The following is a 137392-nucleotide window of genomic DNA, read 5'->3' as shown; positions in this document are numbered from 1 at the left end:
AGATTAATGTTACCTGGATGAATAAAGACTAATGTTACCTGCATAAATAAAGGCTAACATTACCTGGATAAATAAAGAGTAATTATACCTGGATAAATAAAGACTCATGTGACCTGTGTAAATAAAGGCTAACGTAACCTGCATAAATAAAGTCTAACGTTATCTGGATAAATATAGATTATTGTTACCTGGATGAATAAAGAGTAATGATACCTGGATCAAAAAAGAGTAATGTTACCTGGATAAATACAGATTAATGTTACCTGGATAAAGAAAGGCTAACGTTACCTGGATAGATACAGATTAATGTTACCTGGATAAAGTAAGGCTAACGTTACCTGGATAGATACAGATTAATGTTACCTGGGTGAATAAAGACTAATGTTACCTGGGTAAATAAAGAGTAACGTTACCTGCATAAATAAAGGCTAACGTTATCTGGATAAATACAGATTATTGTTACCTGGATGAATAAAGAATAATGATACCTGGATAAATACAGATTAATGTTACCTGGATAAATAAAGGCTAACGTTACCTGGATAAATAAAGAGTAATTATACCTGGATAAATAAAGACTCATGTTACCTGGGTAAATAAAGGCTTACGTTACCTGAATAAATAAAGGCTAACGTTACCTGGATAAATAAAGGCTAACGTTACCTGTATGAATAAAGACTAATTTTACCTTTGTAAATGAAGACTAATATTACCTGGATAAATAAAGAGTAATGTTACCTGGATAAATACAGATTAATGTTACCTGGATGAATAAAGGCTAACGTTGCCTGGATGAATAAAGACTAATGTTACCTGGATAAAGAAAGGCTAACGTTACCTAGATAGATATAGATTAATGTTACCTGGATAAAGAATGGCTAACGTTACCTGTATGAATAAAGACTAATTTTACCTTTGTAAATGAAGACTAATATTACCTGGATAAATAAAGAGTAATGTTACCTGGATAAATACAGATTAATGTTACCTGGATAAATAAAGACTCATGTTACCTGGATAAATACAGATTAATGTTACCTGGATAAAGAAAGGCTAACGTTACCTAGATAGATATAGATTAATGTTACCTGGATAAAGAATGGCTAACGTTACCTGGATAGATAAAGACTAATGTTACCTGGGTAAATAAAGAGTAACGTTACCTGCATAAAAAAAGGCTAACGTTACCTGCATAAATAAAGGCTAACGTTATCTGGATAAATACAGATTATTGTTACCTGGATGAATAAAGACTAACATTACCTGGATGAATAAAGACTAACGTTACATGGATGAATAAAGACTAACGTTACCTGCATAAATAAATGCTAACGTTATCTGGATAAATACAGATTATTGTTACCTGGATGAATAAAGAGTAATGATACCTGGATAAATACAGATTAATGTTACCTGAATAAAGAATGGCTAACGTTACCTGGATAGATACAGATTAATGTTACCTGGATGAATAAAGACTAATGTTACATGGATGAATAAAGACTAACGTTACCTGCATAAATAAATGCTAACGTTATCTGGATAAATACAGATTATTGTTACCTGGATGAATAAAGAGTAATGATACCTGGATAGATACAGATTAATGTTACCTGGATAAAGAATGGCTAACGTTACCTGGATAGATACAGATTAATGTTACCTGGATGAATAAAGACTAATGTTACCTGGATAAATAAAGAGTAACGTTACCTGCATAAATAAAGGCTAACGTTACCTGGATAAATACAGATTAATGTCACCAGGATAAATAAAGAGTAATGATACCTGGATAAATACAGATTAATGTTACCTGGATAAATAAAGAGTAATGATACCTGGATAAATAAAGACTCATGTTACCTGGGTAAATAAAGGCTAACGTTACCTGGATAAATACAGATTAATGTTACCTGGATGAATAAAGAGTAATGGTACCTGGATAAATACAGATTAATGTTACCTGGATAAAGAAAGGCTAACGTTACTTGTATGAATAAAGACAAATTTTACCTTTGTAAATGACGACTAATATTACCTGGATAAATAAAGAGTAACGTTACCTGGATAAATAAAGAGTAACGTTACCTGGATAAATACAGATTAATGTTACCTGGATAAATAAAGGCTAACGTTACCTGGATGAATAAAGACTAATGTTACCTGGATAAATAAAGAGTAACGTTACCTGGATAAATACAGATTAATGTTACCTGGATAAAGAAAGGCTAACGTTACCTGGATAGATAAAGACTAATGTTACCTGGGTAAATAAAGAGTAACGTTACCTGCATAAAAAAAGGCTAACGTTACCTGCATAAATAAAGGCTAACGTTATCTGGATAAATACAGATTATTGTTACCTGGATGAATAAAGACTAACATTACCTGGATGAATAAAGACTAACGTTACATGGATGAATAAAGACTAACGTTACCTGCATAAATAAATGCTAACGTTATCTGGATAAATACAGATTATTGTTACCTGGATGAATAAAGAGTAATGATACCTGGATAAATACAGATTAATGTTACCTGGATAAATAAAGGCTAACGTTACCTGGATGAATAAAGACTAATGTTACCTGGATAAATAAAGAGTAATTATACCTGGATAAATACAGATTAATGTTACCTGGATAAATAAAGGCTAACGTTACCTGGATGAATAAAGACTAATGTTACCTGGATATATAAAGAGTAATGATACCTGGATAAATAAAGACTCATGTTACCTGGGTAAATAAAGGCTAACGTTACTTGGATAAATAAAGGCTAACGTTACCTGGATAAATACAGATTAATGTTACCTGGATGAATAAAGACTAATGTTACCTGGATAAATAAAGAGTAATTATTTCTGGATAAATAAAGACTCATGTTACCTTGGTAAATAAAGGCTAATGTTACCTGCATAAATAAAGGCTAACGTTACCTGGATAAGTAGAGATTAATGTTACCTGGATGAATAAAGACTAATGTTACCTGGATAAATAAAGACTCATGTTACCTGGGTAAATAAAGGCTAACGTTACCTGAATAAATAAAGGCTAACGTTACCTGGATAAATACAGAGTAACGTTACCTGGATGAATAAAGAGTAATGATACCTGGATAGATACAGATTAATGTTACCTGGATAAAGAATGGCTAACGTTACCTGGATAGATACAGATTAATGTTACCTGGATGAATAAAGACTAATGTTACCTGGATAAATAAAGAGTAACGTTACCTGCATAAATAAAGGCTAACGTTACCTGGATAAATACAGATTAATGTTACCAGGATGAATAAAGAGTAATGATACCTGGATAAATACAGATTAATGTTACCTGGATAAATAAAGAGTAATGATACCTGGATAAATAAAGACTCATGTTACCTGGATAGATACAGATTAATGTTACCTGGATAAAGAATGGCTAACGTTACCTGGATAGATACAGATTAATGTTACCTGGATGAATAAAGACTAATGTTACCTGGGTAAATAAAGAGTAACGTTACCTGCATAAATAAAGGCTAACGTTACCTGGATAAATACAGATTAATGTTACCAGGATGAATAAAGAGTAATGATACCTGGATAAATACAGATTAATGTTACCTGGATAAATAAAGAGTAATGATACCTGGATAAATAAAGACTCATGTTACCTGGATAGATACAGATTAATGTTACCTGGATAAAGAATGGCTAACGTTACCTGGATAGATACAGATTAATGTTACCTGGATGAATAAAGACTAATGTTACCTGGATATATAAAGAGTAATGATACCTGGATAAATAAAGACTCATGTTACCTGGGTAAATAAAGGCTAACGTTACTTGGATAAATAAAGGCTAACGTTACCTGGATAAATACAGATTAATGTTACCTGGATGAATAAAGACTAATGTTACCTGGATAAATAAAGAGTAATTATTTCTGGATAAATAAAGACTCATGTTACCTTGGTAAATAAAGGCTAATGTTACCTGCATAAATAAAGGCTAACGTTACCTGGATAAGTAGAGATTAATGTTACCTGGATGAATAAAGACTAATGTTACCTGGATAAATAAAGACTCATGTTACCTGGGTAAATAAAGGCTAACGTTACCTGAATAAATAAAGGCTAACGTTACCTGGATAAATACAGAGTAACGTTACCTGGATGAATAAAGAGTAATGATACCTGGATAGATACAGATTAATGTTACCTGGATAAAGAATGGCTAACGTTACCTGGATAGATACAGATTAATGTTACCTGGATGAATAAAGACTAATGTTACCTGGATAAATAAAGAGTAACGTTACCTGCATAAATAAAGGCTAACGTTACCTGGATAAATACAGATTAATGTTACCAGGATGAATAAAGAGTAATGATACCTGGATAAATACAGATTAATGTTACCTGGATAAATAAAGAGTAATGATACCTGGATAAATAAAGACTCATGTTACCTGGATAGATACAGATTAATGTTACCTGGATAAAGAATGGCTAACGTTACCTGGATAGATACAGATTAATGTTACCTGGATGAATAAAGACTAATGTTACCTGGGTAAATAAAGGCTAAACTTACCTGGATAAATAAAGAGTAACGTTACCTGCATAAATAAAGGCTAACGTTACCTGGATAAATACAGATTAATGTTACCAGGATAAATAAAGAGTAATGATACCTGGATAAATACAGATTAATGTTACCTGGATAAATAAAGACTAATGATACCTGGATAAATAATGACTAATGTTACCTGGGTAAATAAAGGCTAACGTTACCTGGATAACTACAGATTATTGTTACCTGGATGAATAAAGAGTAATGATACCTGGATAAATACAGATTAATGTTACCTGGATAAATACAGATTAATGTTACCTGGATAAATAATGACTAATGTTACCTGGGTAAATAAAGGCTAACGTTATCTGGATAACTACAGATTATTGTTACCTGGATGAATAAAGAGTAATGATACCTGGATAAATACAGATTAATGTTACCTGGATAAATACAGATTAATGTTACCTGGATAAATAAAGGCTAACGTTACCTGGATGAATAAAGACTAATGTTACCTGGATAAATAAAGAGTAATTATACCTGGATAAATACAGAATAATGTTACCTGGATAAAGAAAGGCTAACGTTACCTGGATAAATAAAGGCTAACGTTATCTGGATAACTACAGATTATTGTTACCTGGATGAATAAAGAGTAATGATACCTGGATAAATACAGATTAATGTTACCTGGATAAATACAGATTAATGTTACCTGGATAAATAAAGGCTAACGTTACCTGGATGAATAAAGACTAATGTTACCTGGATAAATAAAGAGTAATTATACCTGGATAAATACAGAATAATGTTACCTGGATAAAGAAAGGCTAACGTTACCTGGATAGATACAGATTAATGTTACCTGGATGAATAAAGACTAACGTTACCTGGATAAATAAAGAGTAACGTTATCTGCATAAATAAAGGCTAACGTTACCTGGATAAATACAGATTAATGTTACTTGGATAAATAAAGAATAATGATACCTGGATAAATAAAGATTCATGTTACCTGGGTAAATAAAGGCTAATGTTACCTGCATAAATAAAGGCTAACGTTACCTGGATAAATACAGATTAATGTTACCTGGATGAATAAAGACTAATGTTACCTGGATAAATAAAGACTCATGTCACCTGGGTAAATAAAGGCTAACGTTACCTGCATAAAAAAAGGCTAACGTTACCTGGATAAGTAAAGAGTAATGATACCTGGATGAATAAAGACTAACGTTACCTTGATAAATAAATAGTAACTTTACCTGGATCAATACAGGCTAAGAGTAATGTTATTAGAATAAATAAAGAATAACCTTACCTGCATAATAAAGGCTAACGCTACCAGGATAAATAAAGAGTAACGTTACCAGGATTTATAAAGGCTACAGTTACCTGGATAAATAAAGACTAATGCTGACGTTACCTTGATGAATAAATAGTAACCTTACCTGGATTAATACAGGCTAATAGGAAATTTATTAGAATAAATAAAGAATAACCTTACCTGCATAAATAAAGAGTAATGTTACCAGGATAAATAAAGGCTAACGCTACCTGGATAAATAAAGAGTAATATCACCAGGATGAATAAATAGTAATTTTAACAGTATAAATAAAGAGCAAAGTTACCAGGATAAATAAAGGCTAACGCTACCAGGATAAATAAAGAGTAACGTTACCAGGATTTATAAAGGCTACAGTCGCCTGGATAAATAAAGGCTAATGCTAACGTTACCTGGATGAATAAATAGTAACCTTACCTGGATACATAAAGAGTAACGTTACGTTGATAAATAAAGATTAACGTTACCTGGATTAATAAAGAGTAATGTTACCTGGATTAATAATAAAGGCTAAGAGTAATGTTACCCGGATGAATAAAGTGTAATGTTAACTGGATAAATAAATAGTAACGTTTTCCCTCTTCAGTCTATCCTGTTTTCATTTTCTGTTGAATTCTTGTCATTGCCTTTCTCTCCCTCTCTCCCATGTTTTATGAAATGTTTCAATTGATCCTCTCGTGAAATACTTTTTTTTTTCTAAGCCAGAGAGATGCTTTTGGTGGTGCAGGTGATTTCCACTCAAGTACTATTCTTCTTTGTGCCAAGTTCCATTTTTGTAATTGGAGGGCATTAGGAACTTATTTACAAAAACACCAAAAATGGCCATCTCTGCATTCAGTTGTATAGCTTAGTCTTAAATATTTTATTTAAGTTTTGCCGATGTGCGACCAGAAGCTTCTTCATCTAGAGCAACTCCAGAACATTTGAGTCAAATGAGGACAGTCTGTGTTCCAATTCCATCCCCTGGACGCCAGTTATGGTTCTATAGCTAATGCAAAAGAGTAGGCTGATGGAACATCCATCTTGAGTGCCCCTTGAAAGAGGAAAAAAGTTTAGAGGTTATTTTGTCAGTTCTCACTGATGCTTTAGCGTCACAGTGTACAGCAGGCGGAGGCAAGAAATAAATTTAGAACTAAAGCCAGATTTGTCTAACATAGCAAACAGATAACAGAAGCAGATACACTTAATTCTATCGAAAGCTTTTTCCGCATTGAGGGGGACAACCACGTCTGGGACCTGAATGGATGCAGGTGAATGCACAATATTCAGGAGTTTACACATATTTGTGAAAGTGACGGACCCTTATAAATCCAATTTGTCCATTTTTTTGTCCATTGAAATTAAATAGGGGCATTACGGTATGCTGTCAACCAAAAGGCAAACATGAAATAATGTATAAATTGATTCATATTCAATTCAATTCAATTTAATTTATATAGTGCCAGATTACAACAATTGTCATCTCAAGGCACTTAAATAATAAAGTCCAATTCAAGCCAATTGGAATTCAATTCAATTCCTTGCTAAGGAAACCAACAGATTGCACTGAAACTTGTCTTCAGTCCAATCTCCCGTCCTGAGCGTGCCTGTGGCGACTGTGGAAAGGAACGACTCCCTTTTAACAGGAAGAAACCTCTGGCAGAACCAGAACCAGGAAGAAACCTCTGGCAGAACCAGACTCAGGAAGGGTGGCCATCCGCCTCGACCAGCTGGGGTTTGAGAAGACAGAAAAGAGGGAAAAGAGGGGGGGAAAACACCATAACACCATTCAAAGGATAATAATGTCAATAATGATAATAAACAATAATGTCACATGTACATAATATCATTTGAGAAATTAAACAGGGGGAAAAAGAGAGCAAAATGAGGAAAGATGTGACAGATGAGGCCTCCCAGCAGTCTAAGCCTATAGCAGCTTAACTATGGGATGTTTCAGGATTACCTGAGACATCCCTGAGCCAGATTGGACAACTGTAATTCCTAAAATACAAGTTGATTGTTATCGAAGAGACTATTGTTGTTGTTAGCTCAGAAAGATAAACTGGGCAGAAGCCGTCTAAATACAAATCAGGTTCTAAAGATACTTCTAAAACTGCTCTACTTGATGATACATCAGTGATGATAGTGGGAAGGATTCCATTAATGTTCTCTCTGATAGAAACAATTTTATTGATGAAGAATCTCCTGAAATCATCACTGCTGAGAGTTAAAGGAATACATGGCTCAAAAGAGCTCGGACTCTTTGTCAGCCTGGCAACAGTGCTGAAAAGAAACCTGGGATTATTCTTATTCTCTTCTATCAATGATGAATAATAAGCAGTTCTAGCTTTACGAAAGGCTTTCTTATACGTTATTAAACTGTCTCTCCAGCTTTCTTGCAGTCTGCTTTAACGCACGCAGCTGTGAATTATACCAAGGAGCCAACCTCTTCTGACTGATTACCTTCAGCTGATTACCAGCATAAGGTGGGAAGCCGCAGAGAAGTGTGTAAGACTACATCTCTGCATCCTGGTCTCAACCCTGGGTTGTCATGTTTTTGGATGATAAATTCGTCCATATTTCTAGAAATGAGAGCCGCTCCTTCCAAAGTGGGATGGATGCCGTCTCTCCTCATCAGACCAGGTTTTCTCCAGAAATATTGCCTAATATTATCCATGTAGCCCACATTGTTTGCTGTCCACCATCTAGACAACCAGCGATTGAATGAGGACATGCGGCTAAACATGTCATCACTGGTCAGATTTGGCAGGGGTCCAGAGAAAACAAAATTACACACCGATGCAACATTAATTTTAGTGACCTCCGATTGGCGTAACCGGGAGTCATTACCGCCGACGTGAATAACTACTTTACCGTATTTATGTTTATCCTTAGCCAGCAGTTTTAAATAGGATTCTATGTCGCCCGCTCTGGCCCCTGGAATACATTTTACCATGGTCGCTGGTGTTGCTAATGCCACGTTTCTGACTATAGAGCTGCCAATTACCAGGGTTTTGTCCTCAGCGGGTGTGTTGCTGAGTGGGGAAAATCTATTTGAAACGTGGACAGGTTGATGGTGAACCACGGGCTTGACTTTAGGACTATGACTCCTCTTCCTGACAGTCACCCAGCCACTCTTAAGTCCTGGCTGCTCAGGATCTGTTGGGGGACGACTAACAGAGCTAGCTACGTTAGTTGGCTCTGCACTTGCTAAAGGGGCCTGGCTCGCTATCGGGTGGTTTTCAACAGTGCGGAGCCGAGCTTCCAATTCAGATAACCTTGCCTCCAAAACTACAAAAAGACTACATTTGTTACATGTACCATTACCACTAAAGAGGCAGAGGAGTAACTAAACATCTGACACACGGAGCAGGTGAAAGCAGGAGATAGAGGAAGAGAACTGGTAGCCATGTTAAGCTAGAGAAGCAGACACACCGCTAAAAAGTGAAAAATAAAGACTAAAGCTCTGTAAGAGTGACCGTTAGAATATAACAAGTATGCGATATAGTTAACTATGCAAGATGTGTAAATTATAGGGAGAAATAAGGTGATTATTAGTAGTTCAAGAGGAGCAAGAAATGTCACAGTGCACACACAAAGCAACAGGAAGTGATGCAATACATCTTACAAGCAAAGCCTCATATCAATTAATAACATTAATCTAAATTCTAAAAGCTGTCATTTGAACATTGAAAATATCACAGAGTGACAGTTTTCAAAAATAATGAAGTGCATCTTCGCTGAGGAGTGTGTAAGCAGCTCAGGCAGAGTCAGATTCAACATTAAGATATCCATCATCGTCATCTCTTAGCTGGTTCTTTGCTGCCTACTTCATCAGCTGTGCCTCGTTATGTCACTATCAATGCTGTTATAAACAGCATGTGAACTGTTTCTCATCTACTCTCATTCCTTCTTGTGTTTCTTGCTGTGCAGCACGCCTTGTACAGATATGTAGTTAGCTCATCTGCTCTGCTGTGTCTTTTGAGCCTCAACTACATAATGCACTTTTCCAAAGCACACAGTATGTAAGTATGTACAGAACCAAACAAGACAACTGACTTCAGCTTGTATTTTCATGAAAGTGCATTATTTGAGATTATACATTCGTGAAAGATAACTGTACTGTGTCAAATTAATATTGTTGTTACACTATCCCTGACTGTCAGCTGGCTAAAACTCCCATATGAATTTAGACTGGGGCACAGCTGATTTTTACTGGGGCATGTACCCTAGTGAAAGGGGTCTGACAACACCTATGGCATTCACACAGTCAGTATTGTTTTTTTTTTTCATTTTTCCTTCCTGCTTTGTCTGCAGCAGCTGTGTTACTTTCAGTCTGCAAGAAATATGTCATTGTTACTGGTCAACAGATGCCAACTCCGCCTGTGTTACATCAGTGCACACACACTCTCAGTCAGAAAGCCTCAGTTGACTTAACAAGTGAACAGCCAGTTGTAGTACTGCTTAGTGAAATCTCTGCTGTTAGGGATCTGTTAAACCAGATCACCTAATATTGGTTTGCACAAATGTCCAACCATTCTAGAAAAAATATGTAGATTCAAGAGCACATTATACAGCCAAGACATCACAGAGTGCAGTTGGTGTCAGTGAGTCAGTGACATTGTACTGAATACCAAAAATCCCAACTGTTGCTGTCCTTGGCTCATGATATTTATGTTTAAATTAGCTGCATATAGCAGAAGTAAATAATATACATACTTGACAAGAATATATAAATACATATAAATATATGTATATATATATATGTAAGCATGTTGAGAGTGCCGCTTCTTTAAAAAGTCCTTTTCTGTCATGATTTAGGTTTTGATTCATGTCTTGTCTCGTCATTTCCTGTTTTATTTTGAAATCACTAACTTCCCTCTCGTTTCAGGTACCTTGCCCTTCCTCCTGTGTCAAGTGTCTGATTGTCTTCCCTGATTCCCAAGAGTTTCAACCTGTTCCCCATGGCTCCTCTTGTGCTCAAATAGTCTGCGTCTCCCTTGTCTTGTGCCAGTATGTTGTCTCTTCCATGAGCCTCACCCTCGCGTCTCTATTCCAAGAATCCCAAGTTGTGATTTCCTTGTCCTTTGAAGTCGAGCGTTCCTCCTTCAGAGAGATCTTTTGTCGTAAGTTTTTCCATAGCCATAGTTTATTATAATTGTAAGTTTCATAGCCGGTTTCTGTTCCTCCGTTTATTTGGAGTGCTTTTGTGTATTGTTTTAGAGATCTTTGTGCCGCCGTTATAGGTGTGCTTATTGATAATTGGTGAGGTTTCATAGTGTCTCGGTTTTTGTTTAAGTCCGCCTCAGTAGGAGAGCGTGAGTTTATTTTGTTATCTTTAATAGCCTTTTGTTTTCCTCCTAGAGTGGAGAGGTTTTGTTTGATCATTTTTCATAGCCGCACCATCCTCAGACATATTTACTGAGGAGAGTGCTCAGGTGCTCGCAGCCTCTTCTTTTGCTCTGTGTGGACATCCTCAACCTGCTGTTTATACAGATAAACATTCTTGACTGTGAAAAGACCCTGCATCTGTGTCCTGAGGCTGTGACATGTTCAGCTAAAAACTGCTTTCTGCTTCTTGTTTTATGGCTGGAGTTTGCTATTTTACAGTAAAGCACATTGGGCCTCATGTAACAACCGTTCGTACAAACAGATTTGTTCTTAAGTCGTGCGTATGAGTGATTTAAAAGAGCTTGCACATTCACCAATGTTTTCGTATTTTGAGTTTTCTTTCAGGTACGAACAGAATTTACGAGAGATCCAGACCTGTCGTAGGAGTCATAGTCCACTGTTATTCGAATCAAGTTTGCTTGATTAATGGATTGTATATTTATTACTTTAAAGCAATCATAGATAAATATATACATTATACCCCATAATTATGCTGACATGATTCTGTTTGACTTAAATCATGCACTAATTGAAGGTCAATTTGACTCTGGATATAACAAGGTCAATGGGAAGTGTAACCAGGGGCTGACTTGCTGCTTTTGGATGCCTTAGCGCGTCAGGCTCTTGGAAGAGAGCGTGTGTTCTGAGACTGTGTAGATATGCTTTGTGATGACAGGCGAATGGCTGATATTGCGATTTAGATTGCCAAAGATTGTGCTGCTGATAATATGCGGCTTGCCAGAGCCACAACACAACAGAGAGAAACACGCCAATCAAACCCAATTCCACCCTCACCACCCTTGGATTTTTGGTCACGGGAACCTTTCAGAGAGAGATTGGAGACAGATCGGGTAAGTCCCAGTCCTCTGTGAGTCGTGCGCTCCCCTTGGTCATCAAAGCTCTCATCAGTTCATCATCCATGGTGCATCAAATTCCCATTCATCGCTGTCGAACAAGTACAAATTAAGAGGGACTTTCATGCCTTGGCTGGACTGCCAAACATAATCGGAGAAAAAGACTGCACACATATACGTATCAAAGCCTACGTGCCATCATGGAGCGCTCTAGTGTTTTTGTTTATGCATTTAGCTGACGCTTTTAACGAAAGTGACTTACAAATTAGGATATAACATTACAGCTAACAATAAGCTACGTAGAAGGAAAGCACTAGTCAGAGTTCGTCAGAGGTGACAGGGGAGACAGTGTAGAGATAGATTATTCTGGCATGCTGCGTTTTGCACAAGATTGCCATGAACAAGGGTCTCCCACTACCTGAACCAGCCCAGGCAGACCCCCCCTCATGGGCCGCCCCATCAAAGTGCCATCATGATGAGGCAACAACTGATTGCACAGCTTTAGTTGCATTCTTTGGGCTCCTGCCCATGGCAAGACGTTTTTTTTGTTTGTTTGTTTGTTTGTTTTAAGCCATTTTCATATCAATCCATTTCTTCTTTATTTCAGTGACATTATGAACTACAGGTGACTGTAGCCAAATTATATATCGTCGGCACACAAGGCACCAACAATATATATTTATAGCGGACACACGTAGCGTGATGTGATAAGATATAAGGATTTATCCGAAAGTTCTCACTATCTGAATAAGCCTTATTTAACCTCGTTTTAGGGCACCACCTTCAATTGAAGGAAAAAGACAGAATCTTACGATTCTGGTATGTTAAATTAATAATCAATTATTAATGAATAATTAATCAATTCCAGTCTCATATAGTTGCTACTCATGAATTCTCGTTTAGTTGGACTCACACGTACATAAAGAACACATACACAAAAACCGGTTGATTTTATATATGTATATATATGAACCATTTATTAAAATGATATGACCAAAGATACGAACCTTAAGACAACAGGAGAAATGCTTTGAATATGGATGATTATATAAGAAACACTTAGTGAATTGAAAAGAACTAAAGGGAGGGGATGGATGGATACCGGAATCATTCAAATAATCTAGGTTTGTTACTATTTGAATTTAAAGGCTGACAGCTTGGGTTAATTTTTCATTTTAACAGTGAATTCTCTCGACACCCACCGCATACCGTCTGAAATGTAAGAACAGGGCAGATCTTACGATTAGGTCAGCTCCGAACCACAGGTCATCGCCAGCGGGTCCAACTGGGCCTCTCTCGGTTCCGCATCTGGCGGCCTTCGTTGTGGTTGACTTTCAGGGACTGGACCGGTCGCTTTCCTGCGCCAGAGAATGGCTTCCTTCTGGTAGCTTGAAGACGAACGGGGTGGTGTGTCGGAATTCACCGCAAATAATGATCAAACTGTCCAAGGGTGGAGTTGGTTTTGGTTGCTGACCAACTCTGATGAGGTGAACTTAAATTCACCAAAGATTGACAAAAAGGTTGACAAGCTGAACGCTGGCTCCTTTTGGTGATCAAAAATAGGTGAGGAGGCTGCAGCAGCAGAGTTTAAAACGTGCTATAGAGAGGAGACAGGATGATGGCTGAACAAAAACGCAAAATGTATCTTTCTGCTACATTCTTCCTTTTCTGTCTTTGTTCGGACCTTCTTCTTCCATCTCATCTTCCTCTCCTGCCATTTTCAAAGACTCTCCACCAGACTCTCATTCCATCATTTCAGAACTCTCTGCTCTTCATCTTCTCTACTGATCTGGACTGCTGAACTTTCAATATTCTGACTTTTCCTCGCGGTTTCCGGAGTTTGATTCGCGGAGGCGGGGCATGACGTAGGCTTACGCTACACTTTCAGCCAATGGTATGCCTGAAACTGTTGTGACGTCTGCCTGGGCGTATTTTGTAAGGTGAACTGCAACGAGGGTGCCTCAAAGCAACTCGACTCCTGAATTCCTCCGTCTCATAAACATTTGTTCAGAGGATTCTAAAACACCATAACTTGTTAAGATATAAAAGGGTAAAGATATAGCATAAACTTAGGATATAAAGACATCAAAAACAACATAACATAACATAGGTAATGATTATGAGTCTCAAAATTCAGATGGATATCTGTAAAATTATGACGTATGAATAACGAACCAAACAATGTTATTTTCCTGTGTTAAACACAGAATACAATAAGAAACAGCTGAAGCATTGGTTAACAGTTGCATTATTTCATATAAATGTCCCATGTCATATGCAAGTTGTTGACTTAGTTTTGGGTTTAACTATTCAGTACTACGAACCACTCGGGTGCAATGTGGCTCCATAAGCTGATTAGTCATTTTCCAAAATAATTACTTCTTCCGTATCGTTCCACGTACGATCATGAAAAAGGTATTAAAATGCAGCTTGTGATATCACTGAGAACATTAAAGAACTTGTACAAAGATATAAAGCACATTTAATACAGTTTCAAGATTCAGCTGAAAGTGATTCTGGGTGAGATCCTTTTGAGAGGTCCATGCAGGGACTGTCTCTGGCTTGAATCAGAGTCAGGGCAAACTGTCACCATTGTTTACTTTGACCCATACAGGGTCGGAAGGGTCCTGTTATGGTTTTCTTCAATACTCTCCTGAGAGGGTCCGTTGTTTGTTCAGCTTAGTTAGCACTAAGCTATTAATGCATTCACCTAAATTTATGGCACAGGTCTGTGGAAAGAGGGGCTGAGAAACTCCCCCAAAATGCTTTCGTGGGCAAAGATTGGTGTAAATTTCTCTTCTTTGATGTAGAAATCCCCCATCTGGTATTTCCACACTGACCATCCCCACAAAAGAATGTTGCAGTCATTTAAAGTCTTAAGTCTGTATTAAATTCCACACTTGAGTTCACTATATGACACAGAATAAACAGCACTCGTAATTGCTTTCTTCGCTTTAGCAGGTCCCGTAATTTCACTGCTGACACTGCTAAAAATCACAGATTTTCCTTTTTGGATATCTGAAAGCAGAACTTTTAGTCTCAGAGCCCGTAAAGTTGTTCTTTTTGCACCTTGATGCCATTCTCATGACTCAACACTCAACACTTCCTGGCACAGGAGAGAGGAAGCGTAGCCTTATGGTATTATTTAGAGCCTGGATTATGCAAATTTACTGCCCCCATGCATGTGCACTTAAATACGCACGAGTGGGATTCATCATTTACGCAGGTCGTTTACACACTTTTTCTGAAGATAGGAAAGGAGAGGTGAGAATTTTGCAAGGAACTGAGGGACCCTGGAAAATAAAATACTGTGGTGAGGTGACGGGGGATGGAGTGCAGCTGTGGAAACAAAGACAGGTGACTTAAATGAACCTAATGATGTAATAAGGAAAAGCATAGCAAAACCTAAAACCTGAAAACAAGACATGACAAAAACATCTTTGGAAGATCACAAATGTCATGTACGGGCTGTGTTACAGAGACTATAGGAGAATCGCCCATATGTAAAGGTTGAGAAATGTGAATTCCACGCCTCTTCTGTTTCGCTTCTGGGATATGTATTCAAGGGTGGGCAGGTGAAGACAGATCCCCCAAAAATTCAAGCTGTTGTTGAGTGGCCTGTTACAACTTCCCTCAAGGATTTGCAAAGGTTTTTGGAGTTTGCTAATTTCTACCATCGCTTCATATGGAATTACAGTCAAGTAGCAGCGCCTTTTACCCATCTTACCTCCACGAAGCTGCCCTTTCTGTGGTCTTCTGAGGCGGAAACCGCATTTGCTACCCTGAAGAAACGATTCCCTTCAGCTCCCATCCTTATCCAACCTGATCCCGACCGACAGTTTGTGGTCGAGGTGGATGCGTCATATTCCGGTGTGGGGGCGGTCTTGTCTCAGCGATCCAAATCAGAAGGGAAGATGCATCCATTTGCTTATTTCTCACGCAAGTTGTCCCCTATCGAAAGAAATTATGATGTTGGTAACAGAGAGCTCTTGGCGGTTAAACTGACATTGGAAGAATGGAAGTTTTGGCTGGAGGGGGCTAAACAGCCTTTGGTAGTTTGGACTGATCATAAAAACCTAATTCATCTCTATGATACCAGGCGACTGAACTCTCGGCAAGCACGATGGGCATTGTTTTTTGGGCGCTTCAACTTCTCAATTACCTATTGTCCCGGCACCTCTAATGTTAAGCCTGATGCCCTCTTGCGTTCTCTCAGGGCTCTCCAGATGTCTTCGAAAACATCCTGCCCCCTTCTTGCATGTTAGGAGGGACTTGGGCTGTGGAGGACCGGATCAAGCAAGGTCTAAGCGCGGATCCTGATCCATGAACCAGCCCACCTTACCTGCGCTATGTTCCAACCTCTGCTAGATCTGTTATTCACTGGGCTCACACAGCCAAGTTTACCCGCCATCCTGGTAGCCAACGGACCATATCCCTCCTTAAGAGGTATTTCTGGTGGCCTCCCATGGACTCCGATGTTAAGAAATACGTTTCTGCCTGCTCCGTGTGTGCTCGTAATAAAAGTGGCAACTGACCCCCTGCTGGTTTCCTCCAACCTCTGCCTATTCCCGAGAGACCTTGATCACACATTGCTTTAGATTTTGTTACTGGTCTACCGTCTTCTAAAGTTCACACAACCATAATTGACCACTTCTCTAAAGCAGCTCACTTTGTTCCACTGAAGAAGCTTCCTTCTGCATTGGAGACTGCGGATCTGTTAGTCACCCATGTTTTCCAACTCCATGACATCCCCACTGAAATGGTTTCAGATCGCAGTCCCCAATTTATTTCCCAGGTTTGGAGGACATTCTGTTACAGCCCCGGGGCCAAGGTCTGCCTGAGTTCTGGCAACCATCCGCCATAATTCACTCACTTCCGCAACTACTGGACTCTCTCCGTTTGAGAGGTCACTGGGGTACCAACCACCTCTCTTCCCCAGGCTGGAGGGTGACCTCGATGTTCCTTCTGTCCAGCATCACCTTCAACATGCTCAGCAGACATGCGTCACTGTCCGTGATGCGCTTCAGCATACTACTGACCAGAACTGTCGCCAAGCTGACTGTCATAGATCACCAGCTCCTCAATATGTTCCTGGCCAGAAGGTCTGGCTTAACTCTAAAGATGTTCCCCTAAAGGCTACCACCACAAAGCTCCCCCTTGTATGAATGAATTGGATTATTTTTTGTTTAATTCATTGGATTTGATTGGATTGCGATTACAATGGACTGGACTCTAATTGGATTGAATTGGACCATACCATTGAAGTGCCTTGAGATGACATTTGTTGTGTTTTGGCACTATATAAACAAAGTTCTGTGATGGACTGGCGACCTGTCCAGGGTGTACCCCGCCTTTCGCCCAACGACTGCTGTGATAGGCTCCAGCCCACCCGCTACCCGACTGACGGATTGACGGTATAGGAAATGGATGTATGGATAAACAAAGTTAAATTGAATTTAAGTGAAAATTGAATTGAATAAATAGTTTGTTCTGTTTTGCAAATGTTAGTCTTTGAAGATGATATTTTGTGTACTGAGAATAGCTATGCTCAACAGGTCCAACATTGTATCACCATGGTATAGTAGCCTGCAACATAAAATCATTTACGCTTGAAAAATGTTGGTAAACTTCTTTTTTTCCACATTGTAACTCCATGTGATGTAAACTAAATATTCATAAAAATGAAAAATTAAATAAAAGATACTCTATCCCAAAGGGAAAGTATACAATTCTAACTTGTTTATATTTTCTCAAAACATAATAATTAGCAATATGTGTAACATATGTTGTGTTCTATGGCCTGTAAATACAGTAAAATAAAAACAAAATACAGTTTTTAGGATGTATATGTAAACACAAATGTATTGAAGAAAGCAAGTTTATTTTGTAAACATTTAATTAACATATTCAGATATCCCTTCAAATTACATCTCTTGAACAAATTTGGAATGTCTTTTCAAAGAAAATTCACAGGTGGTGACTACATTAAAAGGTAATTATTTGAAAATCATGACAGTTTCAGATTACCAGAAACACAAATACTTGTGATTGTTTTATTATCTGTATGACTTGATGCAGACATGAAATAAAGAAGTACTGTTGATGTTGGTGTTTGGATTTGCAAAAGGCATCTTTTTGACAGTAGACCTGATACTTTGGCTGTGGTGCCAGCAAAACATTGTATGCACAATGAGCCATGGCTTTATATGGTAAGTTTTTTGTTAAAGGGGAAGTACATATTTTTTTAATCTGGACCTTATTTCTGGCATAAAATACGTTCATCTACTCACTGATAACAGTTTAGTGAAAGTCGACGTACTTCGGATGCTATTTATATCACTCGAGATCTGCATATATCCATATAACGGGAGTGAACAGGGCATAGACAACACAGCCTCTAAATAAGCCATTATCTGTCTTTATTTCACCAATACTTTAAGACAAATGAATGAATGAGTAGTCGTCCATGTCGTCAAAATCTGATAAATATTCTGCCATGTTGCACAAAACTAGCAGTAGCAAACTCTGTGTGAAGATAGCCGATTCCAATCATCCAATTAGACGCATGTGTAGAAAGCCCCTGATAACCCCCCGATAGCCCCCAATAGCCATAGTCATAATATACATTGACGCCTCCATAGACTGACACTGCCTATTGGAGCTGACGTATCAGTGCGGACACCATCTTGGATGGGTCCCCAGTGCCCCCCCATTGCATTTATTTTGACCGAGGAAGGTGTATATCCCTAACTACAATAATCATAACTCCCTGAATTATTACCGGATTTTCACAGGGTTTGGTTTGTTACAAACATCAGAGATTTAGTTATGATACAGAACACTGTCACATATTAAAAATATGTGCTTTCATGCTGAAAGACTTTGTTTGATGCTCTTTAACAAAGGCAAGGTAAGGCAAGGCAAGTTTATTTGTAGAGCACAATTCGTACACAAGGCAATTGTGCTTTACATCTACATAAAATCACAAGAAGGCAAATAAAATCATTCCAAAAACATAAAAAATAATAAATAACAAAGACATATGGTAGGCTATGGCATATTGATGAATGTATAAATTAAATAATTTAATGTTTCAATAAAGAAACAAGTTTGATTGTTAATTTGAATTTATTTCTATCTCTCACACTCACGACCCTTCTGTAACACATTTACATACAAGCTCCCATATATACTGTACCAGCTCAGTGCATTTTTTTTGAAGGCCTAGAAAAGTAAGTGTTGTAATTCCAGGTCATTTCAGCATCTTACACTACCCTGTTAGGCTTGCAACTGGGGCTGGGAGCTAAAACCCTTGAAAAAGAACTGTTTTGCACAGCTTCTTGCATATGCTGGCAGTCTGTAACTCCAGGGTAGTTAATTTTGCGATGTGTTGCAGTTTTATTTTGTGAGATGCAGACACCAAAATGACACAAGCATAAAATGATGGTTCTCAATTCCCAAATAGGTTTCTGCAATGTGCTCACCGAGTCAGAACACATCCTCTGAACCCAAACGAAATGACGAAGGACAAACCTGTATCACTGGAAAACCCTCAAAATATGAAGAAGAAAAAAAAAACAGCGAGACAATGAGAGAGAGAACCAGTTCCTGCTGTAATAACGTTACAGGTAAGTAACGTTAGTTACGATGATATAATATTATATATGGTAAAATAACCAAAATATTTTGGTGGCGACGTTGGATTACGTTCCAGCTAGCCATGAGGCGTATAAGTATATTATGTCTATATATAGACCTGATCCAGCTCACAAGATGTCACCTGAGTGATCTAAATAGCGTTTGGAGGACGCTTACTTTCACACAAATGTTATTGATGAGTAGATGAACATATTTTATGCCAGAAATAAGGTCCAGGTTTTAAAAAATAACAAAAAACTTCCCCTTTGAGGAAGCATCATCTTTCAGTGACACCGAAGAATTGCAGTAATTGCCATGTAAAATATGAAAAATTAGCATAGAACGAATGGAGACTCGCCATGGCTTGAAGGTGACCTATGACTGGGACAGGCAGTTTGAAGTGGCTGCTGCTGTAGCTTAGCACTCCATCAGAATTTCTATACGAGTGCTCCAACTACTGCATCAATGTCATTGTACCCTTACAGGTATTACAAATAGATTATTTTACACCATTTGCACCCACAGTCAACATGTGCAGACAGCAGGTTAGCATGAACGTGTTTGCTTAAACATGTCACTGTGAATATGAAGTGAACTATTGTTTTGCTTATATTTAAGTAGTATGTATATACTGTATATATTCGACTCAATTCAATTAAAAAATACTTTAATAATTGAAGGTAAATTATATTGCTGCTGTATTAATTATTATTTCTGATGTGCTGTTTTTATATATAGATAAAACATATAAAACTAATAAGTGATAAGCATGTAAAAAGTGTAGCAGAGACACAGATGAACTCTCTCAGTGGGCAACATAAAAAGTGTATAGATATATATGTGTATATGTAAATGCAAAACTAGAAACTTGACAGACAAGTTAGCGTTTAATTTTTTTGATGGTTTGTTAAGTTTTGACTTTGTGTGTGTGTGTGCAATTTTCATCTTTTCACAGCAGTAAATTGGCTATCTTAATCATAGATTAATCATCTCAGAAAACAAATACTCTCAAAATCCTGAAGAATTTTTTGCTCTACATAGATTTCATTTATTAATTTTTTCATTCATCTTGATGTCAGTGTTAGTTTTTCCACAGATGTGGAATGTTCATCTGGTCACACTTTAGCATTGATGGCTTTGACAGTAACAACTAATATTTACTTCATGCCTTTTTTTTTGGTGTTGTTATTCGTAAATAGTCTGGAAAAAGCAAAATGTTGAGGACAGTGAACTGACAGTGCTCTCAGTGATGATCCTATTGTTTGCCATTAGTTAGTCTTAATGTTGAGGTTTTCACTGGATAAATTCTTGGAAAAGAAGCCAAACACCCACTGAAAATGGGTGTTTTCTCCAACAAACAGAGTGGGAACTCAACTCTGTACTCTAGGATGCAGTGACATTCCTGCTGAGTGTAGTTGCAGGTCCAACCAAGCAAACATCACTTGCAAGATTAATCATCTCTGATAATTTAAGCCAGAAGTGGTAGTGGTAGTGAATTGATGTTTCTCAGTTTGCTGTTTGGAGGCTTTTCAAATTAACTGAGCACTGTTATGTAACTGATCAGTGTGGATATGTGTTCATTGTACAACCTGATCAAAATCCACAGCTCCATTTAGATCTAAACTACTAGTTAACAATAAAATTTCAAAATCACAATAGCACAAGATATCATTAATATAGACATTTATTTCTATGTGATAAAGTTTACTACACATCTTCTAAAATTGCTGTGAAATCAAAATCATAGGGGAGATCTTTTTCAGAACAGACCATTCATCCCTGTTACAACCCTTAGAAAAACACATGTCCAGATCTTTCAGTTACACATTTGACAATTTTCTTCAGGGGTGAAAACAACTGAGAATAACTTCTCCTATGTTAGAACACAATCAAAGATATTGTTTATTTCTGTTCATTTTTAAAAATTCTGGCTACCATAAATCACTGGAATCAGACTGAAGGAATAAGCCAATAAGGCTGCAGTAGTAATCAATAAATATTTTAGTCAACTGGTCCCATGCTAGTTTCCTTTTCTTTTCTCTTTTTTATTTACACCTTCCCCATATCTTTTTCCTGTGTGACTTTTGTCAACTTTATCTCTCATCCTCTTACTTAAATTCCCATTATAGTTCCTTCTTGTGTTGCATTTCTCATGTCAATACTGCAAATATGGCAGGCCCCACGTGGACGTTGAATGATGACAGATCACTTCAGGTCGATGCCCTGGGCGAGGGCCTTTTCCTTGGCCTAAAACACACACAGATAACACAAACGTGATGATAAATCATTCAGCAATGGCATATCCAAGAATAGACCTTTACAGGACATGATAATCTAGCAAACAGTTTTGTCCTTCTAAAAATACATCACTTGCTTGTAGTTCCCAGAGTTTCTAAAAGCAGAATGGGAGGCAGAGCCTTCAGTTATCAGGCCCCTCTCTGTGGAACCAGCTGCCAGTTTGGCTTCAGGAAGCAGACACCCTCTCTACCTTTAAGATTCGGCTTTAAACTTTCCTTTTTGATAAAGCTTGTAGTTAGGGATGGCTCAGGTGACCCTGAAACATCCCATAGTTCTGCTGCTACAGGCTTAGACTGCTGGAGGACCTCCTATTATTCACTGAGCACTTTTTCCTCATTTTGCTATCCTTTTTCTCCATGTATGTGGCTCTCTTTTAACCTGCTAGATCACCATGGTGATTTAGGTTGAACTCGTAACCTAGTCAGTGCAGTTGATATTTAGTTTTCGATTAAAATGTTTGAAAAAGTGACAGACTTTAATTGAGTGTTGCCTTGTTATCCCAGACAGCAAACTCAGACTGAAAAAATGTTGGCTGGGAGTATTTTTGAAAATTGACATCGTAAAATAATTGATATTGAATAAATGTTGGATGTGAAGTACCTGACAAAAAAAATCAATAAACTGGATTAAATGTTAATATTTGGATATTTATCATATTTATAATATTTTCAAATTAAGCTAAAATACAATGTTGATTCACTAACATTCTACATTTACTTTTTTTAAATATTTGACCCACCATGGAGTTCAATCTTAAATTAAAAAAAAAATTAAAAAATGCCCCCTTGACCGGAATGGGTTGCTTTCACGTGACTTCATATTGTTGCATCGCAAGAGCGGACAATTCAGATCGAGGGCAGGAAGTGAAATAAGTTAGACTGCCGTCTGACAAAAAATGCCTGTTTTGTGTGGTTTACGGTTGCTCTAATCGTTCTAACAATTTTTTTTTTTTTTTAGAATACCGAAGATAGTGAGACATAATATATGTAGATGCCTCATGTCTAGGTGAAAAATGTAGAAATCTCACAGAGCAACGCTGTAAAAAGTGGATTTTAAACCTACGTCTGTGGTCAGGAGGAACAGAGACTGCTAATGCCCATGTCTGCAGCGACCGCTTTTTCAGAGGTATGTTAGCTTGCTAACTTGGTTTTGTGGCTGTGTTTATATAGCATTAGCTTGTCGTTAAATGCTCATTTACTTAGTAATGATTACGAAGTTACCAGTAGTCTAATATGGATTTCATTGGGACTTTTTAGGCTTCCCTAGCGCTTAGGGTGACGTTGAGTCTGTAGAATGGGCTCCGACGGTCAACCTCAGTTACCAAAAAACTACGCCCAACAAGAGCAGAGAATGAATCTCAAGGAAAACCAACAAAGACAGTCGGAATGGGCAGAGGCTATGTTGGTTCTCCAACAGTCAGCTGAGAGCCCGGGTATGAGCCCAGATCTGAAGCAGACACACGAGTGTTTCGCTCGATCTCAGAGAGGGTTTACCTTGAAACATAAAGGACTGTCAGACTAACGTCAATGTTAAGATGTGTTGCATGTAGCTTCCCTTGGCAAAGCAAATGTGTTTGGCATAAACGGTATTCAGATCACAATTCTGCTGCCATAATGCTGGACAGGACGAGGGGATGTGTTGCATTTTTGTTGACATTGTAGCCGAAGATGCTAGCTGCTAACGTCTTAACGCATAAAACAATATAAGACCACACACTCACCCTGGTGAAGACCAAACGACCGTTTGTTACCGAGGTTGTGGACCCACCCGCTGACAAAAAAATGATATGCTTCCATACTTTTATATGGTTTCATTTGCTGTTTGGTGTAGTAGGATGTCTGAAGGACCAGGTAGTTTGTCATGTCAACAGCCTCGATTGTCTGCAAATCTTTAGGTTCTGTCGAAATGTTTTCGATGTTTCCCTCCTCCACCACACCTCATTCAAATGATCAGATCGTCATCAAGCTCTGCAGCGGCCTGATAAGGAGCCATTCATTTGAATCAGGTGTGGTGGAGGAGGGAAACATTGAAAACATGCAGGGCAGTGGGTCATGAGATGCGGAATTGAGAAACACTGCTGTAAGTCATCTTCCGCCCCTGCTCTCGCTGACCATAGGGGTAGTCTTCTTAGTTTTGTTGTAGCTTATACTGGTTGTAACAAAGCTGCTAGGCCTCGCTACTGCTACCATGAATTGCTAGCCAATGGCAACACCTTTGGGGTCTTTCCAATCTGTCACATGGTCTTTCCCTTGTTGTCAGCTGCCCTATTCACAGCAGTCACTAGGTATGCTAGACTTGTATTCGAAGTAAACACAAGAAACTTGTGCTAAAAAAAAATGGACCAGACTCAGTGAATAATTCCCTATAATTCCTATATAGACCAGTGAGCAGTGCTGACCAACATGTTATTGGGGTAATCAGGTGGGAACCTCCTTTTAAGTCAAGTCTGATGTTGCCTTGCACAAAAGAATGATCCCAGTCTTTTCCACACAGTGAAACTAGCCATTTGTTAACATAATTATGTGCTGTTTTACTGTATCTATATTCGATTGGTATGAGCATGTTCTTTAAGACCTTTTGTGCCACCGTTAAAGGCGAGCTTTAAGTTGATAGTTTCATAGTGCCTCTGTTTTTTAAGAGCGTCTTTTGTTTAAATCCGCCTCAAAAGGAGAGCGTGAGAGTTTTTTTTGTATTCACTCATAGCTTTTCTGTTTTCCTCCTGAGTTGGAGAGATTTGTTTTTATAATTTTTCATATTAGCAATCTCCACAGCCATTGTTACTGAGGAGAGCGCTTCAGGATTTTCACAGCCTGTTCATTTGCTCTGTGAGGAGATCCTCATTCTGCCATGCCTTGCCTTGCTGTGCTTTGTTTATTTAAATAAACATCTTTGAACTTGAACTGACCCTGCACTTGTGTCTCGAGGCCGTGACAGAAATGTTGTCCGGAGAGCTGTGCTCTCTTGTCTTCAATGAAGCAACTGTTTTGTTTTTTGTGTTTGTTTTTTAGGGGGTGATTTAGAAATTTTGGTTACATGCTGCCATTCCGACATTGGTCTCCAATTGTCGGAATAGCGACACTTAATTTTTTATCAAACGTCCCGTCATTCCGACACTTTTTTCCTCCTATGGTCGGAATGGCGGTATGTTTTTTTTTTTTTTTAACCTACCGCCATTCCGACAGTTCCTTTTAATAGCCTATTTTTTACCCAAAACATTTTGCACTAATGATATGCCGGCGCAAATACGCCCTAAAGTTTGGCGCACAAACTCTGCACATGCAGAGGCCACAGAGGCCTCACAAACAAACTTTAATAATCTATTATCAAAATCCCCTGAATTTCAAATATAAAAATACAGATATTAATGTAACTCTGGCGAGACTGAAACTGATTAAGCAGAAATACAGTGTCAGTGAGCTGTCACAGCTGCCAGCTGGAGCCGAGCTCTCCACAGAGCCCATGCGTCTTTTGCACGCTGTCATCATATGCAAAAGTAATAATTGCAATTACAGATATCACGGCTACTGCACAGGACACAGTTGCGAGCACTCTGCCTTGCCTTGCCAATAGGAGATGAGAGAAATGATAGCATAGAACATAGAAAATTCATTCATGTTATTCATGTGATTTATGAGTACTCGCTCCAATTTTGGGAAGCGCGGATGGGCTATGCGCATTTGGCACAAACACACAGCCGTTGCACAAGGCTTTATACAGCCTGTTGATATCTTAAGGACCTAACTGGTCACACCTGGGAGTAAATATCATGTAGAGATTGTTTTTACATGGCATTACAGCTGAACATATAGCTTTCATCCACAAACCAACGTGGGAGAGCCCGAAGACGCATGTGCCAGGCGCACATAGGCATGCATAAAACCAATTTTGACCACTTCATGCTGTTTATTTGCTTTCTTTTAGTTAACTTTCGTTTCTTTTGGATTCTTGTGCGTGTTATGGAGCCGTTTCGGTCCATGTTTGTAAGCCTTTTTTTCCTGGATTAAATTTTCGGAAGTTGAAACAAGTGGCATTGGAGTGTGTGATTGAAAACCACCGCGGACTGCTTCTCCTCTTCCAGTTGCCGAGACTTTGTGTTTTTAATAACGCTTGTCTGTAAACATATGTTAAACATATAAATTGCATGATCAGAAAGAAGGGACTCACCTGTTGAGTAACGCACATTTCCTTATATGGAAAGCCTTGTCGGAATGGTGGGACATTTGAATGTCGGAATAGCGGGATGTCGGAATGGTGGGATGTTGGAATGGTGGGACGTTTGCATGTCGGAATGGTGGGATGTCGGAATGGTGGGATGTCGGAATAACGGGATGTCGGAATGGCGGGATTTCGGAATGGGTGTTGCCACCCAGAAATCTTTCACACTTCATTCTGACAGCCTGTCCATTTAATGGATAAAATTTTAGATGATGGAGTACTATGTACGGAAGAAGCATCACATGACACAAAACAACCATGTCTTGTGAGCACTCACAAAAGCTGAAGAGGAAAGCCTGAGTTAACAAAGAAATATTCTAATCTCAATTGCAGAACCTGTGATCTCTGAGAGGAGATTTAGATTTTGTTGAGCCAGCTAACTCAAAGAAAGCCTAGCAGTATTAAAACCTGCCTTGTAGTTCACCTCTCTGATTCACAAAAGTTGTTTCCATCCCACCTTATGAGAAACATCTTTCTCTTCAGAAAGACTAAAACCACCTTAAGTTGAGTTTTATACTATTGTGGCATGATTTCCGATATCTTTGTTAGCAATAGCAGTTCCATTAGCATTAACATGAAAAGCTACAGTTGAATAATAGCCAAGTCATTTTAATATACTTCGTGGTGCATGTTAGTACTGATCAGTTACAAGAAATAGCAACAATTACAGTTTAAATACAGCTGATTGGGAGGAGGAGGAGGGGGGGGGTGTGTGTCATGAGTCCATACACCAAGTTTGGCATCGAAACATCAATGCATCGCAGAGATATGGCCTCACTTCTTTTGGCATGTCAGCACCAAGTTTTATTGGCTACTACGGGCAAACGGAAGCGAAATTAAAAAATCCATACGACGACTTTTGTGAGGTCATTTAGTCTGAAGATTCTGTGTTAAATCTCATGGAAATCAGACAATCTGCGTGACCTGAAATGCTTTTTGATGTTTTTTTTATAAAATTCAAAATGGCAGAAAATCCAATATGGCGCAAATGATGTCATAGGGTGCAATGACCTCATCCAGGGATTCCAACAGTACCTCATTTGTGAAATTTGGACCAACGAGTCCAAAGTTATACAGCTGAATGCACTTCAAACTTTGAAGTGTTGGTGGCGCTTGAGAGTTCACTGTTCGGGCATGAAAATTCTTGACGTTTCCCATGGCACTGTGCTGAATACGTGTGCCAATTTAAAACTTTTTACCATAGTGTTCTAGGGGCTGCCATAGACTTCAATTGCAGCGGAAAGTAGAAGAATAATAGGAAAAGCAACAATAACAATGGGTGCCTTTGCTAGGCCCCCAATCAAATGGAATTTATTTGTCATTTAAACCAGGGTTAGGGGAAGCCAGATGTTTTTAAAGCGCTTAAAGAGTTTTGTGGGCTTGTGGGGGAATATTGATTTAGTTACTTAGTGATTGCCAGTTAAGGTTGGTTTGTCTTCTAGTTAGGGGTTCCAGTATAAAGTAGAACCTCCCCACACGGGTGTGCTGTTGAGGTTTATTTCCATAGACAAGGTTGAGTGTTAGATATAGATTTTTTCACATAAATCTCATGATTTGAGTATTTTTATACTTTAGTTATCTTAGTTTTTGTTTGCAACATTTTTTCTTCTACAGCTCATGTGGTGGACAAAATAAAATCAACCAGCAGATGGTATCTGAAGCTTATGACAATAAAATGACAGTGTTTTGAACGTAAAGTTAACACATAAAATACATAAAACCTTTTTTTCATTTTCATGATGAAACAAACAAATTTGTTAAATTGACACCACTGAAAACGCAGGTGCAAAAGTTCCAGCTTCAAAGCAAGAAAAATCAGTTAAACTATGATAACTGCAATGAAAGTGATGAGAAAAGTAATTTCTTTTAATGACTAACTCTATGTGAAATGTAATAAAAGAGTCAATGAACATTACAGCTGTATGGTTTCCAACTTACCCTTAGAGATGGCCGAGGAGGCCTAACTGGTCTGACTGGTTGCTCTGGTTCCTCTTCTGTTTTTTCTTGCTTTTTCTCCCAGGATTCTAGGTCATCAGCAACATCAGGACAGCCAATGTATCCTCCAGCACCAAACACTAATCCCAGATCATCTTCTAACAAGCTTGGACAGTTTGGAGCAGTAGAAATATTCAAGTCCCGGATGGCTGACCTGTTGCTAGAAGCCATAGTGAAAGTGTCAGCTGAAGCAGTGTTTGTGATGGCACCACAGATACTTGTGTTGTTGAGTTCCAGTCTTTGTAGATCTTCAGATGCCAAATCACTGTCTGAACTGTTATTGGTGGAACTGAGATTGAGTTCTGCTTTAACAATGTATTGATTATTTGCTTCAGGTATAATTTCCTTATTCAACAGGTCTGGGACCTCCTTTTTGTCATGGCTACATGAATCCTGATTTTCATTGCTTTTGAGATCCTGAAGTCCGTGGTTATCATGGCTATCTGTTAAAAGCACTTCCTGATTTTCTTTGCTGCAAAAATTCAGTAGTTCTTGGTTTCTATGGTTATCTAAATTTAGTAATTCCTGATTTTCAGGATGGGAGAAGCTAAGCCTATCTTGATAGCCATGGCTAGGTTCCAGCACTTCATGGTTATTATCATTACAACGATGAAGTAGTTCATCATTGCTGATATTAGGACAGGGCTCCACCATCTCTTGGTTGTCATGATTAGCAAAATCTAGGAGTTTTTGGTTTTCATGGATAACCAGCTCCCTGTTTTCAAGGTTGGGTAATTCAAGCACCTCTTGGTTTCCACTGTTTCTACAGTCCAGCAGATCCTGGAAATTAGTGCCGCCATTTTCAAGCAGTTGTTGGTTTTCATAAGTATGTGGTATGAGTATTTCCTGGTTGCTATACTTAGAGTCCTCTATTTTTCCATTGTTTTCAGTGGTATAAAGGCCCATTACACTCTGGTTATCATGACAACAAAGGTCCAATATCTCCTGATTCTCTTCCTCAGGACTGAGCTTAAAGCCATAAGGGTCAGAGTCACGTACCATCTGAGAAGCAGTGATGTCAAACCCATAAGGATCAAAGTTCAGTGCATGTGGTTGAGACAAGGAAAGTGCAGGATCAAAGCTCATAACATTTTCAGTAGGTTCTGGGCTCAGTTCAGCATCATCTGGGTCTAGGAGGGTGTGACTAGAATGCTCTGGACTGAGTTTAAAGCCATAAGGGTCACAGGAAGACTGACTAGTTGGCTCATAGCTGTTCTGATCTAAGTCAGACTGAACAACAAGGTTCTGGGAATCAAGTGAGTTCTGAGAAGTCACAGGGTTTGGGGGATCCTCTTCAATATTACTAACCCATTCTGTTTCTTTACTGGAAGTGAAATAATGAATTTGCTCTATGCCACAAGTCCAATCTGGTTCCAACAAGACATGTTCTCTGTGCTCAGGAACAACATGAGCTGAATCAGAATTCAGACCTAGTAGAAGAAAACAACAAGAGGTCAAAGCTACAAGTATAAGCATCCCCATGTGAGAACATTCAGACACAAGACGTGAACCCAAATCCTAACTCTCTAAAACCTAAAGGTTTTAAAACACTTGACAGAACTGTCACTGTCCACTAAAATGTTTAATTATCAGCTTCTGAAGAAACTAATATAAAACAACCAAAATCATTTTACTTGAAAATGATCATCAGTCTAATGTTATGCACAGTTAAGGGCTTGAAGAGTTAAAGTAAACTAATGTGAAAGGGAGATACAAGTGTATGTTGCATCAGGTTTGAATTGGTTAAGTGGCCAGTGTTTGAAAACACTGACCATGGCTTGTCTTAGAACAAGGTTTCTATTAGCATCTCTCTCAGTCCCTACTGACGGGCACGTTTAAAATGCAATGGTCAGACCAACAATTATCCAAAAAAGCAAACAATCAGTGGGTTTACATGGCACTGTGAAGAATCGAATTAATGGCTAAAATACAATAAGACTGAATTATTAACTTCATGTATACACCTTAGTCTGTCTAAAAATTGGTCCGGATCGGGTTCCTCACAGTCAGATTAAGACCCCAAGATAACTTGGTTGATAGTTGCACTAAACATGATTGTAAATGGTGAATTTGAATGGGAATTGGACTTTGCGTTCTGCATATGCTCGAGATTTTTTCCCGGGGTCATGACCCGGAAGTCGAAGGAGACGATTGGCGGTGGCGTCTTTCCTCCATAATCATCGCAACCAAGAGCGCCGTTGTGCATCGTGTTTGTGCCATAACCATACTCATCACTAACGAAACGTAGAGGGACGTAGCTTCATCTTGCTCTTCGATTTATTCACCGCCATATATACTTGGATAATTGCCCTTGCCCAAATAATGAGCATAGTCCAACTATAGCTATAATCAAATTAATCTCATCATGTAGACCCACTGAGTGTTAATACCACACTACTGTGACACTACTTGGTGACACTACTTGTAGACTGAATGCTGACTGTCTGAAAATTAGACTAGTGACAACTGATTTCATAACAAAGAGGACACAGCCAAAAATCAATAAATAGCAATGAAACAACCCCAGGTTGCAGCAAAATAGAAATAGAGAGACTGCAAAGGTATGTATGCCTTTTGACTATACACAAAAACAATCTTAAAAAGTAAAGTGTTAAATCTGAAAAGTGCCTGTAGTATAAACTACTGTACCTTGCTGTAGTCCTGTTGCCTCAGTGGTAACTTCCCTTGCTTGAGCTTCTTGGGGTCTTTCCATATCAGAAGGCAGGGAGACAGGACAGAGATCTAGCTCATACCCATTCGGGTCCGATTCTACAGAATACTGACCCTGGGATCTCCAATCCTGCATTGACTCTGGTACCAGCTCTTCTGGTGAGCTCAAAATGGGTTTAAATCCCTGAGAATCATATTCCACAGCCATGGTCTCCAAGTCCTCTCTGCTGTAACTGATCTCTATGTCACTATCTTCATTTGGGAATTCAGACTCGAAGCACTGAGTTCCTGTTGAGGCTTTGTTCTCAGCACATGACAGACTGGTGTCTACCTCAGCACCGACATTTGCTTCATCAGTGCCAACATCTACCTCTGGAAATAAAATATCAGTGGCAAAAGGGTTGCTGCCTTTGAAAGGGTCTGAAGCAAATCCATCTGGAAAACAGACAATTTAACAAAGACTTAGTGCTTCAGGCGGCTGACTAAATAGTTATATAGTGTAAAGTTGTAACCTAAGGAATGGTAGATGGAGCAATTTGTACATATTTTTTTCTGTTGACTTCCTGTGAATTCTGTGGGAACAAAAGTACATGAGAAAGTCCTCACTCTAGTACAGGGGTGCCCAAAGTGGAGCAAGCTGGCCAAAGTTGGCCTGCTGAGATGTTAGATTTGGCGCTCCCTTGGTTATTATGTTAAAATGCTTGCTTGCTGTGACTCTGTCTCAGTCATTCCACCCTTTGACTTTACTATAACAATAGGAATTGGCCCAATGAATATATATGGGACTGCACCCATGGTGCTGACATTATCTTTGAAATAGCACATAACATGATTGAACATTAAACAAGTAGCTACAAGAGAGATTTAAATTAGATTAGCTTTTTTCATATAGATTTGCACACCTTATAAGACCACAAATACTCATATTTTATCAATGTATGAAATGTCCCATGAGCCTTTGCTGCCAGAGGGGACTGAGTCAAACTCTCCCCAAGTTCATGAGTAAAAAAAAAGAAAAAAAAAGAAAGTTTTTGGACTGCCATCACTGGCTGATAGCTCAATCAATGGCACACAGACAAAAGATATTTCAAGAAATCTTAGAAGGTAGATAATTTTTACTGACATAAGTGCTAAAGCTGTCTGCCATATTTGCAATCAGGCCGTTGCTGTTCTAAAGGAGAACAATATCCGTCGTCACTACGGGACCAAGCATTCAGCTTTTTCAAGATACGAAGGTGATGCTCGAAAGAACAAGACCACTGATCTGCTAACTAAACTCCGGCCTTCGTCAAACCAGGACAGTGACACTGTGACACGTCGCATTAAGGATATGTCTCGGGACATTAAGGAGCAATTTAAAGTTAAAGATAGTGAATTTGTTGCATTTTCTTTGGCGTGTGACGAGAGCATGGACATTTTGGACTCCGTACAACTTTTGGTTTTCATTCTGGAAGTGAGTGAGAACATGGATATTACGCAGGAGCTGGCTGGGCTTGAGACACTGCGCAACATACCAAAACTGAGGATTTATTTGCTGCAGTTGAGCGAGCACTGGCGACAAACGGGCTGAGCTGGGAGAAAATGGTCGGGATAACGACGGATGGAGAACCTGCCATAGTTGGGAGAAAAACAGGCTTTGCCATCTAGTTTTCCAGAAGGTTGCCCGATGTGGAGCTAAGGTGGTGCAACACCACTGCATCCTTCACCAAGAACAGCTATGTGCCAAATCAATTGGCTTGCAGGATGTGCTGCGCAACATTATTGCAATTATTAACTGACTACGCTCACTCTCACACTGACAGTTCAGGGCCCTTCTGGAAGAGGTTGATTCAGAAAACATATATGCTTTACGATCAAGAGGTGAGGTGGTTGAGCCGTGCCATGCCATCATGGAGTTTCTGACAAGCAAGAACAGTGATTGTTTCTATCAGAGAGAAGATTGATGGAATCCTTCCCACTATTATCACTGATGTACCATCAAGTAGAGCAGCTTTAGAAGTATCTTTAGAACCTGATTTGTATTTAGACAACTTCTGCCCAGTTGATCTCTCTGAGCTAACAACAGCAATAGTCTCTTCTAAACCATCAACTTGTATTTTAGACCCAATCCCAACCAGACTGTTCAAGGAGGTTTTCCCCTTAATTGACACTTCCATACTGGATTTGATCAATCTGTCTTTGTTGACAGGATATGTACCTCAGACTTTTAAGGTTTCTGTAATTAAACCTTTACTTAAAAAACCTACTCTTGATTCAGAAGTGTTGGCTAATTATCGACCTATATCCAATCTCCCTTTTTTGTCTAAAGTTCTTGAAAAAATAGTTGCAGTTCAACTTTGTGATCATTTACATAGAAATAATCTGTTTGAAGAGTTTCAGTCAGGATTCAGAGTGCATCATAGCACAGAAACAGCACTGGTGAAAGTTACCAATGATCTCCTCTTAGCCTCTGATAGCGGACTTGTTTCTGTGCTTGTCCTGTTGGATCTCAGTGCTGCATTTGATACGATCGATCACAGCATTCTGTTACAGAAACTTGAACATGTTATTGGGATTAAAGGAACTGCATTAGGCTGGTTTAAGTCATATTTATCTGATAGATTCCAGTTTGTTCTTGTAAATGAAGACTCTTCCTCACACATCCAAAATGCTGCAGCCAGAGTTCTGATGAGAACTAACAAGAGAGATCATGTTTCTCCAGTTTTAGCTTCTCTTCATTGGCTCCCTGTTAAATTCAGAATAGAATTTAAGATTCTTCTCCTCACATATAAAGCTCTTAATGACCGAGCTCCATCATATCTTAAAGATCTCATTGTAAGATATTTTCCTAACAGAGCACTTCACTCCCAAACTGCAGGTTTACTTGTTGTTCCCAGAGTTTATAAAAGTAGAATGGGAGGCAGAGCCTTCAGTTATCAGCCCCCTCTCTTGTGGAATAAGCTGCAAGTAAATGTCTGGGAAGCAGACACCCTTTCCACTTTTAAGATTCGGCTTAAAACTTTCCTTTTTGATAAAGCTTATAGTTAGGGATGGCTCAGGTAATCCTGAAACATCCCATAGTTAAGCTGCTATAGGCTTAGACTGCTGGGGGACCTCATCTGTCACACCTTTCCTCACTTTGCTCTCTTTTTCCCCCTGTTTAATTTCTCAAATGATTTTGTGTACATGTGACATTATTGTGGTTATTAACTTGTGTTTCCCTGTTCCAACAGATATCCTTTGAATGGCGTTATGGTGTTTTTCCCCCCTCTTTTCCCTCTTTTCTGTCTTCTCAAACCCCAGCTGGTCGAGGCGGATGGCCACCCTTCCTGGTTCTGGTTCTGCCAGAGGTTTCTTCCTGTTAAAAGGGAGTCGTTCCTTTCCACAGTCGCCACAGGCACGCTCAGGACGGGAGATTGGACTGAAGACAAGTTTCGGTGCAATCTGTTGGTTTCCTTAGCTAGGATATTAATTTTTGAATTGGCTCTATATGAATTAATTGGATTATGATTACAATGAATTGAATTCGAATTGGCTTGAATTGGACTATATTATTTAAGTGCCTTGAGATGACAATTGTTGTAATCTGGCGCTATATAAATAAAATTGAATTGAATTGAATTAACTGTGAAACATGAAAAGGGACAGCCCAAGTTTAATTTTAAGACTTTCCACAATGCTATATGTAAAACACCAGGAAAGTAACTATTCCATCGTAGGTCGAGCCATGGAACCACAGCGCCATCTACAGATTATGAATGCGAATCTTGGAATTAGAATCATTCTGTATTTTTATATTCCTGTGAATAATCCTGTAACTGCGGCATTAGTACAAATTAAATGTGTGTGTGTTACAATGAACCGGAGGAACAACCGACGGAATAACATTTAGTAAATTAAATGTGTATGTAATACATCTTCATTTTAATTGATCACTCACCATAATCCATCGTCATCTCTTATTTGAACGCTGTCAACTGATTCCTGTTTACCTTGCTTATGTTTCATGTCTGTGTGATAAGTATGGTATTAATGTATTCTTTGAATGTGCTTTGGGATGCCGGGATAAGAGAGATTAACTTTTCTTTTATTAAAGTTAATGTAAGCACGAAGCCCCTCTGTGACGCACAAAGGCAAATCCGCCATTTCATTGGTTGAAAACCAGTGATGAAACTCCGCCCTCGCCAGTGAAAATCAAGCGCGCAGATATTTAAAAGTTTTTTACTTCAGACTTCACTTTTCAATTATTACTCTTGAATTCTACTTTTTCTACATACTTTTGCTTTTCAGTTGCCTTTATAATATTATGCTCCTTTGGCTCTCTGCCCTATTATGCACCCATCTTTAGACGTGTTTTTGTAAAATCTCCCTAACTCAGCTTATCTCATTTTTGTTACCTTTTGGGACGCTTATCTCCTAAGCAAAATCCATGGGGCAGACTCAACCAATAATTCCCCTTTTGGCAAAGTTTATTTTAAACCTTAATGTTGGTTATTTTGACTCAACCCTGCTCAAAAGCCACTCAGCCACAGGCCCGCATTCTTCAGCCAAAAGGGAGACGAGACTTCCCGCATCAAGTGTCTTCTAGCCAAACCAGAACCAGAGACTGGACCGCACGCTCCGAGGACTCTCCGCTGCTCCATTGGCAACCACTTCGCCGAAGAAAGGGGATCCACAAGTGTCCACCTCCCCGAGGGCTGTGGTTTGGTAATAAATAGGGCCGAGTTAAAATAACCAAGTTTTCATTCATGCAATAAGCTATCTCTATATTTAGCCAGAGACCACTATAGGAATATTAAGTCCCATATCTCTCCTATCCCATGGCTATTTAACGGAAACTGTTGTTAAGTCATTATTTCCATATGTCCTGCGCGAACCTTAAGATTGCCGTTTTACTCCATGTCAAATAAATGACCACATATAATGATCCGTGTTTCATGTTTCTTAAGTAATTCTGGTCAATTCAGAGGAAACTCTGTCCTTCAGTAATGACTCTTAGTTGGGAAATTCTGATACGTTCCTTCCAACGTGAAGGTTGTGCCCTGAAAAAAGATTTTAAGAATTAATTTCATATCTAGAACGCTACAATGTGGTTTATACGATGAGTAAGTCCTGCACTTTTTTACTGTGGAGGTACAGCGACAATTTAGAGTCACCAGTTATCCTAACATGCATATTTTAGGACGGTGGGAGGAAGCCCGAGTACCCGGACAGAACCCACACATACACGGGGAGAACATGCAGACTCCACACAGAAAGGCCTCAGCTGGAATTGACTGACTACATTTAGAAATCCTAAAGTCGAAACTATACTATGTGTCACCTTTATATACTTTAATGTTCACTTAATTACCACATCTTTGTTAGAGTTTATACAAAGTTCTCTGTCACCATTATGCATGCTTAAAAGAAGTACAATACCAGTTGTTGATCTGGTAGGTTTTTAGGAATACACTAATATCTATTTCTGAAGTCACATGTGCTCAAATTCAAGGATGTTCTTACATATCAAACTGCAGAAGTTTGATATGTAAGAGTAAAGCTCAGACATTGGAAAACAATGGAAAAACATTTTGACTTATTTGTTATATTTTTGTCTTCTGTAATGTTCTTGATACAGAAAGGAAGGTTAAAGAACTGTATTAAAAATAAAAGAATATTACCAAATGAAATATTTGCATTTTGAGCATTACATTATTGCATTTGACCCACAGCCCTTTGATAGATTTTCACTTTGGCCCTCTCAGTGAAAAAGTTTGGGCACCCCTGGTCTAGTATAACTAAAGTGTAAACTGAGGGGAAATGCAAACTATGGAGAAAGTAATCTTAATCTGTAAAATAAAGAAATCATTTACATGAACTCACAAGGATTGTTACTCACCAGATGTGTCTGTTTTAGGGAACAGGTCTTCACTGAAGGGATCATCTACAAGTCAAGCAAGAAATAAATAGTTTAGATTTTTTATAGAACAAGTCAAGTGCACTGAAAATGTGTACAAGTTACGTGTATTTGGTACATGTTACAAATGGTTGGCTCAGTATTACAGAAACTCAATGTTTCTGTAATAATGAGAGTGTGTGTGTCAGACATGCAACCTGGTGATTTCCCTTTAACTTTTCAGGTTTCTCAAGAAACCAAAATTAGTTGAAACTGAAAGTGTTGTAAAAGACTATAAAATACATACATTTCTGACACATAGTAGGGTAGAAACTTGCAATTTTTTTCATTACTAAGAAACCTGCAGATTACTTTTAAAAAGAGAAACATTTATTGTTATTCAGTCAAATGATTTGCATGAAAATACTGAAAAATTCACAAGTCTGATCTGATGTTCAATTGGCGAGCTTTGTACAACCAAAAGGCAAACATGTTTGTCAACTATAATCTAAGAAATGCGGAGGCGGACAAAAAAGGCATGCATATAGTTAGTTATTTAAACATTATGATAGATAATTACAAGGAGGACATCTCCCTCTGCAAAACACAAGATATCACCGATATCAGATGAGGAAAAATATTTTTTTTTTAAAAACAATCCCCAGCTGGCAGCCATATCACCTGCTAACTGAGACTCACACTGTTTGTAAAAAAAAGTATTGGTGAAATAAAGACAGATAATGCCTTATTTAGAGGCTGCATCGTTCCTAACCGGTTCACTCCATTATATGGATATACGCTGATCGCAAGTTATCTAAAAAGTTCCTGAAGGATGCCGACTTTCACAAACTGTTCTCGGTGAGTAGATAAACGTATTTCTAGCCAGAGATAAGGTCTAGGTTTAAAAATACCAGAGTTCCCCTTTAAGCCCACCAAGGACTATATGGACCTCAATCCATGTGGATATGAGTATGTTGTGAGTTATGCTATGAGCAAATGGTAAATGGACTGTACTTGTATTGCACTTTTTGAGTCTGGATGACCACTCAAAACGCTTTCACACTACATGCCACATTCAACTATTCACTCGCACACTCATACAGCACGTCTTAGTCGATATAAGCTACATGGCGCTGTCTTCTATGCATTCACACACATTCATACACCGATGAACACATTGGTAGGAAATGTGGTGTTCAGTGTCTTGCCCAAGGACACTTTGACATGACAAGAAGCTGAGTCAAATCACCGACCTTCCAATTGGTAGGCTACTGCTCTTCCTCTTGAGCTACAGCCGCCCCAGCTGGCAGTGAGTGAATTCAGTCTTATGTCTATGATAATACATAATATCTATGATATATATCTATCATCTTTTTTTTCCCTTATCATTCAAGGCATTTCTTGGATGCAGTGAATTTGTATTCAGTGCATTGTATACTTTGCGCAATAACAACAAAGAATCTGAATATAAATGTAAATTTAGCTTTATGTCTGAAACGCACTCTGGCAGTGCATAAAGGGGTTATCTTGGTAGAAGTCCATTTGGCTGAGGGAGTTTTGGTTAAGAGCTGACTGTTCTCTCTCTTTGTCTCCTTCATGGTGAACTTCTCCTTCTTCGTCTATGTCAGATCTGTCCATATCCTGGTGAGAGATGTGACATCAAATGTTAGCATCCAAAACTATAGAGGACAAGTTACAAAAACAGTGATAACTGCTGGTCCTATTAGCCTAATTAACAGGGTGGCAGTTATGCCTCAGTGTAAAAATGATATCACCTGACTGCACATTTTCTTAGAATGTTAAGTGATTTTACTCTAAAACAAGCCAAATGGTTTTATTTGGTACACACATAATTTGCATTATGCAAGATAATTGGTGTTCTGTGGTAACAGTACTACCTTTGGGGAGCTGGTCCCACTGTCATTTTCTTCTCTGGTACCTGCCAAATTGTTGCAGAAAGATAAATCCCCGCCCCCCTAGAAGACAGAGAGAAAAGGGAGAACAAGACATTCAATGAAGTAAATGTAAATGAATGAGTTGGACAAAGGTAGTGTTTGTGCATTACGGAAATGTTATATACATAATTTAAAAAGTCCCATTTTCTTCTAACGTTTTACAAATAGCTGATGTGACGATTACTTTAGGTCAAACTGTAAAGCTATTCTGTAATGAGACCTCAGAGGTGACAGTGAAATGTTGTTTTCCACTTTATATACTAAAATGTAACATTTGAGATCTTGTTCAGTCGTGGGGTTAGAATGCAGGAGAAGTACAAATAAGAAAATAAATAAATAACTATCTCGTGAAACAAGTGTTAACAAAATCCTGTGTGACAATGAACAAAAAGACATTCACCAAACCTAACTCCCTGACTTAACAAAAACAGGAGAAAACGTTCTAAAAGAAAATGGCGTTGAATGGTGTCTCTAGCTGAAAGTATGCAGAAGTAGTTAGTTTGGAATAAGGAAGAAGTCACAGAGGGTGATCTGCAAATATGCCTTTAGTTGCACACGCGTTTTGCTGTCCACATATACAAATTTCCTGTTTGTAACTTGTGTGTTTATCTTTACAGATATATGTGTGTTTGTAAATATACAATTTTCTATTTGTATAACAAAAAGCCATTTGTAGAACCGAAAATTTGTTTGTGAATCGTGACTCAACAGTTGTGAATTACCAATCACACAGTCATACTTTTGAGACATTCTTTCCACAAATCCACACAGATCCACAAACAGCCTTTACTCAATGACAAGCAAAAACATCTAAATCAAGGGACATTAAATAATTGTTTAAAACAAAAGTTTTACTGGAGAGTGATCAAATATTTTAACAAACTGAACTGATTCTTTTGGTTTGTATGGAAATAAGCAAGCCTCATTCTGAATGCTGCTACCACAAGGAATTGTTGGAATTGTTGTATGGTTTTATTTCATTTGTTGTGGTAGATAATGGCCCTGACCTTATCAGAAAACAGCATTTAGAAAATGTCACAAGTTTTTGTCATGGTTGCAACTTAGATTCACTTAGTCGTTTCAGTAACTGAGAAGCTTTCTAAGCAGGACAGACTTGAAAAATCCCACTGTTATTTGTGAAGTTGTTTGCAGCACTGTGATTACAGTGATTTACCATTATTAGGTCAGCATAAGCAGGCAGTGATTGGCTCCTTCCCCATGGCCTCATTGGAAGCAGATCATCTTCAGTTGTATCTGCAGGAGATGCTGACTCCTCAAGTTGACTCTCTGGTGTTACTCCACCACCTGACAAAGAACACAGAGTGTGCTCCTCCTACAACAAAATACAAGAATGAAGAATGATCAGTCAACAACCTCACCTGAATAACCTAATTTTAGACTCAACAGACCACAGTTATCAAAAAATAAAATAAAAATCTGTTTAAAGGGGAACTCCGTTTTTGTTCAACCTAGACCTTATTTCTGGCATGAAATACGTTTAACTACTCACCGAGAACAATTTGGCAAAAGTTGCTGTCCTTCGGAAGCTATTTAGAAAACTGGCGATCGTCATATATCCATATAATAGAGTGAACAGGGAAGGGACGATGCAGCCTCTAAATAAGGCATTATCTGTCTTTATTTCACCAATATTTTAAGAAGAATGAATGAAGGAACACGTACTATAGCTCTGTTAGCACATAGCTGCTGTTATGTGGCTACTTGCAGCTATAGGAGAGCTAACGGAGGGATTTCTACACAGGCACTCTACTGGCACCACTTCATCCACACGCATGGCTGCAGCACAGCTCATTCAGCACACAGCTTCCGAAGAACGCTGACTTTCGCCAAACTGTTCTCGTGAGTAGATAAACGGATTTCATGCCAGAAAAAAGGTCTTGTTTTTAAAAATACCGGAGTTCCCCTTTAAGACGGTGATTGGCTGAAAGATAGTTTTCAGTGAAAATCTAATTTGTAACCTTTTTAACATATCCATTTGGTGGTTTGATAGAAAACATATCATGAGTTAAAGTCAGTAATCTTGGCACAGGAGTTTTTCCCTTGAAACTGCAGGATGCCAATAACAGTCTCCGAAAATACTGGTTCAATCAGTTAGCATTTCATATTCAAGACACACAAAAAATATTTTAAAAATTAAGTTAAATTAAAGTTTATTGATACAGCGCCAAATCACAGCAAATGTCATGTCAAGGCACTTTACAGATACAGTTAAATTAAACTAAATTACAATTCAATTAATTGTAGTACAGTCACAGTCTAATCAAATTAATTCAAATCTAAATCAGTCCCCCGCATCCATGTGGGCCCACCACTTGCAGGGAAGATATTCGAGGTCTGATGCGGTGTGACTTGGGTGGAAGTCAAGGGCCTGGACATGCTAATCCTGGTGTTTAGAGCCTTAGCTGATGTGTGAGATGGAGCAATACCAACTAGATACCAAACTCCTGGAGAGGAGCTGGACTCAAATTCTGTAGTTGCCCATGGAGAGAAGTGTTGGGTGGGTGTGGGGATACTCACAAGCCATACACTATATTGCCAAAAGTATCGGCACATCTGCCTTTACACACATATGAAGTTAAGTGACATTCCATTCTTACTCCATAGGGTTTAATATGACGTACACTCACTCTTTGCAGCTATAACAGCTTCAACTCTTCTGGGCAAGCTTTCTACAAGGTTTAGGAGTGTGTTTATGGGAGTTTTTGACCATTTTTCCAGAAGCTCATTTGTGAGGTCAAACACTGATGTTGGACAGAAGGCCTGGCTCACAGTCTCCGCTCCAATTCATCCCAAAGGTGTTCTATCGGGTTGAGGCCAGGACTCTGTGCAGGCCAGTCAAGTTCCCATCAATCTTTCTCATCCATGTCTTTATGGACCTTGCTTTGTGCACTGGTGCACAGTCATGTTGGAACAGGAAGGGGCCATCCCCAAACTGTTTCCACAAAGTTGGGAGCATGAAATGGTCCAAAATCTCTTGGTATGCTGAAACATTCAGAGTTCCTCTCACTGGAACTAAGGGGCCAAGCCCAGCTCCTGAAGAACAGCCCCGCACCATAAACTTCCATCAAACTTTACACTTGGCACAATGCCAAAGTACCATTCCCCTGTCAACCGCCAAACCCAGACTTCTCCATCAGATTTCCAGATGGAGAAGCGTGATTCATCACTCTAGTGACTGCATCTCCACTGCTGTATAGTCCAGTGGCAGCGTGCTTTACACCGCTGCATCCAACACTTTGCATTGCACTTGGTGATGTATGGCTTGGATGCAGCCGCTCGGCCATGGAAACCCATTCCATACGCACTGTTCTTGTGCTAATCTGAAGGTCACATGATGTTTGGAGGTCCGTGGCGAATGACTCAGCAGAAAGTTGGCGACCTCTGCGCACTAAGCGCCTCAGCATCCGCTGACCCTGCTGACCCCGTTCTGTCATTTTACGTGGTCGACCACTTCCTGGCTGAGTTGCTTACCACTGACAGCTAATAATATTTAGCAGTGAGGAAATTTCACGACTGGACTTGTCACACGCTGGAATTCACTGAGCTCCTGAGAGCGACCCATTCTTTCACCCATTCTGGGATGCGGGCAACCTCCCCAAAGCATGGCGAAGGTTTAAACTTCATGTGGCATTGATGTTTTCAGGTCCATTGAAGACGAAGAATAAGGAGTAAAAGTGCACCTATCTTCTCTTTTGGACCGGAGAAAAAGGTAAGAGATATTTACAATAAATGGTCATTGACTGAAGATGAAGGAAAGCCACTAAAAACATATTACGACAAATACAAAGCTTATGTCATGCCAAAAGCAAATGTAATATCTGCTCGTCACAAATTCTAGGAGTAAATACAAGCAGCAAATAAGCCATATGAACAATTTGTGACAGACCTAAGACTGCTTGTGAAAGACTGTGCTCATGCCAACAGTGAGGAGATGGTCAGACACCACATAGTGTTCGGCATTTATTCACCCGCTGTGAGAGAGAAATTACTCATTGTTGGATCAGAACTAACTTTAGATAAAGGTGTCAACATTGCCTAGTCACACGAAGTTGCAAAAGCTCAGATACAAACTATAGCAGGCAGCACAAGTACTCAGCGAGAGGAGAATGTGCATGCTATCGGGCAGCAGCCACTTAAAGATATGTCCTGTAAGGATCGTCAGTTTAAAAAGAAAAATACAGGCGCCGTTACTATACCGAGATGGATAAATGAACAAACAAGATAGTGTTACCATTGTGGAAATTGCAAACTCATAATAAAGAGGATGAGTGTCTAGCTAAAATAAAACAATGTAAAACCTGTGGAAAATGGAACCACTTCTCAAAAGTATGTCACTCTAAGCAGAAGAAAATTATCCTTACAGTGTGTGAGAATAAGTCAGAAAACAGCACAGAGAATGAAGAACTGTTTTTTGATTCTGTAAAATACAAGGGACTGAATAGCACAAACACGTTTTTGCAGTCAAGCAAGTTGGCCCAAACCAGAAAACTGTGAGTTTGAAGCTGGATACAGGCTCTTCTGCCAACATCATTCATACGCACATCTTCAACACCCCCACACGCCTACGCTTTGGCTGTGGAGGAGAACGTCTGGCTGAAAGAGGCAAAGTCACTCTGAATTGCAGATAAAAAGATAACTCACTGAGGCTTCAAGTGTATGTTGTTGACACATGCGCCACCTATTCTAGGCCTTAAAGCTTGCCTGGAATTTGACCTCATTCACCTTGTGATGTCTGTATCCAAAGCACTTGAACCTAACATCATGGATGAATTTGCAGATGTCTTTTCAGGAATCGGGTAATTTCATGGTGAGTGCACAGTCCATCTTGATCCAAATGCCACTCCTGTATTGCATCCTCCATGCCCTGCGTAGCTGTCTGAAAGAACAGCTACAAAGCGTGGAGAAGCAGCAGATCATTGTGAAAGTCACAGAACCTACAGAATGGGTCAATTCTATGGTTGCAGCAGAGAAACCATGCACTGGTAAGCTCAGGGTTTGTCTTGATCCAAGAGACCTAAAAAAGCTATTAAACATCCAGATTACCCTTTGCCAACTCTAGATGAAATTATAGCTAAATTGGCAGGAACAAGATATTTTTCTGCCATGGATGCAAGATGCAGGCAATTGTCTATAAAACTGACAAAGGAATCATCAAAGCTCACAATTTTTGGGCGCTACAGATTTCCAAGACTGCCATTTGGGCTCATCGCAGCACAGGATAAGTTTCACAGAAAGATTGATGAGACCTATGAAGGAGTCACAGCTATTTTTAATAACATTCTAATACATGGAAAAACAAAAGCTGTTGTGCCTCAGCAAAACTGAATTACAGATATCTCTATATTTCGTTTTGACTAGTCACAGTTACGGTAAAGATATCTTGAATGAAAAATCCAACTATTCAAAATGTAATTACGACTAGTCAGAAAGATGTTGATATTTAAAATGTTAATCCTGGATAGTCAAACTTAGCCTTTAAATGTTAAAATGGCTTGCCATACCACCTCCACTGGCAGCTCTTGATTTTTTTTTTTTTTTTTTTGCAGATGCTCCCTGATGTAACACGTCAGTGCACTCGGTCAATGGTGAGAGCAACGGTGGTGCAGAGAAGGCTAGAATTAAAAAGAGGAAAGCTCTGGAAACAGACACAGCTGATATATGCAAAAACAGCTGGCGGTTTGTAACGTCAAATGAGGACGATTAAACGGGTAAGGCAATATGTTGAACTCTGCCTGCAAACCTCCGTTCAAGTTAAATAGTTATCAAGTCAATGAATTGTATGGCGTTGTGGCATATAACGTAACGTTATATCATTTAAATAATAGTATGTGACACCACATAACTGGAAAACGTTGTCTTATAGTCCCTTAGAGTCAGAAGCAAGATACAACACCAAGCACTAGCCATGAGCCCACAAGTCCAGAGTGGGCAGTTAGAATTATTCATTCTGAGAATGCTGTTAAGCATTAGTTCTTCCGAACGTTTTTTGTTGGTCAACTACTCCTGCATACTTTCACCGATTTCAACCACTTTGGTTTCAAAACGCTCAGCTCATTCAGGAGATGGGTGCAATATATTTTGGTATTTCTGACTTTTATAATTTTTAGAATATTCAACTTTAATTAAAATTTTCCTGCCCATCAAATGGAAATGGCCAATGAATGGAAAGTGGTTTCAACGCTTCAAAAACGTCTCCCTCTTTCCAACCTAACTACTTCTGCATACTTTCAGGTAAATACACCATCCATCCATTCATCATCTGCCTCTTATCCGGGGGTTGGGTCGCGGGGGCAGCAGCTTGAGCAGAGAAACCCAGACGTCCCTGTCCTCGGCCACTTCCTCCAGCTCTTCCGGGGGGACCCCGAGGCGTTCCCAGGCCAGCCGAGAGACATAGTCTCTCCAACGTGTCCTGGGTCTCCCCCGGGGTCTCCTCCCAGCGGGACGTGCCCGGAACACCTCCCCAGGGAGGCGTCCAGGGGGCATCCTAACCAGATGCCCGAGCCACCTCATCTGACTCCTCTCAATGCGGAGGAGCAGCGGTTCTACTCCGAGCCCCTCCCGGATGACTGAGCTTCTCACCCTATCTCTAAGGGAGAGCCCAGACACCCTGCGGAGGAAAACCATTTCGGCCGCTTGTATTCGTGATCTTGTTCTTTCGGTCACTACCCACAACTACTGACCATAGGTGAGGATGGGAACGTAGATTGACCAGTAAATAGAGAGCTTCGCCTTCTGGCTCAGCTCCTTCTTCACAACGACGGGTCGGTGCAGAGCCCGCAACACTGCAGACGCTGCACCGATCCGCCCGTCAATATCACGCTCCATTCGTCCCTCACTCGTGAACAAGACCCAGAGATACTTGAACTCCTCCACTTGGGGAAGGATCTCATTCCCGACCCGGAGAGAGCATTTCACCCTTTTCTGGCTTAGAACCATAGTCTCGGATTTGGAGGCGCTGATTCTCATCCCAGCCGCTTCACACTCGGCTGCGAATCGCTCCAGTGAGAGCTGAAGGTCACGGCCTGACGACGCTAACAGAACCACATCATCCGCAAAAAGCAGAGACCTGATTCTGAGGTCGCCAAATTAGACACCCTCAACGCCCTGGCTGCGCCTAGAAATTCTGTCCATAAAAGTTAGGAACAGAATCGGTGACAAAGGGCAGCCCTGACGGAGTCCAACTCTCACCGGAAACGTATCCGACTTACTGCCGGCAATGCGGACCAAACTCTGGCACCGGTCATACAGAGACCGAACGGCCCCTATCAAGGGGTCCGGCACTCCATATTCCCGGAGCACCCCCCACAGGACTCCACGAGGGACACGGTTGAATGCTTTCTCCAAGTCCACAAAACACATGTAGACTGGTTGGGCGAACTCCCATGCACCCTCCAGGATCCTGCCGAGGGTATAGAGTTGGTCCACTGTTCCACGGCCAGGACGAAAGACACACTGCACCTCCTAAATCCGAGGCTCGATTATCCGATGGATTCTCCTCTCCAGTACCCCAGAATAGACCTTACCAGGGAGGCTGAGGAGTGTGATACCCCTATAGTTGGAACACACCCTCCGGTCCCCCTTTTTAAAGAGGGGGACCAGTCCAGGGGCACTGTCCCCGATGTCCACGCAATGCTGCAGAGGCGTGTCAGCCAAGACAGCCCTACAACATCCAGAGCCTTGAGAAACTCAGGACGGACCTCATCCAGGTGCTTTTTGACCACCTCGGCCACCTCAGCCCCAGAAATGGGAGGCCCCGTCTCCGAGCTCTCCGACTCTGCCTCTTCCGAGTACGTGTTGGTAGGATTGAGGAGTTCCTCGAAGTATTCCCCCCACCAACTCACAACATCGCTAGTTGAGGTCAGCAAAGCCCCGTCCCCACTGTACACAGTGTTGACTGTTAGCCGCTTCCCCCCCCCGAGACGCCGGATGGTGGACCAGAATCTCTTCGAGGCCATCCGGAAATCGTTCTCCATGGTCTCACCGAACTCCTCCCAAGCCCGAGTTTTTGCCTCAGCAACTGCCGAAGCGGCAGCCCGTCTGGCCTGCCGGTACCTATCAGCTGCTTCCAGGGTGCCACTGGCCAAAAAGGCCCGATAGGACTCCTTCTTCAGCTTGACGGCTTCCCTCACCACTGGTGTCCATCAGCAGGTTCGAGGGTTGCCGCCACGACAGGCACCGACCACCTTACGGCCACAACTCCGATCAGCCGCCTCGGCAATGGAGTCACGGAACATGGCCCATTCGGACTCAATGTCCCCCACCTCACCCGGGATATGGTTGAAGCTCTGCCGGAGGTGGGAGTTAAAGCTCCTCCTGACGGGGGATTCTGACAAACGCTCCCAGCAGACCCTCACAATACGTTTGGACCTGCCAGGTCTGATCGGCATCCTCCCCCACCAGCGGAGCCAACTCACCACCAGGTGGTGATCAGTTGACAGCTCTGCCCCTCTCTTCACCCGATTGTCCAGGACATACAGCCTCAAGTCCGATGATACAACCACAAAGTCGATCATCGAACTGCGGCCAAGGGTGTCCTGGTGCCAAGTGCACATATGGACACCCTTTTGCCTGAACATGGTGTTCGTTATGGACAGTCCATTACTGGCACAGAAGTCCAACAACATAACACCACTCTGATTCAGATCGGGGGGGCCGTTCCTCCCAATCACTCCCCTCCAGGTCTCACTGTCATTGCCCACGTGAGCATTGAAGTCCCCCAGCAGAACGAGGGTGTCTCCGGTAGGAGCATTCTCTAGTGCCTCCCCCAGAGACTCCAAAAAGGGTGGGTACTCTGAACTGCTGTTTGGCGCATAGGCACAAACAACAGTCAGGACCCGTCCCCCCACCCGAAGGCGGAGGGAGGCTACCCTCTCGTTCACTGGGGTAAACCCCAATGTACTGGCACACAGCCGGGGGGCAATAAGTATGCCCACACCTGCTCTGCGCCTCTCACCACTGGCAACTCCAGAGTGGAAGAGAGTCCAACCACTCTCAAGAGGACTGGTTCCAGAGCCAAAGCCGTGCGTCGAGGTGAGTCCGACTATATCTAGCCGGAACCGCTCAGCCTCGCGCACCAGCTCCGGCTCCTTCCCCAACAGAGAGGTGACATTCCACGTCCCAAGAGCTAGTTTCAGTTGCCGAGGATCAGACCGCCAAGGCCTCCGCCTTCGGCTGCTACCCAGCTCACATGGCACCCGACCCCCTTGGCCCCTCCCACGGGTGGTGAGCCCGTCGGAAGGGGGACCCACGTCATGATTTCGGGCTATGCCCGACCGAGCCCCATGGGCACAGGCCCGGCCACCAGGCGCTCTCTGCCGGTCCCCACCCCCGTGCCTGGCTCCGGGGGGAGGCCCCGGTGTCCCATATCCGGGCAAGGGATGACGAGGTCCAAATTCCTTTTTCATCATAAGGAGTCTTTTGAGCTGTTCTTTGTCTGGTCCCTCATGTAGGATCTGTTTTCCTTGGGTGACCCTACCAGGGGCTTGAAGCCCCGGGTAACATAGCTCCCAGACTCATTGGGGCACGCAAACTCCCCCACCACGATAAGGTGACAGCTCAGGGGGGAAATACACCATTCAAACTGTAAATGAGTCACAAGACAATCAGCTATTACCAAATGCTTCAGCTGTTTCAAATATTGAGCAAATTTAGAAATATGACAGTTTCAAAAACATGAACAAATTTCAGCTCTTTCTCCTCTTTTCAAATAGCTTCTGCATACTACTTCTACATACTTACACTGATTTCAACAAGTGTGGTCTCAAAATGTCCAGTTCTTTCTTGAGATTCCAGCATCCACTTCTGGTGTGTCTAACTTTTATACTTTTTTAAATATTTGACATTTTATTCAACTTGTATGCAATTTTTATGCAAATTTCAAACTTCAACTCTTTCTCCTCTTTTCAACCTAACAAATTCTACATACTTTGAGCTGGAGGCACCATTCAAATTTTAAACGGGTAACAAGACATTCAGCCAAATGGGTCAGCTTTTTCAAATATTAAGCCAATTTTGAAATATGACTTTCGGCTATTTCATCAAATCTTGTTTTTCCAATCGGTTTAAATCGTTTCACTTTTGTTATTTCAACTTCAAATTCCTTCAACCAAGACTTCAGCAACTGTTTTTTCAGCAATTGAAAGATTTTCCACTTTTTTTGCATTGTTAGCTATCCCCACTCAACTTCATTAGCATTCTCACTGCTAGTTCGCAGAAACAGCTTTTTCTAGTTCCATATTCTTAGTTCTTCCTTACATCTTTTTAAGTTTAACTGCTTCCACATACTTTAAGAAAATTATATAATTTTCCCACAAAATGTTCAGCTCTTTCTGGAGAAGATGGCTACGACTTTTGGTGTTTCTGACTTTTATAGTTTTTAAGATGTAAAGGTTTTTATGCAACTTTTTCTGACTTTAAAAATAATGGTAAATCATTTCAAATCATTAAAAAAGCTTCATCCTCTTTCAAACTTAACTACTTCAGCATACTTACAGCTACAGACACCATTCAAACTTTAGAATATTCACAGGACATCCAGCTATTACTAAATGATGTAACCTTTTAAAACATTCAGCCAATTCTGAACTATCACAGTTTAAATATTGAGTAAAATCCTTGATGATTTCTGAGTTTACAATGCATTCCAATGACACGGAATGCTCATGAGTAAAAGAATACAGAAAGATTCTTTAGAAAAAAAGTTTTTAACCACAGAATCAGAATCAGCTTTATTGGCCAAATACATGAACACACAAGGAATTTGAATTTTTTCTTAGCTCTTGATGTACATAAACATAACAAACATTAAACTCGAAAGAACAAGGACAACAAAAAAAAAACAATAAGTTAAAGAAAGGTATAAAAATAAATGAGTGAAATGAGGTCTTCAAATGAGGTTCAGAGGTCTGGCCTATATATTTCAGTATGTACATGCTATGCTATTTACAGTGAGGATTATGCTGTTAATTTATGTACAGGCAGTATATTGAGCATACTGAGCATAATATGACATTATGGGACATATAAAGTGCAAAGTGAATGATTGATTTTGGAGTTAGGGGGTTACTGACACTGGGTGACTGATCAAGTGTTCATCAGTGTGACGGCCTGGGGGAAGAAACTGTTTTTGTATCTGGATGTTTTGGTGTACAATGTTCTGTAACGCCTGCCAGAGGGGAGAAGTTCAAACAGATTGTGTCCGGGGTGAGATAGGTCTGCAGAGATGTTACCTTTCCTTTTCCTGACTCTGAATGTGTATAAGTGCTGGATGGAGGGTTAAGACCAATTATTCTTTCTGCAGTCCTGATTGTCCATTTCAGTCTGTTTCTGTCCTGTTTGGTGACTGATCCAAACCAAATGATGATGGAGGTGCAGAGAACAGACTGGACTATTGCAGTGCAGAACTAGATCAGCAACTGGATCATCATCAACTGGAACTGCCTGCGGCATGTTGAACTTCTTGAGCTGACGCAGGAAGTACATCCTCTGCTGGGCCTTTTTGACTATGGAGTTGATATTGGGTGCCAACTTTAGGTACTGGGATATGGTAGATCCCAAATACCTGAAGGTTTCTACAGCAGACACAGAGTTATTGAGAATGGTGATGGTGGGCAGAGTGGGAGGGGGGCGTCTCCTAAAGTCCACAGTCATCTCCACAGTTTTGAGCTTGTTCAGCTCCAGATTGTACCGACTACACCAGAGGGCCAGCTGTTCCACCTCCTGCCTGTATGCAGACTCGTCCCATGAGGCCAATGACTGTTGAGTCATCTGCAAACTTCAGGAGTTTGATAGATGGGTCTCTCGAGGTGAAGTCGTTGGTGTAAAGGGAGAAGAGGAGTGGGGAGAGCACACATCCCTGGGGAGTTACTATGTTGACTGTCCGGGTGCTGGTTGTGACTTTTCCCAGCCTTACCTGCTGCCTCTTGTCTGTCAGGAAGTTGGTGATCCACTGACAGGTGGAGGCTGGGACGGTGAGCTGGGTGAGTTTGGAGTGGACGATGTCCAGGATGACGGTGTTCAACGCTGAGCTGAAGTCCACAAACAGGTTCCTTGCATATGTCCCTGGGGAGTCGAGGTGTTGCAGGATGTAATGCAGTCCAAAGTTGATTGCATCATCCACTGATCTGTTTGCCCGATATGCAAACACAGGGGTCCAGCAGGGGGCCTGTGATGTCCTTCAGGTGGCTCAACACCAGTCTCTCAAAGGACTTCATGACTACAGACGTCAGGGCCACGGGCCTGTAATCATTTAGTCCTGAGATAGATGGTTTCTTTGGGACCGGGATTATTGTGGAGTGTTTGAAGCAGGAGGGGACTACACACAGCTCCAAGGATCTGTTGAAGATCTGGGTGAAGATGGGGGTCAGCTGGTTAGCACAGACCTTCAGGCAAGTGGGTGACATGCCGTCTGGGCCTGGAACTTTCCTAATCTTCAGTTGCCTGAAGAGCTGACACACATCCTCTTCACAGATCCTGAGTGTTGGTGGGGGTTTGGTAGGCAGGGGTGAGGGTGGTGCAGGAGGTGATGAGGTTTGTTTGATGCTCAAGCCGGTGATGGGTGTGAATGTTGGCTTCTCAAACTTGCAGTAGAAGACATTCAGTTCGTCTGCCAATTCACAGTTCTCTGCTATGTGGGGGGGATGGTCTCCTGTAGTTGGTGATCTCCTGTAGACCTCTCCACACTGATGCAGGCTTGTTAGCTGAGAACCTCTTCTTCAGCTTTTCAGTGTAGCACATCTTGGCCACTTTGATCTTCTTTTTCAGCATGTTCCTGGTCGTGTTGTACAGGACTCTGTCCCTGCATCTGTTGGACTCCTCATTGGCCTGACAAAGCATCCTGAGTTTAGCAGTGAACCAATGTTTATTGTTGTTGTATGTGCAGAAGGTTTTAGTCGGCACACTCGACCTCACAAAAGGTGGTGTAGTATGTCACAGTGTCAGTGAGTTCATCCAGATCTGTAGCAACAGCCTTGAAAACACTCTGTGGAGTCAAAGCAGGCCGGTAACTCCAGCTTTGACTCTGCGGTCCACCTCTTCACAGTCTTAACTACAGGGTTAGCAGATTTGAATTTCTGTCTGTAGTTTGGGAGAAGATGAACCATGCAGTGATCAGAGAGCCGCAAAGCTGCATGGAGAGCAGAGCGATATGCGTCCTTTAAAACAGTGTAACAGTGGTCCAGAGTGTTTTTGTCCCTGGTGGGACACTTAACGTGTTGTCTGTATCTTGGCAGTTCACGGCTGAGGTTTACTCTGTTAAAGTCCCCAACAACAATGAGCAGGGAGTCTGGATGCTTCCTCTCCATGTCTGTTATCTGGTCAGCCAGGTGTTGTAACGCCTCAGTAACACGGGCCTGAGGTGGGATGTAAACACCAACCAGAATGAAACAGGAGAACTCCCGTGGTGAATAAAACAGCTTGCAGTTTATGGAAAGTGACTCCAAGTGGGGGCTTCATGATTTCTTCAACACTGTGACATCTGTACACCAACCTTCGTTAATGTAAAAGCAGATTCCACCTCCTCTCCTCTTCCCTGAGAGCTCGGAGAAGTTGAAAGTCCGGTAGATGTAATCCTGTGTCCGGGATGAGTTCACTGAGCCAGGTTTCAGGAACACACAATGCGGCAGATCTGCAGAAGTCCGAGTTTCTACTGTTAAGAAGCAGCAGTTCATCCATCTTCTTGTTTAGGGAGTGGACATTCGCTAGGTTTATTGACGGGGATACTGTACGAAATCCCCGCTGTCTGAACTTAACGAGCGCGACGGCTCGTTTGCCCCATCTACATCTCCTGAACATCCCATAGAGAGCTGCTGCAATAGATGGAATAGATGCTGGAAATCAGTTTCCAGTTTAATTTAGATTTGTATGCACCAATCACAATGTTTATTAAATCATAATAGTCATAATTGTCTTTCAGTCTCATCTCCCTGTATCAGAAATGAGACGTGCTGTGAGTGTGTTGTGATACCTTTGGAGAGCCATTGTTTGAAGCGTTTAAAATCTTTATCAGGTGCCACTCATCGGAACATTTTAATGTGGTTTTCCAGTTTGTTTTTACAGCATTCACTAAACCAAATGTTTAGGGGTGTTTTTGTCCAACCACTTACGTTTTGTTTGTGCAGTGTGTATAGATTTCTGACTCCAAGTAAGCTCTGGAGGGGAATGTCCAGTTGACTTATCCTTATCTTTACTCATGTGCTCCATCAGATGTAAAGCCCGTCTTACGTTATCTTGTGTCTGTCTGGATTTAAGGAAACCTGTCTGGTCTTCATCTATTATGTCTGGAATATTTTCTAATCTTTTTGCGATTATTGGGGCGTTTAATTTGTAATCTAAGTTTGAAATTGATATCGGTCTGTGTGAACCACACTCAGATTTATCCTTGCCCACCTTAGGAATTACTGAAATGATAGCACGCTTCCAAGATGCTGGTGTAAAATGAAAGCATTTCAATAATTTTGGTGATAGTAACTCTCTAAATGTTTTGTACCATTCTGCAAAGTATGCGTCCTCACCTAGCATCTTATTTGTTTTGAGTCTCGAGATAGCATTATCCAACTCTTTCAGTGTTATTTCATTGATCATTATTTTATTCTGTTCTAATCCAATGGACGGGAGATCCAGTGAGTTCAGAAAGTGTGTAATACTCAAAGAAATTGCTTCTTTCGGTCATGTGTACAGATCTTTATAATAATTTTCAAAGGATTTTTGTATTTCTTTTCATTTATAACGCATCTTTCCAGATTGTGTGTCCTTAATTTTATGGATAGATCTTTCCCCTTGTTTTCTTATCCTCCAGGCTAATAACTTTTTAGCCCTAGGTCCATTATTATAGTACCTTTGTTTGATGAACTTTGCCTTCATTTCTTCATGACTGTCATATAGTTTAAGTTTTGTTTAGTGAGTTTTATCTTATCTAATAGTTTGGGGTCATTAAGTTCTATGTGTTTCATTTCCAGGTTTTGTTTCTCCCTCTTTTTAATTGAAGACCAATAAATTTTCCCCTTATTACTGCCTTAGCAGCATCCCATACAATACCAGGGAGACACTTCACCAGTATAATTTTGTCCTAGATATTCTTTAAATTCCTTATGAATATATTGTTCAAACAAAGGGTCATTTAGTAGGCTTGTGTTAAGCCTCCATGTTGTGCTTTTCCTTTCAGTATCTAGGTGTAGGGACAGAGGTACACCTGCGTGGTCTGAGATATCTTTAACACCTATTTGACACTTCAAGATTCTGTATCTTTATGAATTGAACATAACGTCTTGGGGACCCGCTAGTCTGCCATGCATTTCTTTCCAGCTTCTTGCGCGCTGTCACAGCTGACTGGGATGCGTCGGGCTGCATGTTTCCCTCGTCGGTTCCTTCGTCAGCTGTTAAGATCCCCCTCTTCAGCATATCCTCCGTCGCCTCGTCTGCGTTGCTGTATGTGGTGGGTCCTCCTTCATAAAAGAGTTATGCAGGTGATTGGAATCTGAGTCCTCTCTTTTTAATCACTTCTGCTGGGTAATCATGATCAAAGTACACTCTTTACCCGTTGAGGTGTATTTATTTCTTTTACCATGCGGTACTCAGCACTAGATCCTTGGTTTTGTACACGAGGAAATAAGCGACCATGGATCTCGGGGCGGCTTGTGGTGGTGGTTTTGGTCCGAGTGACCGGTGACAGCGTTGTATTTTGACGTCAATTTCAAGGAGTTGCAACTCCGACTAAATGAATTTCTCCAGAAACTCACATGCGTTGTCCCCCTCTTATCCCTCGGATTCCCGAAGTTGCGGAGGTTATTTCTGCCTGAGCGTGTTTCTAAATCTGTGAACTTTGACACAATGCACTCTTGCTCCTTCGGGGCCTGGAGAAGCGTGTCCTTAGTGATAACACTCCACCTCGGCCACTCGGGTCTCCACCCCCTCCATCCTAGACTCTGTGTTCTTGAGTTCTTCCCCAATCTCACTCTGTTTGTAATTAACTTCTTTAAAGTTTCCGAGCTCTTCCTTCATATCTTTTTTGATTGTCTCGCAGAATCCGCTCAGTTCTTTTTTCATGTCCAGATGTCCTGCTTTTATGTCAGTGTGGATAGCATCCATACTAGCTTGCAGGGCGTCCATCATAGCGTGCATATTAGCTTCGTCTGTATCGACGTCTCCTATTGCCATGTCCGGATTTTCTTCTCTGTTTGGACTCGTTATAGTCTTAGCAATTCTAAGTTGGTATTTCCACATAAGAATTTCACAGATATGATATTAATTATATTATATTAATTACTCTAAAGCAGGGGAAATATCGGACCGTTCTGGGAGCTCTCGAACTACACCACCATCCAGATCGCCGTCATACCCGGAAGTCCCAGAACTTTACTTTTTGAATTAGAAGCCTCTAAATCACAGCAGTACCTTCCAACTGCCAGTCCTTTTTGCATGTTTCTTCTCTTTTCTGTAGTTTTCTTCCTTCATCTAGCTCCAGCTCCTTTCAAAAATACCTTTCAGACCTTTTGAAACCTCAGCAGATGACTTTCTACTAAATTTTGAAATGCTTCTGCATTGTTTCTCTTCTTTCTGAATTCATTCACTTTATGTTTAGCATTTTTCTACTTTTTTCTGTAGTTTTCTGCCTTCATCCAGCTCCAGTTCCTTTCAAAAATACCTTTCAGCTCTAGGTCCTGTCAAAGTTACCTTTCAGGCCTTTTGAAACTTGAGTCAATAATTTTATGCTAAATTTTCAATATTTTCAGCTTTTTTAGCATGATCAGCTATCCCCATTCAGCTCATCAGCATTCTCACTGCTGTTTTGCAGGAACAGCTTTTTCTATTTTTCTTTATTCTTAATTATTTTTTGGCACTTAACTACTACTGCATACTTTCACCAATTTCAATAATTTTGGTCTCAAAACATTCAGCTCATTCAGGAGATTTATGTAATATCTTATGGTATTTCTGACTTTCACACTTTTTAAAATATTAAGCTTTTTATGCAAATTTCAAATTTCAACTCTTTCTCCTCTTTTTAACCTAACTACTTCTGCATACTTTCACCAGTTTAAGCTATTTTGGTCTCAAAGCGTTCAGCCCTTTCAGGAGATTCTAGATTTAATTTTTGGTGTTTCTAAAATATTTAACATTTTATTCAAATTTTATTAAGGTTCTATGCAAATTTCAACTTTTTCTCCTCTTTTCTACTTTTACATATTTTCAGCTAGAGACACCATTCAAATTTTAAACGCGTCACAAGACATTCAGTTATTACCAAATGGTTCAGCTTTTTCAAATATTAAGACAATTTTTAAATATGACAGCTTCCTGTCTCACCTGAGAAGCTCCTTCTTGTTGCCAGTATGGGACCAAAGAGGAATCCAGCCATAGAAGATTTTGAAGAAATCAGGAAATCGTTGGATTTTCTTTCTGGGGAAACCACAGCTATCTTACTCCAGCAGAAGTCCATTTTAGACTTGGTAGAAGAGGTGAAGGCTTTGCGGCTTCTCAACAAGGAAAAGGATAAATGGATCACTGTTCTGGAGAACCGAGTGGCAGACTTGGAACAATATACCAGGATGAACGATCTAATCATCACTGGACTGCGAGTCAAGCTCCGTTCTTATGCCGGCGCGGTGGCAGGGCCCTGTCGGGCTGGTGAGCCATCGCCTGACGTGACTGACTCCATGGAGGAACAGGTGGCCTCTTTCCTCTTGTCCAAGGGGATAAAGCTGGACTGTGACAAACCTTCGCTTCCGAGAAGAGGTAACAATGACAAACCAGCAATTATTATGCGATTTAGTAACCGGAAACACAAATCTGCTCTGCTAAAACAGGGCAGGTTGCTAAAGGGGTCAGACATCTTCATTAACGAGCGCCTGACCAAGAAGAACGCTGACATTGCAGGAAGGCCCGGTTCCTGAGGAAGAAGAAGAAGATCCAGTCTACGTGGATCACGAACTGTAAGGTCTTCATTAAGCTGAAGGGAACACCGGAGGAGGCGAAGCTTCTGGTTGTTCGGGACATCACAGAGCTGGACAAATACAACTAGTGTTCCTCAAATACTACAAGTCTTTGAGGAACATTTGGATCACAGGTGATATCACTGTCACCATGTCACAAGTTACAGGAAGTGTTTCTTCATCATTTATGGACACAACACTAACACCTACGACTGTTAGTGCTGATAACCTGGAACTGAAAACATTCAGCTATATGGACTATAAATGTCAGGACATGGAAGAGGATGTAGACCCAGATAATAACTTCTTCAATGACATCGTTGATAACTGCTGCTACTATACAACAGATCAATACAACAGGACAGTTAAAGTAGACAATAAGCTCTCAATCATACATTTCAACAGCAGAAGTTTATATGCAAACTTTAACAGCATCAAAGACTGTCTGAGCCAGTTTAAACAGCCTTTTAACATTATTACAATCTCTGAAAGCTGGATCAGCTCTGAAAAGGGGGCTGACTTTGACCTGGAGGGTTATGAGTTCAATTATATCAACAGAGAAGGGAAAACTGGTGGAGGAGTAGCTGTGTATGTGGACAGAAACCTAAAGTAGAAAACAGTAGAAAACATGACCAGCGTGACTAAAGATGCATTTGAGTGTATAACAGCTGAAATATATATGGAAAAAACAAAAAATTGTATTGGTAGTTGTATATACAGAGCTCATTGTTCTAATATGGAAATATCTAGAGAATGATTTGAGCAAACATATATAGTTACATCTCAGAAGGTATTTGTCATCTGTGGTGACTTTAATATAGATCTACTTAACTCAAACCATCACAAACCTACTGAAGAGTTCATTAATACCATGTACAGTCTGAGCCTTTTTCCCAGAATCACTCGACCCAGCAGGATCACACTTAACAGTGCCACATTAATAGATAATATATTTACTAAAATTTTAGATAACAATACAATAAGTGGATTAATAATTCAACATATTAGTGATCATCTACCAGTCACTGTCGTTAGTGACAATTTCTAGATGAAAATTAAGGAGAAAATCAAGCCGCGGTTTAAAAGAGTAAGAACAGAAGAATCAATCAAATCTCTCAAAGATGAACTATTGAAACATAATTGGGAGTCAGTATTGCAGGAAGATGATATGGATTAAACAATTTTCTGAGTATCTTTAAATTGTTATATGACAAAAACTGTCCATTAAAATTATTCTCTCATAAAAACAAATACTCAGAAGCTCCATGGATCACGAAGGGATTGCAAAATGTCTGTAAAAAAAGAACAAACTATATAGAGAGACATAAAGCATAGATCATTGGAGGTAGAGAATAAATATAAAAAATATAAGAATAAATTAGCTGCTATTTTACGAATAACTAAACAGGATTACTACAGTAAATTATTAGATAGAAATAAGAAAAATAAGAAAAGATGAAAATTTGAAAAAGTCATTCCACTTTATAAATTTGGGGACAGACACCATTTCACAAATTATAGGCCTGTTTCTCTACTTCCACAATTTTCCAAAATTCTGGAAAAATTATATGTGGGTAGATTGGATACATTCATTCATAAACATAAACTACTTTCTGAAAGTCAATATGGATTTAGATCACAAAGATCCACAGCAATGGCAGTCCTTGAATTAATAGAAGAAGTCACCAGCTCCTTAGACAAAAATAAATTTGCAGTTGGTGTATTTATTGATCTCAAAAAAGCATTTGACACAATAATTCATGAAATATTAATCAAGAAATTGGAGCACCATGACATCAGGGGAGTAATCCTGAACTGTATGAAAATCTATCTAAGCAACAGGCAACAATTTGTGGAAATAGGTGACTGCCAGACATCTTGCTTGGACATTGTTTGTGGTGTCCCCCAAGGGTCAGCATTGGGACCAAAACTATTTATTCTTTATATTAATGACATGTTTCTAAAATACTTCATTTTGTTTTGTTTGCAGATGATACTAATATTTTTTGTACAGGTGATGATTTGCAGCATCTTTTGGCTGAAATCAACTTCGAGTTATTTCAACTTAAAATATGGTTTGATATTAATAAATTGTCTTAATAAACTTGGATAAGACTAAGTTTATGTTGTTTGGAAACTGCAAAAGGAAAACAAATTTGCAAATCCTCATAGATGATATGTCGGTGGAGAGAGTTAATCAAATTAACTTTCTGGGAGTGACAATAGACCATAAGATTTGCTGGAAACTGCATATTAACTACATTCAGTCTCAAATATCCAGAAGTATTGCTGTTCTCAGCAAAGCTAACCATTTTCTAAATTATGCTGCACTTCATATTCTATATTGCTCACTTATCTTGCCTTACTTGAGTTACTGTGTGGAAGTATGGGGCAACACCTACAAAACCTTGCTGCGGCTGTTATGCACATTACAAAATAGAGCCATTAGAATGGTTCATTTGGCAGGATTCCACGAACGTATTACGTATAGAATCTGGAAGGTTTCTAGCCAATCAACTAAAGAAAAACAATGAGAAAACAACAATCACTTCTGGTAAAGACTCAGAAGGAAATGTCACCCATGACCCTGACGTAATCAACAACGCATTTAGGGACAGTAAAATAGATCAGTTTCTTAGTAATATAAACCTTTCAAAATTACAACCCAAACAGGCAATGGCTCTGGATTCACCTCTCTTCATAGGAGAACTCCATAAAGCCCTTCAACATATGCCTAGTAACAAAGCCCCAGGACCAGATGGTTTTCCAGCAGAGTTCTACAAAGAATTTTGGAACCTACATTTCACAAAATGTTATTACAAGTTAAGCAGAATGGCAGATTATCCCCAAACATGAACTCTGCTAACATTATCCTGCTACAGAAACCAGGAAAAGACCCCATACTTCCATCCAGCAACCGCCCAATATCTCTGATAAATGCAGACCTCAAAATAATTTGTAAAGCCCTCGCCAAAAGAATATAAAAAAATAACTCCACTTATAATACATCCTGACCAGACAGGTTTCATAAAGGGTAGACACTCATCCACTAACACTCGCAGGCTAATTAATCTCATAGACTATTCTACCATCAACCTGGAAACCACAATAGTCTCTCTCAATGCAGAAAAAGCATTTGATCGAGTGAACTGGAAATTTTTATTTTCAGCATTAAACAAATTCGGGTTTGGGTCAGACTTCATCAACTGGATAAGGGTATTATATACCAAATGCATGTGTCAGGACAAATGATCAAACTTCTCCAAGCTTCAGTCTGCAGAGAGGTACAACTCAGGGTTGCCCACTTTCCCCTCACTTTTTGCTATTTTCATCCAACCTTTAGCAGCTGCTATCAGACAAGAGAGAAATATTAAAGGCATCCAACCCCAAAATATTGAGCATAAAATAAGTCTTTATGCTGATGATGTATTACTTTTCCTTCAGAACTCATAGATGTCTCTCACTCACACGATCACTCTCATAAATAAATTCTCAGCACTTTCTGACTACTCCATCAACTGGTCTAAGACCACAGTTCTGCCCATTAACTGTAGGGTCCAGAATATACCTGCGATCACTTTACAGTCAGGAAACATTAGATATTTAGGCATAAACATTTCCTCCAGGCTCTCAGAGCTAACAAAGCTAAATTATGTGCAACTATTAAAGACAGTAGAAGATGATCTCACTCGTTGGAAGTCCTTACCCATATCACTTATGGGGAAAGTTGCAACCATTAAAATGATGATACTACCAAAAGTTAACTATTTGTTCTCAATGATCCCAATAAAACCATCCGCTACTTGGTTTAAGTCACTAGATTAATGCATCTCTAAAATTCTGTGGAAAAACAAACCACCACGTATTAGTTTAAAAACCCAAAGGAAGACCAAGGACAGTGGTGAATTAAATTTACCTAATTTTCAGCACTGTTTCTTAGCCAATAGGTTACAATATATACCTAGCCCACTAGATGAACCATGGATAAATATAGAACAAGCATTGTGTGATAATTTGGAAATCTCTGACCTGCCGCTTATTAGTCAAAATGTAAAACATCACAAATGTTTCAAAAGCCTTATCAGCACCTCTCTGACAGCCTGGTGGGAATTTATTAAAATTACAAAGTCTTCACTTCTCCTGTGTCATCTTACACCCATCTGGAACAACCCTGACATCCTGCAAAACAAAACAAAAAAATGCTAAACTTTACAAACCTTTCAAAGGAATCAAACATCTGGAACATATAATCCAAAATGGAAATTTTATTTAATTTAATGAGTTCATATCCCCCCTGAGCTATCACCTTATCGTGGTGGGGGAGTTTGCGTGCCCCAATGAGTCTGGGAGCTATGTTGCCCGGGGCTTCAAGCCCCTGGTAGGGTCACCCAAGGCAAACAGATCCTAGATGACGGACCAGACAAAGAACAGCTCAAAAGACTCCTTATGATGAAAAAGAAATTTGGACCTCGTCATCCCTTGCCCGGATATGGGACACCGGGGCCTCCCCCCGGAGCCAGGCCCGGGGGTGGGGCCCGGCAGCGAGCGCCTAGTGGCCGGGCCTGTGCCCATGGGGCTTAGTCGGGCATAGCCCGAAATCATGACGTTGGTCCCCCTTCCGACGGGCTCACCACCCGTGGGAGGGGCCAAGGGGGTCGGGTGCCATGTGAGCTGGGTAGCAGCCGAAGGCGGAGGCCTTAGCGGACTGATCCTCGGCTACTGAAACTAGCTCTTGGGACGTGGAATGTCACCTCTCTGTTGGGGAAGGAGCCGGAGCTGGTGCGTGAGGCTGAGCGGTTCCGGCTAGATATAGTCGGACTCACCTTGACGCACGGCTTGGGCTCTGGAACCAGTCCTCTTGAGAGGGGTTGGACTCTCTTCCACTCTGGAGTTGCCCGTGGTGAGAGGCGCAGAGCAGGTATGGGCATACTTATTGCCCCCCGGCTGTGTGCCAGTACATTGGGGTTTACCCCAGTGAACGAAAGGCTAGCCTCCCTCCGCCTTCGGGTGGGGGGACGGGTCCTGACTGTTGTTTGTGCCTATGCGCCAAACAGCAGTTCAGAGTACCCACCCTTTTTGGAGTCTCTGGGGGAGGCACTGGAGAATGCTCCTACCGGAGACTCCCTCGTTCTGCTGGGGGACTTCAATGCTCATGTGGGCAATGACAGTGAGACCTGGAGGGGTGTGATTGGGAGGAACGCCCCCCCCCCCGATCTGAATCAGAGTGGTGTTATGTTGTTGGACTTCTGTGCCAGTCATGGACTGTCCATAACGAACACCATGTTCAGGCATAAGGGTGTCCATATGTGCACTTGGCACCAGGACACCCTTGGCCGCAGTTCGATGATCGACTTTGTGGTTGTATCATCGGACTTGCGGCCGTATGTCCTGGACAATCGGGTGAAGAGAGGGGCGGAGCTGTTAACTGATCACCACCTGGTGGTGAGTTGGCTCCGCTGGTGGGGGAGGATGCCGATCAGACCTGGCAGGCCCAAACGTATTGTGAGGGTCTGCTGGGAGCGTTTGTCAGAATCCCCCGTCAGGAGGAGCTTTAACTCCCACCTCCGGCAGAGCTTCAACCATATCCCCGGGGAGGTGGGGGACATTGAGTCCGAATGGGCCATGTTCCGTGACTCCATTGTCGAGGCGGCTGATCGGAGTTGTGGCCGTAAGGTGGTTGTTGCCTGTCGTGGCGCACACCCTCGAACCCGCTGGTGGACACCAGTGGTGAGGGAAGCCGTCAAGCTGAAGAAGGAGTCCTATTGGGCCTCTTTGGCCAGTGGGACCCTGGAAGAAGCTGATAGGTACTGGCAGGCCAGACGGGCTGCGGCTTCGGCGGTTGTTGAGGCAAAAACTCGGGCCTGGGAGGAGTTCAGTGAGACCATGGAGAACGATTTCCGGACGGCCTCGAAGAGATTCTGGTCCACCATCCGGCGTCTCAGGGAGGGGAAGCGGCTAACAGTCAACACTGTGTACAGTGGGGACGGGGCTTTGCTGACCTCAACTAGGGATGTTGTGAGTCGGTGGGGGGAATACTTCGAGGAACTCCTCAATCCTACCAACACATGCTCGGAAGAGGCAGAATCGGAGAGCTCGGAGACGGGGCCTCCCATTTCTGGGGCTGAGGTGGAGAGGTGGTCAAAAAGCTCCTCGGTGGCAAGGCCCCGGGGGTGGATGAAGTCCGTCCTGAGTTTTTCAAGGCTCTGGATGTTGTAGGGCTGTCTTGGCTGACACGCCTCTGCAGCATCGCGTGGACATCGGGGACAGTGCCTCTGGACTGGCAGATCGGGGTGGTGGTCCCCCTCTTTAAAAAGGGGGACCGGAGGGTGTGTTCCAACTATAGGGGTATCACACTCCTCAGCCTCCCTGGTAAGGTCTATTCGGGGGTACTGGAGAGGAGGATCCGTCGGATAATCGAGCCTCGGATTCAGGAGGTGCAGTGTGGCTTTCATCCTGGCCGTGGAACAGTGGACCAGCTCTATACCCTCGGCAGGATCCTAGAGGGTGCATGCGAGTTCACCCAACCAGTCTACATGTGTTTTGTGGACTTGGAGAAAGCGTTCGACCGTGTCCCTCGTGGAGTCCTGTGGGGGGTGTTCCGGGAATGTGGAGTGCCGGACCCCTTGATAGGGGCCGTTCGGTCTCTGTATGACCGGTGTCAGAGTTTGGTCCGCATTGCCGGCAGTAAGTCGGATATGTTTCCGGTGAGGGTTGGACTCCGTCAGGGCTGCCCTTTGTCACCGATTCTGTTCCTAACTTTTATGGACAGAATTTCTAGGCGGAGTCAGGGCGTTGAGGGTGTCCGATTTGGCGACCTCAGAATTGGGTCTCTGCTTTTTGCGGATGATGTGGTTCTGTTAGCGTCGTCAGGCCGTGACCTTCAGCTCTCACTGGAGCGATTCGCAGCCGAGTGTGAAGCGGCTGGGATGAGAATCAGCGCCTCCAAATCCGAGACTATGGTTCTCAGCCGGAAAAGGGTGGAATGCTCTCTCCGAGTCGGGAATGAGATCCTTCTCCAAGTGGAGGAGTTCAAGTATCTCAGGGTCTTGTTCACGAGTGAGGGACGAATGGAGCATGAGATTGACGGGCGGATCGGTGCGGCGTCTGCAGTGTTGCGGGCTGTGCACCGACCCGTCGTTGTGAAGAAGGAGCTGAGCCAGAAGGCAAAGCTCTCTATTTACTGGTCAATCTACGTTCCCATCCTCACCTATGGTCACGAGTTGTGGGTAGTGACCGAAAGAACAAGATCGCAAATACAAGCGGCCGAAATGGGTTTCCTCCGCAGGGTGTCTGGGCTCTCCCTTAGAGATAGGGTGAGAAGCTCAGTCATCCGGGAGGGGCTCGGAGTAGAACCGCTGCTTCTCCGCATTGAGTGGAGTCATATGAGGTGGCTTGGGCATCTGGTTAGGATGCCCCCTGGACGCCTCCCTGGGGAGGTGTTCCGGGAACGTCCCACTGGGAGGAGACCCCGGGGAAGACCCAGTACACGTTCGAGAGACTATGTCTCTCGGCTGGCCTGGGAACGCCTTGGGGTCCCCCCGGAAAAGCTGGAGGAAGTGGCTGGGGACAGGGACGTCTGGGTTTCTCTGCTCAAGCTGCTGCCCCCGCGACCCGACCCCCGGATAAGCGGCAGATGATGGATGGATGGATGGAGTTCATATCACAACATGTGATAGGCAGCAATAAATTCCAACTTAAGTCTATAATGAATAAGAAATGTATCCTCCACCAACCAGACTTACATTGTCGTGGATTGTCTTCTGTTTTGTTTTTACAGGTGTTGCAGCTGGTTGTCTGGTTTTTCTTTCTATTTCTGTTCTGTTTCTTCTTCTTTGCTCTTCCTCTTTCCCTCTCCCCCGGCCAGGTTCAGCACTATTACATGTTAAATATTGTAACAAAAATAAATAAATGGGCAGTTGATGGGCATCAAGGGGAGCTTTACATTCATAAAGCTTCCCTTCGCAAAGCAAATCTGGTTAGCACCGCCACCTCCCAGCAAGAAGATTCCAGGTTCATACCCCACGTGGGGCCTTTCTGTGTGGAGTCTGCATGTTCTCCCCGTGTATGCGTGGGTTCTCTCCGGGTACTCAGGCTTCCTCCCACCATCCAAAAACATGCATGTCAGGTTAATTGACAACTCCAAATCGTCCTTAGAAGTGAGTGTGTGTGATTGTTTGTCTCATTTGTCTCTGTGTGGCCCTGTGATAGACTGGCGACCTGTCCAGGGTGTAGCCCGTCTCTCGACCGGTGACCGCTTGGATAGGCTCCAGCCCCCCCGCGTCCCGACCGATGAATTAAGCAGGTATAGAAAATGGTATTCAGATTACAATTGTGCTGCCATAATGCTGGACAGTACAAGGGAAAAATAAAAAATAAATAAATAACTACCAGATAATATTCAAAAACACTGATAGTGTTTTAGAGTTGGGGGCTATGAAGAGAATGTGCATTTCAATTAGTGGTGTGAAGGTCTGGAATAACTTCAAACAGAGCTGAAGCAAAGTCCAAGCATGAGTCTGTTTAATAAAAGGCTCAAACTGGTGATTTTCAACAGGTACTGTGATGAAGAGGGGAGGTGAATGGTATCACTACTTAGCACTGTATGTGTGTATGCTGTGTGTCTGCATGCGGTCCATTTAGGGGTGCTTGGCCCACTTCACTTCTCCTGGTCCTCTGTTGCTGCATCTGATACCGCAGTTGCTGAAGCCTGGCTTCGCTTGCTGGTCCTCGCTCTGTGCCTTGTGGTGTCTGGGGGGGGTCGGGGTTTCGGGGTTCAGGGTTTGGTGAGTTGGAGAGGGGCGCGGTGCTGGCATGGGTTTCTGGGTCTTCTATATTGGTTCTGGGGACTTGGCGCTGGTGTCTTCCGCCACTCTCGGCAGTTGCTGGGACGGCTCTGCTCCTTGGCTGGGGTCGGCTTGTCACTGGGGTTGGCTGGGTGGGCGCCCCTAGCCCACTCCGGGGGTGGGTGGACTGCAGCCGGGGAGTTCAGTAGTTATCTACCTTCATGCAGCTCTAGCTCCTTTCAAAAATACCTTTTAGGCATTTTGAAGCTTCAGCTAATAACTTTCTGATAAATTTTCACTATTTTCAGCTATTCAAAAAGCTATTCAGCTATTCAGCTATTCAGCTTTTCAGCATTCTCATTGCTGTTTCGCAGGAACAGCTTTTTCTATTAGAATTAATTTAATGAAAAGTATGGTGTAGACCTGCTCTATAATAAAAGTGCCCTCACATGCTAGATGATTCAGCACTACATTAATGAAATTGACCTGAATCTATGAGAAGGCTTTGTAAAAGGGGAGATTTGTGCTGAGAATTATGACCATTTTTAATATTTTTAATATTTTAGAAAAATACACTAAAATACAAGGCTTTACATAACAGTGTTCTATTGTAGACTTAACATGTATGGTTATAATTACATGATTTTATGAATAGTTGAATAGTTTTATGTAATTTGTGATCTAAAGGCCGGTCTGAGGCATGAAGCACCAGGGCTGAAAATGAGTTCCACTCCGACCCTGTAAGGCGCCACTTGGAGACAAAACATCCAGAGCACAAAGACAAGCCAGTTGAGTTTTTCAGACAAAAACTTTTAAACTGCTGTGCTCAACAGTAATTTTTTTTACTAAAGCTGCATCCGTGCCGGCAAATGCTCAATTCACCTCATATAAAGTTGCCTACCAGCACAGTGTAAAAAGCTGCACACAATAGTGGAGGATTTAATACTTCTCTGTGCTATGGACATGGTTTCAACTATGCTTGATGACTCTGCAGCCAACACTTTAAATAATTAGGCTACACGGTAAAGGCAGTTTGTCATTTATGTCTCATTCTAAAAGAAGTTGTAGTTTATGGCAGTTTACTTTTATTTTTTCAAAAAGGTTGAAGTTTGTATTAATGTTTGTGAAATAAACTGCAATGATGTAATGGGGGCAAAAATGTTGTTATGTACCAAGGGGGGGCCCAACAGAGAAGCTGGTGGTTTGGGAACCACTGCTGTAATGACTGCCAACGTTATTAATACAAGTTAAAACTTGGTAAGTCTGGAGCCTTTGTGCCTGCCAGGAATAATTTACAACACAAAGCTAGACACACACTAGAGCCCTGCACGGGACTGTTTTCTTCATCCCGCTTCCGCTGAATTTCTGACCATTACCGCATTACACGTGTGTGTTACACTCCCGCCCGCACTCGCAAAACTTTGAGAATTTATGCCCGCAAAATAATAGAAATGCCTTGATTTTGTGTCTTCTCCGGTCCCGCAGGAGAAAATACGTCATTTTATAGGCTATTAAAGAGATTGATGGGGTTGTTTTTTTTCATTTTCCTGTCCAGCATGTCTTTTGACACTCTGGTCAGGAATAGCACTCCTATTTCATTGTTTTCATTTAGTTTTTAATTAAGTAAAGGCTGTTTCATATTTTATTCTCCTCCACTGTATCTTATTTATTTTTCTACCTTTATACAATCATGCAGACTGCATTTTGATTTTCTAGGTACAATGAAAAAATATTTGAAACCACAACAGGCACCTGTGGAGCCTTCATCACAAGAGGCCTCACAGTCTTCAGCTGAGCCTTTCCACGAAGAAGAATGTAAGGTTATTCAATTTTGGAATATGATGGAAGTACAATTACTTTTCATGAACCGTTTTTATTTGTAAATATAATATGAATATCAGCTTGTAGCCATGTTAATTGTTTTTTAGAGTTTTGCTACAAACTAGGAATGCAGAAATATCCAGGCACTGATACTTTAAAATGTTTGAATTCTAATTTTTTTTATTGCCTTTGTATTAGGTGATGTTAGTGCTATTGTATCGCTTAAGATTGACTTTTTTGCACACTATGTTCATCGTTTTTAAAATATTTTCAGTTTTTCTTTGTACTGATATGATAATCAAATCTGTATTATTGTCGTACTGTATTATCTGTACGTGTTGGGGGGGGGGGGGGGGGGCACGACTCTCACCTAGAGCTCCATATTACGCAGAGCCGGCCCTGCATGCAGTGATTGAAGTGATTGAATAAGAAACATTAATGAGAACACAATCAGCAGACAGACAACACTACGCAATAAATTTGTCGCCTCAACCCAGACGGACTGGATATCTGTCCATTGTAGACTAGTATTTTTGGACATTTGTTACACTAACTAACAAAGTCCAGTTCGTTTCCATCTTTGTCGCAGATAATTGAGAAACAGCCCCAAATATCAGACTTGCCTTGTTTTATCTTTGTGCTGCAAAGACCTTCTTTGAGCTTCCTTTCCACATCATTTATTGCTATTCTGTCGCGATCGCAGTTTTTTTTTTAGCCGCCCGCGCAGCGAAGTTCATACCGCCCGCTTCCGCAAGATTTGAGTTTGATCCCTCGGGACCAGTGGGACCCAATCCCAATGCAGCCCTCTAACACATACCTTCAGATGCGTAAGTGAAACTGGTTCAAATGTCTTTGATGTTTTAGCATCAAGCATATGAAAATATTCTTGTGCAAACATCATGGACACACAAAGTCAAAAGTCCCTAAGAGTTAATTGTGTTCAAACATTTTTTCTCTGAACAATCCAAATGATCCATTTGTTACTTCTACACCTGCTCACAAACATGAAGTTCATCAAGCTCCCGTATTTTGTGTTTACCACCCCCGACATACACATATTGTTTACATAGAAAAGCAATCAGCAAATTAGCCTTGGGTAACTGAATGCATGAAAACAAAGCCTGTTATTTTTTTTTCAGTTGTTCTTGACCGGCAAAACCAGAGTGCAATCACAAGTCACCATCATCCCCTCCCCTATCTCCTTGGACCTCCAGAAATACAACCATTAAGAAGTTACTTTAGCTAAATCCTGTGTTTTGGTTTCAGGCGGGGCTGAGCAGGTATCCAGGAAGTCCGGGGCAGAGTCTCGACTGCTCCTGCCAGCACACCTGCAGCTCATCTGCGCTCATTTAGAGCTAGCGACTTAAAGATCTGCAGAAGCTCCAGTCTCAGCCAGATTGTCTCACATTCTCAAATCACACCACAGCCTGCAGCACTCCCTTACCCCTCCTGCATTAATACTGCAATATTGCCATGAATAACGGTCTCCCACTACCTGAACCTGCCCAGGCAGACAACATGCCAGAAGTCCCCCCTCACGGACCGCCCCATCAAAGTGCCATCATGATGAGGAAAAAACTGATTGCTTTAGTTGCAGTCGTCGAGTGCCTGGCCAGGGCGAGACATTCTTTTTTCTTTTCTTACCTCACAAACATGCTTCACCACCACACTCCCTCTCAACACCTCAGTTCTTCTGCTGCTAACCTTCTCTCAACCCGCTCAGGACCAAGCACCTTACCTGGGGTGACAGAGCTTTCTCCATAGCTGCCCCCTCACTTTGGAATTCCCTCCCCACACACATCTGTCACTGCCCAGATCCATTCACCTTCAAATCACTGCTCAAAACTCACCTTTTCAAATCTGCTTTCCATTCACACCATTAGTTTGCCTTCTCCATTTCCAATCCCATGACCTCCAACTTGTATACATGCTTACACTGCACATTGTTTTTTTTGTGTATTTCTGTGTATTTACTTTATTTTCAACTTGCACTTTATGGTTTTTAATGTAAAGCGTCTTTGAGAGTTTTAAAAGCGCTGCACAAATAAAATGTATTATTATTATTATTGAACTATTTTCTTCTCAAACCATTTCTTCTTTATTTCGGTGATATTACGCACAACATGGTAACACGGAATTAACAGCACTCTTAATTTCTTCCCTTAAGTAGGTTCTGTAGTTCCACTGTTGACACTGCTAAAAATGACAGCTTTTCATTTCTGGATCTCTGAAAGCAGAACTTCAATCTCAGAACCAGTAAAGTTGTTATTTTTGCACCTGGTGCCATTCTTATGAATTAACACTTCTGAGTTCATCGACATGCTGCCTTGTTGAGTTGCCCACTAGATTTCTAAAGTCTGTGCTGAGCAGTTTGCTAACATCTCTTTTCAGACTGGAACTTTTCCAAAGGCCTTAAAAACTGCTGTCATTAAGCCTCTTCTAAAGAAGAGTAATCTTGATGCCACAGTACTGAACAACTACCGGCCCATATCAAACCTATCAGTCTTAAGCAAAGTCCTAGAAAAAGTTGTATACCAACAGCTTTCTGACTTTCTCCTGTTTAACAATACTTTTGATACTTTCCAATCAGGGTTTAGGCCCCACCACAGCACTGAGACAGCTCTGATCAAGGTGACAAACGATATCCGCCTGAACACAGATGCAGGCAAAGTCTCAGTCTTAGTTCTGCTGGACCTGAGTGCTGCCTTTGACACAGTTGACCATGTAATCTTATTACAGAGGTTAGAAGACTGGGTGGGAATCTCTGGTAGTGCTTGTTATTGAACATGTTATTGGGATTAAAGGAACTGCATTAGGCTGGTTTAAGTCATATTTATCTGATAGATTCCAGTTTGTTCTTGTAAATGAAGAATCTTCCTCACACACCAGAGTAAGTCATGCAGTTCCTCAGGGTTCTGTGCTTGGACCGATTCTTTTTACTTTATACATGCTTCCATTAGGTAACATTATTAGACAGCATGGCATAAATTTCCATTGTTATGCTGATGATACTCAGCTGTACTTATCTATGAAACCAGATGAAACCAATAGGCTGGTCTGACTACAAGCCTGTCTTAAAGACATAAAGACCTGGATGACTCAGAACTGTCTGCTTCTAAATTCAGACAAAACTGAAGTTGTTCTCTTTGGACCTGAGTGCTTCAGGGAGAAATTGTCTAGTTATATAGTTACTCTAGATCAGTGTTTCTCAATTCTGGTCCCCGTGACCCACTGCCCTGCATGTTTTCAATGTTTCCCTCCTCCACCACATCTGATTCAAATGAATGGCTCCTCATCAGGCCACTGCAGAGCTTGATGAGCTGATAATTCAAAGGACAAGTACACACACAAGTCACACACAGTCACAGTCACAAACAGTCACAGTCACTCAAAGTCACAGTCACACACAGTTACAGTCACACACAGTTAGAGTCACACACATTTACAGTCACACACAGTTACAGTCACACAGTTACAGTCACACACAGTCACAGTCACGCAGAGTTACAGTCACAAACAGTCACAGTCACAGACAGTTACAGTCACACACAGTTACAGTCACACACAATCACTCAAAGACACAGTCACACACAGTTACAGTCACACATAGTTACAATCACACACAGTCACAGTCACACACAGTTACAGTCACACACAGTCACAGTCACACACAGTTACAGTCACACACAGTCAAAGTCACACACAGTTACAGTCACACACAGTCAAACAGTCACTGTCACACACAGTTACACTCACACACAGTTACAGTCACACACAGTAAATGTCACACAGTCACACACACACAGTCACAGTCACACACAGTTACAGTCACACAGTCAAAGTTACACACAGTTAAAGTCACACACAGTTACAGTCACACAGTCACAGTTACACACAGTTACACAGTTACAGTCACACACAGTTACAGTCACACACAGTTACAGTCACACAGCTACAGTCACACACAATTACATTCACACAGAGTTACACAGTTACAGTCACACACAGTTACAGTCACACAGTCACACACAGTCACAGTCTCACACAGTCACACAGTTACAGTCATACAGTTACAGTTACACAGTTACTGTCACACACAGCTACAGTCACACACAGTCACACACAATTACATTCACACAGAGTTACACAGTTACAGTCACACACAATTACAGTCAAACAGTCACAGTCACACACAGTCACAGTCACACAGTTACAGTCACACACAATTACATTCACACAGAGTTACATAGTTACAGTCACACACAGTCACACACAGTTACAGTCACACAGTCACAGTCACACACAGTCACAGTCACACACAGTCACAGTCACACACAGTCACAGTCACTCAAAGTCACAGTCACACACAGTTACAGTCACACACAGTCACTCAAAGTCACAGTCACAGTCACACACAATTACAGTTACACAGTTACAGTCACACACAGTTACAGTCAGAAACAGTTACAGTCACACAGTTACAGTCACTCACAGTCAAACACAGTTACAATCAAACACAGTCACAGTGACTCACAGTTACAGTCACACACAGTCACACACAGACACTAACAGTCACATAGTTACAGTCACACCGTTACAGTCACACAGTTACAGTCAAAGTCACACACAGTCACAGCCAGTCACAGTCACACACAGTTACAGTCACACATTTACAGTTACACACAGTCACGCAGAGTCACAGTCACACACAGTTACAGTCACACACAGTCACAGTTATCAGTTACAGTCACATACAGTTACAGTCACACAGTCAAATTCACACACAGTTACAGTCACACACAGTCACACACACTTACAGTCACAAACTTACAGTCACACACAGTCACAGTCACACCGTCACACACAGTCACAGTCACTCACAGTCACACAGTCACATTCACACACTCACAGTCACTCACAGTCACTCAAAGTCACAGTCACACACAGTCACGCACAGCTACAGTTACACACAGCTACAGTCACACACAGTCAGAGTTACACACAGTCACAGTCACATAGTTACAGTTACACACAGTCACAGTCACGCAGAGTTACCGTCACAAAGAGTCACAGTCATACACGGTCACAGTCACACACAGTCACAGTAACTCACAGTCAAACAGTTAGTCACATACAGTTACAGTCACACACAGTCACACACAGTTACAGTCAGTGTGACTGTAACTGTGTGTGACTCACACACAGTCACAGTTACACAGTTACAGTCACACACAGTCACACAGTCACACACAGTTACAGTCACACTGTCACACACACACAGTCACAGTCACACACAGTCACACACAGTTACAGTCACACTGTCACTCACACACAGTCACAGTTACACAGTTACAGTCACACACAGTTACACAGTTACAGTCACACACAGTCACACAGTCACACACAGTTACAGTCACACTGTCACACACACACAGTCACAGTCACACACAGTTACAGTCACTCAAAGTCACAGTCACACACAGTTATAGTCACACACAGTCACAGTCACTCAAAGTCACATAGTTACAGTCACACACAGTCACAGTCACACACAATTACAGTCACACAGTTACAGTCACACACAGTTAAAGTCACAAACAGTTACAGTCACACACAGTCACAGTCACACACATTTACAGTCACACAGTTACAGTCACTCACAGTCAAACACAGTCACAGTCACACACTTACACACAGTCAGAGTCACACAGTCACACAGTCACACACAGTCACTCACAGTCACACACAGTTACAGTCACTCAAAGTCACAGTCACACACAGTTATAGTCACACACAGTCACAGTCACTCAAAGTCACATAGTTACAGTCACACACAGTCACAGTCACACACAATTACAGTCAAACAGTTACAGTCACACACAGTTAAAGTCACAAACAGTTACAGTCACACACAGTCACAGTCACACACAATTACAGTCACACAGTTACAGTCACACACAGTTAAAGTCACAAAAAGTTACAGTCACACACATTCACAGTCACACACATTTACAGTCACACAGTTACAGTCACTCACAGTCAAACACAGTCACAGTCACACACTTACACACAGTCACAGTCACACAGTCACACACAGTCACAGTCACTCACAGTCACACACAGTCACAGTCACACAGTCACAGTTACGTACAGCTACAGTCACGCACAGTCAGAGTTACACACAGTCACAGTCACATAGTTACAGTCACACACAGTCACTGTCACGCAGAGTTACCGTCACAAAGAGTTACAGTCATACATGGTCACAGTCACACAGAGTCACAGTAACTCACAGTCAAACAGTTACAGTCACATACAGATACACAGTTACAGTCACACACATTCACAGTCACACACAGTTACAGTCACACTGTCACACACACAGTCACAGTTACACAGTTACAGTAACTCACAGTCAAACAGTCACACACAGTTACAGTCACACTGTCACACACACAGTCACAGTTACACAGTTACAGTAACTCACAGTCAAACAGTCACACACAGTTACAGTCACACTGTCACACACACACAGTCACAGTTACACAGTTACAGTAACTCACAGTCACACTGTCACACACACACAGTCACAGTTACACAGTTACAGTAACTCACAGTCACACAGTTACAGTCACACACAGTTACACAGTTACAGTTACACACAGTTACAGTTACACACAGTTACAGTCACACACAGTCACAGTCACACAGTCACAGTCAGACACAGTTACAGTAACACAGTCACACACACACAGTTACAGTCACACACAGTCACAGTCACACAGTCACAGTCACACACAGTTACAGTCACACAGAGTTACAGTAAAACAGTCACACACACACACAGTTAAAGTCATACAGTCTGAGTCACACAGTCACGCACAGTTACAGTCACACAGTCACACACACACACACAGTTAGTCACACAGTCACAGTTACAGTTACACAGTCACAGTCACTCAAAGTCACAGTCACACACAGTCACGCACAGCTACAGTTACGCACAGCTACAGTCACACACAGTCAGTTACACACAGTCACAGTCACATAGTTACAGTCACACACAGTCACTGTCACGCAGAGTTACCGTCACAAAGAGTCACAGTCATACATGGTCACAGTCACACAGAGTCACAGTAACTCACAGTCAAACAGTTACAGTCACATCCAGTTACACAGTTACAGTCACACACAGTTACAGTCACACACAGTCACAGTCACACTGTCACACACACACAGTCACAGTTACACAGTTACAGTAACTCACAGTCACACAGTTACAGTCACACACAGTTACACAGTTACAGTCACACAGAGTTACAGTCACACACAGCCAGAGTCACACAGTCACAGTCAAACACAGTTAGAGTAACACAGTCACACACACACACAGTTACAGTCACACAGTCACAGTCACACACAGTTACAGTCACACAGAGTTACAGTAAAACAGTCACACACACACACATACACAGTTACAGTCATACAGTCACACAGTCACACACAGTTAGTCACACAGTCACATACACACACACAGTTACTGTCACACAGTCACAGTTACAGTCACACAGCTACAGTCTCACACAGTCATACAGTTACAGTCACACACAGTTACAGACACACAAAGCTACAGTCACACAGTTACAGTCACACAGTCAAAGTAACACACAGTTACAGTTACAGTCACACACAGTTACACAGTTACAGTCACGCACAGTTACAGTCACACACAGTCACTGTCACACTCAGTTACAGTCACACACAGTTACAGTCACACACAGTCACACACACACAGTCACAGTCACACACAGTTACAGTCACACAGTCAGTTACACACAGTTACACAGTTACAGTCACACACAGTTACAGTCACACAGTCACAGTTACACACAGTTACACAATTACAGTCACACACAGTTACAGTCACACAGTCGCACACACACAGTCACAGTCACACACCGTTACAGTCACACAGTTACAATCACATACAGTTACAGTCTCACAGTCACACACAGTTACAGTCACACACAGCTACAGTCACACAGTCACACACAGTTACAGTCACACACAGTCACACACAGTTACAGTCACACACTTACAGTCACACACAGTCACAGTCACACAGTCACACACAGTCACAGTCACTCACAGTCAAACACAGTCACACAGTCACAGTCACTCACAGTCACACACAGTCACGCACAGCTACAGTTACGCACAGCTACAGTCACACACAGTCAGAGTTACACACAGTCACAGTCACATAGTTACAGTCACACACAGTCACTGTCACGCAGAGTTACCATCACAAAGAGTCACAGTCATACATGGTCACAGTCACACAGAGTCACAGTAACTCACAGTCAAACAGTTACAGTCACATACAGTTACAAAGTTACAGTCACACACAGTTACAGTCACACACAGTCACAGTCACACAGTCACACACAGTTACAGTCACACTGTCACACACACACAGTCACAGTTACACAGTTACAGTAACTCACAGTCACACAGTTACAGTCACACACAGTTACACAGTTACAGTCAGACACAGTTACAGTCACACACAGTCACAGTCACACAGTCACAGTCAGACACAGTTACAGTAACACAGTCACACACACACAGTTACAGTCACACAGTCACAGTCACACACAGTTACAGTCACACAGAGTTACAGTAAAACAGTCACACACACACATACACAGTTACAGTCATACAGTCACACAGTCACACACAGTTAGTCACACAGTCACATACACACACACAGTTACTGTCACACAGTCACAGTTACAGTTACATACAGTTACATTTACACACAGTTACAGTCACACAGCTACAGTCTCACACAGTCATACAGTTACAGTCACACACAGTTACAGACACACAAAGCTACAGTCACACAGTCACACAGTTCCAGTCACACAGTCACAGTAACACACAGTTACAGTTACAGTCACACACAGTTACACAGTTACAGTCACGCACAGTTACAGTCACACACAGTCACTGTCACACACAGTCACTGTCACACTCAGTTACAGTCACACACAGTTACAGTCACACACACACAGTCACAGTCACACACAGTTACAGTCACACAGTCAGTTACACACAGTTACACACAGTTACAGTCACACACAGTTACAGTCACACAGTCACAGTTACACACAGTTACACAGTTACAGTCACACACAGTTACAGTCACACAGTCGCACACACACAGTCACAGTCACACACATTTACATTCACACACTCACAGTTACACACAGTTACACATAGTTACAGTCACACGCAGTTACAGTCACACAGTCACAGTTACACACAGTTACACAGTTACAGTCAGACACAGTTGCAGTCATACAGTTACAGTCACACAGCTACAGTCTCACACAGTCACACAGTTACAGTCATACAGTTACAGTTACACACAGTTACAGTCACACACAGCTACAGTCACACACAGTCACACAGTCACAGTCACACAGTTACAGTTACAGTTACACACAGTTACATTTACACACAGTTACAGTCACACAGCTACAGTCTCACACAGTCACACAGTTACAGTCACACACAATTATAGACACACACAGCTACAGTCACACAGTCACACAGTTACAGTCACACAGTCACAGTAACACACAGTTACAGTTACAGTCACACACAGTTACACAGTTACAGTAACACACAGTCACTGTCACACTCAGTTACAGTCACACACACACAGTCACAGTCACACACAGTTACAGTCAAACAGTCAGTTACACACAGTTACAGTCACACACAGTTACAGTCACAGTTACACACAGTTACACAGTTACAGTCACACACAGTTACAGTCACACACAGTTACAGTCACACAGTCACAGTTACAGTCACACACAGTTACAGTCACAGTTACACACAGTTACACAGTTACAGTCACACACAGTTACAGTCACACAGTCACAGTTACACACAGTTACAGTCACACACAGTTGCATTCATACAGTTACAGTCACACTGCTACAGTCAAGCAGAGTTACCGTCACAAAGAGTCACAGTCAGACACGGTCACAGTAACTCACAGTCAAACAGTTACAGTCACATACAGTTACACAGTTACAGTCACACACATTTACAATCACACACAGTCACAGTCACACACAATTACAGTCACACACACACAGTCACAGTTACACAGTTACAGTAACTCACAGTCACACAGTTACAGTCACACACAGTTACACATTTACAGTCACACACAGTTACAGTCACACACAGTCACAGTCAGACACAGTTACAGTAACACAGTCACACACACACACACACAGTTACAGTCACACACAGTCACAGTCACACAGTCACAGTCAGACACAGTTACAGTAACACAGTCACACACAGTTACAGTCACACACAGTTACAGTCACTCACAGTTACAGTCACACACAGACACTAACAGTAACATAGTTACAGTCACACCGTTACAGTCACACAGTTACAGTCAAAGTCAAACACAGTCACAGTCAGTCACAGTCACACACAGTTACAGTCAAACACAGTCACAATCACTCACAGTCACACACAGTTACAGTCACACACAGTCACAGTCACACAGTTACAGTCACACAGTCACAGTCACACACAGCTACAGTCACACAGTCACACACAGTTACAGTCAAACACAGTCACACACAGTTACAGTCACACACTTACAGTCACACACAGTCACAGTCACACAGTCACATACAGTCACAGTCACTCAGTCACACACAGTTACAGTCACACTGTCACACACACACACAGTCACAGTTACACAGTTACAGTAACTCACAGTCACACAGTTACAGTCACACACAGTTACACAGTTACAGTCACACACAGTTACAGTCACACACAGTCACACAGTCACAGTCACACACAGTCACAGTCACACAGTTACAGTCACATACAGTTACAGTCACACAGTCACAGTCACACACAGTTACAGTCACACAGAGTTACAGTAACACAGTCACACACACACACACACACACACAGTTACAGTCATACAGTCACAGTCACACAGTCACACACAGTCACAGTCACACAGTCACACACACACACACAGTTACAGTCACACAGTCACAGTTACAGTTACACACAGTTACATTTACACACAGTTACAGTCACACAGCTACAGTCTCACACAGTCACACAGTTACAGTCACACACAATTATAGACACACACAGCTACAGTCACACAGTCACACAGTTACAGTCACAGTAACACACAGTTACAGTTACAGTTACAGTCACACACAGTTACACAGTTACAGTCACACACAGTCACTGTCACACTCAGTTACAGTCACACACAGTTACAGTCACACAGTCACACACACATAGTCACAGTCACACACAGTTACAATCACACAGTCAGTTACACACAGTTACACAGTTACAGTCACACACAGTTACAGTCACAGTTACACACAGTTACACAGTTACAGTCACACACAGTTACAGTCACACAGTCACAGTTACAAACAGTTACACAGTTACAGTCACACACAGTTACAGTCACAGTTACACACAGTTACACAGTTACAGTCACTCACAGTTACAGTCACACAGTCACAGTTACACACAGTTACACAGTTACAGTCACACACAGTTACAGTCACACACAGTTACAGTCACACAGTCACACAGTTACAGTCATACAGTTACAGTTACACACAGTTACAGTCACACAGTTACAGTCACACAGTCACACAGTTACAGTCACACACAGTTACAGTCACACACAGTTACACAGTTACAGTCACACACAGTTACAGTCACACGCAGTTACAGTCACACAGTCACACACACAAAGTCACACACAGTTACAGTTACACACAGTTACATTTACACACAGCTACAGTCTCACACAGTCATACAGTTACAGTCACACACAGTTACAGACACACAAAGCTACAGTCACACAGTCACACAGTTCCAGTCACACAGTCACAGTAACACACAGTTACAGTTACAGTCACACACAGTTACACAGTTACAGTCACGCACAGTTACAGTCAAACACAGTCACTGTCACACTCAGTTACAGTCACACAAACACAGTCACAGTCACACACAGTTACAGTCACACAGTCAGTTACACACAGTTACACACAGTTACACAGTTATAGTCACACACAGTTACAGTCACACAGTCACAGTTACACAGTTACAGTCACACAGTTACAGTCACACAGTCGCACACACACAGTCACAGTCACACACATTTACATTCACACACTCACAGTTACACACAGTTACAGTCACACGCAGTTACAGTCACACAGTCACAGTTACACACAGTTACACAGTTACAGTCACACACAGTTACAGTCAGACACAGTTGCAGTCATACAGTTACAGTCACACAGCTACAGTCTCACACAGTCACACAGTGACAGTCATACAGTTACAGTTACACACAGTTACAGTCACACACAGCTACAGTCACACACAGTCACACAGTCACAGTCACACAAAGTTACAGTAAAACAGTCACACACACACACACACACACACACGGTTACAGTCATACAGTCACACACAGTTACAGTCAAACACACACACAGTTACAGTCACACAGTCACAGTTACAGTTACACACAGTTACATTTACACACAGTTACAGTCAGACAGCTACAGTCTCACACAGTCACACAGTTACAGTCACACACAATTATAGACACACACAGCTACAGTCACACAGTCACACAGTTACAGTCACACAGTCACAGTAACACACAGTTACAGTTACAGTTACAGTCACAGTTACAGTTATACACAGTTACATTTACACACAGTTACAGTCAGACAGCTACAGTCTCACACAGTCACACAGTTACAGTCACACACAATTATAGACACACACAGCTACAGTCACACAGTCACACAGTTACAGTCACACAGTCACAGTAACACACAGTTACAGTTACAGTCACACACAGTTACACAGTTACAGTCACACACAGTCACTGTCACACACAGTTACAGTCACACACACACAGTCACAGTCACACAGTTACAGTCACACAGTCAGTTACACACAGTTACACAGTTACAGTCACACACAGTTACAGTCACAGTTACACACAGTTACACAGTTACAGTCACACACAGTTACAGTCACACACAGTCACAGTCACACAGTCACAGTTACAAACAGTTACACAGTTACAGTCACACACAGTTACAGTCACAGTTACACACAGTTACACAGTTACAGTCACACACAGTTACAGTCACACACAGTTAGAGTCACACAGTCACAGTTACACACAGTTACACAGTTACAGTCACACACAGTCACAGTCACACACAGTTACAGTCACACAGTCAGTTACACACAGTTACACACAGTTACACAGTTATAGTCACACACAGTTACAGTCACACAGTCACAGTTACACAGTTACAGTCACACAGTTACAGTCACACAGTCGCACACACACAGTCACAGTCACACACATTTACATTCACACACTCACAGTTACACACAGTTACAGTCACACGCAGTTACAGTCACACAGTCACAGTTACACACAGTTACAGTCACACACAGTTACAGTCAGACACAGTTGCAGTCACACAGCTACAGTCTCACACAGTCACACAGTGACAGTCATACAGTTACAGTTACACACAGTTACAGTCACACACAGCTACAGTCACACACAGTCACAAAGTCACAGTCACACACAGTTACAGTAAAACAGTCACACACACACACACACACACACACGGTTACAGTCATACAGTCACACACAGTTACAGTCAAACACACACACAGTTACAGTCACACAGTCACAGTTACAGTTACACACAGTTACATTTACACACAGTTACAGTCAGACAGCTACAGTCTCACACAGTCACACAGTTACAGTCACACACAATTATAGACACACACAGCTACAGTCACACAGTCACACAGTTACAGTCACACAGTCACAGTAACACACAGTTACAGTTACAGTTACAGTCACAGTTACAGTTACACACAGTTACATTTACACACAGTTACAGTCAGACAGCTACAGTCTCACACAGTCACACAGTTACAGTCACACACAATTATAGACACACACAGCTACAGTCACACAGTCACACAGTTACAGTCACACAGTCACAGTAACACACAGTTACAGTTACAGTCACACACAGTTACACAGTTACAGTCACACACAGTCACTGTCACACACAGTTACAGTCACACACACACAGTCACAGTCACACAGTTACAGTCACAGAGTCAGTTACACACAGTTACACAGTTACAGTCACAGTTACACACAGTTACACAGTTACAGTCACACACAGTCACAGTCACACAGTCACAGTTACAAACAGTTACACAGTTACAGTCACACACAGTTACAGTCACAGTTACACACAGTTACACAGTTACAGTCACACACAGTTACAGTCACACACAGTTAGAGTCACACAGTCACAGTTACACACAGTTACACAGTTACAGTCACACACAGTTACAGTCACACACAGTTGCATTCATACAGTTACAGTCACACAGCTACAGTCAAGCAGAGTTACCGTCACAAAGAGTCACAGTCATACACGGTCACAGTCACACACAGTCACAGTAACTCACAGTCAAACAGTTACAGTCACATACAGTTACACAGTTACAGTCACACACAGTCACACACAATTACAGTCACACACACACAGTCACAGTTACACAGTTACAGTAACTCACAGTCACACAGTTACAGTCACACACAGTTACACAGTTACAGTCACACACAGTTACAGTCACACACAGTCACAGTCAGACACAGTTACAGTAACACAGTCACACACACACACACACAGTTACAGTCACACACAGTCACAGTCACACAGTCACAGTCAGACACAGTTACAGTAACACAGTCACACACAGTTACAGTCACACACAGTTACAGTCACACACAGTTACAGTCACTCACAGTTACAGTCACACACAGTCACACACAGACACTAACAGTAACATAGTTACAGTCACACCGTTACAGTCACACAGTTACAGTCAAAGTCAAACACAGTCACATTCAGTCACAGTCACACACAGTTACAGTCAAACAAAGTCACAATCACTCACAGTCACACACAGTTACAGTCACACACAGTCACAGTCACACAGTTACAGTCACACAGTCACAGTCACACACAGGTACAGTCACACACAGCTACAGTCACACAGTCACACACAGTTACAGTCAAACACAGTCACAGTCACACACAGTTACAGTCACACACTTACAGTCACACACAGTCACAGTCACACAGTCACATACAGTCACAGTCACAGTCACTCAGTCACACACAGTTACAGTCACACTGTCACACACACACAGTCACAGTTACACAGTTACAGTAACTCACAGTCACACAGTTACAGTCACACACAGTTACACAGTTACAGTCACACACAGTTACAGTCACACACAGTCAAACAGTCACAGTCACACACAGTCACCGTCACACAGTTACAGTCACATACAGTTACAGTCACACAGTCACAGTCACACACAGTTACAGTCACACAGAGTTACAGTAACACAGTCACACACACACACACACAGTTACAGTCATACAGTCACAGTCACACAGTCATACACAGTCACAGTCACACAGTCACACACACACACAGTTACAGTAACTCACAGTCACACAGTTACAGTCACACACAGTTACACAGTTACAGTCACACACAGTTACAGTCACACACAGTCACACAGTCACAGTCACACACAGTCACCGTCACACAGTTACAGTCACATACAGTTACAGTCACACAGTCACAGTCACACACAGTTACAGTCACACAGAGTTACAGTAACACAGTCACACACACACACACACAGTTACAGTCATACAGTCACAGTCACACAGTCATACACAGTCACAGTCACACAGTCACACACACACACAGCTACAGTCACACAGTTACAGTCACACAGTCACAGTAACACACAGTCACACAGTTACAGTCACACAGTCACAGTAACACACAGTTACAGTTACAGTTACAGTCATATACAGTTACACAGTTACAGTCACACACAGTCACTGTCACACTCAGTTACAGTCACACACAGTTACAGTCACACAGTCACACACACACAGTCACAGTCACACACAGTTACAGTCACACAGTCAGTTACACACAGTTACACAGTTACAGTCACACACAGTTACAGTCACAGTTACACACAGTTACACAGTTACAGTCACACACAGTTACAGTCACACAGTCACAGTTACAAACAGTTACACAGTTACAGTCACACACAGTTACAGTCACAGTTACAAACAGTTACACAGTTACAGTCACACACAGTTACAGTCACTCACAGTTACAGTCACACAGTCACAGTTACACACAGTTACACAGTTACAGTCACACACAGTTACAGTCACACAAAGTTGCATTCATACAGTTACAGTCACACAGCTACAGTCTCACACAGTAACACAGTTACAGTCATACAGTTACAGTTACACACAGTTACAGTCACACACAGTCACACAGTTACAGTCACACACAGTTACACAGTTACAGTCACACACAGTTACAGTCACACGCAGTTACAGTCACACAGTCACACACACACAGTCACAGTCACACACAGTTACAGTCACACACAGTTACATTTACACACAGTTACAGTCACACAGCTACATTCTCACACAGTCACACAGTTACAGTCATACAATTACAGTTACACACAGCTACAGTCACACACGGCTACAGTCACACAGTCACAGTCACACACAGTTACAGACACACACACACAGTTACAGTCACACAGTCACAGTCACACATTGACAGTCATACAGTCACATTCACACAGTTACAGTCACATAGTCACAGTCACACACAGTTACAGTCACAGTTACAGTCACACACAGTTACATAGTTACAGTCTCACACAGTCACTCACAGTCACTCAAAGTCACAGTCACACACAGTTACAGTCACACAGTCACAGTTACACACAGTTACACAGTTACAGTCACACACAGTTACAGTCACACATAGTTACAGTCAATTAGTTACAGTCACACAGCTACAGTCTCACACAGTCACACAGTTACAGTCATACAGTTACAGTTACACAGTTACTGTCACACACAGCTACAGTCACACACAGTCTCACAGTCACACAGTTACAGTCACACACAATTACATTCACACAGAGTTACACAGTTACAGTCACACACAGTTACAGTCACTCAGTCACAGTCACACACAGTCACACACAGTCACAGTCACTCAAAGTCACAGTCACACACAGTTACAGTCACACACAGTCACTGAAAGTCACAGTCACACACAGTTATAGTCACACACAGTCACAGTCACTCAAAGTCACATAGTTAAAGTCACACAAAGTCACAGTCACACACAATTACAGTCACACAGTTACAGTCACACACAGTTAGAGTCACAAACAGTTACAGTCACACACAGTCTCAGTCACACACAATTACAGTCACACAGTTACAGTCACTCACAGTCAAACACAATCACATTCACACAGTTACAGTCACTCACAGTCAAACACAATCACAGTCACACACATTCACAGTCAAACACAGTCACAGTCACACACAGTTACAATCAAACACAGTCACAGTCACTCACAGTTACAGTCACACACAGTCACACACAGACACTAACAGTCACATAGTTACAGTCACACCGTTACAGTCACACAGTTACAGTCAAAGTCACACACAGTCACAGTCAGTCACATTCACACACAGTTACAGTCAAACACAGTCAGAATCACTCACAGTTACAGTCACACACAGCTACAGTCAAACACAGTTACAGTCAAACAGTTACAGTTACACACAGTCACGCAGAGTCACAATCACTTACAGTCACACAGTCACAGTCACTCACAGTCACTCAAAGTCACAGTCACACACAGTCACGCACAGCTACAGTTACGCACAGCTACAGTCACACACAGTAAGAGTTACACACAGTCACATAGTTACAGTCACACACAGTCACAGTCAAGCAGAGTTACCGTCACAAAGAGTCAAAGTCATACACGGTCACAGTCACACACAGTCATAGTAACTCACAGTCAAACAGTTACAGTCACATACAGATACACAGTTACAGTCACACACAGTTACAGTCACACACAGTCACAGTCACACACAGTTACAGTCACACACACACAGTCACAGTTACACAGTTACAGTAACTCACAGTCACACAGTTACACAGTTACAGTAACTCACAGTCACACAGTTACAGTCACACACAGTTACACAGTTACAGTCACACACAGTTACAGTCACACACAGTCACAGTCACACAGTCAGACACAGTTACAGTAACACAGTCACACACACACACACAGTTACAGTCACACACAGTGACAGTCACACAGTCACAGTCAGACACAGTTACAGTAACACAGTCACACACAGTTACAGTCACACACAGTTACAGTCACACAGTCACAGTCACACACAGTTACAGTCACTCACAGTTACAGTCACACACAGTCACACACAGACACTAACAGTAACATAGTTACAGTCACACCGTTACAGTCACACAGTTACAGTCAAAGTCACACACAGTCACAGTCAGTCAAAGTCACACACAGTTACAGTCAAACACAGTCACAATCAATCACAGTCACAGTCACACACAGTTACAGTCACACACAGTCACAGTCACACAGTTACAGTCACACAGTCACACTCACACACAGTTACAGTCAAACACAGTTACAGTCACACACAGTCACAGTCAAACACAGCTACAGTCACACAGTCACAGTCACACACACTTACAGTCACACACAGTCACAGTCACACAGTCACATACAGTCACAGTCACAGTCACTCACAGTCACACACAGTTACAGTCACACTGTCACACTGTCACACACACACAGTCACAGTTACACAGTTACAGTAACTCACAGTCACACAGTTACAGTCACACACAGTTACACAGTTACAGTCACACACAGTTACAGTCACACACAGTCACAGTCACACAGTTACAGTCACATACAGTTACAGTCACACAGTCACAGTCACACACAGTTACAGTCACACAGAGTTACAGTAACACAGTCACACACACAGTTACAGTCATACAGTCACAGTCACACAGTCACACACAGTCACAGTCACACACACACACAGTTACAGTCACACAGTCACAGTTACAGTTACACACAGTTATATTTACACACAGTTACAGTCACACAGCTACAGTCTCACACAGTCACACAGTTACAGTCACACACAATTATAGACACACACAGCTACAGTCACACAGTCACACAGTTACAGTCACACAGTCACAGTAACACACAGTTACAGTTACAGTTACAGTCACACACAGTTACACAGTTACAGTCACACACAGTCACTGTCACACTCAGTTACAGTCACACACAGTTACAGTCACACAGTCACACACACAGTCACAGTCACACACAGTTACAGTCACACAGTCAGTTACACACAGTTACACAGTTACAGTCACACACAGTTACAGTCACAGTTACACACAGTTACACAGTTACAGTCACACAGTCACAGTTACAAACAGTTACACAGTTACAGTCACACACAGTTACAGTCACAGTTACACACAGTTACACAGTTACAGTCACACACAGTTACAGTCACACACAGTTACAGTCACACAGTTACAGTCACACACAGTTGCAGTCATACAGTTACAGTCACACAGCTACAGTCTCACACAGTTACAGTCATACAGTTACAGTTACACACAGTTACAGTCACACACAGTCACAGAGTCACAGTCACACAGTTACAGTCACACACAGTTACAGTCACACACAGTTACACAGTTACAGTCACACACAGTTACAGTCACACGCAGTTACAGTCACACAGTCACACAGTCACATACACAGAGTCACAGTCACACACAGTTACAGTCACACAGTTACATTTACACACAGTTACAGTCACACAGCTACATTCTCACACAGTCACACAGTTACAGTCATACAATTACAGTTACACACAGCTACAGTCACACACAGCTACAGTCACACAGTCACAGTCACACACAGTTATAGTCACACACACACAGTTACAGTCACACAGTCACAGTCACACATTGACAGTCATACAGTCACATTCACACAGTTACAGTCACATAGTCACAGTCACACACAGTTACAGTCACACAGTCACAGTTACACAGTTACAGTCACACACAGTCACACACAGTCACAGTCACACAGTCACAGTCACTCACAGTCACTCAAAGTCACAGTCACACACAGTCACGCACAGCTACAGTTACGCACAGCTACAGTCACACACAATCAGAGTTACACACAGTCACAGTCACACACAGTCAGAGTCACACAGTCACAAACAGTTACAGTCACACTGTCACACACACACTGTCACACAGTTACACACAGTCACAGTTACACAGTTACAGTAACTCACAGTCACACAGTTACAGTCACACACAGTTACACAGTTACAGTAACTCTCAGTCACACAGTTACAGTCACACACAGTTACACAGTTACAGTCACACACAGTTACAGTCACACACAGTCACAGTCACACAGTCACAGTAAGACACAGTTACAGTAACACTTTCACACAGACACACACACAGTTACAGTCACACACAGTTACAGTCACACAGAGTTACAGTAACACAGTCACACACACACACACACACACAGTTACAGTCATACAGTCACAGTCACACAGTCACACGCAGTTACAGTCACAGAGTCACACAGTCACAGTTACAGTTACACACAGTTACAGACACACACAGCTACAGTCACACAGTCACACAGTTACAGTCACACAGTCACAGTAACACACAGTTACAGTTACAGTCACACACAGTTACACAGTTACAATCACACATAGTCACTGTCACACTCAGTTACAGTCACACATAGTTACAGTCACAAACAGTTACAGTCACACAGTCACACACACACAGTCACAGTCACACACAGTTACAGTCACACAGGCAGTTACACACAGTTACACACAATTACACAGTTACAGTCACACACAGTTACACAGTTACAGTCACACACAGTTACAGTCACACACAGTTAGAGTCAAACAGTCGCACACACACAGTCACAGTCACACACAGTTGCAGTCACACAGTCACAGTTACACACAGTTACACACAGTTACAGTCACACACAGTTACAGTCACACAGTCACAGTTACACACAGTTACACAGTTACAGTCATACACAGTTACAGTCACACACAGTTGCAGTCATACAGTTACAGTCACACAGCTACAGTCTCACACAGTCAAACAGTTACAGTCATACAGTTACAGTTACACACAGTTACAGTCACACACAGCTACAGTCACACACAGTGACACACAGTCACAGTCACACAGTTACAGTCACACACAGTTACAGTCACACACAGTTACAAAGTTACAGTCACACACAGTTACAGTCACAGTCACACACAGTTACAGTCACACGCAGTTACAGTCACACAGTCACACACACACAGTCACAGTCACACACCGTTACAGTCACACAGTCACAGTTACACACAGTTACACACAGTTACAGTCACACACAGTTACAGTCACACAGTCACACAGTTACAGTCATACAGTTACAGTTACACACAGCCACAGTCACACACAGCTACAGTCACACAGTCACACAGATACAGTCACACAGTCACAGTCACACACAGTTACAGTCACACACACACACAGTTACAGTCACACAGTGACAGTCATACAGTCACATTCACACAGTTACAGTCACATAGTCACAGTCACACACAGTTACAGTCACTCAGTTACACAGTTACAGTCACACACAGTCACAGTCACACAGTCACAGTCACTCACAGTCACAGTCACTCAAAGTCACAGTCACACACAGTCACGCACAGCTACAGTCAAACACAGTCAGAGTTACACACAGTCACAGTCACATAGTTACAGTCACACACAGTCACAGTCACGCAGAGTTACCATCACAAAGAGTCACAGTCATACACGGTCACAGTCACACACAGTCACAGTAACTTACAGTCAAACAGTTACAGTCACATACAGTTACACAGTTACAGTCACACACAGGCACAGTCACACACAGTCACAGTCACACAGTCACAAACAGTTACAGTCACACTTTCACACACACACATTCACAGTTACACAGTTACAGTAACTTACAGTCACACAGTTACAGTCACACACAGTTACAGTCACACACAGTCACAGTCACACAGTCACAGTCAGACACAGTTACAGTAACACAGTCACACAGACACACACAAAGTTACAGTCACACACAGTTACAGTCACACAGTCACAGTCACACACAGTTAGAGTCACACAGAGTTACAGTAACACAGTCACACACACACACATACAGTTACAGTCATACAGTCACAGTCACACAGTCACACATAGTTACAGTCACACAGTCACACACACACACACAGTTACAGTCACACAGTCACAGTTACAGTTACACACAGTTACATTTACACACAGTTACAGTCACATAGCTACAGTCTCACATAGTCACACAGTTACAGTCACACACAGTTACAGACACACACAGCTACAGTCACACAGTCACACAGTTACAGTCACACAGTCACAGTAACACACAGTTACAGTTACAGTCACACACAGTTACACAGTTACAGTCACACACAGTCACAGTCACACACAGTTACAGTCACACAGGCAGTTACACACAATTACACAGTTACAGTCACACACAGTTACAGTCACACAGTCACAGTTACACACAGTTACACAGTTACAGTCACACACAGTTACAGTCACACAGTCGCACACACACAGTCACAGTCACACACAGTTACAGTCACACAGTCACAGTTACACACAGTTACAGTCACACACAGTTACAGTCACACACAGTTACAGTCACACAGTCACAGTTACACACAGTTACACAGTTACAGTCACACACAGTTACAGTCACACACAGTTGCAGTCATACAGTTACAGTCACACAGCTACAGTCTCACACAGTCACACAGTTACAGTCATACAGTTACAGTTACACACAGTTACAGTCACACACAGCTACAGTCACACAGTCACACAGTTACAGTCACACACAGTTACACAGTTACAGTCACAAACAGTTACAGTCACACACAGTTGCAGTGACACGCAGTTACAGTCACACAGTCACACACACACAGTCACAGACACACACAGTTACACTCACACACAGTTACATTTACACACAGTTACAGTCACACAGCTACATTCTCACACAGTCACACAGTTACAGTCATACCGTTACAGTTACACACAGCTACAGTCACACACAGCTACAGTCACACAGTCACACAGTTACAGTCACACAGTCACAGTCACACACAGTTACAGTCACACACACACACACAGTTACAGTCACACAGTCACAGTCACACAGTGACAGTCATACAGTCACATTCACACAGTTACAGTCACACAGTCACAGTCACACACAGTTACAGTCACACAGTCACAGTTACACACAGTTACACAGTTACAGTCACACACAGTTACATTTACACACAGTTACAGTCACACAGCTACAGTCTCACACAGTCACACAGTTACAGTCATACAGTTACAGTTACACACAGTTTCAGACACACACAGCTACAGTCACACAGTCACACAGTTACAGTCACACAGCCACATTCACACAGTTACAGTCATACACTTTCACAGTCACACAGTTACAGTTACACAGTTACAGTCACACAATTACAGTTACACACAATCACACACAGTTACAGTTACACACAATAACAAAGTTACAGTCATACACACACAGTTACAGTTACACACAGGCACACACAGTTACAGGCAGAGTCACACAGTGACAGTCATACAGCCACATTCACACAGTTACAGTCATACACTTTCACAGTCACACAGTTACAGTTACACAGTTACAGTCACACAATTACAGTTACACACAATCACACACAGTTACAGTTACACACAATGACAAAGTTACAGTCATACACACACAGTTACAGTTACACACAGTGACAAAGTTACAGTCATACACACACAGTTACGGTCACACACAGGCACACACTCACCTGGATCGAGTAGCGTGACGATGCTGTCGTATGGGTTTTCCTCCACATCAGTGAATGGATTCCTGACAGCTGCAGCAAACGTTCCCTTCATTTATTTGATCCCATGGTCATCATCAGTGTCCCTTGTTAGAAACCTGTGCAGCACAGGGGCGGCTGTAGCTCAGGAGGAAGAGCAGTCGCCCACCAATCGGAATGTCGGTGGTTCGACTCTGGCTTCCCCAGGCTACATGTCGAAGCGTCCTTGGGCAAGACACTGAACCCCACATTGCCTCCCAGTGTATCACTGGGGTATGAATGTGTGTATGAATGCTTAGAAAGCACGTATTTATGAATCTTAAGACGTGCTGTATGTGTGAGTGGGGTGAATGTGGCATGTAGTGAAGCACTTTGAGTGGTCAGTTAGACTAGAAAAGCACTATACAAGTCCATTATCATTACCATTACCACAGTTACTGCTGGAATGACGTCTGCGGCCATGTCATCTGAAGAGCTAACTTTTTGAGTCAACTCCTCGAACGGACCCAGATAGCACTTTTTCCAACAGTATCTATTTGTGAGACGTGAGAGTATCAGGCAGTCCATATTCAGACACGAATATTCCCAGAGGCCATTTCTGCTCAGTCGATGACTGTATCATATAAAAGGTGCTATTCCAAGTTTAATTCTGATTAATAAATAAAAACGTCTATAGTAATCAACAACTTTACTGTTATAAAGTACAAACACTCCAAACTCACTCCACACATCAGCAGCATATGACAACAGCTGTTTTGGACTAAAAAGATTTTGGTGAATTTCTATTTGGAATATTAATCAATAACTTCAATAGTAATAAATATTTTCACTGTTATACAGTACAGACACTCCAAACTCACTACACACTTCATTGGCCCCCTACAGATTACACAGACAACACTTGGTTTGAAAGAAAGGCCTTTTCCTTTTCTGGGAATTTTTAATAGGAATATTAATCAATAAGTTCACTATGATACAGTGTAGTGTCACTAAACTCACTACACACTTCATTGACCCCTAAAGATTACACTACAACACTTGGTTTGAAAAAAACAATTTTTTTCATAGTTTGGGGGAATTTTTATTAGAAATGACATTCAATAACTATAACAGTGTAGTATCATAAACCTCAGGTCAACCACCCCTGTTACCTCTTTGGTACTACAACAATTAGTTTGTGAGAGTTTGTGAGACGGCTTTAGCATAATTTGGGGTATTTCAAATTTGTTACATGTGAGAATGGTGTGGTTGCCTCATTGCCACTACCGTGAACCAATCAAATGAAGGATGGATAGGGTGACTAAGTCACTGGCCAATCAAAAGCAAATTTCAATTAAGCTCTACCTGCAGTGATATTTAAGTCTGCAAAACCTCTATCGTGGAAAAAGGAAGTGCATATGGATCCCTTTCGAAATGTGCCTCCAGTCCGGCTCCATGGTTATATGTAAGTAATCTTTTCATTGCAGCTAATATTTTTGTGCTATGCTTGTATACTTGTTCAGACTCTTCACATTTTTGCTAGATTTTCTGCATATTCTACTAACTGAAATTTTACTGGATATCACCTCCAAACTGATGTATATTTTCTGAATCTGAATAAATAACCTATCATTAACCATATTGTGAAATAATCATTAAGGACGAATTAAGGACATTTTGTATGTGGAAAACTGTAAATGTGATTTTAATTTTTTAGTTCTTAGTTATGTATAGATATGTTCATGTACTGTAGAATGTAACTTTATCAAGACTTTATTACACAAACTCACTTTATTTTTCCCTTTCCCTAGGTTAGAGACAATTTAAAGACAATGGGTAGAGTTAAAGAAGGAAGCAGAGCTCAGAGGGAAGACTTGTGGGCAATGGCTGGTGGAATGGAAGCTATTATCAGGTCAATGAAGAGTGTTAATATTACAAACAGAGAAACAGAGTATTCATAAAAAATCTGGTCCAATCTATCTGTAAGCTGTCAGGTTTTAGGTTTTGATTCATGTCTTGTCTTGTCATTTCCTGTTTTATTTTGAAATACTAACTGCTCCTCTCGTTTCAGGTATCTTGCGCTTCCTCTTGTATCTGATTGTCTTCCCTGATTCCAAAGTCTTTCCACCTGTTCCCCATGGCTCCTCATGTGCACAAATAGTCTGCATCTCCCTCGTCTTGTGCCAGTATATTGCAACTTGTTACGTTCCTCACTCTAGCGCCTTGTCCCACAGAATCAACAGCCTTGACCTCACGAGCCTGTAGTTGAGCGATCCTCCGACAGTGCTATCTTTTGTTTGTAATTTATTCCTGAACCATAGATTAACCACGGTAAGTTTTCATCATCTGTTTTTTTCCTCCGTTTTTGGAGTGATTTTGATTTGTAACTATTTCATAGACGCCTCCTTTAAAGGAGCGTTGTGTAATTGTTTAAAGTTTCATAGTTCCTCCGCTAGTGGATTGATTTTTTTGTGTTTTGATTTTCAGTGATCCTGTCGTGCCTCCGTTAAAGGAGTGCTTAGTGTTAATCATTAAGTCTTATAGAACCTCCCTCCGTGGAGCAATTTTATGTTTAATCTTGATTGTGCCCCATTTATCGGATGAGCGTCTTTTGTTTCAGTCCGCCTCAGTTAGAGAGCGTGAGAATTCATTTGTAATCGTTCATAGCCTTTTCTGTTTTCCTCCTGGAGTGGAGAGAGTTTTTGTTTCGATAATTTTCATAGATACACCATCCTCAAACTTAGTTATTGATGAGAGTGCCTCAGGAATTTCACAGCCCGTTGCTTTGCTCTTTTTGGAGATTCTCGACTTATTTTGTGAATAAATAAATCTGTGTCCTGTGTCTTCACGGTCCGTGACATAACCCTTTTTGGTCAAGATCAGAAGAAAAATCGTCATTGACTGTGGGTTATGTTGACCAGAAATAGAAAAGGTGTGAGAGACCTGACTATTACACAACAGGACAAGACAAAAAGACTGAGGAAGACAGCCATGCTAGAGACCTACTATCAGATAAGGACACAGAAGAGAATGAGGAAGAAGACAAACAACAGGAGATGCCATTACAGGCAGGAGCTCAACTACAAGAAGTGACTGAAGAGTCCCATGAAGAAGACAAACAACAGGAGGTGCTGTTACAGGCAGGAGCTTGACCTAAACATGGATAGACATGTAACAGAAAACAATGGAGAAAGTTGCCAGTGGTATCAAAGAGGTTCACAATTACAGTAAACAGAAATGGCAAAAAATTGTTCCACTGCACAGGTCAACAAAACTGAGGCAACCATGGACCAAAGTCTTGTACAACAGTTTACGACTCCCTATTATACTCTTGCCTTCAACAGCCAGCATATCAAAAGTCCTCACAGCCAGAAAATTAATAGTCCATATTTAAACATCAGTGCATTTTGTACATTCCCTTCCTGTAGTACAACGTGCTTATAGCCAGTGGGAGAAAACCCGGTTCAGATTTCTGTGCTCCAAAGAGGAAAAACCGAAACAAAACTTCAGGCCTGCAGCAAACACAAGAAGAGGGAAAAATAGCAAGAGCTATATGCAAAGGAGTGAGCCAACTGTACCATAGTAAACTTAAAAAAACATCCGTTGCCAAGCTGATTTCAGGAAACATAACCCGACGTCTGAGCAAAAATGTTCTTAAAGTGATTAGTTCAGAGTTTGGTGAAGAGAAAAGAATGCATGTTTTCATGGAGAAAATGTCATGAAGGAATGTGACAAATTTCACAAGATGTCTGGCTACATACAGCACTTTCAACTTGACGCCTTTTGGTGTACACGTGTATACTGAAACAGGAGTAAGCATAGTTGTGCAACACCTGAAAAAGAAGATCCATTATAGCTAGATGCTACAGGTAATGTTGCATCCAAAGTTACCAAAAAAGTCCTTTACTACTCTCTCACTCTTCCTGGAGGGGGTCAGAATGCACCTCCCCTCCCAGTTTGTGAAATGCTGCCAACTGTAGAACTGGCTAATGCAGTTCTACAGAAAACTGTTGTAGTATACAAAACTAAGAGTACATCAAGTTGAAACAGATTACAGCTGGGCACTAATGCAAAGTGTTCTTCTGTCATTCAACAGGGAGAGCACTGTCAGCTACCTAAACAGGGCTTTTTTTATTTGTTCAAAGCTGAAGGCATGGAAGGACATCAGAGTGTTCACAGTGCTACACCTATGCTCTGCACACATGCTCAAGGCTGTCACTCAGTCACTTTCAAGAAAAACAGCAGACAAAGGATTGATTTAGCAACATTTGGTTTTGCCAGGTTACAAAACAGAGAGCCCACGTGATGAGAAAAATCCGTACTTCTGCCCAGGCGACGGTGATTTAGTTTTGAGAACTACCTCGGCATTTTGCCCTTGTGGAGTGGTCTGCTTTTGGGGAATTTGAAAACGTATGCATCTCACAAAGAAGAAGACACATTTGGCCCAGGTAAGACAAGGGACACAAACTGCCATGTGGAAAGATGGTTTGGAATTGTCAAACACTCAATTCTTAAAAAGGAGAGGCAACTGAGGCCAGGGACATTTGTCAGGAAAATGTATGACTCTCTGCAGGGGAGATACAGAGAACACATCATGTCTCATAACCTCTCTGAGCAGTTACTCCTTAAACCCATGCAAACGAAAGACCTCACTCAATCTCAGAAGGGTTGGGCAAAGCGAGATGGAGCAAAGCCCCAGACTTCCAGTTCCAAATTTTATACTGCTCCAACCACTATTCCAGTTCCAAAGACACCAAAGTCAACTCTGAACACTGGCAAAGATCTTCAAAAGAGCGCAGATGGGAATAACAGCAGCAATGTCCTCACAAGTAATGGGTTGACATCTGCCACAGAGGTAGTTTTTTGCTGATCACTAAAATTAAATGACTGCTCTCAACAGATTAAAACCAAGTCAGTGTAATTTGTACTTTCCAGAGCTATACAAGCATTGTTAAGGAAGCATTTAGAAAGCGTCAGTGAGGCAGTTGTATTCACATCCATGTCTGTCCGATAAAAGTATGTTAAGGGACTTAAAAGAGATCACAGACTCAGGGCAGTTTAACATTGAAAGTATTGCAAATGCTGTATGAAGTCATTACAGTTTCATTGTAGGTTGATGCCCTTTGGACATGCAAACCAACTGAAGGTATTGGGGCTGTTGTTCGACATGCTGCTCCAAATAAAAATTCCCATAAATGATGAAAAATGCCTTTCTTTCAAACCAAGTGTTGTAGTGTAATCTGTAGGGGACCAAGGAAGTGTGTAGTTAGTTTGTTGCACTTTGTAGACAGTCCCTGCGTGCTGTTCTCACAGCCGACTGCATGTAAACATTATTATCAGGCCCCTCTCTTGTGGAATAAGCTGCCAGTAAATGTCCGGGAAGCAGACACCCTTTCCACTTTTAAGATTCGGCTTAAAACTTTCCTTTTTGATAAAGCTTATAGTTAGGGATGGCTCAGGTGACCTTGAAACATCCCATAGTTAAGCTGCTATAGGCTTAGACTGCTGGGGGACCTCATCTGTCACACCTTTCCTCACTTTGCTCTCTTTTTCCCCCGTTTAATTTCTCAAATGATTTTATGTACATGTGACATTACTGTGGTTATTAACTTGTGTTTCCCTGTTCCAACAGATATCCTTTGAATGGCGTTATGGTGTTTCTTCCCCCCTCTGTTCCCTCTTTTCTGTCTTCTCAAAACCCAGCTGGTCGAGGCGGATGGCCACCCTTTCTGAGTCTGGTTCTGCCAGAGGTTTCTTCATGTTAAAAGGGAGTCATTCCTCTCCACAGTCGCCTCAGGCACGCTCAGGACGGGAGATTGGACTGAAGACAAGTTTCAGTGCAATCTGTTGGTTTCCTTAGCTAGGATATTATTTTTTCAATTGGCTCTATATGAATGAATTGGATTATGATTACAATGAATTGAATTCCAATTGGCTTGAATTGGACTATATTATTTAAGTACCTTGAGATGACAGTTGTTGTAATTTGGCGCTATATAAATAAAATTGAATTGAATTTAATTGAATTTATGGGGTTGGGAAGGTTTATTTGTTTTGTCATTGTTGTTTTTAGCCTCAGTGAGGCACTTTGTGTTGCTTTTTATGTATGAAAGGTGCCATATAAATGAAATTTGATTTGATTTGTAGGCATCAGGACAAAATAAAAGGGGCAAAAATATTTCACTCATAACTTCAAAATTGATTCAAGGAAAAACATGCACGAATGATGAGGCTGCAGCCTAGATGTCAACCTTAAATAATGTATTTTAATAAAAGTTTATACTCATTCACACATTAGTTGTCTGACTGACATACACTGAATTGAACTGAATTAAAAACAAATACAAGCTAAACATGGGACTATTTACCTTGTATGTTGTTGTATCATTTCTCCTTGATAACATCTTTAAAACATCCTTAATTTTACCTGCAGGATCTCTTCATAGGACTGTCTGATGGAGTCTTGCAGAGGAGTGTTCCTTTCTCCAGCCTCTTCCACCTTCCTCTTAGCTTGTTTCACCTCTTCCCTGAGCTTCTTCAGCCTCCACCTGGCTGTGGCAAGTTCTCTTTCATACTCATCCACCTGGCTTTCCTTTTGTACCTCCTCTGCTTGTAGAGACAAGATCTAGCAAGAGAAGACACAGCTACTCATGTTGTTAGAATACTACAAGACTGACCTCTGTTCACTGATAGATTGTAATGAAAGGTGCACCGTTCCAGCTTTATTTGAAAGCAGAAAGAGTATAGTCTATTCCCTTTATTCCCAAGACATCATATTGATAAAATTAGCTTCTTTCTAAACTGAAACAATTTTCATCAAGACTACAAAATATAGTATAACAGTCCTCAGAGGGCATATTAACAAAAAGTGTGCGCACTGAGAGCTAAAGAACAGCTTGGTCATTACCTGTTGACTTTCTTCATAGCAGAACTGTCTGGTTGCCTTTATTTGCTGAATCAACTTCTCTTTGCGTTTCTCTAATTTCACCAGTGTTTCCTCCAGCCCCTTGCGGTCTGACTGCTGCTCCTGGAGTTCTAGGCTCTCCACTGCCACTGCATTCTCTAGCTCCTACACACACAAACACACATGTCTAAAACACCTTGTACAGTTCTATCAGCCAAACAACGGAGAGTCTTGCTCAGAATGCCACTTACAGCAGTTTCACACCAGATATTGAATAAAGACAAATGTTTTTTGTCATTGTTGTCTTACTTGGACAGTCTTATTTGGACACAATGTCATCAGAGTACAACATACTTAAGAAACCTCTGCTCTGCTCCCTGGCATCTCCTCTTTGAATAGAGTTACACGTATACTACTGTTGTAGCACAGACTTAATGAAAAAAAAAACTATTTTTGTATAAGATGCCTTATTTCCACTCTGGAGGAAAAAACAAACTAATAACCATTAATATGCGGCTTTATTCCACATATGTTAAACATTTATGCAACCGTGAAGGGTATTTGTTCTCCGTGTGGTCTCCAAGGCTTTCAGTCTCCAATGTCCTCCCACTCACACTTTTTATTAAGTGACCATGAGTATCTTGAAAGGCGCTACATGAAACCAATAATAACAATAATACCAATAATAAAAGTCTTTCCAGGTAGCCAAACAAAAGACTAGCAAGTAAAGAGAAAACTGGATGGGATTTTCCCAAAATAGGGAAACTACTATCTGTTCTCCATGCAACCAGGCCACAGCAGAAATCCACCAAAGCTTATAATCAGCATGGCCGGTCATCAGCCACCAATTACCAAATTCACCACAAAGCCCTCAAGAGACTGAATCGTCAGCTGATTGAACTTCAACAAATTTAAAGTACAGTATTTTCAAATATAATCACAATAAGAACTAGAAAATTTTGATGGGTGTGACTGGAGCTACTGCCGGCTGAGAGAAAAGAGGCTTTCATGTTATAGTCAATTGTATTGTGAGCAAGGTCTCCCTGTCAGTTGGACCCATTTTGTGCACGCTCCTGTATTGGCTGTAGGATTTGTGTCGTGAGTGGCTGGCATAAACCTGCTATAACACATCAGCCATCTTGGCTGTGCACTCATTGGTATAATTCAGAGCTGCATGCGTTAAAGCAGACTGCAAGAAAGCTGGAGAGACAGTGGTGTTCCTCTAATTTAGAAGAGTCTCAATTAGTCTGGAAAGATAGTTTAATAACGTATAAGAAAGCACTTTGTAAAGCTAGAACTGCTTATTATTCATCATTGATAGAAGAGACTAAGAATAATCCCAGGTTTCTTTTCAGCACTGTTGCCAGGCTGACAAAGAGTCCGAGCTCTGTTGAGCCACGTATTCCTTTAACTCTCAGCAGTGATGATTTCAGGAGATTCTTCATCAATAAAATTGTTTCTATCAGAGAGAAGATTAATGGAATCCTTCCCACTATTATCACTGATGTATCATCAAGTAGAGCAGCTTTAGAAGTATCTTTAGAACCTGATTTGTATTTAGACAGCTTCTGCCCAGTTGATCTCTCTGAGTTAACAACAGCAATAGTCTCTTCTAAACCATCAACTTGTATTTTAGACCCAATCCCAACCAGACTGTTCAAGGAGGTTTTCCCCTTAATCAATACTTCCATACTGGATTTGATCAATCTGTCTTTGTTGACAGGATATGTACCTCAGACTTTCAAGGTTGCTGTAATTAAACCTTTACTTAAAAAACCTACTCTTGATTCAGAAGTGTTGGATAATTATCGACCTATATCCAATCTCCCTTTTCTGTCTAAAGTTCTTGAAAAAATAGTTGCAGTTCAACTTTGTGATCATTTACATAGAAATAATCTGTTTGAAGAGTTTCAGTCAGGATTCAGAGTGCATCATAGCACAGAAACAGCACTGGTGAAAGTTACCAATGATCTCCTCTTAGCCTCTGATAGCGGACTTGTTTCTGTGCTTGTCCTGTTGGATCTCAGTGCTGCATTTGATACGATCGATCACAGCATTCTGTTACAGAGACTTGAACATGTTATTGGGATTAAAGGAACTGCTTTAGGCTGGTTTAAGTCATATTTATCTGATAGATTCCAGTTTGTTCTTGTAAATTAAGAATCATCCTCACCACCAGAGTAAGTCATGGAGTTCCTCAGGGTTCTGTGCTTGGACCAATTATTTTTACTTTGTGCATGCTTCCATTAGGTAACATTATTAGACAGCATGGCATACATTTCCATTGTTATGTTGATGATACTCAGCTGTACTTATCTATGAAACCAGATGAAACCAATAGGTTGGTCAGACTACAAGCCTGTCTTAAAGACATAAAGACCTGGATGACTCAGAACTGTCTGCTTCTAAATTCAGACAAAACTGAAGTTGTTCTCTTTGGACCTGAGTGCTTCAGGGAGAAATTGTCTAGTTATATAGTTACTCTAGATCAGTGTTTCTCAATTCTGGTCCCCGTGACCCACTGCCCTGCATGTTTTCAATGTTTCCCTCCTCCACCACATCTGATTCAAATTTATGGCTTCTCATCAGGCCACTGCAGAGCTTGATGAGCTGATAATTCAAAGGACAAGTACTTTTTCTGAAATTGCAGAAAATACAACAAGTCTTAAATGAGTGCATCTACAACTCTGCTGGCTGGCTGATGCAATTTTGATTAAAACAGCATAACTTACAAACACTAATTTTACAATGAGACCAACAAGAAGATGCAACGCCTTGAGTCAAACATCCAGCAGAAACATGCCCTAATATGCAAACAGGAGTATGGTGAAAAATTCTCAAACGGAGGACCACTGCTGATAAAACAGTAGAGTGGTATTGTGTGTGCGTCTTTCCACATCAATTTACTCCATGATTTATGTAGCATATGCTTTGGAAGTAAATTAAGTCTTGTTTTACCAATGCTTCTTTACATTTCCAGCCTCAAAGGCATGGAATCTCTGGGTTGTGACAATGTGTTTATTCACCTGAAACTCATATCATATCAATGATTTTTTACAAAAAAAAAAGAAAGAGAAAAAACTTCTCAGAATCTAGAATCTGGATCCTTTTTGTGGAACAGTGATATGGATCTGTTGCACCAGTCTGATATTTAAACAGTAAATGCTGTCATATACACACACACATATATAGTATTTGATTTGTTCCAGAGGCTGAGAGTTGACAAGCAGGCACAAGGTTAAACTAAACAGCAAAACACAGGCTCAGAGAGCTGATAGGAAGACAATTCACAAACAGAGGAGAAAACCATCAAACACTAAACACGGGCGGCTGTAGCTCAGGAGAAGTCGCCCACCAATCGGAAGGTCGGTGGTTCGACTCTGGCTTCCCCAGGCTACATGTCGAAGCGTCCTTGGGCAAGACACTGAACCCCACGTTGCCTCCGTTGCCCAGTGTGTCACTGGGGTATGAATGTGTGTATGAATGATTAGAAAAAAAAAGCACGTAGTTAAGAATCTTAAGACGTGCTGTATGAATGTATTCAGTGGGGTGAATGTGGCATGTGAAGCGCTTTTGAGTGGTCAGTTAGACTAGAAAAGCGCTATACAATTACAAGTCCATTTACCATTTAATTGGCCGCGTTTCCCAGATTCGCTTCTTAGGAGCAAAATGCGGCCATTATAGTTATGCTTGCAGGTTACTGTGACTAAATTCTGCTCCAAGGATGCACATCAGCTGATGAAAAAATGATGATGAAAAAAAAAATGATGATGAAAAAAAACATGATGTAATGCGGCAATCCAGCTCTGTATTTTTTTTTAACGTATGGCTCTTATTATGTGTATACATATTTATTTACTTTGATATTCAGATTTTTAATGTGTGTTTACAATCTGTGGACAAAAGGAGTTTTTCTAAATTATTTTTAAAAATTCTTAATAACAACATGGTATTTCTGAATAGTCTATCTTTTTCTGTTATCAACATTATATGGCCTAGAAAACTAATGATGACCATCATCATGACCATGTCAGAAGCATGGAAATCAATTTGATGATGAACAGCTCAGGGTGAATTACGCAGCTGACAGCGTATATGTGAGAGCATTGTGGGAGCGTCCCAAACTGAAAACACCATGTGATGTATGTCCCAGTCCCATTACTTAACAAACAACCGAAAAAAAATAAAAATACAAGCAAAAAACTCGCGTTTACAAAAAAAAATCCAATACACACAGAAACATGCACAAATTGATACAGACACACACACACACCAGTGCTAGGTGCTGCGGTCTTCTTACTCTAATCTCGGCTGCCTTGGTGAGGATTCTATCATCTGTTTCCACGATGTCTGTGTCCCTTGGAGATGACCAGCACAGAAAACAGGAATGTTTAAGAAGGTTGGAAAGAGAACATTCATTTTTCCAGTCTGCCTTCCCTCCATCATCCCCTTGTTCCTGCAATCCCTCTATTTTATCCTGCTGCACTGCTGGTTCCTCCATTGCTGCTCTCCGTGGTTGTCGCTACACTGCAGAGGAGGCGGAGCTGCCTCTCTCAGTGTGTGTGCACGTGTGGTGGTCTGCCTGTGTGTCAGTGCAGATCAATGTATACAGGCAGAATGCACCACTTTAAGGACACAAAGAAACGGAGGAATGAATCAGACAGTGAGAGTAAAAAGCTGAAGGATTCCATCTGTAGAATGTCCTTTCCTCTTGTTCCCTGCCTTCATCTGCTTTCTTTTCTTCTCCATTTCCCATCATTTGTATGCTCTCTAGTCCTAAGGTCTCACACCTAGTCACGTGTTCCCTCCCCCACACTTTATCACCAACATCACTGGCCTCTGCAGTATGCATCAGTCCATACACAGACACTCTGAAAGCTCTAAGTGAGTCATTCATAAAAATTGCAGATAGAACACTACAACGATCAGGATGAGGCTAGAGTCCCAATTGATTAATAATCTTTCAATCTTGACAGTATTTACAAATAAAATCTATTTCTCATTAAGTTTGTGTATGTCGGAATTAATAAGATAGATTAGTGAAAGCCATCTTACAAGCCATCTTACATTTTAATTGCGTTAAATCAACGAAAGCTCTAGGTTCTGGCCATTCAGGAACATTCAGGAAGGTACTATAGATACCTTTGCTGTAATTTCTCTAATGCTCACTGCTGATATTCATATTGTCTTTTAGTATTTTACTTAGATCACTATTTTTGTAGTTTTAACTGTTGCTTCACACCTCGAAGAATTTAGGTTTAAATCATAACTATGGCCTCTTTGTGGGGGTTTGTATGTTTTTTCCCATATCAACATGGGTTGTCTGTGGGTACTTTCTATTCCTGTCTAAATGAATGCATTTTCATTAAGGTTGCTGGTTTGAGTTGCATTGCATGGATGTCCTTGAATGCTTTGACATTTTTTATCCTGTGACCAATACCCGTAAATGTTCTTGTTATAATCACATTTTATTGACATAGTATTTCTGTTTCCAGAGTACAGTAATTAAACTGTGATTTAAGTGTATTTCTCCTCGTCTTCAGCTTGTGAGATTGTAGTTTGGCCCTTTCTTAATTTGTTACAGGAGTGTTACAAATGTCATTTTGAGTTGAAGAATAGGGTGTGGTTCAATTGTTGTCTTTTGCCTACGAGACTACAGATTGGAAGGAGTTAAGAAGATCCTGTGAGGTAGGCTTAGAGGTGTGTTCATATTTCATTGGTTAGAATTTAAGGAGCTGTGACGTGCATTGTTGTCTCATTTGGCTTGTTGAAAGGTCATTGTGTATAGATCCGATTGGAAGCATCTGGGTAGGGCAACAGTTAGTTGCCCTACCCAGTTGCCCTTAGCTTGAGTCAAATCAAAATAGGTTGAGCATTAGTCAAGCTTTCAATTAGCAATAAATTAGCATTCATTAACATTAGCAATAAGCTAATATTAATCTAGTTCTAAAATTAACAGTAGGTTAGCAAGTATTAGCATTAGCAATAAAGCTAATTTTAACCTAACTCCAAACTAGCAATCCCAATAGCAATAAGCTAAATTAGCATAGCATTGAATTCAATTCATCCATCCGTCATCTACCACTTCTCCGGCCGTCGGGTCGCGGGGGCAGCAGCTTTAACAGAGAAACCCAGACGTCCCTGTCCCCGGCCACTTCCTCCAGCTCTTCCGGGGGGACCCCGAGGCGTTCCCAGGCCAGCCGAGAGACATAGTCTCTCCAACGTGTCCTGGGTCTTCCCCGGGGTCTCCTCCCAGTGGGACGTGCCCGGAACACCTCACCAGGGAGGCGTCCAGGGGGCATCCTAACCAGATGCCCGAGCCACCTCATCTGGCTCCTCTCAATGCGGAGGAGCAGCAGTTCTATTCCGAGCCCCTCCCGGATGACTGAGCTTCTCACCCTATCTCTAAGGGAGAGCCCAGACACCCTGCGGAGGAAACCCATTTCGGCCGCTTGTATTCGCAATTTCGTTCTTTCGGTCACTACCCACAGCTCGTGACCATAGGTGAGGATGGGAACGTAGTAATTGACCAGTAAATAGAGAGATTTGCCTTCTGGCACAGCTCCTTCTTCACAACGATGGATCAGTGCAGAGCCCGCAACACTGCAGACGCCGCACCGATCCGCCCGTCAATCTCACACTCCATTTGTCCCTCACTCGTGAACAAGACCCCGAGATACTTGAACTCCTCCACTTGGGGAAGGATCTCATTCCCGACCCGGAGAGAGCATTCCACCCTCTTCCGGCTGAGAACCATAGTCTCGGATTTGGAGGCGCTGATTCTCATCCCAGCCGCTTCACACTTGGCTGCGAATCGTCTACAGTGAGAGCTGAAGGTCACGGCCTGACGACGCTAACAGAACCACATCATCCGCAAAAAGCAGAGACCCGATTCTGAGGTCGCCAAATCGGACACCCTCAACGCCCTGGCTCCGCCTAGAAATTCTGTCCATAAAAATTAGGAACAGAATCGGTGACAAAGGGCAGCCCTGACGGAGTCCAACTCTCACCGGAAACATATCCGACTTACTGCCAGCAATGCGGACCAAACTCTGGCACCGGTCATACAGAGACCGAACGGCCCCTATCAAGGGGTCCGGCACTCCATATTCCCGGAGCACCCCCCACAGGACTCCATGAGGGACACGGTCGAACGCTTTCTCCAAGTCCACAAAACACATGTAGACTGGTTGGGCGAACTCCCATGCACCCTCCAGGATCCTGCCGAGGGTATAGAGCTGGTCCATTGTTCCACGGCCAGGACGAAAGCCACACTGCACCTCCTGAATCCGAGGCTCGATTATCCGTCGGAAATAAAATGAAATGTAAGTAAAAAGCAGATCACTAAAAATCACTAAAAAAGTTAAGATAAAAACAAAAAATTACATATAAACAACGAACAAAATTGAGAGCTATACAGACTTGCTGCCGATAAGGCCGGCGCATAGCAACAACCTAGGATTTAAAAAGAGATTTCATAAATTTCATATGTCTATGCATGAAATCTGCACGGTATCTTTTAACTTATCTAGATTGTTGCTTGTTTTAATTAATTTTAATTATTTAATTTCTTTGTATTTATATTCTTTTAAATATTTTTAATGCTTTTTCTGCTCCCCACTGCAATGCTTTTATTTTATGTAAGGCACTTTGAATTGTTTTTTACATGAAATGAAATTTGTAACTGTGTCTCAGACCACATGGCTATAACCTGTGTGGGGTTCCCCACAATGCTCAATCCAGGGACCCTTATTGTTCAATCTGTACACGCTTCCATTGGGCCAGCTAATACGCAGCTATAATCTGCCTTACCACAACTATGCACATGACACTCAGATCTACGTGTCACTGATGGCAAGAGAACACGGGCCTGTCAAGACATTGTCTAACTGCATCGAACAGATCAGTGTGTGGATGCAAAACCATTTAGTCCATTTAGTCCAGCTAAACAGCTAAACAAAACTGAAATCATTGTCTGTGGCCCACAGAAACAAAGAGAAAGTGTTATCAGTCACTTTGAGACTCTCTCTCTAATATTGGACTCAGACCTGAACTTTAACAGCTACATTAAATCAATATCATCAGCAGCTTTTTACCATCTAAAAAACGTTGCCAGAATCACAGGAATAGTGTCTAAACCAGACTTAGAAAGACTATTCCAAGCATTTGTCTCCAGCAGGTTAGGACCACTGTAACGGCCTGCTCACTGGGCTCTAAACGGGCTGTAAGACAGCTGCAGTACATCCAGAATGCTGCTGCTCGAGTCCTAACTAGAACCAGGAAATACAACCATATTAGTCCAGTGCTCAGGTCTCTGTACTGGCTGCCTGTCGCTCAGAGAATAGACTTTAAAACATCTCTGTCTAGCACCAAAGTACATCTCTGACATGTTAGAACCATATGAACCAACTGGGACTCTGAGAACCTCAGGGATACATACACACATACATACACACACACACATACCAAACTGTATTCAAACCTATATAACAACAACCCCACAGAAGGCCCTTGTGAGACAATCATACCTAAATACACATTCACACCCTTGTACATCAGCACTCAGAGTACAGAGACCCTCCCCAAACCCCCAATCATCTGTGCCACAACCCGCAACCACAGTCCCTCTACCAGGCCCCCTCACCAATCCCAACCCTGCACCCCACAGTGCCAGGAGGAGGACAAAGTCCCTGAGACCCCTGCAAACCTATCCCGGGAGCAATTTGTTTAGGTTTTTTAGTATTCTGGCTCAGCTGCGTTTTTTGTTACAGTTTAATTGGAATAAATAATAATAAATCAAATTTTCATTCATATATCTGTATCCGGGTCCTCTCTCCTCACCTTCACACCACACATTGTGACATGAACAAATACAAAAAGAACCTGCAGATTTTGATCATGTTCAAAGAGAAATAGTTCATTTATATTCTTTTAAATCCAATCTTTATTTGGATGTCTACGTGTTTTACATATGGAACCAGACAAAGAGGAGAATAGAGAAGTCCTTTTGCCAACAGCTGTCATTATTGGACATCAAGGCCAACCTCAATACAACATATCAGGAGAGCAAATCTCTCACTTAATGTCCTTTGGAATGAAATGGCAAAACATTGCAACATGCTTAGGGGTAAGCTGTAGGACCCCACAGGCATAAACAACACTTTGGGATTTAGCCACTAACAGCTCAGGAGGAAGAGCAGTTGCCCACCAATCGGAAGGTCGGTGGTTCGACTCTGGCTTCCCCAGGCTACATGTCGAAGTGTCCTTGGGCAAGACACTGAACCCCACATTCATACCCCAGTGGAAAAAGCACGTAGTTAAGTATCTTAAGACGTGCTGTATGAATGCGTGTGAGTGGGGTGAATGCGGCATGTAGTGAAGCGCTTTGAGTGGTCAGTTAGACTAGAAAAGCGCTATACAAGTACAAGTCCATTTACCATCCATTTACATATTCAATAATATCAAATGTCAACTTCAATATAGTTGTTGGTGGAACTTTACAATCAACCACAAATGCAGGTGAAAGATATGTATATGGGAATTTGAGGTCACGCCAGTTACATATTCAAAGATGGCGTGTTAGACTGAGCCTGCTGGAAATTGACCCTGTTGGGCGATCCTTCAGGACATGTAATGCATTATGGTGAAGTAGTTACCGTGTTTCTACTCCAAATCAGTTATGATGGTGAGGATATTCCTACAAGAACAATATAAGTTACATGAAGTTGTAAAATATGGGTGATATGTCTCTTAAACTCTACTTCAATCCTTTATTTGAATGAAGGATATGTTTAAACATGTAACTGTCCTGAATAAAAAGTCATGAATTTACAATTTTATGTCCAAAACAAAATTAACTAGCCTTTGAATGAAAAATGCTAATATAGTTACATTCAAGGTGTGATGAATAATCTTGGCTCTGTTATGCTTTTCCCACCCATGAACACTGATTTTGATTTTACTGAGGCACAGAGGGAAAGATGGAGAATGGTGTTTCACGGACGTGTTCATGATTTCAGTCGGACCATCATCTACCTTGCTTGTCGAAACAACAACAGCGCCTCAAGTGTTTTGTAAGTATTCATTGCAGGAATTCATAATTTTGGAATACCATCTAGGATTAGATGCGATCATGGACTGGAAAACACTGGTGTTGCCCGTTTATATAGGATTGTGGCAGAATTGGATTGAGTTGTGTAATTTTATTTAGGTTTTTCTTTTCCATTATATGGAGGAGCAAGGTGTTTTAGATTTACTTAATGAACTACATTTATTTTGTCATCATTACCTCTTTTTGCCACAAATTCAATTCAGTTTTATGTCCACTGACAAATTCTTTTTAATCTAAGCGTTTTGCTTTATTTTATAGACATCAAACATCCTTTTAAGTGTGCAGCTAACTTAGCTAACGTAGGCTACAGTAGGGACTCATAGTTAAGATTCCATTAATTCTCTGTGAGAGTGAAAATATATGTATGTGAGAGTACGTGTGTATGTATATGAGAGTGAAAAATAAAAAATAAAATATATATATAGGTTCAACTCCTAGCTGGGGCCTTGTGTAGTCTGCATGTTCTCCCCATGTACGCGTGGGTTCTCTCTGGGTACTCCAGCTTCCTCCCACCGTCCAAAAACATGCTCGTTAGGTTAACTGGTGACTCTAAATTGTCCTTTGGAGTGAGTGTGAGTGTGTGTGGTTGTTTGTCTCTGTGTGGCCCTGTGATGGACTGGCGGGTATAGAAAATGGATGGATATATTTATGAGAATGAATTGTATGGCCCCTCATAGCATGGCAACAGAAACTCTTGCTACATTTGTGGTAAGAAGTGACACTGTGCTCGTGACTGCAGAGAAAGAAAGGACAGACCTCTGGGAGGTGGAGAAGGCAGCAACGACTGGACTGCGTGACTAAAATAAAGATCTGACAAAATTAACATCACATACAGAGCAGGAAAATGAGGTGTTGAGTTTACTACATGTAGACCTGATGTTAAATCAAGAGGTAAAACTAAAAATCACTGAAATTCTTGGAACTAGAGAGGTAACATTTCCATGTGACACCGGGGCATCATGATCTGTGATACATCCTGATGATGTACCAGATGTTGCAAAGTCTCCTGATGTTAAGCTTTTTACAAGAGCAATTCTTATTAACTCAATTATTTTAAAATGTATTTGATTGGGAGAGATACCAAAAAGTACTTGGATGATTTGAAAACATCTTTTTAATGCAAGTATCACAATGAAAAAATAAGAAGTAATAAAATGTACAAAATAAATCCAGTTCAGAACACAATGTTTAACACTAAACATTACAGCTGACATTAAGATTTAACAGCTCTCTTAAAGAGTTAAAGTTCAGAAGATTTCAGATAAACTGTGAGAGCATTTCAAATATTTGCTCCCACAGTCTGAGAAAAAGATGTTTTACTGACTGAGACTTTATCCAGACTTTATGAGACCAGACAGTCAAACCATATGACATGGGAAAATATCAGGATTTAAAAACAGCAAGACCAGACAGTCAGATGTCAAACAGTGTCATGGTGGCTAAAAGCCAAAATGAGAGATGGACTCAAAAGCAAGATTTCACCAGAGCAACACAGGTTTATTCAGGGGATAAGGAATACTGGAGAACGGCTGGGGAAAACACTGGGACGACCGTGGCTGGAGAACTGTACGGAGAGATGAATATGAGAGAGTGAGTTCAGGTGGGTAATGTCCAAAAGAGTCAATAGGGAGTAAACAGTCTTATAGTTCTGCAGGAAAAACATCAGCGGGAGAAGTGAAGCAGAGATCGGCTGACTGGGAAGTGAATCCAGAGTTGTAGGAGGGCGAGCAGACAGATGAAAACAGTTGAGAGAATTCCTCTGGGGAATGATTACTGGTGAGGAATGGGTCCAGGCAGGGAACAGTGAAGAGGTTCAAGAGGTACTGATCTCAGGAGCCAGAGAACTGGGTTTGCAGGAAACACAACTCTGGGAAGCAAAGAGTATGTAAGAATATACACAGATTATTTACTGAAACTTGAAGTAAAAAGAACCTGGCGTGATTACTACTGGAAATGGTTTTACGGTCTGGTGAAGACTGGTGCTCCTGCTGCTTCTTACGAAGGAGTCTGATGACTGTAGATGAAGGACAGGTGTGACAGCAGGCAGCAACCAGACTCCGCCCCGATGTTCTGGTGTGGGGTTCATCATCATCTTAAAGCAGTAAAAGTTAGCCTTTACTGTTTTAGAGCTGATGTAAATATTTCTCATCTGCTTCTTGCTCAGTGAGAGAACTTTTCCTTCTAACATTATGGTGAAGATGGTTTTTAGCAGTTTTTCAGAAAAGTTACGCATTTCCCTAGGTACCCAAATTGGGCCCTCTCATAAAAGTGCAATAAAAATGTCATATATGAATTTCCGGGTCGGGAATGAGATCCTTCCCCAAGTGGAGGAGTTCAAGTATCTCGGGGTCTTGTTCACGAGTGAGGGACGAATGGAGCGGGAGATTGACGGGCGGATCGGTGCGGCGTCTGCAGTGTTGCGGGCTCTGCACCGACCCGTCGTTGTGAAGAGGGAGCTGAGCCAGAAGGCGAAGCTCTCTACTTACTGGTCAATCTACGTTCCCATCCTCACCTATGGTCACGAGTTGTGGGTAGTGACCGAAAGAACAAGATCGCGAATACAAGCGGCCGAAATGGGTTTCCTCCGCAGGGTGTCTGGGCTCTCCCTTAGAGATAGGGTGAGAAGCTCAGTCATCCGGGAGGGGCTCGGAGTAGAACCGCTGCTCCTCCGCATTGAGAGGAGTCAGATGAGGTGGCTCGGGCATCTGGTTAGGATGCCTCCTGGACGCCTCCCTGGGGAGGTGTTCCGGGCACGTCCCACTGGGAGGAGACCCCGGGGAAGACCCAGGACACGCTGGAGAGACTATGTCTCTCGGCTGGCCTGGGAACGCCTCGGGGTCCCCCCGGAAGAGCTGGAGGAAGTGGCCGGGGACAGAGACGTCTGGGTTTCTCTGCTCAAGCTGCTGCCCCCGCGACCCGACCCCCGGATAAGCGGCAGATGATGATGATGATGATATATGAATTTTTATTTTTGCTTTCACCACAACAGATATGTTCAGCAACTTCAGACCTACATGCATGAAGCACAGATCTCTAATAAGTGCATTTTATATGCATGTGAGCCACATTTGCAGCAGCGGTTCCACACCCAGGAACCACTGCTTCCTCTTTCGTGAGGGCCCTGGCTGTGCCTCCTGCTCCTCCTCTTCTTCCTACTGACCATGGGCCTGGGCTTGTAAGACCAGGCTGGCAGCAGATAGCCCCCTGGGCAGACGGCTCCTCCTTGCCTGGGCTGGGGCAATGAGGGCTTTGCCCACCTGCTCCAGAAAGAGATGCCGCCTGTATTTCTTGTTGCTGTTCCAGCTGGGGTCCGCAGAGGTGAAGAGGATGTACGCATTATAGCAAGATGTGTCCAACATGTGGTAGAACAGGCACATGGGCCACCGACGTGTTTGCCGACGGCAGGGGTAGGTGCCACAAGGCTGAAAAAAGAAAAAATATATCACATAAATAAATAAATGTATACATTTTCACATTATTATTTTGATACATACAAAAATTAAGAATAAAATTAATTGAATAGTGTAAGACTATATCAGACAATCATAGATAATAAATAGAGTGCAAATAATTGATATGTGTATGTGCTTACTAGGTCGAGGTGGTCCATATCCCCTTTGCATGGGTTATAGTCCAGGATCATCTGGGGTTTCCTGGACTTCTGGCTCCCGATGTCTTGAGCTCATGACCATCACATTTTTTCCCTTCTTCAGGCAAATAACCTGACTTAAAACCTGTTTTTCATTTATTTTAAAGGCACAGGCTTAGATTTATTGGGTTGTTGTGTGAAAACACTATGTCAGGATTATAGTATATCAAAAATAAGTGGTTTTAATGGGAGCCAATATTCCCAAAATTGGGGCCAAGGGTAACATGTGTATCTCCTATTCTGTAGACTTTACAATAGTGGGGATCTGTAATATTAGAAATCATTATAAAATAGACGTCCTATGAAAGTTTCATGAAGTTAGCCTTAAAACTGACCGAGATATTGAGGATAAATTAAAACAATTTAAAATAGAAAAAAAAAGCACACATTTGGGCCCTAAGGTGCCACAAGGTTTAAAGGGACTGACGTCATATTCAGAAATTACAGCATTTATATTAGTTATGTCATCAGGAAAGTTCAGTGTCAGATTTTATATGAATAACTTATTCAATCTGTTGACAACCTGTAAAGAGATTGTGTTTTCACCAATTCGGAGTTAATTTCTAACTAACCCCAACCCTTATTGAATCTATTATGTTTGTATGACACTCAAAAAACCATGCCGTGCTGCTTCGTTAACGTCCCGTTTGCTTCCGCACCAGTTTTTACATTTTGCCGTAAACCCCCGGCTATCAGCCTTAAAGACACGGTAACTTAAGAACACAATCTGAGTGTTTTTATGACATAACAAAACTATTATTTAACTGCAGCAGATCTATGAAACAATGCATCTGTTGCAATTCAGTTTTATTTATATAGCGCCAGTGTGTCATCTCAAGGCACTTCAATGATACAGTCCAAGTAAAGCCAATGGGAATGCCATTCATTGTAATCATAATCCAAATCATAGTCCTTTGGTGTTCTGTTTTTAAAGTTTTAAAGTGAGCTAGATTATTAGGATATTAACAAAAACACAGCAATAAAATGAGTGATATGTGGGTCAGATATCACCAATGGGTGTCACGGCCTCAGGACACAGATGCAGGGTCAGTTTCAGATGAAAAACAACAGCAGGTTGAGGATCTCCACACAGAGCAAATAAAGAGGCTGTGAAACTCCTGAGCTCTCCTCAGTAACTATGCAGAAGAAGGGTGCAGCTATGAAAGGTATCCAAAACAAAACTCTCCACTCTGGGAGGAAAACAGAAAAGGCCATTTATGATCACAACATAAACTCACGCTCTCTCACTGAGGCGGACTGAAACAAAAGAAACTCGCTCAAAAACTGAGGCACTATGAACAATTCTCTTAACAATACACTTAAAACACCTTTAACGGCGTGTAGCCAAATTATATATATAGCCGGCACAGAGGCACCAACAATATCTATACATATATATATATCGATATATATATATCGATAGATATATAGATAGATATATAGATAGATATATAGATAGATAGATATAGCGGACACACATAGCATGATGTGATCAGATATAAGGATTTATCCAAAAGTTCTCACTATTTGAATAAGCCTTATTTTACCTCGTTTTAGGGCACCACCTTCAATCGAAGGGAAAAGACAGAATCTTACATTCTGGTATGTTAAATTAATAATCAATTATTAGTTAATAACTAATAAATTCCAGTCTCATATAGTCGCTACTCGTGAATTCTGGTTTAGTTGGACTCACACATACGTAAATAACACATACACAAAAACCGATTGATTTTATATATGAATAAATTAACCATTTATTAAAATGACATGACCAAAGACTTGAACCTTAAGACAACAGGAGAAATGCTTTGAATATGGATTGTTCTGAGAGTAGCGTTGCAGATATGCTGTGTGTGTGCGCGCACGCGAGTGCAGAGTGAGGGAGCGAGCGAGCGGGTGCGAGCCAGAGCGAGTGCGAGAAGAGGGCAATTGAGCGGACGAAAGCAGGAGTTAATTACAGTAAATGTATAGTGCCTATTCCAGTTGACGACAATAAAGCCACATCGCACTGCCAACCCGGAGCCCTTCTGTTTTGTGCTCTCTGCTGTAAGAAGCAAAGGGGGTTAACCCCGAAGTAGGTGAGACTACACTTCGGCCCCAGGAGACAGCTTCTCCCCTGTGCTGCTCGACTACGGTCTGGCAGCCGGACAGGAACCCGGTTAACATTGGCGACCACGAAGGGACCCTCTCACGTTCAGAACTGTTGAGGTCAACCTGTACCTCTTTCCGAGTCCGTTGATGCAGTGAAGGAGGAAGACAGAGGAGACGATATAAGAATCATCACAGTTTTATTTGCGCAGTTTGCAAAGTGCGGAGAGCAGTTCAGTACAATGCATGCGAACAGCACAAAGTACGGAAAAGCTCTGTCTTTGTCTAGGGGTGTGATGTTATATAGACTTGAGTTCAGTCTCCGCCTTATGCGATGTGTGTGCGTCAATATCTTATCTCTTCCTCTATGTGTGTGCGTGTGTGTACTGGTATAAGGCGTTACTTTCAGAAGACCGTTGTGGGTGCGGTCCTAGTTTTACAACATGTTGTTCTCAGAGATATTTCCTTATCAGGCTGCTGTGCAAGCACAGAAATGAGCAAGCCAGTTATACAGGATATCACCTTATACAGCTATCCTCACTCACAATACCCCCTTTTGATCTCTATTAAGAGATCACACAAATGGCTGAGTAACAATACATGACTAAAAATAAATTGAAAAACCTCACGCCCCCTTTTGATCACTACAAGGTGATCACACAATCTCCGACATTCTGATGATATCATCTTCAACTGTATCAGGATCGGGAGGGTTCAGCAGTGGCATTACCAAAGGGGAGGGAGCCTTCCCCTCTATAGTGGTAGTTATAAGTCTAATGGCAAGTGAACGGATACATGGGATACAGCAGCAACCACAAGTCACCAAAATAGCGACGAATATAGCAAGAGATACAAAAAGTGACATTATCAGAGTCTTCCATTTCCCAAACACCTTGGTCAGCCATTCATCCAGCGGATTGTCAATCCCAGAGTGTTCATGCATTATTTTAGAGAGCGTGCACATAACCAGAAGATCAGGGGGACAATCACGCACGTGATGGCTGCACAACATGTGAGAATTTTCCAACTCCCAAACAATAACATTCTAATATGTTTCACTGTGTCTCAAGTATGATAAAAATAGCAAGCAAAACTTTCTTGGTAAGTCAGACCTTATCCGTCAGGGTGCTCTAGGCGGGGTTACCCCTAGAGGAGCTTTAAACCTTATAGTTTGTCAACATTACCCAACTCCTTAGCAAATAGCACACATTATTAAAAAGATAACATAAGGGTGATACTGCAATGATTATAACTTGGTATGACCTGTAAGAGCAAGTTTAAGCAAAGCCCCAGCAAACACGATTATGAGTATAACAAATCCAAAATAAACGAATTCAACTGCGATGACGTCATCTGGTCCCGTTCTTCTGAGAAGCACAACTCCGGGTGCTCTTTAAGGAAAGTCAGTCGCTGGTAATATGAAGAAGGTGAGGGCTGACGTTTCCAGATGAGGGTTGAGTTGGAGCCCGGGTCCAACACCCTTCCTGCTCGTAAATGATGTCGTTGCAAGGAGGCAGAAGTGTACTACTTCTGCCTGCAAAATGCCACCAGGGGATTATTCTGCCCCTTGTTGGTTGGTGGTCTTTTCCTCTGTACCAGCTGGTACAGTGTGCAAATCTTTCAGCGCCTGGTGAGTCGCTGCTAGGGAGCGTTGAGGTTCCTCGGCTGCCGCACACTGGCTCCAATGGAACCACGTATCACCTTTCCCTTTGACTCGGACTGCGTGGGAGGTCCTCTCGGTCACCTGATAGGGCCCCGTCCACCTTGGCTCCGACCACTTTCGTTTGATGACCCTCAGCAATACCCACTCAGCCTCTGGAGCCGGCGCTGGTTGGCCCTCTCCTCTGCTACTCGCCACCTGCTTTGAAAATTCTGCAACGAGACTTTGGAGTTCATGGAAATACATTTTGTGGGTTAGGTGTTGTTCAATATGTCCTGTTCCTGGCAACTTAGATTGAGGTCCAGGAAAAGCTCTCCCTGTCTGGAGCTCATGTGGTGTAAACCTTGTGGACTGATTAACAGAGCTCCTGATGGACATTAAGGCTAAGGGCAACGCATCTAGCCAATTCATTTTGGTCTGTGCACAGATTTTAGCCAATTTGCTCTTCACTGTCTGATGGGTTTATTTGTTGCGGTTAGAAATCCAGCCCTCAACCACTGTTTCAGTTCCACATGTACTGCTCCTGCTGCATAGGCTGAATCTGTGTAAATGTTTACTTCCTGCCCTTCCCCTAGCCTCAGTGCTGCTATTACTGCCAGTACTTCTGCTCTTTGTGCTGACTGCTGTCCTTCCAGTCTCTCTGTTTGTCGTGTAATCAGTTCCCCTTGCACGTCTTCTACAACTGCATATGCTGCTTTCAGTCCTTCTCGTTCATCCCTGAAGCAACAGCCGTCTGTGTACAGTTCTCTGGCCCCTGGTATCGGTTCTGTTTGTAGGTCCAGTCGTACTTTCTCCTCTTTCTGCACTCTGTCCGTACACTCATGTGGCTCACCTGTTCCTAGCTGATCTGCCATGTTTATGCCTTCATGAGTGAAAGTCAGGTTTGGTGCCTCGAGAATTTTGCTCAGTCGTCTTTGTCTCAGAGCAGTCAGCGTAAAAGTCTGTGAGTTCACATAGGCCACAACGCTATGTGTGGTCAGAATGTGCCGTTGATGTCCCATGACAATGTGTGCAGTTTTTTGAATGAGCTTCGCTATCCCTGCTGCCTGTTGTGTACACATAGGATGGCGCTTTTCCATATTGTCTAGCATCACACTGATATACATTAGTACTACTCTCTCACCCCCTTTTCTCTGGAACAGGACGCCATTAGTGCAAAGTTCTGTTCCAGAGACATCCAAGTAGAATGGTAAGCTATAATCGGGTATAGCTAGGTCTGCTGCTGTGGAGAGGGCCTGTTTTAGTGCAATAAAGGCTTCCTCCGCCTCCTGAGTCCAATTCAGGGTCGCTGACAGGTTGCGCATACCTTGTTCTTTCACTAGGGCCCGCAGAGGTCTAGTTAAGCCGGTGTAATTGGCTATGTAAGTCCTACTATAGCCCGTCAACCCTAAGAAAGACAACATGTCCTTTACCTTCACTGGCTTAGAGTGATGGAGAATAGTAGACCTGTGCTGAGGGGAGAGCCCTGCTCCTTTTTGGGAAATTTGCCTGCCCAAAAACGCTACCTGCCGCCGTGCAACCTGAAGTTTGGCTTTGCTGACCTTGAACCCTGTTCTTGCAAGATGTAAAAGGACATTTTTAGTTGCTTCCAAACACAGAGCCGCAGTGGGCGCTGCCAACAACAAATCATCTACATACTGAACGAGAGTCACCTGCTCTGGTAGTGGGCAATCACTCAGGATATCTTTTAAAACCTGGTTAAAAATCCCTGGGGACAAAGCGAACCCTTGTGGCAGCCTGGTGTACTGTAGCTGCTTGTGCTGATACGAAAACGAGAAAATGTGCCTGCAGTCTTCCGCCAAGGGAAGACAAAAGAATGCATTAGCCAAGTCAATGCAGGTAAACCACTCATGTTTAGGATCCAAATTGGTTAGAGCCACATATGGATTCGGAACAGGAACTGTAGGAGTGAGGAGAATATCGTTGATTGCCCGTAGGTCATGTGCCATGCGATATTTACCTGTCCCTTTCTTTTCAATAGGTAAAATGGGTGTGTTCCACTCTGAGGACGAGGGTTCTAACACCCCCTTTTGTAACAGGCCATCAATAGTGTCCCTAAGTCCTTCTTCCGCCTGAGGTTTATGAGGATACTGCCTTATCCAAATAGGGGGACCCTCACGCACCTGGAATGTAATGGGCTTGTACTTAACTTGTCCAACATCTGTCGGACCCTGTGCCCATAGGTGTTCAGGGAGGCTGGCGAGTAGAGCTGCCGCCTCCACGTGATCTGTACGTTCACGGCCATGATGTCTAGAGATCTGTGCATGCTCTAATGTGACTGTATCTTCCCCTGAAACCTGAATGCGATATGTGCGAGCTTGCGCAGAATACTGAACTTGTGGAAGTTGTGTATTTACCCAATCGGATTGTAGGAGTGCCCGTTTAACAATACTCCCTAGCTCTTTTGCCTGATGCTGTGGGTGTACATTTCTGTCTGGCTTCCGTTAATTGTAATTTTAACAGCTGAACCTGCAATTCTTTTAAGTCATCCTGTTCTTTCTGTGTATTATCTTGTGCACGGGTGAGATGGTGAATTAAGTGTTTCTCCCAGACATGTGATTCAGCACCGAGCATGTCCGGGTTATTAACCATGGCTGTTTTGACATTCTCCGGCACTCCATCCAGTATAGCCTGTCTAAACCACTCCCTCTGAGCTCCAGCTCTCCCTGGGTGGCATCCTGTGTGTTTCAACCATAAATCCTTGCTCTGATCCACATACTCCCTGGGATTTTGTTTGGGGTCCCATCTCATCTTTGGCATTACGGTGGCGTTAGGTAGTGGATATTTTTCTCTCATAGCTTTCCCTATTTCAGTGCTATGATGCGTGAAGGGGGTGTCATCTGTCATTCTGTTTGTATGAGCGATAGTCTCAATTTCTCTCATGTCCCCACCCGTCATGCATCGTCCTGCAATAGCTCTAAAGTGCCCTAATGCCAATTTCTGTCCTGCCGTCAGAGAATCCAATTTGCTGAGCCACAAATTTCCACCCTCGGCTACAGGTGGTAATTTCTCCACTATGGCCTGTATGTCCCCTATAGTAAATGGTCGGTACCGGTCACCTTGTCCTGGTACTGCTGTTAGTGGGTACATTGTGACCGGAAGGATTGTCCCACCACGTCGGCGCTGGCTAACTCTTCTGCCTATAGTATCTGTCAGTTCCTCTGCCACCTTCATTCCTTTCTCTACACTTCTCACCAGTCCGTCCCTTTTTTGACAGAGCTCTTCTATCTCTCTCCGACATAACTCATCTAGCTCTCTCTCTTTCCTGACGGCTGAATCTTCCTCATCCTCCCTCCATGATCCTGCCAAGCTAAAACTTACTGGTACTTCTTGTCTTTCACCTTCCCACTGTCCCTTTCCTTGAAAAGAAGCTGTCCCTGCTGCTTCTGCTTCCTCCTCACAATCTGAAATCTCACTTCCCCTCATGACCTGCCTCCGTGGCTGTGGTGTGACTTTTCGTTTTACCGTGTGCTGTGGAGCCTGTTCTCTTGCCTGTCTCTGCGAGAATGGGTCTGGGGGCGCCGAAAGGTTATCACCTGTGAAGGGGTTATAAGAGGATTTGGACGTCGTCCCTGTCCTTACTGAAGTCTCAGGGCTTGATGCTGTAGGAGTGGCTGCACCTGCTTCAGTCACCCTGTCACTTACAAGTGTCTCTTCTGAGGATCCAACCTGAAGTGTACCACTAGTCACATATAGTGTGGGATATAACCCTGGTGTCGGTGCAGCAGGCGGTGCATATGGAGGTGGCCATGTAGGAGTGTCAGGTGCAGTTACCATTTGTTTGCCTCCTGGTTTTCCTGCGTTCTCATGGAGATGTCTCACACTTTGCCAGAAGACCGCCAGCTCAGACCAGCCCCGTCGTCGCTCCTCCTGCTCTTTCGCCTCCTTTTTTAATTTTGAACGTTGCAGCACACCTGCCTTTTGTCCCTGCTCTGCCAGCTCTTCTTTCCTCACCTTACATTCTTTCTCCTTTTCCCACAACCAGGCCCCTAACGGACCGGGGTCTGACATTTTCTTGCCCTTATATCTCACCAATTGTTCCACTTGTCCCTTTATGTCGGCTAATTTCCTGTCCCTACCCTTTTTAGGTAACACTGCCCCTGCTGCTTTTAACGTATTCTCTAACTGCAGCTCGAGGGGCCTCCAGGCACCCATACCTGGGCCCCATCCCCCATCATCTATTTCCCTGTCAAACTCCCTCCATTTTACTTCTCTTTTTCTAAATTCTGAGGCCAGCCGGTTTGTATGACGTACGTCCGAGCAACAGGCCTTGTAAGGTGATGATTTATTAACGGCCAGTCAGTTTGTATGGCATAACACCCGAGCAACTGACCCTTTTGACAAACCAAGCCACTTATGTTAGCACCGCTAGGTTTCGATGGCTCAGACAGATTACGTTATCACCGTTAGGTTTCCTCTGTCTGATTGTCGAGTTTGTCAAGACACCGTTTTATGTACCCATTCACCTTTAGACACCTCAGAATTTTATTTTTCCCACAGCCCGCTTCTCCTTATTTCTCTCAAACAAATACAAAAACACACAAAGCACGTTAAAATCTTCACAAACTTTTTCAAAATGCACTTATAGAAAAATACCTCAGGAACCCTGTTCCTGTACTCTAGTATAGGGGACTCTAGCCCCAAACAGACTTCAAGAATTTATGAGGAGTATAACCTCAAGGGACTCTAACCCAACTCCGTAGAGTATACTACTTTAGGGGACTCTAACCCCAAACAGACTTCAAGAATTTATGAGGAGTATAACCTCAAGGGACTCTAACCCAACTCCGTAGAGTATACTACTTTAGGGGACTCTAACCCCAGGGACTCAAACCCAGTAGAATTCGGGGTGTCTTCACCTCCCTGGGACTCTAACCCAGCAGCCTCTCAGGCTTCCGGTTCCTCGTCAGGCAACCGGTGGGGTCCGCCACGACCAAAGACAGTCTGTTTTATCCTCTTTTATATTCACTTTTCTCTTATAGTTTCACGCAGTTATCGACATTAATTCTTATCGTCTTTTGCTGATTCAACCACCAGTTTCAGGACAGGACACGTTGTTTTAAGATATTCAATGTGCAGAGTTTGATAAAACAGGTTCTGCTTACCTCTGTGTTAACGTGCCGGCTCGTGTCCCGTCTCTGTCACCGTGAAGGAATCTTTTATCCGAATGAACTCCGTCCTCTCCTCACCACATCCCGGACGAGCCCCCAAAATTGTTGAGGTCAACCTGTACCTCTTTCCGAGTCCGTTGATGCAGTGAAGGAGGAAGACAGAGGAGACGATATAAGAATCATCACAGTTTTATTTGCGCAGTTTGCAAAGTGCGGAGAGCAGTTCAGTACAATGCATGCGAACAGCACAAAGTACGGAAAAGCTCTGTCTTTGTCTAGGGGTGTGATGTTATATAGACTTGAGTTCAGTCTCCGCCTTATGAGATGTGTGTGCGTCAATATCTTATCTCTTCCTCTATGTGTGTGCGTGTGTGTACTGGTATAAGGCGTTACTTTCAGAAGACCGTTGTGGGTGCGGTCCTAGTTTTACAACATGTTGTTCTCAGAGATATTTCCTTATCAGGCTGCTGTGCAAGCACAGAAATGAGCAAGCCAGTTATACAGGATATCACCTTATACAGCTATCCTCACTCACAGAACTCAGTGGTGAGACCGGTGAAAATAAACCGGAACAATTAGCCAAAAAGTTGTTAAAGCTAAAATGGCGGCTGCTAGCCAACGCTACGCCCGTGAAGAAGTGACTAACTACTATAACCCGTTCGGGTACATGCTGCCATTCCGACATCTCGCCATTCCGACATGGGTCTCCAATTGTCGGAATGGCGACACTTAATTTTTATCAAATGTCCCGTCATTCCGACACTTTTTTCCTCCTATGGTCGTAATGGCGGTATGTTTTTTTTTTTTTTTTTAACATACCGCCATTCCGACAGTTCCTTTTAATAGCCTATTTTTTACCCAAAACATTTTGCACTAATGATATGCCGGCGCAAATACGCCCTAAAGTTTGGCCACAGCCTCACAAACAAACTTTAATAATCTATTATCAAAATCCCCTGAATTTCAAATATAAAAATACAGATATTAATGTAACTCTGGCGAGACTGAAACTGATTAAGTAGAAATACAGTGTCAGTGAGCTGTAACAGCAGCCAGCTGGAGCGGAGCTCTCCACAGAGCCCATGCGTCTTTTCCATACTGTCATCATATGCAAAAGTAATAATTGCAATTACAGATATCACGGCTACTGCACAGGACACAGTTGCGAGCACTCTGCTTTGCCTTGCCAATAGGAGAAGAGAGAAATGACAGCATAGAACGTATAAAATTCATTCATGTTATTCACGTGATTTATGAGTACTCGTTCCAATTATGGGAAGCGCGGATGAGCTTTGCGCATTTGGCACAAACACACAGCCGTTGCGCAAGGCTTTATACAGCCTGTTGATATCTTAAGGACCTAACTGGTCACACCTGGGAGTAGATGTCATGTAGAGATTGTTTTTACGTGACATTACAGCTGAACATATAGCTTTCATCCACAAACCAACGTGGGAGAGCCCGAAGACGCATGTGCCAGACGCACATAGGCATGCGTAAAACCAATTTTGACCACTTCATGCTGTTTATTTGCTTTCTTTTAGTTAACTTTCGTTTCTTTTGGATTCTTGTGCGTGTTATGGAGCCGTTTCGGTCCATGTTTGTAAGCCTTTTTTTCCTGGATTAAATTTTCGGAAGTTGAAACAAGTGGCATTGGAGTGTGTGATTGAAAACCACCGCGGTCTGCTTCTCCTCCTCCAGTTGCCGAGACGTTGTGTTTTTAATAACGCTTATCTGTAAACATGTGTTAAACATATAAATTGCATGAACAGAAAGAAGGGACTCACCTGTTGAGTAACGCACATTTCCTTATACGGAAAGCCTTGTCGGAATGGTGGGACATTTGAATGTCGGAATAGTGGGATGTCGGAATGGTGGGATGTCGGAATGGTGGGACGTTTGCATGTCGGAATGGTGGGATGTCGGAATGGTGGGATGTCGGAATGGTGGGATGTCGGAATAGCGGGATGTCGGAATGGCAGGATTTCGGAATGGGTGTTGCCACCCAACCCGTTCATGTCGCTGACTGCGGTGGGTGAAGGTAATGTGGAAATTAACACGGACTATGTGAGTAAGAGGAATGATAAATCTGGACATTTTAATCCCTTTCTGAGTGAAGAGGAGCCGGTTAAAATGCGGCCAGAAGCCCAAATGCCACATAAGCCCCGGTTTTCCAGCACAAACCCTTTCGTTGATGATGAACGGGACAGTTAATGTATGCAAGTCTGTGTGGGTAACATGCAAAGCAAAGACCAGTGCTTCCATAGGCACAATCACCAAGCTCATGCCCCGCCATTAAAGCTGCAGCACATAGCCATGCCACCGGCTGCTGTGGTTGCAATGCCTCACACCAACCCTTTCTCTCCTGCTGGCGTGGGGAGTTATGTTCAAAGCACACCTGTTAACTGCCACCCCCCATGTTCCACATGCCCAGGGCTGCGCTGCATACCCCCTGCTGTGACCCACCTAACGACATTTATTATGGACATTTACCAGAGAAAGGACATGGTGGTGAGACTGTACAGCTAAAAGTCTCGTCTACCAAACGTGACAGGTCCAAGTCACGTGCACGCGACCTTCACCGTGCACCTTATCAGTCATCCGAGAGTGAGGACGACTACGACCACAGAGAGAAAGTCCCCATCTTACGCCCTGGTCAGTATGATGGCACCACACCATGGAAAGAGTATCTGCACAGGTTTGAGAGCTGCGCCCAAGCTAATCACTGGTCAGTAAAGGCCGTTCAGCTAAAGTTCAGCCTGGTGGGTGCTGCGGGAGCAGTCATTCATAGAAATCCTCGCTCTTCACAGTGGGACTACTGCCACCTAGTGGAGGAAATGGAGATTGCATACGGCCCTTCTTCAGAGCATGCTGCTGCAGTGGCTATTGAACTGAGACAGCGAGTCGGTAAAATGGGTGAGGCCCTCCATGTTTTGAGAGATGACATTTATGGGAAAGTGTCAGTAGCCTACAGTGACAGAACTGAGACTGAGCAGGATGCCATAGGCGTTGAAGTTTTCACTAATGCTATTGGAGATGCAGAAATTGTACAGAAACTGTTAGAGCAGCGCCCCCGCACACTAGCCCAAGCCTATAACATTGCCCGCCGCCATGAAGCCACTAAGCGCGCAGCGTCATATGTCACCAGCCTCATGCACTCAGGGGTCCGCTGCACATCTGAACGGAGAACCCGTGTCACTGTGGTCCGAGAGGGAATAGAGGAGCCGGAGGTAGAGACTGTTACAGCATCCTTGGCAGCCAGCTGGGAGCCAGAGCCCCCCAGCCCTCACCACACACCAAGCAAAGGAAAAGGCTATAAAGACATTAAATGGGAGGAGATTCGCTGTCATAACTGTTCAGGCCTCGGCCATATGAGGAAGGATTGCCCCTCACCAAAGAAAACTGGCAGATTCAAAGTCTTAACAACTACTCCTGAAACCTCCAAGTCCGCTGTGCTTCACTTTAAAGCACAGGGTCAGGAAATGAACATTTGCATGCTGGTGCACGATCTGGAAGTGTGTGCTGTGTTGGACAGTGGGGCCCGGAAGAATGTGCTGCCCCTACATCACTACAATGCTACACACCCTGATGTCCGACCTCCTCTCCAGCCATCAACAACTATTCTGGGTGTTGGACCTGGTGACGTCCCTGTGCTCAGGGAAGCTGACATCCCTGTGCAGATAAACAACCGGCAGGTGGGCGTGCACTTCCTGATCGCTGACATAGCTGGTGATGAAGCCCTCTTAGGCCACCCATTTCTGATACAAGCTCAAGCACGCCTCAATTTTGGAAATCACCGCATTGTGCTGTTCGGAGAAGAAGTGCCATACTTCCACACACAAAGAAAACCAAAGGTGCATGCAGTGAGAGTGGTCCGGACTGTGGTACCAGAGGCAGGACAGGAAGGCGGCACAACCCACTTCAGAGGACCAGTTAAAGGGGAGGTGTTGTTGAGCCCCACTAAAGGGTTTGTAGAGAAACACAGAGTGCTGGTGGCCCATGTCCTAGTAGAAGCTCCACATCATAATACTGTGCCCCTCCGCCTCTTTAACCCTGGAAACACAGCCATAACCATCAAAAAGGGGGCCATTGCAGGGTTCCTCCAGCCTGCCAAAGCCTTGCAGCCCATCGAGTCCACAGCCCAGCCTGAAAAGACTGTCAGTAGCTCCCCCGCTGTCCCCAAACACCTACAGGAACTCTACGCTCAGAGTTCCATAGAGCTCGACGCAGAGGGGCAGCTGCAGCTATCCCAGCTGCTGTGCACTTATGACAGTGTGTTCTCCACTGGCCCTGATGACCTTGGCTGCACCAACCTGGTACAGCATGACATTATTACCCGACCAGGTGCTCCAGTCAAGCAGCCATCACGCCGAATGGCATGGCAAAACAACAGAGCGCTGACCAATAGGTTCAACAGAGCCTGGAGACGGGGCTAGCTCGCCGCAGCCACAGTAGCTGGGCCTCACCTATTGTAATGGTACGCAAAAAGGATGGGACGTACCGCCTCTGCGTGGACTACAGGGCCCTAAAGGACTGCACCATTAAACCATACCCACTGCCCCGCATCCAAGACACCCTGGACACCCTCTCCACTGCCAAATGGTTTAGCACGCTGGACCTCACCTCTGGATACTAGCAGGTGGAACTGACCCCCAGAGCATGCAAAGCAGCTGCATTCTGCACTAGAAACGGACTGTTTGAATGGAATATCATGCCGTTTGGACTGTGCAATGCTCCAGCGACATTCCAACGACTAATGGACTGGGTCTAAGCTGGCATGCAGTGGGAGACCTGCCTAGTCTACCAAGATGACATCATTGTGCTCGGCAGAGATGTTGGAGCGGTTGAGTCAGGTCTTCAGCAGACTTCGCCAGGCAAACCTGAAACTGAAACGCTCTAAGTGCTGCCTCTTCCAGCACCAGGTAGCCTACCTGGGCCACGTTGTTTCAGAGGATGGTGTGGCTACTGACCTCAGTAAAGTGCAGAAGGTGCAGGAGTGGCCGACACCAACATCTCTCAGGGAGGTTCGCCGCTTCATCTGTCTTGCATCATACTATCGGCGGTTCATTAAAGACTTTGCCTCTGTAGCTGAGCCCCTCCATGGCCTGACCAAGAAATACGCCCATTTTCAGTGGACAGAAAAATGTCAGGCTGCATTCAACGAATTAAAGCGCCTGCTGTCCACTGCACCAGTTCTGGATTATACACTTGATGACGGCAACATGTTGTTAGACACTGATGCCAGCGATGTTGGCATTGGAGCCGTCCTCTCTCAGATCCAGCAGGGCAGGGAGCGTGTGCTGGCCTATGGAAGCTGCAAACTGTCCAAAACTGAGCAAAATTATTGCACCACACGGCGTGAGCTTCTAGCTGTGGTAGACTTCACATCCCATTTCCGGCAGTATCTTCCGGGGCGGCCCTTCACAGTTCGCACCGACCACAGCAGCCTGCGGTGGCTAACAAAGATGAAGGAGCCTGAAGGAGAGCTCGCCAGGTGGCTAGAGAGACTCGGTGAATACAACTTTGAGATCGTTCACCGCCCAGGCCGGCTGCACAGCAACGCAGACAGCCTCTCCAGGAGACCCTGCCGCCAGTCCTGTCCATGTAAGTTGCCGATCCCCTACCTTCAACCAGTGAACGTCAGTGACCAGGCTGTCCAATGTGAGTTGGATTCAAACATCAACCCGATGAGTCCAGTGGGGGTAAAGGAACAGTCGGTTTCTGGGGAAGTGAGTCTAGTGGGGGTAGATAAAGCTTCATTCACCGATACAGACAATTCAGTTCCCCCTGAGAAAATTTTCCTGACGAGAACCAATTACTCTGACGTGTTTTCCGGCTGGACGGCAGGGGAGCTGCAACAAGCCCAGTAAGCTGATCCAGATATTGCACCTATCCGTACATGGATGGAGGGCAGCAGTGAGCGTCCTCTGTGGGTAATAGTTGCACCGTGCAGTCCAGCCACAAAGACCGACTGGAGCCAGTGGAAGTGCCTCTACATTCGGGATGGCATCCTGGATATGCGGTTCTACTGCCTGGATGACACCCAGTTCTATCCAAAAATTGTGCTGCCTCGTGTTTTCTGCTCTGATGTAATGAGACAGATGCATGAGGGGCAGGTTGGTGGACATTTTGGTGTAGAGCGCACAGTGGCCAAAACAATGTCGGACTCCGTAGTTTTCTCTGGACCCCTACCAAATCTGACCAGTGATGACATGTTTAGCCGTATGTCCTCATTCAATCGCTGGTTGTCTAGATGGTGTCCAGCAAACAACGTGGGCTACATAGATAATTGTCAATCTTTCTGGAGAAAACCTGGTCTGATGAGGAGAGACGGCATCCATCCCACTTTGGAAGGAGCGGCTCTTATTTCTAGAAATATGGACGAATTTATTAGTCATCCAAAAACATGACAACCCAGGGTTGAGACCAGGATGCAGAGTTGTAGTCTTACACACTTCTCTGCAGCTTCCCACCTGATTCCCCCCCCTCAATCAAAAAACACAAAAGGAGCAAATCCTCTTGTGCAAAAAAAAGTTTAAAACAAAAACTTTAACTGAACAAAAACATCAAAGTATTAAACGTGGTTTGCTGAATATTAGATCTCCCATTTGGAAGTCTCTGTTAGTGAATGATTTGATCTGTGATCATCATATTGATATATTTTGTCTTACAGAAACCTGGCTGCAGCAGGAGGATCATGTTAGCATTAATGAATCAACTCCCTCTGACTATTTAAATGTTCACGTTCCTCCAACCACAGGCAGAGGAGGAGGAGTGGCAGCTATCTTCAGATCAGGGTTACTAATCAGTCCTAGACCCAAGATTAGTTTTAGCTCTTTTGAATCTCTGATTCTCAGTTTTTCCCAAAGTGGAAATCACAAAAACCTCTTGTGTTTGTTGTTGTGTATCATCCACCTGGCCCTTATTCTGAGTTTCTGTCTGAATTCTCAGAGTTTTTATCCCAGTTAGTGCTGAGTACAGATAAAGTCGGGTGACTTTAATATTCATGTAGATGTTGAAAATGACAGCCTAAATATCAACTTTAATTCTATATTAGACTCTATTGGATTTTTTCAAAGTGTTCACAGACCTACTCACTGCCTTAATCATACCCTTGACCTTGTGCTGACTTATGGCATTGAGAGTGAACAGTTAACAGTGTTCCCTCATAACCCTGTCTCGTCTGACCATTTTTTAATAACTTTTGAATTGAAGAATTTTACATATAGAAGGTGTCTGTCAGAGAATGCTGTAACCAGATTTAAAGAGTTGATTTAATCATCCTTTTCTTCACTGCCATGTGCAGATATGACAGAGGACGGCTACCTAAATTTTACTCCAGTAGAACTTGACTCTCTTGTTGACAGCACTATAGCTTCAATGCGTACAACATTGGACAATGTTGCCCCTCTGAAAAGGAAGGTGATCAGTCAGAAGAGGTTGGCTCCTTGGTATAATTCACAGCTGCTTTAAAGCAGACTGCAAGAAAGCTGGAGAGACAGTGGCGTTCCTCTAATTTAGAAGAGCCTCAATTAGTCTGGAAAGATAGTTTAATAACGTATAAGATAGCCCTTCGTAAAGCTAGAACTGCTTATTATTCATCATCGATAGAAGAGAATAAGAATAATCCCATGTTTCTTTGCAGCACTGTAGCCAGGCTGACAAAGAGTCCGAGCTCTGTTGAGCCATGTATTCCATTAACTCTTCATGAGATTCTTTATCAATAAAATTGTTTCTATCAGAGAGAAGATTGATGGAATCCTTTCCAATATTATCCCTGATGTATCATCAAGTAAAGCATCTTTAGAACCTGATTTGTATTTAGACGGCTTCTGCCCAGTTGATCTCTCTGAGCTAACAACAGCAATAGTCTCTTCTATTTTAGACCCAATCCCAACCAGACTGTTCAAGGAGGTTTTCCCCTTAATTGACACTTCCATACTGGATTTGATCAATCTGTCTTTGTTGACAGGATATGTACCTCAGACTTTTAAGGTTGCTGTAATTAAACCTTTACTTAAAAAACCTATTCTTGATTCAGAAGTGTTGGCTAATAATCGACTTATATCTAATCTCCCTTTTCTGTCTAAAGTTCTTGAAAATAGTTGCAGTTCAACTTTGTGATCATTTACATAGAAATAATCTGTTTGAAGAGTTTCAGTCAGGATTCAGAGTGCATCATAGCACAGAAACAGCACTGGTGAAAGTTACCAATGATCTCCTCTTAGCCTCTGATAGCGGACTTGTTTCTGTGCTTGTCCTGTTGGATCTCAGTGCTGCATTTGATACGATCGATCAGAGCATTCTGTTACAGAGACTTGAACATGTTATTGGGATTAAAGGAACTGCATTAGGCTGGTTTAAGTCATATTTATCTGATAGATTCCAGTTTGTTCTTGTAAATGAAGAATCTTCCTCAAACATTGGAGTAAGCCATGGAGTTCCTCAGGGTTCTGTGCTTGGACTGATTCTTTTTACTTTATACATGCTTCCATTAGGTAACATTATCAGACAGCATGGCATCAATTTCCATTGCTATGCTGATGATACTCAGCTGTACTTATCTATGAAACCAGATGAAACCAATAGGTTGGTCAGACTACAAGCCTGTCTTAAAGACCTGGATGACTCAGAACTGTCTGCTTTTAAATTCAGACAAAACTGAAGTTGTTCTCTTTGGACCTGAGCGCTTCAGGGAGAAATTGTCTAGTTATATAGTTACTCTAGATGGTATTTCCTTGGCTTCTAGTTCTACAGTGAGGAACCTTGGAGTTATTTTTGACCAGAATTTATCATTTGACTCACATATAAAACTGGTTTCTAGGACTGCCTTCTTTCACCTTCGTAATATTGCTAAAATCAGGAACATCCTGTCACAGGGTGATGCAGAGAAACTAGTTCATGCATTTGTTACTTCAAGATTGGACTACTGTAATTCCTTATTAATGGGCTGTCCCACATATTCTCTGAAAAGCCTCCAGCTGATCAAAAATGCTGCAGCCAGAGTTCTGAAGAGAACTAACAGCAGAGATCATGTTTCTCCAGTTTTAGCTTCTCTTCATTGGCTCCCTGTTAAATTCAGAATAGAATTTAAGAATTTATTTTTAGAATTTAATTCTTCTCCTCACATATAAAGCTCTTAATGACCAAGCTCCATCATATCTTAAAGATCTCATTGTAAGATATTTTCCTAACAGAGCACTCCGCTCCCAAACTGCAGGTTTACTTGTTGTTCCCAGAGTTTCTAAAAGTAGAATGGGAGGCAGAGCCTTCGGTTATCAGGCCCCTCTCTTGTGGAATAAGTTGCCAGTAAATGTCCGGGAAGCAGACACCCTTTCCACTTTTAAGATTAGGCTTAAAACTTTCCTTTTTGATAAAGCTTATAGTTAGGGATGGCTCAGGTAATCCTGAAACATCCCATAGTTAAGCTGCTATAGGCTTAGACTACTGGGGGGCCTCATCTGTCACACCTTTCCTCACTTTGCTCTCTTTTTCCCCCTGTTTAATTTCTCAAATGATTTTATGTACATGACTGCTGGGATAGGCTCCAGCCCACCTGCTACCCGATTAACGGACTGTCGGTATAGAAAATGGATGGATGGATTTTATGTACATGTGACATTATTGTGGTCATTAACTTGTGTTTCCCTGTTCCAACTGATATCCTTTGAATGGGGTTATAGTGTTTTTCCCCCCTCTTTTCCCTCTTTTCTGTCTTCTCAAACCCCAGCTGGTCGAGGCAGATGGCCACCCTTCCTGAGTCTGGTTCTGTCAGAGGTTTCTTCCTGTTAAAAGGGAGTCGTTCCTTTCCACAATCGCCTCAGGCACGCTCAGGACGGGCGATTGGACTGAAGACAAGTTTCGGTGCAATCTGTTGGTTTCCTTAGTTAGGATAAAATATTTTTTGAATTGGCTCTATATGAATTAATTGGATTATGATTACAATTATTTGAATTCCAATTGGCTTGAATTGGACTATATTACTTAAGTGCCTTGAGATGACAATTGTTGTAATCTGGGGCTATATAAATAAAATTAAATTAAATTGAATTGGTCCAGCTGCAGACCCGATACTTCTGGTACCGGATGAGAGAGGATGTCACCCTCTGGTGCGGCACCTGTACCAGCTGCGCAGCCAAAGCCAGGCCGCGTAGAACACCACAAGCCCCCATAGGTACTGTGAGAGTGGGTGCCCCTATGGAGCGCGTTGCCTTGGACATCATGGGGCCACTAAATGAGACAGAGCGTCATAACAGATATGTGCTTGTTATACAGGACTATTTCACCAAGTGGGTGGAAGCTTTCCCCCTGCCCCGTGAGCAAGCTGTAACTGTGGCTGAAGTGCTAGCCTCAGAGTGGGTGTGTCGTTACGGAGCACCACAGATGTTGCACAGTGATCAAGGCCGTAATTTCGAGTCTGAAGTGTTCCAGAAAATGTGCACACTGTTCGGTATTGACAAAACACGCACCACACCCTTCTGACCTCAATCTGATGGCCAGGTCGAGAGGTTCAATGCCACACTGCAAAAGATCCTGGCTACCACGGCTGAGCGCTGCCACTGGGACTGGGAACTCATGATCCCCTATGCTGTCATGGCGTACAGAGCAACAAGACACAGTGCAACCGGTTTCACTCCCAACTTCATGATGTTTGGCCAGGAAGTGAGTATGTGCAGAATCTCAGACAGCGCCTGGAGCTGGCACATGAAATTACCAGAGATGCTCTTAGTGAGTCCGTGAAACGCGCAAAGAGACAATATGACAAGAACTGCTGCCACACACAGTATCAGATTGGTGATGCTGTGTAGTATCTCATCAAAGGCACAAAGAAACTCAAAAACAAGGTCAGAAAGTTCCTCCCATCTTTTGAAGGGCCTTACTTCATCCTGGGAAAGCTGGATGATCTGGTGTATCGCATCCGGAAGGGTCCAAAGACCAAAGTCAAGGTGGTTCACCACGACCAGCTGAAGCCCTATCGCTGCCGCGACCCGCTGGACAGCTCCTGGGTTATGGAGCAAGCACGGCGCTGGACACCTACGGAGGTGTCACCCCCAACCTTGGACGTGGATCCTGCAGACCCTGGCCTGGGGCTGTCCCAACTATTTTCCAGTGCTGAGGGTGCTCTCAGCTGCCCCTCAACAGATTCCACAGTGACCATTCCTGAAGCAGTTGCTTCACTCTCCACCTTTCTTCCTGTGGACTGTGCTTCGCCCACCCAGGCTAGTGGGGGTGGTGTGGCGAGTCAGAGCCAGTGTTCTCAAAAGCCGAACCGCCAGCAAAGGTCACCAGCCAGGTATGGTGAGTGGGCCACTCACTGAGTTTATGGACAGTTCTCCAGTTTAGAGGACAATTTAAGGTTCACTGTTTTGCACTATTTTGTGCTGTTCATACTTATTGTTAGTTCTATAAGTTCCTAAGCAAAACAGAAAGGCTTTGAGATGTAGTAGTTTGATCGCCATGTCAACTATAACAAAAGAGAACAACAAACTGTATTGTATTTTCTAGTTAAAGATAATACTTGGAGTAAAAACAGAATGTGTCGTGATTACGCTCCTAATAGCCAATTCAGAGCTCAGAATGTGCCATTGCTGATATAATGGGCATTATTTATGCCTTATCTCAATGTTTGTTTCGCTCCACTGTGATGTGTACACACTATAAAAATTAATTGCTACTAATTGCGTTTGCACCGAACCTGCCCTTTTGCTACTGCCTCACAAGTGATGAAGTTGACTGGTTTACTGAATTCTCTTAAGTGAAATGAGAACTATATATCTGTATTTCTATACAGGTGGATGTATCTTACTGTGCTGGAGTGGAATTTTGTTAAAATTTGCCATCCATAGTGGGGGTAGTGTTATGAGAGTAGCGTTGCAGATGTGCTGTGTGAGTGAGCGAGCGGGTGCGAGCCAGAGCGAGTGCGGGAAGAGGGCAAATGAGCGGACGAAAGCAGGAGTTAATTACAATAAATGTACAGTGCCTATTCCAGTTGACAACAATAAAGCCACATCGCACTGCCAACCCGGAGCCCTTGTGTTTTGTGCTCTCCGCTGCTGTAAGAAGTAAAGGGGGTTAACTCCGAAGTAGGTGAGACTACACTTCGGCCCCAGGAGACAGCTTCTCCCCTGTGCTGCTCGACTACGGTCCGGCAGCCGGACAGGAACCCGGTTAACAGGATGATTATAGAAGAAACACTTAGTGAATTGAAAAGAACTAAGGGAAGGGGATGGATGGATACCGGAATCATTCAAATAGTAGAGCTTTGTTACTATTTGAATTTAAAGGCTAACATCCATCCATCCATCATCTGCCGCTTATCCGGGGGTCGGGTCGCGGGGGCAGCAGCTTGAGCAGAGAAACCCAGACGTCTCTGTCCCCGGCCACTTCTTCCAGCTCTTCCGGGGGGACCCCGAGGCGTTCCCAGGCCAGCCGAGAGACATAGTCTCTCCAGCGTGTCCTGGGTCTTCCCCGGGGTCTCCTCCCAGTGGGACGTGCCCGGAACACCTCCCCAGGGAGGCGCCCAGGGGGCATCCTAACCAGATACCCGAGCCACCTCATCTGACTCCTCTCAATGCGGAGGAGCAGCGGTTCTACTCCGAGCCCCTCCCGGATGATTGAGCTTCTCACCCTATCTCTAAGGGAGAGCCCAGACAACCTGCGGAGGAAACCCATTTCGGCCGCTTGTATTCGCGATCTTGTTCTTTCGGTCACTACCCACAACTCGTGACCATAGGTGAGGATGGGAACGTAGATTGACCAGTAAGTAGAGAGCTTCGCCTTCTGGCTCAGCTCCTTCTTCACAACGACGGGTCGGTGCAGAGCCCGCAACACTGCAGACGCCGCACCGATCCGCCCGTCAATCTCCCGCTCCATTCGTCCCTCACTCGTGAACAAGACCCCGAGATACTTGAACTCCTCCACTTGGGGAAGGATCTCATTCCCGACCCGGAGAGAGCATTCCACCCTTTTCCGGCTGAGAACCATAGTCTCGGATTTGGAGGTGCTGATTCTCATCCCAGCCGCTTCACACTCGGCTGCGAATCGCTCCAGTGAGAGCTGAAGGTCACGGCCTGACGACGCTAACAGAACCACATCATCTGCAAAAAGCAGAGACCCGATTCTGAGGTCGCCAAATCGGACACCCTCAAAGCCCTGGCTGCGCCTAGAAATTCTGTCCATAAAAGTTAGGAACAGAATCGGTGACAAAGGGCAGCCCTGACGGAGTCCAACTCTCACCGGAAACGTATCCGACTTACTGCCGGCAATGCGGACCAAACTCTGGCACCGGTCATACAGAGACCGAACGGCCCCTATCAAGGGGTCCGGCACTCCATATTCCCGGAGCACCCCCCACAGGACTCCACGAGGGACACGGTCGAACGCTTTCTCCAAGTCCACAAAACACATGTAGACTGGTTGGGCGAACTCCCATGCACCCTCCAGGATCCTGCCGAGGGTATAGAGCTGGTCCACTGTTCCGCGGCCAGGACGAAAGCCACACTGCATCTCCTGAATCCGAGGCTCGATTATCCGACGGATCCTCCTCTCCAATACCCCCGAATAGACCTTACCAGGGAGGCTGAGGAGTGTGATACCCCTATAGTTGGAACACACCCTCCGGTCCCCCTTTTTAAAGAGGGGGACCACCACCCCAATCTGCCAGTCCAGAAGCACTGTCCCCGATGTCCACGCGATGCTGCAGAGGCGTGTCAGCCAAGACAGCCCTACAACATCCAGAGCCTTGAGAAACTCAGGACGGACCTCATCCACCCCCGGGGCCTTGCCACCGAGGAGCTTTTTGACCACCTCGGCAACCTCAGCCCCAGAAATGGGAGGCCCCGTCTCCGAGCTCTCCGACTCTGCCTCTTCCGAGCACGTGTTGGTAGGATTGAGGAGTTCCTCGAAGTACTCCCCCCACCGACTCACAACATCCCTAGTTGAGGTCAGCAAAGCCCCGTCCCCACTGTAAACAGTGTTGACTGTGAGCCGCTTCCCCCCCCTGAGACGCCGGATGGTGGACCAGAATCTCTTCGAGGCCGTCCGGAAATCGTTCTCCATGGTCTCACCGAACTCCTCCCAGGCCCGAGTTTTTGCCTCAGCAACCGCCGAAGCCGCAGCCCGTCTGGCCTGTCGGTACCTATCAGCTGCTTCCAGGGTCCCACTGGCCAAAAAGGCCCGATAGGACTCCTTCTTCAGCTTGACGGCTTCCCTCACCACTGGTGTCCACCAGCAGGTTTGAGGGTTGCCGCCACGACAGGCACCGACCACCTTACGGCCACAACTCCGATCAGCTGCCTCGGCAATGGAGTCACGGAACATGGCCCATTCGGACTCAATGTCCCCCACCTCCCCCGGGATATGGTTGAAGCTCTGCCGGAGGTGGGAGTTAAAGCTCCTTCTGACGGGGGATTCTGACAAACGCTCCCAGCAGACCCTCACAATACGTTTGGGCCTGCCAGGTCTGATCGGCATCCTCCCCCACCAGCGGAGCCAACTCACCACCAGGTGGTGATCAGTTGACAGCTCCGCCCCTCTCTTCACCCGAGTGTCCAGGACATACGGCCGCAAGTCCGATGATACAACCACAAAGTCGATCATCGAACTGCGGCCAAGGGTGTCCTGGTGCCAAGTGCACATATGGACACCCTTATGTCTGACATGGTGTTTGTTATGGACAGTCCATGACCAGCACAGAAGTCCAACAACATAACACCACTCTGGTTCAGATCGGGGGGGCCGTTCCTCCCAATCACACCCCTCCAGGTCTCACTGTCATTGCCCACGTGAGCATTGAAGTCCCCCAGCAGAACGAGGGAGTCTCCGGTAGGAGCATTCTCCAGTGCCTCCCCCAGAGACTCCAAAAAGGGTGGGTACTCTGAACTGCTGTTTGGCGCATAGGCACAAACAACAGTCAGGACTCGTCCCCCCACCCGAAGGCGGAGGGAGGCTACCCTCTCGTTCACTGGGGTAAACCCCAATGTACTGGCACACAGCCGGGGGGCAATAAGTATGCCCACACCTGCTCTGCGCCTCTCACCACGGGCAACTCCAGAGTGGAAGAGAGTCCAACCCCTCTCAAGAGGACTGGTTCCAGAGCCCAAGCCGTGCGTCGAGGTGAGTCCGACTATATCTAGCCGGAACCGCTCAGCCTCGCGCACCAGCTCCGGCTCCTTCCGCAACAGAGAGGTGACATTCCACGTCCCAAGAGCTAGCTTCAGTAGCCGAGGATCAGACCGCCAAGGCCTCTGCCTTCGGCTGCTACCCAGCTCACATCGCACCCGACCCCCTTGGCCCCTCCCACGGGTGGTGAGCCCGTCGGAAAGGGGACCCACGTCATCATTTCGGGCTATGCCCGACCGAGCCCCATGGGCACAGACCCGGCCACCAGGCGCCCGCTGCCGGGCCCCACCCCCGGGCCTGGCTCCGGGGGGAGGCCCCGGTGTCCCATATCCGGGCAAGGGATCACGAGGTCCAAATTTTTTGTTCATCATAAGGAGTCTTTTGAGCTGTTCTTTGTCTGGTCCCTCATCTAGGATCTGTTTGCCTTGGGTGACCCTACCAGGGGCTTAAAGCCCCGGGCAACATAGCTCCCAGACTCATTGGGGCACGCAAACTCCCCCACCACGATAAGGTGACAGCTCAGGGGGGAGTGACAGCTCAGGGGGCTAACAGCTTAGGTTAATTTATCATTTTAACAGCAAATTCTCTCGACACCCACCGCATACCGTCTGAAATGTAAGAACAGGGCAGATCTTACGGCTAGGTCAGCTCCGAACCACAGGTCATCGCCAGCGGGTCCAACTGGGCCTCTCTCGGTTCCGCGTCTCAAGGCCTTCGTTGTGGTTCACTTTCTGCGCCTGAGAATGGCTTCCTTCTGGTAGCTTGAAGACGAATGGGGTGGTGTGTCGGAATTCACCGCAAATAATGATCAAACTGTCCAAGGGTGGAGTTGGTTTTGGTTGCTGACCAACTCTGATGAGGTGAACTTAAATTCACCAAAGATTGACAAAAAGGTTGACAAGCTGAACGCTGGCTCCTTTTGGTGATCAAAAGGTGAGGAGGCTGCAGCAGCAGAGTTTAAAACGTGCTATAGAGAGGAGACAGGATGATGGCTGAACAAAAACGCAAAATGTATCTTTCTGCTACATTCTTCCTTTTCTGTCTTTGTTCGGACCTTCTTCTTCCATCTCATCTTCCTCTCCTGCCATTTCCAAAGACTCTCCGCCAGACTCTCATTCCATCATTTCAGAACTCTCTGCTCTTCATCTTCTCTACTGATCTGGACTGCTGAACTTTCAATATTCTGACTTTTCCTCGCTGTTTCCGGAATTTGATTCGCGGAGGCGGGGCATGACGTAGGCTTACGCTACACTTTC

The 137392-nt window shown here is 42.7% G+C and overlaps 1 protein-coding gene across 3 annotated transcripts; it reads right to left on the bottom strand.

Moving 5' to 3' along the window:
- Window positions 1-18021: 18021 nt before the first annotated feature.
- Window positions 18022-103109, bottom strand: LOC140268626 (uncharacterized). Of its 3 annotated transcripts, none has more exons than XR_011907551.1 (10): window positions 102668-103109; window positions 98398-98559; window positions 97918-98115; window positions 39946-40104; window positions 38715-38792; window positions 38319-38457; window positions 36820-36864; window positions 30939-31394; window positions 23800-29719; window positions 18022-22028 (listed from the first exon to the last, which is right to left on the bottom strand). XR_011907551.1 is itself a non-coding variant. In XM_072363557.1 (10 exons), the coding sequence occupies exons 1-10, from the start codon at window positions 102893-102895 to the stop codon at window positions 21987-21989; spliced, it is 2994 nt and encodes a 997-aa protein (XP_072219658.1). In that variant the 5' UTR covers window positions 102896-103109; the 3' UTR covers window positions 18022-21986. The 3 variants fall into 3 exon arrangements, 2 of the variants coding, with proteins under 2 accessions (XP_072219658.1, XP_072219659.1); XM_072363557.1 differs by having other exon boundaries at window positions 28233-29719; XM_072363558.1 differs by having other exon boundaries at window positions 28233-29719; window positions 102695-103109.
- Window positions 103110-137392: the final 34283 nt, after the last annotated feature.

This window comes from Leuresthes tenuis, unplaced genomic scaffold, assembly GCF_036924035.1.
Source record: "Leuresthes tenuis unplaced genomic scaffold, fLeuTen1.0.hap1 SCAF_14, whole genome shotgun sequence".
Taxonomy (NCBI): domain Eukaryota; kingdom Metazoa; phylum Chordata; class Actinopteri; order Atheriniformes; family Atherinopsidae; genus Leuresthes; species Leuresthes tenuis.
The sequence above is the reverse complement of the archived record's forward strand: the minus strand, read 5'-3'. Positions and strand labels throughout refer to the sequence as shown.

Excerpts from the sequence above, each read along its gene's own strand:
- LOC140268626 (XM_072363557.1), bottom strand. The coding sequence starts at position 102,895 with ATGGAGGAACCAGCAGTGCAGCAGGATAAAATAGAGGGATTGCAGGAA. Across the intron at positions 98,560-102,667 it reads GACCGCAGCACCTAGCACTG|GAGCTAGAGAATGCAGTGGC; the intron begins GTGTGTGTGTGT and ends TTGTGTGTGTAG. Across the intron at positions 98,116-98,397 it reads GCTATGAAGAAAGTCAACAG|ATCTTGTCTCTACAAGCAGA; the intron begins GTAATGACCAAG and ends TTCTCTTGCTAG.